Raw genomic sequence first — 144,179 nt, forward strand, 5'->3', positions numbered from 1 at the left:
CCCCAAAGGGTTATGTCTATGTGTGTATGGGCAATATGAAATTGAGAGCTAGACCTTAATTCCGTGTAGTTATTGGAAGATGGATCGCAATTATCTCCTAGCTCCTTGTCGATTACTGTCATGGTATGATTGAAACTAAAGTTGTCAAGGAATTTGGGATGCAGTATGTAGTATTTCTTACCACTGATATCAAGCAAAGGCTTTGGCAATCTATGACCATAATCACACTCGACCTGAAGGCTTAAGTCCCCTCGGCCGCTATTCTTAAATCCGAAAGGGTAATCGAAAACATGTTCACCACAGAAGAAGATTGGTTGAGCTACACAGAGATGAGCCATGGATAGCGTGAATAATAGGAGAAGACATGCAGTGAAAGAAGGGGAAAATAGTGGAGGTTGATGCAGAGTCATGGCTGCGTTTTCCAAACTAGTTTGGAGAAGGGAGGATTAGTGTAGGTTGGGGAAAGTATGAGATATTTTGAAATGTAGTTATCTAAAACAGTAAAATTTGAAAAGTATTTGGAAACATGAGGATGATGTGTTTGTTGGTTGTTTAGATAGTGAACATGCATACATCATTGAAGACATACCATTCACCTTGACAGCATGTCATCATTGAAGATATTTTATAGATATATTTGATATGTTTTCTATCACGTTTATAATTGATAATCATTTTATAATATATCTAATTAATGTACTATTTGATATCTAAAAATAAATTTCATAATCATAATTCTAATATTAATGTTATCTATTGTATATGAATTTTATAATGTAAATTTTATAAAAACGAGTTATTTTTCTTTATAAACATATCTTTACTACAGTAAATGTTTAATAAATTATTTATGATTATAAAAAATAAAATTTTTGTGATTCATTTATTTATAATAATAAATTATCAAATAATTTTATACTATAATAAAAATATTCATATATATTAAATATTTTTTAATCTAACATTTATTAAATTTTTTTACATGTATTTAATGTCGGAATTTTCTTAAGATATCAAGAATAAGTTGAGTGTTAATTTTAAGAGCTCATTAAGAATCCTTTGAATTACAATAAATCTCTAATAATCAAAATCTAATTTTTAATACCATTTAACTATGTCATAAAAAACAATCACTAATCAATTTACATTGAACTTTTCCAAAATTCAATAATTTTCTATGACAACTATTATCACCACTATAAACAACATCCATCGCTATTATTAACTCTATCTCAAAACTAAGGTGAAAAATCTTTTAAACTTTAATCATTATATACTGCATCACACATCACTCCTATAATATTAAATATAGGATATCACGAGGCTCAACAATCACATGAACACTTCAAAAATTCAATGCCTCTACCAAAAAAAAAAAATGATTTGCTTTAGGGGAAGAGCACTAGTAGTTATTATAGATAACTTTGTACACCTTAAGCTTGCACACAATACATCAGATTTCAGTGATTTTATTTTTATTGTCTTTGTATGCAACTTGACTACTTATAACTATTGTTTTAGCTTCTCAGTAATAAACACTGTACGATCATTATACATAAAATATCACAAAATAGTCATTTCAAAATATCATTGGAAACATATTTCCTATTATCCCATTATTTGTTCACTTTGACAATAATATCTAAAATTAAAAAAAAATATCGATGAGGTCGTTATCCCTCCAATAGTATCTGATGGATATGAGAAATAAATGTTATATAGGTGTCACATAAAGAAGATGGGGGAGAATCTCATCTCTTTGCCTGAGCCAATACGTGCAAAAATGAAGTCAAGTCAAGGTGCAAGACTTCGTGGATATGAGTTGGATAATTGGAATCAGGATGACAAACCATTGCCGTGGCGACACAGCTTCATTGAATCAGTCATCATGATTTTGGACATTTGTGACGTAAGAACCCTATCCGCATTTGTTACAGCGTTCACATGGCAATGAACAACAACTATCCGCTTTTATGGAAGGAAAATAATTACAACGAGCAGGACCCTGTGCTCTAGATTAGAGAGAAGCTTCCTGCATTAGGAACTACTCTGAAAGGCCTGGCAAGGCCGGCTAAAATTTTAGACATTGGACATTGGACGAGGAAAGAATCTGTTACATAAACAAGAGTAAATTGTATAATGACGAGGGGTGGAATCTAATATGTCAAATAAAATATAACGGTTATTTTTCATTTAAAACAATTCAATTGTAAAAACATAAATTTGTATAATAGAATTGTTTGTCATCAATTTTTTTGTTGTAAACAGCATTGAAAAGTAGATTAAGATGATTCAATCAGTATCAATCGCGTAAAAATCTATGTTGATTTAAAGATTTTGTGTTTTCAATAAGTGTTGTTTTGTATGAGACTCCAAATAAAATAATTTAACTGGAACATGGATCATCCCTTTCTCTAACAAAATAAAATTTATGTTTATAATGTATATAGTAAATAAAATAGTTTTAAAGTAATATATATATATATATATTTTAAATTAGATAGCTTTAAATTTATATGTCATATTTTTTAAATAGATTTATTTAAGATACATCTATTAATTAAATATGATTTTATGAAATTTGGGTAAAAAATTAAATTCTAAATTTTATTAATATAACTATTCATATTAAAAATTTAATATGATTATTAATTTTTTGTTTGTATGATATTAAATTTTAATTTAAAAAAAAATCAAATTATTAGTTAGGAATATACAGTTGAATGATTAAAAAAAAGAGAATTAATTTTTTATCTTTAGGAATAATGTTGAAGAATTCAATATGATGTCAAACTAAAATCTGTTTTTCTTCAAAAGGAAAAAGACTTTGTTTATGTGATAAATGTTTTCATATTATCATAGCCTTTAATTTCCAGATAGGTCAATCTCATCACTATAGATCAGTTTGCATAACACAATTTTTTCATGCAACTTGGATATGATCTAGCAAATTGCTCATTTTTTCTCCTTAAATAACTGCCATCTCTATATTTTGCTGACTATTAAATGTTGGCAATATTTAAAAATGCATTGGGGAGATTGCTAGATCATGAAATTCATGTTCTAAGTATTTCCTAGAAAAAAGGTTAAGATTCACAAGGTGTGTGCTCAAGATAAAATAATATAGGATAATTTATCTTTGTTCTAAATGTGATCAAGTTATGGCTTAAAATGTTATGTTGAGTTAAAAGGGTATAATAAATAAATAATTTAGCATACAAAAGAACTCTCCCTAGTCTCATAATGGAGATAGATGATTGTGTACCAATTCAATAGATCTAAATAAATCTTTTATAAAGCATCACTGCTCACTTCCTTCAATGGAGAAAATAGTACAAATAATGGTTGGATTAGAAATATAATCCTTGCTAGATGGATTCTTCAATTATAATCAAGTTTAGGTGAAGGAAGAAGACTCTTACAAGATATACTTTTCCACTAAATGAGGGACATTCGCCTATGTAAAAACCATCATTCAAATTATTAAATTTAAGAGCTATTTTCCAACATGCAATAAATATGACATTAGAGAGTTGATAAATAAATTATTTTTTATTTATCTTGATGATCTGGATGAACATCATTATCCAAATAAAAATAATTTTTAAAAAAATTTGGAGGAGGTATTCCAAAAAAGCCAGGAATTTGGGATTTCTTCAAATCCTATTAAATGCCAAGAATTTGACAAGATGAGAAGATGACTCTGGCAGGGAAATGCCCCTAACACATCTTGTAGAGATCACAAAAGCAAGAAGCTAACCAAAACCCTCAGCAGCTAAAACATACAAGGAAGGGTCCAAAGGGCAATCTTGGCGAATGGACTTAAACAAGCCAACAACCAAAGATTACAGCCCATTGATAGTAATGCAAGTAGAAGCATCTCCAAAAAGAATTTGCATAGATTGAATGAAGATGGGAAAAAAGACGAAAGCTTTGAGCATCACAAGAATAAAGGGTCATTCAATGTGGTCATAAGCCTTTGAAAAATGATTTTAAAAAAAAATGGTATTTTGTTTAGAGTGGTGAGCTCATTCCATGGATTCCCAAACAACAATGATGTTATCTAGGATAAACTTGGATTTAATGAAAACAATTTTCTCAAGACAAACAATCTGTGGGAGGAGATGGTGAATCTTGAGAGCCAGGGCCTTGGCAATGATTTTGTAAGAGACATTGAGAAAAGTAATGGGGTACTAGTTGCAAATATCTTCCAGATATCCTACCTTAGGTATGAATTTTATGTTTCCCTTGCTGATAAGCTAGCCAAGATATCTCGAATGGAAAACTTCTAGGTAAAATTTGTGAAGGTCAGATCTAGCATAGGGCCATAAGGCCTTATAAAATTTGCAAGGGAAGCCATCACAACTAGGAAATTTATCATCTAACATGGAAAACATGGCAGGCACCAAAACATCAATGCCAACATCAAATGTTGGTTTGAAGTTGGTCGTGGCCATAAGAAAGGTAAAATGTACTATAATTATTGTGGTATGATGCAAGACCAATGGAAATAATCACTATGCAGAGAAAAAACAAGAAACCCTAATAGAGTAAAATGGCATATGTCCTTTTAGCCAAAGAAATACTACTATGTTAGGAATAATGAATAAACTAAACCATGTGTCTTAGTTGACTAGGCCACATATCTTATTTGTGTTGCAAGATTCACTATTATATGAATTAATTTAGGAAATTGTTGAATCAATCGTGAAAGTTGTTAATCTACAACAACAATTATAAATGTTAACTTTTGCAGTTTAATGTCAATCACATTTTTCAATTCTTTATTTTTTATCATGGTATCAAAGCAGGTTTGGGTATAACTCCCTCACAAGAGAGCTCGGGATAATGAGAGTGTGGTCTTCTGTGTGAGTGTTGGATTAGGTTTTTTTTTATTTAATAGGAAATTACTAGTGATGAAAAAAGACAGTGAAAGATTTCAGAAAGAGTCCCTAAGTGCAACCACTGAGTTTGAAGACACTGAAAGTGCAAAAACTATCTTTGTAGTCCATGAAGAAGAATAGTAGATTAGTATGTTTGTGAAGTTGTTGCAAAGATAAGTTTGTTGGCAAATGTGAACATTAATTTTCTGCCTATAATCTATACACTATTCTAGCATAAGGTTACTAATTCAAGTTCAATTTGTTGATTTGCACTAAAATGTGGTGACTGCTTTTCCTTCCAGCTCTCCAAGATTTTTGTCATGTAACCTAGGCATTTAGAAGAGTTGGTGCAAAAATTTTCCTTAGTGCTATTTTTTGTGATGGGGTTGCCCTCTGTTATAGCTGGTTCATTGGATCCCTCATTGCATTTTTTTGGATGCACTAAGTTGTGGATTTGTTAATTGTGTTTAATTTATGCATTGTTAATTTCACGTTTTTCTTTGGAGTATTACGGATTTATGTATGAAAGAAATGTTTCTTAGTTGAGTATTTGTTGTATGGACTCATTGTATGTGCTATGAATACTCCATTATGTGAGAGAGGTCTAATTGTAAGTTGTAATCTTGCCATTAATGATTGCATCAAAAGGTTCTTGAAGAACCTATGTGATCAATGTAATAAATGCACTATAAATGTCACGGAAATATAAGTTACTTATTGGAAGTGCCAAGGATGAGAATAGGAAAGTGTAAAGAATGCCGAGTGAAGGAATACGTAACCAATGGTTATAAGTCATGCCATTGATCTATGCAAGAGGTGATTGAAGGTGAGGTGTTATGAGATGACCTCACCCATATTTGAAAATATGGTTTACATATAGCAGATTTTTATGAATGAGGTAGACAATGTTATAAGAAATGCAACATAAAATGAGACCCTTCTAGTTGATTATTAGCAGTCAACAAAGAAATGGTTGTCAAGTTAAAGCCCAGTTTTGTTTAACATTGGTATAGATCCTTCAATAGTGTGAAATGACTGTTAGCAAGAACAATTGTGCAAATGAAAGTGATATATTGTAATCTTAATGAAAATTAGTGTATTTTATTGATTAATGGAGAATGTTAGGAATAATGAATAAACTAAACTATGCATCTCAATCAATTAGGCCACATGCCTCAATTGTGCTGCAAGATCCACTATTATAGGAAATAATTTTTAAAAATGTTGAGTCAATTGTTAATCCACAATAACAATTATGAATTGTAACTTTAAAAATTTAATATCAACCACATTTTCAGTTTTTTGTTTTGTTTTTTATCATACTAATGTATGAATTCTTCTTTTTTCTTCATAGCAACTATAAATTGAATTTTAAAATTGAAAGAGATTTGTTTTAATAGAATATAAACAAAATAAAGTAATTCATCTCAGTAATATTTACATAATTATAATATACATTGTCAAAATTAACTATTATATATATTTGTTGAAATTCATCACCCTTACAAATTTTCAATAAACATCATGTTAATCCAAATCGCATATAAATTATTTGCCAAGGCTTCAATCGTTATGTTCTTTTCACTAGTCGTGTGAGACAATTTTGAATACTTCAATAGTAAATTATAATGAAATGATTTGAATATTGACTGGTAAATCCCGTCACAAGTTAATTTTCCAAATGTGTGATCTATGATGCCATTTTGATTTCAATGGAGGACAATTCTTCATAGCCGGTAATTGGTGCGGGTGGCGGGTAAGTGGTAAATGGACTCAAAAGATTTGGTGTTAGTTTGTTACTTTGTTAGCTTGGACAGTTGTTTGTCCATTTGCTAAATAATTAGTAAATAATTGTTTGCTAACAAATGTAGTTAGAGTTCAAACAATTCTTATTAATTATTTGACTCTTTTTAGAAACTTCTAGCAACCAATTTGGTTAGGGTTGTTTAGTTGGTTTTAATCTCAGCCGTTGATTGAGAATTAATGTTAGCCGTTGGTTTTCCAATGAGAGTAGTATATAAGGGGGTCAGGGGGCATTTGGAAAACAATGAATGAATGAATGAATGGTGTGAAGAACTTGCAGTGTTAGCAAGGGCACAGTGATAGTGCTAGGATAGTAGCGGGGTGGAATCTCAACAGGAGAAATTGGGAGGTCGTCGAAGCTCTTCCAGTAACAGGCAAGCAGTATTTGTATCTCTTGATTTGCTGTAGTTAATATATATTCCTCATTTGCAGTACATTTTTTCCCTTCAGGGTTTTTCTAGGGACAATTGTCCGAAAATATTGTGTTCATTGTATTGCGCATTTATATGAGTTTGTGAAATTACAGTTGTGTTATTTTCCAATATTTGTTGCTCAAATAATCTATCAAAGATAGGAAGATAATAATCAGTAATTGTAATAGATTTTTCACATGGTATCAAAGCTAAGTTAAGGGTAGAAGAGATTTACCCTAGACGAAGGAAACTGAGGGTTTATAAAACCTAGTTTAACCTCTTTAGAATTTGTATTTGTTTTAACCTTTTAAATGGCCTTAGTTGGTTTAAGAGATCAGGATAGATTGGATGGAGCCTCTAATTTTGGTGTCTGGAAAGCCAAAATTTCTTTATTGCTTCAAGAAAATGGTATCAAGGAATATGTTACCACTGTTGTGACTATACCTACAGATGCAACACATCTTGTGCCATACAAGAAGGATGATTCCAAGGCGAGGAGGCTAATCCTTGATGGTGTCAAGGACCATATAGCTCCACATATTGCTGAGTTAGATACTGCAAAGAAGATGTGGGATGCCATTCTGAATCTGTACCAGAATGCTACCACTAATCAAAAGCTGATTCTCAGAGAAAAGCTAAGGAATACTTGAATGAATAAAGGAGAAGACGTGATGAGTTACCTCACCAGACTCAGACTTGTCAAGGATGAGTTAGCATCTGTTGGAGATAAACCAAGTGATGATGAGCTGGTACGGATAGCCCTAAATGGGTTTTCTAAGCAATGGGATGTCTTTGTTCAAGTTGTTAATGGATGAGACACCTTACCAAGTTGGGATTGACTTTGGACAGACTTCACTTAGGAGGAGCTTAGACTAAGCCTTGCCAATGGAGCCAACAATAAGAGTCAGAAAAGTGAGGTAGAACAAGAGAATGTTGCACTAGCGGGTAAAGGAAAAGCAAAGAAGGGGTCCAGCAAAGGATCAAATCCACAAGGTGAGAAGAAGAAGAAAGACTTGTTGAAGATCAAGTCCTACGGCTATCACAAGTTTGGCCACTATATCAATGATTTCCCAAAAAGGAAGAAGAATGACAAGAAAGGCAAGAAGCAAGTTGCAGCTTTAGCAAGTGCAAATGAGCTCTCGAATATCTAATGGAAGATGAGTTTTCACTCATAGCGTGTATGGTTAGCTCAACCTCATAGAGTGTTTGGTATATAGATAGTGGGGCATCATTTCATATGACAGGAGTTAGAGAATACTTCTCTAGTTATAAGGAGGAGAGCACCAGAATCCAGACCTCTATGGGAAACATGTCCAAACTCAACTCAGTTGGGAAAGGGACTTTTCAGTTTCAGAGGGAGATTGGTAAGATGATTCCTCTTCATGATGTGTTGCATGTTCTAGGCTTAGGGATGAATTTGATTTTTGTATCTGTCCTTCAGGACAAAGGGTACAATGTACTCTTTAGAGGGGCACATGTATTGATTAAGCATAAGGATTGAAAATCACCCATAGCTATTGGAGTTAGGAGTGGTCGACTTTATAGGTTGTTGTTTGATACTCCTAAGGCACTCATGAGCAGCAGTAATCCTAGAGATCTTGGAGAGATATGGCATAGAAGGATGGGCCATATACATCATGGAGCACTTAAATTGCTTCATGAGGCTATGACAGGTGTTCCAGAGGTGAGCACAAAGCATGATGATGTATGTAAGGGATGTGTGTTGGGGAAGTTTGTGAAAGAAACTTTTCCAAGGAGTGACACTAGATCCAAGGGTGTTCTTGATCTAGTACATTTAGATGTATGTGGACCAATGTTGATGAAATCTCTCAGAGGGTATGAGTACACTTTTATTGATGATTTCTCCAGGAAGACCTGCATATACTTCTTGAAGACCAAGGATGAGGTTTTCAGTCACTTCCAAGAGTTCAAGGCTCTTGTGGAGAACTCAACAAGAAGGAAGATAAAGGTTCTTCGGTTAGACAATGGAGGCGAGTACAAAGGGAATGAATTCCAAGAGTTTTGTACTAGGGAAGGAATCAAGAGAGAGTGGATTGTTCCTTACAACCTGCAACAGAATGGGGTTGCTGAGAGGAAGAATCGGTCCATATCAGAGGCAGCAAGGGCTATGCTACATGATCAAGACTTGCCCCATTACTTATGGGCAGAAGCATGTAGTACGACAGTATACATACAAAACAGGGTTCCACATAAGGTGCTAGGGAAGATGACACCAAAAGAAGCATTCACTTGGAAGAAGCCAAATGTTAGTCACTTCAGGATCTTTGGGAGTTTGGCATATTGTCACATTCCAAAGGATACACGTACCAAGTTAGATCAGACTACAGAAAGAGGGTACTTTGTGGGGTACAGTGAAACCTCAAAGGCATATCGGATATTCATTCCAGGGACTAAGGGGATTATTGTTCGACGTGATGTCAAGTTCATGGAGGACAAGGCATTTAGAAGGTCCAGAGATTTGCCAGTAGATGATCAGAGTGAGCAGCCAACACAAGCTCCAAGGATCACTCAACCAAATCAAGGTCAGCAAAGCTCTAGTACAGTTACTAGTATAAGCATAGGCTCAAGAGGTGAGAGTTCTCAGAGTATGGAGCAACAGGTGCAAGAAGAGATGCATCAAGAAGACATGGAGGTTGATATTTCATCTTCTACAATTGGCAGCAACAATCGTAAGGTTCAGCAGACACAAAGAAATACTCAAGAGTTAGTGGGTACTCCTAGGAGAAGTAGTAGACAACGGAAACAACCAGCCAAGTTTCATGACTATGTTGCATTAGTTAGTCAGTTGGTAGATAGTGAACCTTCTAGCTATCAGGAGGCTGCACAACATCAAGTGTGGCAAGATGCTATGGTTGAGGAGTATACTTCAATTATGCAGAATGATGTTTGGGAGGTAGTGCATAGACCAACAGATAGGGTTGTGGTTGGATCATGTTGGATCTATAAGATCAAGCACGGTGCAAATGGTAGAATAAAGAAATAAAAGGAAAGGTTTGTGGCAAAAGGGTTCTCTCAAAAGGAGGGAATAGACTATGAGGAGACATTTGCTCCGTTTGCCAGGTATACTTCTATATGAGCTATAATCTCAATTTTAGCACAAATGGGATGGTAGATCCATGAAATGGATGTCAAGACAACGTTCCTCAATGGTGAGTTGAAAGAGGAGGTATACATAGAACAACCAGAAGGCTTTGTAGCACACAGCAAAGAGACCCACATGTTTAGATTAAAGAGAGGTTTGTAAGGACTCAAGCAGGCTCCTAGAGCGTGGTATGAACGCATTGATAGTTACTTGCAGGAAATGGGCTTTGTGAAGAGTGAGGCGGATGCTAATCTCTACTACTTGGTGGTTGGGGGTGAGATTCTCATTCTTGTTCTATATGTGGATGACTTGTTTCTAATAGGTTCACTAGGGCTCATAGAAAAGTGCAAGAGGGACCTTCCAGCAGAGTTCAAGATGAAGGATTTGGGACTTATGCACTACTTTCTAGGCATGGAGGTATGGCAGATGGATGGAGAGATTTTCCTTGGACAAGGGAAATATTGCATTTAAACCTTGAAAAGATTTAGGATGGAAGATTGCAAAGCCATGTCTACACCTATGATCACGAATTGGAGGAAGGTAGACACATCCAGGGAGAAGGATGTAGATCCCACCTTATACATGCAGTTGATTGGTTCTCTCATGTATTTGGTCAATACCAAGCTAGATATAGCTTTTACAGTTAACTCTCTTAGTCAGTTCATGGTTGAACCAAAGGGAGTGCATTGGATAGCGACAAAGCATGTGCTACATTATTTGCAAGGTACAATCGAGTATGGGATTAGATATGCTCAAGGTGAAGGAATCAGGTTGATGGGCTATACTGATGCAGATTGGGCAGGGGGTAAAATAGACAAGAGAAGCACTTCAGGGTGTTGTTTTAGTTTGGGATCAGGAATTGTCTCTTGGTTCAGCAGGAAGCAGAAGTCTGTGGCTCTGAGTTCAACAGAGTTAGAATACATAGCAACTAGCATGGCGACATGTGAAGCTATATGGCTTCGAAAGTTTCTAGTAGCCTTATTTGGTCAAAAGGTTGAGACTACAGTGATACACTGTGACAATCAGAGTTGCATTAAGTTGACTTAGAATCCGGTGTTTCATGATAGGTCGAAACATATAGACATCAGGTATCACTTCATCAGAGATTGTGTACAGTGTGGAGTTGTTCAGCTACAGTTTATACCTACAGATTAACAGGTAGCAGACATTCTGAAAAAGGCATTGGGGAAGGTGAAATTCATCTTCTTCAAAGAGAAGTTAGCTGTCATGCAAAATAGCTTCCTCGCTAAGAGGGAGTGTTAGTTTTTTAGTTTGTTAGCTTGGACAGCTATTTGTCCATTTGCTAAATAATTAGTAAATAATTGTTTGCTAACAAATGTAGTTAGAGTTCAAACAATTCTTATTAATTATTTGACTCTTTTTAGAAACTTCTAGAAACCAATTTGGTTAGGGTTGTTTAGTTGTTTTTAGTCTTAGCCGTTGATTGAGAATTAATCTCGACCGTTGGTTTTCCAATGAGAGTAGTATATAAGGGGGTTAGGGGGCATTTGGAAAACAATGAATGAATGAATGGTGTGAAGAACTTGTAGTGTTAGCAAGTAGTCTTGCAGTGTTAGCAAGGGCGCAGTGATAGCACTAGGATAGCAGTGGGGTGGAATCTCAATAGGAGAAATTGGGAGGTCGTTGAAGCTCTGCCAGTAATAGGCAAGCAGTATTTGTATCTCTTGATTTTCTATAGTTAATATATATTCATTTGTAGTACTGGTTTTCCCTTCAGGGTTTTTCTAGGGACAATTGTCTGAAAATATTGTGTTCATTGTGTTGCGCATTTATATGAGTTTGTGAAATTACAGTTGTGTTATTTTCCAATATTTGTTGCTCAAATAATCTATCAAAGACAGAAGGATAATAATCAGTAATTGTAATAGATTTTTCACATTTGAGATATCGTCAACATCTCCTTCCAACATGTGAATCACTCTCATCATTGATAGTCTATCTGTCTAATTGTACTAAGTTCGCCACCACCCAAATTTTGTCTGACTCCTTGCTTTCACCTCCTCGACATCGCTCAACTCTCTTTCCATCATCCTCAGTTCTCCTTTCTACACCAATTTGATTACCCAGTCTGGAAAGTAGAATTAGTTTGAATGGCTGACCTGTATGTCAATGTTCTTTCTTCCTCCAACCATCTCCAATAGCATCATGCCGAAAGTGTAAACATCTGACTTGTCCGTCATAGGTCATAAACTTCTAGACCATACCTCTTGTGCAACATATCCCAGTGTCCCCCTTGTTGTCGTCATTGATATGTCTTCGTCTCTCCTTTTAGACAATCTGGCCAGGCCAAAATCAACAACTTTGGTTGTAAAGTCCTCGTCCAATAATATATTGTGTGTTTTTATGTGGAAGTGAATGATGCGACAATGACCCTTGACCCCTTTTTATACTACTCTCATTGGAAAACCAATGGCCGAGATTAATTCTCAATCAATGGCTGAGATTAATAACAATTAAACAACCCTTACAAAATTGGTTGCTAGAAGTTTTTAAAAGAGATCAAATAATTAACAAATAATTGTCCCCATCTAACAAAATTTGTTTAGCAAATAATTATTTACTAATTATTACATATGGAGAACCAGTTGTCCTAGCTAACCAAACTAAGACTCCCTCTTAGCGAGGAAGTTGTTCTGCATGACACCCAACTTCTCTCTGAAGAAGGTGAATTTTGCCTTCCCCAATGCCTTTGTCAGAATGTTTGCTACCTACTAATCTATAAGTATAAACTGTAGCTAAACAATCCCCCATTGTACACAATCTCTGGTGAAGTGATACCTAATGTCTATATGTTTCGACCTATCATGAAACACCAGATTCTTAGTCAACTTGATGCGACTCTGATTATCGTAGTGTATCACTATAGTCTCCACCTTCTAACCAAACAAGGCTACTAGCAACTTTTGAAGCCATATAGCTTCACATATCGCCATGCTAGCTACTATGTATTCTGAATTTGTAGAACTTGGAGCCATAGACTTTTGCTTCCTATTGGACCAAGAGACAACTCCTGATCCTAGACTAAAACAACACCCTGAATTGCTTCTCTTGTGTATTGCACTACCTGCTCAATCTGCAGCAGTATAGCCCATCAACCTGATTCCTTCACCTTGAGCAGACCTAATCCCATACTTGATTGTACCTCGCAAATAATGCAACTCATGCTTTGCCATTGTCCAATGTACTTCCTTTGGCTCAACCATGAATTGACTAAGAGAGTTCACTACAAATGCTATATCTAGCCTGGTGTTGACCAAATACATATGAGAACCAATCAACTGTCTGTATAAGGTGGGATCTACATCCTTCTCCCTGGATGTGTCTACCTTCCACCAATTCATGATCTTAGGTGTAGACATGGCTTTGCAATCCTCCATCTTGAACCTTTACAAGATTTCTATGCAATATTTCCCTTGTCCAAGGGAAATCTCTCCATTTGTCTGCCATACCTTCATGCCTAGAAAGTAGTGCATAAGTCCCAAATCCTTCATCTCAAACTCTACTGCAAGATCCCTCTTGCACTCTTCTATGAGCCCCAGTGAACCTGTTAGAAACAAGTCATCCACATATAGGACAAGAATGAGAATCTTACCCCCAACCACCAAGTAGTAGAGGTTAGCATCTGCCTCACTCTTCACAAAGCCCATTTCCTGCAATTAAGTATCAATGCGCTCATACCACACTCTAGGAGCTTGCTTGAGTCCGTACAAATCTCTCTTCAATATACACACATGGGTCTTTTTGTTGTGTGCTACAAAGCCTTCCGATTGTTCTATGTATACCTCCTCTTTCAACTCGCCATTTAGGAATGTTGTCTTGACATGCATTTGATGGATCTGCCATCCCATCTATGCTGAAACTAAGATTACAGCTCGTATAGAAGTATATCTAGCCACTGGAGCAAATGTCTTCTCATAGTCTATTCCCTCCTTATGAGAGAATCCCTTTGCCACAAACCTTGCCTTGTATTTCTCGATGCTACCATCTGCACCATGCTTGATCTTGTAGATCTAGTGCGATCCAACCACAACCTTATCTATTGGTCTAGGAACTACCTCCCACACATCATTCTGCATTATTGAGGTATATTCCTCAACCATTGCATCTTGCCACACCTGATGTTGTGCAGCCTCCTAATAGCTAGAAGGTTCGCTATCTACCAACTGACTAACTAATGCAACATAGTCATCATACTTGGTTGGTTATCTCCGTTGTCTACTACTCCTCCTAGGAGTACCCACTAACTCTTGAGTATTCGTTTATGTCTGCTAAACCTCACGGTTCCTACTCCAAACTATAGAGGATGAAATGTCAACCTCCATGTCTTCTTGATGCATCTCTTCTTGTACCTTTTGCTCCATACTCTATGAACTCTCACCACCTAAGCCTATACCGATACTAGTGACTGTACTTGAGCTTTGCTTCCCTTGACTCGGTTGAGCTATCCTTGGAGCTTCTATCGGCTACTCACTCTGATGCTCTGCTGGCAAATCTCTGGACCTCTTAAATGCCTTGCCCTCCATGAACCTGACATCATGCCTGACTATAATCCTCCTGGTCCCTGGAAATAAATATCCGATATGCCTTTGAGGTTTCATTGTACCCCACAAAGTACCCCTTCTCTGTAATCTGATCTAACTTCGTACGTGTATCCCTTGGAATATGTCAATATGCCAAACTCCCAAAGATCCTGAAGTGACTGACATTTGGCTTTTTTCCTTGTAAAAGCTTCCTCTAGTGTCTTATGTGGAACCCTGTTCTGTATGTATACTATAGTACTACATGCTTTTGCCCATAAATAGCAAGGCAAGTCCTGATCATGTAGCATAGCCCTTGTTGCCTCTGTTATGGACCGATTCTTCCTCTCAACAACCCCATTCTGTTGTGGGTTGTAAGGAGCAGTCCACTCTCTCTTGATTCCTTCCTTGGTACAAAAATCTTGAAATTAATTGCCTTTGTACTTGCCTCCATTGTCGGACCGAAGAAACTTTATCTTTCTTCCTGTCGAGTTCTCCACAAGAGCCTTGAACTCTTGGAAGCGACTGAAAACCTCATCCGTGGTCTTCAAGAAGTATATCCAGGTCTTCCTGGAGAAATCATCAATAAAAGTAACATAGTACTGATATCCTCTGAGAGACTTCATCGACATTGGCCCACATATATCTTAATGTACTAGATCAAGAACACCCTCAGATTGAGTATCACTGCTTGAAAAAGATTCTTTTGCAAACTTCCCCAACACACATCCCTTACATGCATCATCATGCTATGTGCTCACCTTTGGAACACCTGTCATAGTCTCATGAAGTAATTTAAGTGCTCCATGATGTATATGGCCCATCCTCCCATGCCATAGCTCTCCAAGATCTCTAGGGTTACTGTTGCTCATGAGTACCTTAGGAGTATCAAACTGCAACCTATAAAGTTGACCACTCCTAACTCCAATAGCTATGGGTGATTTCCAATCCTTATGCTTAATAAACACATGAGCCCCTCTAAAGAGTACATTGTAGCCTTTATCCTAAAAGACAGATATGGAAATCAGATTCATACCTAAGTCTGGCACATGCAACACATCATGAAGGGAAATCAACTTTCCATTCTCCCTCTAAAACTAAATAGTCCCTTTCCCAACTGGGTTGAGTTTGGACAAGTTCCCCATAGAGATCTGGATTTTGGTGTTCTCCTCCTTGTAATTGGAGAAATAATCTCTAAAACCTGTCATATGAAATGATGCCCCACTATCTATATACCAGACACTCTATGAGGTTGGGCTAACCATACAAGCTATGAGTACAAACTCATCCTCCATTCTACTAGAGAGCTCATCTGCATTTGCTGAAGCTACCATCTGCTTCTTCCCTTTCTTCTCATTCTTCTTCCTTTGTTTGCAATCGCTAACATAGTGGCCAAATTCGTGGCATCCATAGCATTTGATCTTTTATACAAGTCCTTCTTCTCACATTGTGGATTTGATCCTTTGCTAGACCCCTTCTTTTTTTTCCCTTTTCCTTCTAGGGCAACATTTTCTTGGTCCATCTCACCTTTCTAACTCTTACTGTTAGATCCACTAACAAGGCTTAGTCTAAGATCCTCCTGAGTGAAATCACTCCAAAGTCGATCCCATCTTGGTAAGGTGTCTCGTCCATTAATAACTTGAACAAAGACATCCCACTGCTTAGAAAAATCATTTAGGGCTATCTGTACTAGCTCATCATCACCTGGTTTAACTCCAACAACTACTAACTTATCCTTGCCAAGTCTAAGCCTAGTGAGATAACTTTTCACATCTTCTCCCTTGTTCATCTGAGTATTCCTCAACTTTCCTCTGAGACTTAGCTTCGGTTAGTGGTTGCATTCTGGTACAGATTCAAGATGGCGTCCTATATTGCCTTCGCTGTATCTAAATATGTGATATGCAGAACTATATGATCCTTAACGCCCTCAAGGATTATCCTCCTTGCTTTGGCATCTTCCTTCTTATATGTTGCTAGAAGTATTGGATCTATAGGTACAGTCACAATAGTGGTAGCATATTCCTTGACACCATTCTCTTCTAGCAACAAAGAAATTTTGGCTTTCCAGACACCAAAATTTGAGGCTCCATCTAATTTGTCTCGATCTCTTAAATTGTTGAGGCCATCTCAAGGGATAAAAGAAATAATAATTCTAAAGAGGTCAAACTAGGTTTTATAAACCCTTGATTTTCTTTCCTTTGCCTAGGATAAACATTTTCTACTTAGCTCTAATACCATGTGAAAATTCTATTGCAGTTACTAATTATTAATCTCCTATCTCATAAAGATTATTTAACTGTGAAATACTGAAAAAATAACACAGTTGCAACTTGACAAATAAAAACACACGCAGAAAGAAATATGCAACACAGTGACACAATATTTTTGGACAATTGTCCTTGGAAAAACCCTGAAGGAAAAACCAGTACTACAGATGAAGAATATTTATTAACTACAGCAAATCAAGAGATACAAAAATTGCTTGCCTCTTACTGGCAGAGCTTCGATGACCTCCCAATTTATCCTGCTGAGATTCCACCCCGCTACTATCCTAACGCTATCATTGTGCCCTTGCTAGCACTTCCAGACTACTTGCTAACACTGCAAGTTTCTCCACAAACTTCATATACTCCAAATGACCCTTGACCCCTTTTTATACTACTCTCATTGGAAAACCAATGGCCGAGATTAATTCTCAATCAACGGCTGAGATTATTAACAACTAAACAACCCTAGCAAAATTGGTTGCTAGAATTTTCTAAAAGAGAACAAATAATTAACAAATAATTGTCCCTATCTAACAAAATTTGTTTAGCAAACAATTATTTAATAATTATTACATATGGAGAACCAACTGTCTTAGCTAACCAAACTAACACTCCTTTACTTCCAAGTATAAATTTGTGGAGAGATCCATTTGCTATGTACTCGTAGATGACTGCACTTGTATGTTCTTCAAAGAAATACCTTAACAAATGAACATGATGAATCCTTCCAATAGCCACTATTTCGTTAATGAACTAGGAAGCTTTCCTTTATCAGCTTAGTTGCAAACTTTTTGATGATCTTCTTGAGGCTTGAATAAGAAAATTTGTTTGGCATTTGATCAACATACTTTTGTAGAAATGTCTCTACCTTAGAAATAGAGTGTGGGTCATTACGCTTCCCTCCAAGCACTTGATGGTTGAAGAACCGCGTTCTCTTTCGATAACAAATTACTAACAATAGTGCAACTACAACGAGTATGCTGCCCACAATACCTGTCACTGAATTAGAAGTGAATATTAGCTTTGTATTCAACCGTAACGAATTATAGTCATTGCATTAAAATAAATAAATAAAACTTATAGGCCGCTTCCGAAACGCTAGGCTCACCTAGAATATAGATGAAAGGCATTGATTCGGACGTAATCATTCAATACTATAAATAGAAGTATAACTAGCATAGTTTTATTTTAAAAAAGTTATGTAAAATTATATCCTTAAATATTAAATTTATTTATCATTACACTAAATAATAATATAATATAAATCTTATTAACAAAATTTATAATTATACAACCTGAGTTGGCTTAGTGGTGGATAATTTGTGCTCTTGAAAGAGAGGTCACAAGTTTAAATCCCACAAGGGGGTAAGGTATGTACACCTCATCGACTTTGGCCCATTACCTATCAGGAAAAAAAAAAAAAAAAAAAAAATCTATAATGTGGCTAAGATGATAGCTATTGCAAAAGTGTATACATAGCATGAAGCAGATTCTTATTCCACATTGACCATTGTTATCAAAAATATAATATAATTGATGACATTAAGATCATATATGAGTTGAAAAATTGAGTTACCACAAATCTCACAAAAAGATGTGTTTTGTAAAGTAGTAAGTATATTGAAATTGAATTCTTATAATATATTTTGTCCTACCTGTTATTGTCTCAGTTCTTCTCATAGTAGAAACATTCTAATGCTACTTATTATTGTCGATGCTACTAGAGACCATTCACCAAGACCTCCACATCGTATACCATCTCAACTAATTGTAGAAATAGTCTAATCCTATTAAACACTATCCATCAAGGCCCCCTTACTGCTAAAATGATTCCCTCTCATTAAGTATGCTGCCAGTAATATGCAGATTGTTATTTGTCTTAGTTCTTCTCCAATGCTAATCGCCTATTATAGTGATTACTCGACATTGATTTAATTTCACTTTTTATTGGTTAACATTTGGAATCTCTAAAAGGATTTCCTAATAAAATGGCAAATTTACGGTTGATTTATAGTCTTCCTGAGCTGTCTTTTGTGTTTTCACAACTACAGATACAATCCACTTCATCCAGTGGATTATTTCCATAACCAAGGCCTATATCGTTCTATTTTTCTGAGCCAAGCCATTTCCGAATTTTTTTTAACATGAATTACAATTTATGCATTATACGTTATAGTAATATATCTAATGGGCAACACATATGTCTCATCTGATTACAAATGGTCATGTTTATTTTGTTTGAATTAGACTTAACATTGACACTAGCATCAATTTGTTGCAACAAAGCGGAATATAGGTGTCTTTTGCAGTGTACAATGGAAGGGGAACACTCTTTGGCTCACTTTTCTCCAGAAATATTGGTACAAAATCAATCTTGTTGGGATGCAATTTCTCTTCTGCCCCCTTTTATCTATTGCTGGGCACAGGCGATTACTCTATTCCATCAGAGGCTAGGCAAGCTTCGTTACAACAATATTGAAATTTGTTTGAATGTGTCATATAATTCTATAAAGAGTCATGATGAGGAGCACTTCTTTTGGAAATAAAGCATCCAAAAACCGGGTTTAGAAAGGATTTCCATGTCATATTGATAGCTTTAGTGTAAAATATAATTCTATAAAGAGTCATGATGAGGAGCACTTCTTTTGGAAATGAAAAATTGCATAATAAATTTGTACAAATTCTGTCAATTGAAAGAGTGAATTACAGAAAGCTAAAAAGTTTAAGAAGTCAATAAAAAAGAGTAAACGGGTCCCATACACTGCACTATCATTTAAAACATTTTTTAAAACTCTTTTGGACTGAATGATTTGAAATCCTTAGGCCACGAGTTTGCAAATTCATAATCATAGGATTAATAAAATTGATGATCTGCTCGAATTTGGTGGGGCCTACATTTTCTAGTGGTTTGTGGAGTTGACAAATTGTAAAGATCAACATGATGTAGATTAAATGTAGGGGAAAGGACCTAGTAGTTGTGCAACCTAACTTCGTGCTTCTCAAAATCCTACTTGGAAATTTCAAATCACTCTGATTTTTTTACAGCAGCTTACTTGGCAAGTCCCTTGCTTATAACTAAGGTTTCAAGGCTACATCATCAAATATGATGCCACATCAACATGCTTTTTGCCAAGGTGTCCAAAACAGCCCCCCAAAAAAGTGAGACCAATAGGCGTGCAAAAGAGATCCCAATAGTTGTGCAACTGATGTGGCATCACCTGATTGGTTACTTTTTACAATATTAGTACATTTATTAACAACTATTGGTACATTTCCTAACAACTGTTGGTACATTTCCTAACAAAAATTGATATTTTTTGGTTTCAAACAATAGGTTTTATTTATTCAATTTTTGGAACAAAAGGTATCAACAACCCTCACAACAATTGGTACATGCTCAACTACTGGGTCCTTTCCCCTAATCTCTAAACTATACTGATATTTACTGTTGCAACTATCACAACCAAGCATTTTTCTTTAATAAATTGTTTGGGAAGCAGTAAAGGGCAATTAAATATGCATTAACATTACACTGAAACATGGTGCATAGCTAAAATTGTTTGTTTTAAGACCAATTTGTCTATTTGCATTAGATGAAATTTCTTTCTATTGTGAAAAAGGCATCAAAATTGTTTATTTTATTTTATGAGGTATGACAAGCATGACCAACCTAGGGCTAGGAAGAAACTGTGCAGTAGATTGGAAAGTAGAAACTTTCTTTGTCAACCCTAGATGGTCAACAATCTTCAAAAACTTGAGGACTTGATACTCCTTGCCTAGAAGGTTTTGGGGGAGCTTTACGAGGATTAACATTCCTGGTTTTGTGATATACCATATGAGACCATTCAACAATGCCCATGGAAGTGGTTGGCGAGACAATAGGGATCTGTGAGGCGTGCATAGGACATTGGACAACTAATGAAAATTGCCTAATGTTATGGTTGGATATTTTATATCGATAGATCAAGTGTTTGAAATATTGATGTACTAAATCTTTTGGGATTAGCAAGACTCACAAATTTGAAAATCAATATCTTCTTTGAGTTCCTTTGAGAGTTCAACCTCAACACACACGCAATAGTTAGAGTGATTCGAGTAAAATTTCTTGAGCTCAACACAAACAACAATATCCAATAAGGCTGCTATCTTGGATAAAAGGCATAGGCAAGCTCAAAAATTCAACCCACATTGGGACAATAAGATAATTTTTTTCTGCAACAAAAAAGTCATAAGTCCAAGGTTGGAAAACAAGCAGGGATGAATTAACAAGCCAAGGACCTTGGGTGAGAACAACTTGGGCATGATTAGCTTTAACAAAACGAAAAAGAAAAATCATTTTGAAAGCTTTTGCATAGTGGCCATCTGAATCCCATGTGGGGTCCAAGATTTTCTCACATAGTCATTAAGTGCACTTTTAGAGGGGACATTGGTTAGAAAGTAACCCATATGGGTGAAATTTTCAAGCCATTTGTAGGCTTCTTCAAATTTTGCAAGTAGAAGAACAATATATGGAGGTGGAACAGAAAAATACCTCATGAAAACACTTTTGAGATGAATTTTTGATATTGTTTGAGTTAGGGAATCATGGGATGACATCATCAACTTTCAAATCACAATTATAATATTAAATATTTATTTATAAGGAAGAATAATTCATTTAAAAAAATATTTATAAGAAAATTTATATTATAGTAATATAAAAATTAATATATAATAAAATATTTATGATTATGAGAAAACATTTGTTGTGAGCCACTTATTTATAATAATAAACCATCATATAATTTAACACTACAAAAAATCACATATTTCTTAAATTTTTAATTTAGTATATTTTATTTGTTTTAAATGTAGGAAAAAAACTTTTGAAGAAGATATCAGGAACATGTTGAGTGTTAATTTTATGAGGTCATTAAGAATTCCGTGAATTATTATAAATATGTGTTTATTTTCTCAATATGTATTAAAAAAGAAGTCAAGTGAAGCTCCAAGAATACGTGCGTGAGATGGAAATTGTCGTTGCCCATGGCGACAATGATCATGATTTTGGAGACTTGTGTAACGTAAACACACCCCGCATTCGGCAAAAAATTACCTACACAGCAATGAAAATTATCATCTTTCATAGCGAGAAAATAATTAGAAAGAGTTGGACATGTGCTGTAGAATACGAGGAAGCTTCCTGTGTTAGGAACTCGTCAATGGGGCATGGCAGGCAAAATGGCTAAGCTACAGATACAAAGAAACTGTCATTAGTGTTTGAAAGTGTTTTGTTAATGAAAGAAAGTCTCATTTTGTGGACTGCATAGACACTGCCTATGGCAGGGCCCTTACCTCCTTAACTCTTTTGAAATTTCTTCCCCTTTTAGAACAAGTTTGAAATATCAAAATATTAAAATTAATAAAAAATAAAATATTTTTAAAATAAATAGTACATAATTTTTTTTTTTTAATGTATATAGTAAATAAAATAGTTTTAAAATAATATTAAATAAGTTTTAAATTATAAAACAGTTTTACATTTGTATTTTCATATTTTTATTAGTCAATATACTATTATACCTATTCAATTTTTTTTAATTAAGATAGTCAATTATTTCATAAAATTAAAAATTTTGAACAAAAATCTATAGTATAAAACTAATTTTTATTTTAAATAATTGTAAAAAAAGACAATTTTCTTTATTCTTATTGGTGATAGTAAATATTAAATTCAATTTTCCAAAAACAAATCACATTTTTATACATTCAATTACATTTTGTACAAATAATAATATTTCTAATTATTATGTCGTCTTCACAAAAATGGAAGAAAAAATATCTTTTAATGACTCTAAGGAATGATGGATATTACATGTAGTATTTTATTATCAATTCCTTGTCAAGACAAGATACTATTGCATTCATTCAATTAATTTTCTTTTAACAAAAGTCATATAATTTATCTTTTATTTTTTATTTTAAATAATTTAAAAATATCAATTTTCTGTTTTTAATTGATCATGATAAGTGAAAAATTTAATTTTTTCAAAATAAATAACAATTTAAACTAAAACAATTGTACAATAACATCCCAAGATGCACATGAATTTATTAGGGCCACGTGACCATAAGCCGCACATGCCAACATGGTACTACAATATCTACTAATTATATAAAGTGTCCAAGGCATTTTAATTGAGCTTTTTGAATTCGAGGATCGTCATTCTTATTGTGACATTATCTTAAATCATACACGATTATTTTAACAATTTTGGTCTATGTTTTATATATTTTAAAAATTATATATGTACAAATTTGACCATTGCATTTTAAAATTCAATGGTTAAAAGACATGAAGTGTACAAGCGGCGTCTTTCAAAATGTACTCCTATTAGTCAATCTGAATTTATTAAAAACTCAATCTGCAGATGCCTGATAAAAATTGTATTTATTAAGACAAACCTTAGTTATCAATAGTGGGATAGAAATGAGAAAAGTGACAGGCGACAGTACATAGCACACAAATGCCACCATGACCAAATGATGAGTTTTATAAGTGTACTCCTAAAGGCAATTTGCTTTTTTTTTCTTACTCTAGGAGAGCCTAAAGTAATTAACTATTGCGCACTAGAGAAAGAGAACAAAAAACTGACGTCATTTAATTACCTGAAGGGTTGTCTTTTCTGTAGTAAAACAACACAAAGGGTATGCCGACAATCATAAGTGGTTTTTCTGTTAAGCCTCCATGAAAATCAGTTGACAGCTTAAAGTACGAGGTTTGCTTATAGCTTAAATTCAAAAAATACTACTAAGCATGCACTTACTTTAATATGTGTGCAGAAGAATTAGACTTGTAGTAGAGCCTTATCTTTTGGATTATCAAACGTAAACAACGGTTTGTGGCGGTTCAGAGCTTTCCAAGTCATCAAAGCATTTCCTTGTTTTTAAAATCTTTTTTGCAAAATTGCATCTATATAAGTCGTCTAACTTCTTTGTGATATATACCCAACAGATAATCATCTAGTTGCAGCAAGAGAAAAAAGTAGAGAGAGATGAATGGCCTTATATAGATCTTGAAGAGTTTGGAGACATTTTCCAGTTGGGAGAATGTTGTTGCTATTACTGTCTCATTACTCCTCTGCTTCTTAATTTCAGAAACACAGAGATCTTTTCTAAGGCTTTTATTTGACTTCCTCACAAATTGAAGGTTTCACCTGTGTGAAGATGTTTTTAAACTAATTTCTTACAAACAACAATCCTTTGATCTCATCGGCCTTCGACCTTCTCTTTAATAGTGGCAAAGATCTTCTTTATCTGCTATCCATAGCTCCTTCAATGGCTTTGAGTCTACTTTTTCCTTTCAACTTGGGCGGTTTCCTTTCTAAAAGTGGGGTTTTTTTTTCTTACATGAAGCTAGGCTACTATTTGCATGCCTTTCTTGTAGCATGGATCTGCACCTCATTCCAGCGATCGTTTTTTACCGTGTTTTAGCGGTTGAAACATGAAACGCCTCTTTGCCGTTGCATTTCTGGCAACTATGATCAGGGATGAAGACACTTGGCACATGGAAAACATACATGGCTCAAAACACTCTATGGCAAGGAACGATATAGCAAGCTGGAAAAACACCGAAGCACAAAAGGTAAAGAACATGGTTGAGAAGTTTAGAGTAGTTAATCATCTAAAAAACAAACATAAATGTTAAAATAAGATCCGTGCAAGACTTTTAATCCATCGCAAAAGCAATATATTAAGTATCTCATAACCATTTAAAATACCAAACAGCCGGTTCGTATGATAGCTCTTCACCTTAAATGTACAGCAGTTGAATTTCTGTTTTACGGTTAGTTTGTTCGTTGTGGATCAACTCTAATGTTTTGGACCAGACCAGTTCACTTCTTAATCTCTTAAAAAAATAGAATCCGAATGGAACCAACTAATACTTCGGATAAAACCAAAAATACATTTTACAATTTTTTTGCCCCAAAGGAATCAGTTACTACTTACTACTTGCCTCTATTCTTCTCTTGTGATAGGTATTTTGCTTGCAAGTGTTCTTGGGATCTCTGAAGTTGTATTTCTTAACTGATTCATGGTATCAAAGCTCACATCTGCTGCTGCTTGTTCTTGATTTTTCAGAAGATTTTTTTGGAGCTTTGAAGGTTTCAGATTTAAGAGTGTTTTCTATTGGATATGGGGGTAGCCTTTTTTGGGGGGATTTTGGGCTCAAAACGGACCACACGGTTGTGCTTAGAGTGCCCAAAAATTCTTATTTCCATATATAATTTGTTCAACTTGGACAAAGTTGACTTCTGGGGCAATTTTTTTTTCTTAGAGTCGTGCAGCGCCCTTTTGCACGTGGATCAAGGCAGATGTTGCAAAAAAAAAAAATTTTAAATTGTGTATTCTTATTTTTTTGTTTATTTTTTTCCAAAAAAAAAATTATTTAAAAAAAGGGGCATATCAAAACTTTTTATGAAAAAGTTAAAAAAAAAAAAAAAAGATTTGTGAGGGGGGGTGTAGCCTCTGCATCGATGGTACCACCGCGCAGGGTACTAATAGTACCCGGAAGTACTGTTAGCCCTGCATGGGTGGTCCCGTTGGTGCTACCACCCCCGTCGATGCCTTCCTTCCCGTCGGGTGACAACCACCACCATCATCTCCTGCCTGCCGCCATCGGCCCTTGCCACCTCCATGCATCCGGTCGCCCGAGCTTGCCGTCACTGCCACCCCTTTTCCTATGATTGCCGAATTTTTTCGGTAGCCTGCATCTTTTTCTGGCAGAAGAAATTTTTTTCGGAAGGGTTTTTTTTCTAGGAAATAGGGGAATATTCTTGGAATATTTTGTTGATGTCATCAGTATGGATGGTTAAATACGACCCCTTTTAACCTCTTTGTGCCCTAAAAGAGGGTTTTTTTTGTTTTAGCCATAACTTGGGCATACGATATCATTTTTTGGCAAACAAGATATCCTTGGAAAGTTGGTTTGGTTTACTTTCTAGATTTGTGGGTTTCATTACCTTGTTTTTCTACTGGTACATTTTACAGCCATTTGAATTTAGAGGTGCTATTTTTAGTCTCGAGCTCATAACTTTTCACCAGTTTCTTCATTTTTCTCAATTCCAGTTGTATCGGGATAATGTTTCAGAGCTCTTCACAACCATCCATGCACTTTTTCCAGATTTTACTCTAGGTACATTTTATTTAGTTTTTTGTGTTTTCACACTCTTGTGAATTACTTGGCCATTTGAGCTCCTAGAAACTTCTCATTTGGGTGGGATGACTTGTTGTTGGCTGTTCTTTATGTATTTCCAGTCTTGTGTCTTTTTTTGACATTCTGATCCTTCATTGTAAGCATTTTATTTTTTGCAAACACATTGAGATAAAGTGCCACTATGCCTTGCATGCTTGGGATCTTGCACATCTTGTGCCTTATTGTACTTGCACTTCATTATAAACTGCCATGGAGGGGTTTAATATTTTCCTTTGTTTGTCATCTACCTTTGTCACATGAGTGTTCCTTCCACAATATTTGCCTCATGATGTGTATCAAGTGAGTGTTCCTTCCACGACACTAGCCTTTAAATGTGTGTGTACTTTTGATTGGCATTCAGTTTCAGTGTACCTATCACCTCTCTCTTCTCAGCATTATGGGGGATTTCACCTGTTGGCTGTTGGTTCTAATGCTTCCTTGGTCTGTTGGAGTGAGCTATGTATTCAGTATTTGTTCCTATGTACTAGATGGATGCAGTGCCTAGTTACCTATGCATTTCGGTGGGATGGATCATTTACCATATGGACACTCTTTCATTCATGGTTTTGGAGGTAACCTTGATCAGCTTTTCAGACTTTGGTGTTTCTTGCCATCTGTATTTTCGAGTTCAGTTGTTTGGCTTTGTTTGTCATCTGATTCAAGTAGTGTTATTTGAGGGCACTCATGCAGATTACAGTCTTTTCTACCTGATCATCTTCTATTTCAGTGGATGTTTTTCAGATCGATAATTATTCTTCGACAGTGTTTGCAACTTCATGCTTCAGTGTCTTCATGTTCATCCTTTGTTCTTTTTTTCTAGAACATTCTCTTGTTTGGAGGCTTCTTCAGTCCTTCACTAGCCTTCATCTCTTTTTGGCGTAGAGTTTTTTTCCATGAGGTTTTCTCTATTTCTCTACTTTACAGAGATCTTTTTTACTTGGGTACCTCATCAGGCCTAGTTGTCAGGACCCATTGTTACTACTTTCATGCATTTTGTTTACATGCATTTTTAGTCCTTAGTTGGTCTTATCTACTCCCTACATTCATCTTAAGGGGGGGTGTTAGAGTTATCATGTTGTGGCTAATAATTATCTATTTAATTATTAGTCTATCATACTCTACGCTTAAACTAAACTTATGCATTTAATAATATTGTAGGTATTTAATAATTAATTATTAAATACACATTATCCCTTTAGGGTTGCATATTCTCCTTTTATAAGGATTGTATTGTACTTTTTATTTCATTCCCTCTCTGAATGATAATCTTTTACTTTAGAGCCATTATTACTTTTTTACCTCCATTCTTCTCTTGTGATAGGTATTTTGCTTGCAGGTGTTCTTGGGATCTCTAAAGTTGTATTTCTCAACTTCTTCATATACGTTTGGAACATATGACTTAAATCACACACATTAAGGTTTGACTTGTAGGCTCAAAAGTCTTAAATACTCTAGACTTAATATGTTGCTTAGTGTGTGTGGTTTAAGGCTAGTCGTAAAGTTTGAAGAGTGTTTCAAAATATGAGAATGATGAGTTTGTTAATTGTTTAGATTTAATATTACATTCACCATTGGGAGACTTTGTGCTCATCTTGATAAAAATTTCATAAAGTAACAAATAATTTATTAGGAAAGTGATAAATACATCTCTAGATAGGTAATTAATAAGGTTTGAAGCATTTTAACGTTTGAATAATTATGATGTTTGCTGGCTCATCTTTTTCATGATTAAGAGATCATTAGTTCTTGAGCATAGGTAGATTACTATGGCAACGATTATGTTTAAATAAAAAAATTTGTATATATTACTTAGTAGTGAGTATATTAGAAATATTGAAATGGTACCATAGTATGAAAAATATTTTTATTTCTTGATGACTTTTTACATGTGGTTTTTTATTTTTCCTGTTGATTAGTTCTAAGAATAGTAGTCATAAATTAATTTTTGATTGGTTTTAATTATTATTTTTAGTTCTTGTCAATGACTAGTCATTATTTTGGAAGTTTTGTGATAATTCTATAATAAAAAATGTATATTTAGTTGTTTTACTATTGCAATATATTTGTGATGGATAAAATATAAAGTGAGGTGACAATTAAAAAGTTAATTAATGTATTTAATGACATTATGTGAGTTGCAATTTAATTTTAAGTCAACTTAGTAATATTGTGAAGGACTCTTTATTAGTAATATTGTGAAGGACCTTTTGTGATCTTATCTCGCTGTTACATTCCACATTCCATGGGTGATCCACCTCTTGTGGAATATTATATTATTTCTCCTACCTACCCCTAATTTTTCTTACCTACCCTTGTTTCTCATTGAGCCACATGTCATGATTGTGTGGTCACATATCCATTTGGCCTTGCCTATATATGCAGGCCTATATTGATTGTATTGGTTAATCTAGTTGATCATTTGTATATTGATGAGAATATAGTTTGTTCTTGTCATACTTTTGTCTCTCTTTTGTGCTTTTCATTATGCCCTTGATCTTGGAAAAATCTCACCGGGAGCCTCCCACAAAAAGCCCATGTATCATGTTGAAGTGGATCATCAAGTCTTTGTCTTCGTGCAAGTGTTCTATCCAAAGTTTTACAATTTATGTTAAAATCAACACAAGTTTGTTAGATTTGATGAGCTTTCCTCAATTGATGGATTACTAAGGAGGTTGTAATCACTCTTCGAGTGGCTCTCTTATCTCTTTCCTTAGTATTTTTTCCAATAATGAATTTCTCTCCATCTTCTTGTTCATAAAAATCTTCAATTTGGTTAGCAATGGTATCATATTCATCATCTTTAGCAATTGAACAAAAAGTTGTCATTGCTCGGTCAATTATATCTTATTGCTAAAATTTTGGTCAAAAATTTGTGTAGCGCACAATCGAATGGTTCTTGTTGACCTCTTACCTTCAAGATTTATAGTAATGTTCTAATCAATTTCAAGTAACCATTTTGGGGTATTTGAAGGTATTGGATTTGGAATTTTTATTTCATCCATAAGAGGGTCTTCATTTCTGAAGTAATTAGGTGTTATATATTGTTCACTTGGTTGAGCAATTCCACCTTCAATGTCAAAGTTTTCCACTTTTTCACCTCCAATGTCAAAATTTTCCACATGTTCACCTCCTATGTCAAAATTCTCTACATTTTCACCTCTAATGTCAAAAAATTTCATATTTAGACCAAAATATGGACACCTTCATTGTCAACTCCCAAATTTTCACTTTTCATTCTCACATCATGTTGAGCATTTTCATTATCACTTTCAACATGTTCAACATTTTCAAATTCAATTTCCTCTTCACTTGAAGTAACATTAGCAATATTTAACATACCTTGTCTTCTCCTCCTATGACCTTCTCTATCGTTTTCTCTATACACTTCAATTTGGTCATTTGAAATCTTTCTTTTGCGTTTAGACATCCGACAACTACTACACCCCATTTACCTCCACACAAATGCTTCTAAATGATTGACAATGTAAGATTTGACTTTAAGAATCTCTCAAAAGTACAAATTTGTCTCAACTTGTCTAAAACCAGTGATTGTCGACAGAAATCAGAATGTGAAGAATGTGAGCCATTGGAATCCATAAAATGGCCCACAAGGCTCTTTTTTATTTACAAAAATAGGATATCTGATATAATTGGATATCCAATTATATCAGATATATGATTTTAATGCATGAATTTGGGGTCCCAAAAATAATTTCCATTGCCACCCTTTTTTTACTTTTGCCACATTAATGGCACTGGTAGAAATCGGATATCCGATTATATCAAATATTAGATTTGAGTACTCATATTTTAGAGAGAGAGAGATTAGGGGAGAGAGGGGGGATGGGGTAGGGGGAGAGAGAGAATAGGAGACAAAGAGAGAGATTAGGGGAGAGGGAGAGAGAGAGATTAGGGTGGGAGACAGAGAGAGTGATTAGGGGAGATAAAGAGAGAGAGAGATTAGGGAAAAGGGGGAGAGAGAAAGATTAGGGGAGAGGGGGAGAAACAAAGAGATTAGAGGAGAGAGGGGCAAGGCGGGGAGGGATAGAGAGAGAGAGAGACAGAGAGAGAGAGAGAGACAGAGAGACAGAGAGAGAGACCAGGGGAGAGGTAATATTATTTTATTTTGTTGATTTACATGATCTTAGGTATCTCTATTGGTGTATGGTGAATATTTCATTGTAGGAATTAGATTGTTTGTGGTTGAATCTTTAAGGTTTTACAATAGTTTATCATCATCATTTTTCACCTCACACACTATGATGGTAGTCTTAGCTTTGGAGATAAATTTTTATAAAGGTAGTCTTAACATCTAATGTTACTAAGTGTCACTTGATAAAAATGGGTCTCAAATTTTAGTAAGACATGTTATGTTCCTACACAAACAAGATTAATTATAAAGTCACTCAACCATTGATTTGCTATGCAACTATACTAAGAGTCAATTAAAAAATATCAATATATTATATTTGAATATAAATCAAATTAAGTCTAGATTGAGCCTAATATTCTATATAATACCATTAATAATGGATATAAACAATAGTTCCCAATATATCTTAACAAAGATGCAAACCTAAAAATAGATCTCAAACATGCAAAGACTTATTATTCTAAGTTACATCAATTGATAATAAGGTTACACTCATTGACTATAAATTAAAAACATACATTATATAGTAATTAGAAGCAACTATAAATATGAAATGAAGGAAATGTAAGCCAAAGATAATGGGTGACTAGTATAATATAAGATTGCATTTAAAAATTTTGTGACAAGTATATATTATAATATTAGTGGTATATAGCATATTGGATTTACATTGGAGTAGATTATTCATAATGTTGTGATAAATAGAAAGTTGGAAAAATTATAGTTCAATATGGGCTTTGTAGATTTTTTTTTTAATAGGAATGTAGACAAGATCTAGTAGAAAAATGATGTATTTGTGTCAAGCCATTGAGTAAAGTATGTGCGATTGATTTAAACACATGCATTTGATTGCATGAATTTCAAATATTAAGGTAGAGGATGCAAGATAAAGGAATGAATAAATGAATGATTTTGATGGATTTTGAAATGTTTGAATTATGGTCACAAGTTTGAATGCATTTATGCATACTTGTCTATTGTTACCCTTTCAAATTATTTTGATATTTTGTCAAGGAATCTTATAAATTTGATGCAATGTTTGAAGACATTCATTGTCGAAGTGATTGATTATTGGATAAATATGAACAAAACATGTTATGTTCACGAGGTGAAATGGGACATTGAATTTGGTTTCACTCTTTTAAGATAGAAACTAGGTATGTGCAGGATCATCAGGGGCCAAAAAGTGACGAATTTCTGACTAAAATCTGATTGATAGGTTGATTGGAAAATATCTATAACTTTCAAATGTTATCACATTTTTTGAATTTGAAACATGTGCCACATTATATGCTTCATATATTATAGGATTAAGAAAAAAAATTGAATTTCATAAATTTTTGACCAAGTTATGGTGGTCAGACATACGAGTTTTTTATATTTTTAAAAACCTGTAGTAAAAAAATCATAATGAATTATTTATATAAAAAAAAAACTACAAAAGAATACGTGTCACATCCAAAAATGAGTCTTCTACTTAAATCTATAATCTTATAAAAAAATATTATGATTTGATTGTGATTAGGGTGGTCAGACAGACACTCACTTCTTATCCTTTTCCCGAAATTTTAGAACTACTAAATTGAAATTTCAAATTTTCATCAAATAAATTTTCTTTTTTTAGAAAAAAAATAGTAGCTTAGAAACTACATTCAATTTTATATAGATTTTATTCTTACATATTTTTTAAATAATATTGGTAATTTATTCAAATTTTTACGTCAAGTTGCCCAACTCTATTTTCTGATTTTCATTGCTACTTAAAGGCCCGTTTGGTTCACCATGTTCCTACACATACCCAACTATTTAAGTGTTTGAGCCAATAAATATACAACTCTTTTATATTTACATATATATTTGGAAGAATTATTATGTACATATTTTTCGTATAGCGACTTTATATCAGATTATGAACTCTTATATCTTCTAACAAAGAATATATATAATTTAACTAAGTTTACAATTATTCACCATGAGATTTATTTATGTCAACTCTCTACCATTGATTTTTAATAAAATATTTACCATTAAATAAATATTTGAAAAAAAAACGTTAATTACATCGTTTGACTACAAATTGTGATCTTTACTCATTCTTTTATCTATAATAATCATTTTTCTTATTTTTAACCAAAAGATAAATATATTAAATAAAATATCAAAATGACTTATTTTATGAAAAAATGGTGCATAAAATAATTTAAGGTCGAAAAATCCTATAAATTTTTTTGTTTAAAAGTAAAATCATAAAAAATACAATAGCACATGTGAAAGGTAACGTCATTTAAAGATTCTAGGATAAAAAATTCAAGAAGAAACACTCAAACATACATATAAATTGATTTGCCATTTTTTAAGGGTTTCATATAAATTGTAATTTATTAGTATTATGAGAATCATTTGAATCTAATTTTTCTATTGGGTCATGAGTTTTATGCCATCTTTTTAACAATGCTAACACCGTTTCTTGTATTTTTTACAATATTGTCTATCTAATTGTAGTAGATAAAAAATACACCAAAATGATAAAAGAAAAGTATCAATCAGTAGGCCTACCTTAATACTCAAGAAAATCTGCTCGCTTCAACGCAAATTTCACCAATGCCCAACAACACTACCTCCTCTGGCCTAATCTAAAATATTTCTAAGTTAAAATGAGTTAAAAAAATGATCTCTTATAAGAACATATAGACCAAAACATTAGTGGAAAAAAATGGTAGTTGGTAAGAGCATTTTGTTATTTTTTTGTTGGCAAGCAAAGGAGAAATTAAAAAAAATGATTTTTGTTGGTGGACAAAGCAGTTTAGTCGATTTTTATTAATTATTTATTAAAAAAAAGTTAAAAAGGGTAGGTGGGGTCCTCCTAGCCTCGCGAGCCCTTAGGCCCCCCTCCCCAAATCCCCTGGTCTACTACACTACTACCACAGTAGTGCAGAGGATTTGGGGAGGGGTGCTTGTGGGCTTGTGAGGCTATGGGGACCCCTCTGAACCCTCTTTTTTTATGTTAAAAAATCCTTAAAAAATATCAACCCCGCCTTCAGTCAAAATGAGCAAAACATGGGCATGGGCAAAATGTTGACCGATTTTTTTCTTTCCCGAGGCATCGTACAAGACAACAAGTGTGTAGGTTAGAGAGTAAGAGGATGGTAGTGGATTGCTACAGATCTTAGACACTGCTATAGGCTATAGGGGGTGATTTGCTACTGGGATAGCCAGTGTTGTTGGTCCTAGGGAAACCTTTTTGAAGTATTATTGGAGGATGTAAGTTATTAGTCCATGCATTATCTAAGGTAGAGATTAGTGTTTTTAGGCTCCATTATTAGTAGTTAATAGTTGTTCGTCATGGCCAAGCCTCCTATAGTAAGAACACTTGACTTTCTCCTTCCTAGGTTGTTCACCTTTTGATGAAGAGGTCTAGTTATCTACTTTTGAAGTAACATTTTTTTATCTTTCTTCTTCTCTGCTTGGTTCTTTTGTTTCTTATCTTTCTTACTAGACCCTTTCTACTCTTTTGTTCCTTGATTTACAACTAAGGCATGTGATTTACAACTAAGGCATGTGACTTATAGGGTTTGATTGCATATAATTGAACTAATTTGTCCTTCTCCCTAGTGAGTTTTGTAGAAAAATCATTTAGGGAAGGGATTTTGAATGTGGAACCTAGGGCACATTTTGTAGCATAAAATGTAGCAACAAGCACTGAATGGTTAGGGCCAATATTAGAAAGAATACTTAAGATCACTTTCTTATCATCTATCTTGACTCCACATTATTCCAAATGTAATCTTACAAATCTAAGTTTTGTGAAGAAGTCTTGTATATTGTCAAAATTGGTTAGACATAAAGACTATAGGTTTATTCTCCAACTGATGACCTCTTAACTCATCTTTCTTACCAAATTGGTTCACCCTGAATTTGGTGTAGTGATAGATTTAATGTGAAAAATAAGGTTAGAGGAGATCGACATACAAAAAGTACCAAAGACTTCATCATATTTGTTAAACTATTTTAGCTTTTCTACATCATTTTAAGGTTCAATTTCAAGCCCCATAATAACATAATCATAAAAATGTTTTTTTAGATATATTTGTTCTAAATTACATGCAGAAAGTATCAATTATATGGAGATAATTATAAAACACAAGAATGAGAAAACACATAAAATAATCATAGTGAAGAGATAATATTTAACGTGGTTCACCCAATCTCGGGCTACATCCACCAAACATAGAGTCCAATCTTATTATCGAATAAATCAAAACCGATTACAACCAACAATCTTCCTGTAACTCAATACCACTGCATAATGCTACAAATTCTCTATAGAAAACCCTAACCCTTAGCCTTTTTATCACAACTTATGTCAGTTACAAAATTAGGGTTACAACATGTCAGCCAATAGAAAAATAACACCCGACACCTTTATAAAACAATAAAAGTACTTTTGGCTACCCCTTAACCCCGCAAGGGGCGATGCCCCTTGACCCCAACTTGGGGGCACTACCCCCAAACCCCCATCGAAAAATATAGGGGTAAACCACACTGATAAAAGTAGAAAAAATTTAATCTCGGAGTCTGATTAGGCTCTACATAACAATAACATTACCATCTTATATTTCCATTCAAAATAATTATATGGTGTTAAATGAGGAGTTATAGATGCATCCATGATAATAGAAAATAAAATTATAAGGGATCAGGAAAAATGCAAGAAAGAAGACACACAAGGCAATCCCTATTTCCACTAGTCTCTTAAAATCAGCCCCCCTTGAGTATACCAAGGTTGGCACTTTATAATTAGTGCATTTACAAGGCCTTTTGTCATGTTACAATTTTTTTTAGGCCTCCAATGGAAAAAAATATTTTTTTGATAATAAATAGTATGATACAAAAATTGAAAAAAATAGCCTTATTATTGTGTAATACTCCTGGATAATTTTCCAATGATTATTCATTTTTTTTAAATGGGGTTTTGAGGTAAAAGATGTCTTGTTGAAGAGAAAAAAAATGAATTTTATACAACATGAAATATTTGATATAAAATGATATAATTTTTTGATAATACTTATGTGGATGAGAAGTGCTCATTTCCAGCTTTTTGTCAAGTACTCATTTATGAAAATCCAACACTTTAGGCATTAGTTATGCAGTTTTTAAAAATGTTGCCAAATTTGCCAACCCAAATAACTCACACCTTATTGAAGCTCAGTTCCTACAATAATTATTGACATTATACGAAAAGTAAGAGATACCTAGAAGGTTCTTTGATGCTAGGAACCAAACTAAGAAATCGATTTTCATGCAAAAGAGTAGAAGTTAGATTTTTGAAGCCAAAATGAAAAATAGCTCGAGTAAAATTTTGAATTTTTTATTCTAATTTTACTGTGTCCTCCAAACTCTGATTTTGGTGAAATAAAAGTCACTTTTGACTTTCTTAAGCCTTTTGAACACTTTGAAAATGTTGAAAAAGTCTCCAATAAAATACCAAAATGTTGTAATCATATAGATCTCACATGAATATACGTATATTTAAACTAAATTAACTAGAAGCTTTTTTTCCTTTAAATTATTTTGATTCTCTAGGTCATGCGAGAATGCAAGAGAATATCACACTTGGTTTTGAAAAACAAATTAGCTATCTAATAGTCGCAAATCTCTCTAAAAATTAAAAAAAATAATGGTCTATACCAAAAAACATAGTTCTGATACCGTGTTAGATTCCACGAGAAGCAAGAACCAAGCTAGGATCTGATGTTGGTCATAGATCACATGCAACTCCAAGCAGTAGATGATTGAAGATCAAAAATTTTGAATGACGATAAATATAAAATGAGATAAAAATAGAGACAAAGAAAAAGAATTTTGAGAATACTTTCAATACTCTCATTGAGCTATCACTGAACTAGTGAAGGTGAGAGTAGAGTGCTAATTATATAGAAAAAAAAACATGTACGTTGAAGGAGTACAGTAACTCCTATTTCCCATAAAATTGGAGGGAGGTTTTACCTATTTGGTAAAATGCCAAAACATGTGGCATAACCTCCTTACATGAAGATAGGGAAGATGTTGTAAAAGGTGCCACATAAATCCAAAAGAGGGTGAGAAACCTAACTATGCCATAACCGACTTAGGAAATGACAAAAAGTGGCTGTGTAAGGTGGAATAACAAGACCAAAGAGGGTGTGTAGCATAACTACCCATGTGTGGGTGAGAGCGGCACATGTACTTGATGTATTTCACCACGTGTACTCATATTAACCTCTCTTAGTAACCTAAGTAAGATTAAATAAAATGTGTAGGAAAAATAAATACCACCTAACATAAGGAAAAAAAAATGGCATATTTGAGATTTCTTCTTCTTGTTGTGAACATGACTGAACCCATCATCTTTATTTTTGTTGTCCTTAGTCACTTTGGACTAATCACCCAAAATTTTGGAACCAAGATAATGTGGATCTTATACACTTGTCCTCATGGAATGCTCAATAGCCTTATTAACTTATTTTTTATTAAATCCAATATTGGTCTCGACGTGTAGTGTTCTCTAATTTCATATAATCTCATTTAGGTTCTTAGTATTCTTTCTAAACTTTACATTCTTTCTCAACTACCTATGCACTTTCTCCAAATCCTTTCTCAAGGATAGTTCTTCTTCTTCAAGTCTTTTAAAATCCTTCTATTTATTCCTTAATATTTTTGTTCTAGCATCATTTCTCCTTTTCACTTCTTCTAAAATTGAAATTTCAAATTTATGATCAACTGTATTTTTTCTTGGCTTTTAATGTCCTCTAACATTTTTAATTTTTTTTTGCAATTATTTTCTTAAGATTCTTGATCTCCTGGTGAGGATAATGGATTTCTTATTTTTCAAGATCCATTTCAACATATTCCTCTTCATTTTTAGAAAACACTTCCCTACATCCATAGCTGGGGTTTCCATCACCATGAGTAAAGAATTTTTACTTTGAATTTCTAAAGTGTGTTGATCATACTCATTGAGTGAGTAGCCATCTTTCTTAGCATAGAATATATTCCTCTTCTTATGTTTTGATATCTTGTTACTACCTAATATCAAGGGAAAATTTGACGTAATGTGCCCAATTTTACCCTAATTGAAACATTTGAATGATACATTACCATTATACTTGCTGGAACCTTTTTTTAATCTCTTTACAAACTTTACTTCACAAATTTGAGGTTTTATCGTTCACAATCCTCATCTCATATTTGCTTACAATCCCATGTAGCTCATTCGATATTCAAACTATTCAAATATTTGGCATCTTCTACTAGATAGAGACTTTTGAATTAGACTTAGAGAGAAGGGATCTGAGTACCTTTTTGACAATAACTAAATCTTTCACTTCTTCACCAAGTACTTTGAGGGTATTGACAATTTCATCAACGCAAAGTAGATACACATCAATTTCTTCTTCTTCTTTCATCTTCATAATTTAAAACAACCCTAGGTAGGTTTGAAGATTTTCTTCCTCGAATTTATTATCACTTTCATAGATATTGTGAAGCTTGTCCCAAACTTCTTTTGTGGTCTTGCAATGCATTATAATCACAAGCTCATAATTAGATAAACCACATAAAATATCTTTCCTTACTTTTGCATTAGTTTCACATGCTCTCCTTCATGCTTGATCTCTTGGAGGAATTTGTGGAATCTCATAGTCATCCACAACAGATTGCCATTCATCAAACACTAAAGCCATCAAATAGGCTTCCATCATTACTCTCCAAAACACATATTTATATCCATCAACAAAGGTTCCTTGTTTCAAGAAAAACCTTCCTCAACTTCTTTGTGTGCCATTTTGGATCTACCTCAAGTTGTTAAGGTTTATGTAAGAAACTTATCTTTGATACCAATTGAAAGCACACAAATATACTGGGAGGGGGAGGTGAATTAGTATATGCCAAATATCAACTTCAATTCAAATTATTATTAGGATCATTTAAGACCTTATTAACATTAAAGAAGCTAAGAAAGAAGATAAGAACAATCACACATCAACACTTATGAACATGAAATATACGTGAAAGCCTAGAAGGGAAAAATCACATTGAGAATAGTTGCTTGGATCTACTACCCAAATCTAGCCTCCAAAAGACAATAAAGAACTTACAATATTTTGTCGACACAAACTTATAGGAATGACAACCAGAGATGAAGACACCAATCCCCAAATATATTTGTAGTCACGAACTTATAGGATACACTAATCCCCTAATACAAGAAGTAAGTACCAATTCAAACTAATCCACTTTTCCTTTTCAATTATGTGAGAAGACCATTTTTTAACTTCAACACTAACCATTCTCACTTGTTAAAAAAATTAAGAACTTTTAAAACTCCACTTTGTCATATCTACACACAAAAAAAAGAAAAAGGATTCTTAGTAAAATTTATAATTTGAGATTTTAAAAAAAATTTATAACTTTTTTCAAAGATTTGAAAACATCGATATAAGTGACACTAGAATCACAATATTTTTTGTAAGATTATAAATATCTATCAAAAAGAATAATTATTTATTTCTTCCAACGATTATTAAATCTTTGTTTATCCCAAACCTTTTTTAATTTATATATTTTATAAACATTTTGTAAATTTGTACAAGCTTTTAATATTTTTCTATTATTTATCCACTAATAAAAATATGATTAAATCCTTATGAAACATTATATTTGTAAATAATATTAATGAAATATACCAAATTCTTATACAGATTGGAAAATTATTTTATTTTCAATCTGTCAAATAATTTTTTAATGCCAACATTTAGGATATTTATCAGAAATAATGACAACATTAAAATGTAGCCATACATTGGCACTTTAAACCGAAATACAAAATTTCTAAAACGAAATAAGAGATGCACTTTAATCCGAAGCTACGCCGGGCCAGTTTTCTTGCAGTGAAGTTAACGAAGATGTTGGCGTGCTGCTTATTGAGTTGGAAGATTCTGAGCTTTCCTGCAGCATCTCCTTGATTTCTGTGAGACGGGCGACTACTTCTTTCATGGTTGGTCTAAAATCCCTTTCTATGGCAAGGCACTCAAAGGTCAATTCGGCAACTGCAGCAACAGTGACCTTCACTTCCTGATTTCTTTCAATCTTCAATTCTGGATCGACCAGTTCATCCAAAACACCTCTTTTGATCTTGTCTGTGGCCATATTAGCAAGGCTGATTTCATTTCTATTTCGCATAATATCCACTGCGACTTTGGCTGAAATGATCTCCACCAAAACAACCCCAAAGCTGTACACATCAGACTTCTCAGTGAGCTGGAAGCATTCATGGTAATCTGGGTCAACATACCCAGGTGTACCTTGCGGAGCAGTTGTGACGTGTGACACATTCACGGGAACCAACCTAGAAAGGCCAAAATCTGCAACTTTTGCTCTGAAATGTTCGTCGAGTAGAATGTTGTCGGATTTAACATCTCTGTGCAATATGGGCGGACAGATGTTGTGGAGATACGCCAATGCCTGAGCAGTTTCTATGGCAATATCTAAACGAGTTAGCCAAGGCAAGCCTCCGGGAGTTCTTCGGCAGCCATGAAGGTGATCAGACAAGGTCCCATTTGGCACAAACTCATAAACAAGCAGTAGCATTGGACTCTGCGGGCTCGTACAGCCATAGAGACGAGCAAGATTTGGATGACACAGGGATGACAGTATTTGGACCTCGTTCATAAATTGTTCAACTGTTCTGGATCTATCCTCATAAAGCCTCTTCACTGCTACAGCTCGTCCGTCCTTAAGTTTACCCAGGTATACCACGCCAAACCCTCCATCTCCAAGTTGGTTCTTCTCGTCGAAGAAATTTGTCGCTTGCTGTAGCTCTTCATAATGAAACATGGGCAAATTGCCCATCATATTCATTACGAGACCTGCTTCCATGTCGCTTCGCTGATAATTACTGTGATCACCACCAAGCCCGCGGATATGAGGCCTTTTTCTTCTCTTGACATACAAAATATAAAGCACTGCTATTGCTGCGATTAGTGCAACTGCCCCAATAGAGCTACCTGTATTAGAACATTCGAATTAAATATTAGACTTTTAATAGCTAAAATAATTAATAGTAATTTAACGTTATTAATAAACAATTTTTTAATTAATCAAAGTTAATTATTAGTCGTTAAGCCTGATAATTTTTAATATAGTCTAATAAAAATGTTTGAAATAATGTAATAGTTGAACAAACTAAAGTATTTCCGAGACATATTTAGCTTTGACGTAAACATTGTGGATATTAAAGAGGAAGGGATGCTTACCTAGAACGATAGCTGTCTTATTAGCAGTGTTAGACCCACCTGCATTGTCTGAATTATAAATAATGGAAGCGATATTAGTTAGTATTATGCTTACGAAATGTGGAAGAAAAAAAAATAAAAAATTCTATTAGTATTGTTAGGTCCACCTGCATGGTCTCAAATATAAGTAAAGGCAGAGGTAAATTGTTAGCATTTTGCTATAAAATAAAATAAAATAAACAACTCTTGCTTTAGAAATACAAGTATAACGCTTTTCATTCATCTGTCAATTAAGTAGACAGGGAATTGCGATTCTTACCGGGGTTGAACGATTCGCAGCTCAATTGAAGATACAATTCTCTTTCTGTGGCTCACAATGCTTACAGGCTTCGGTGAAATTCCATATCTTTTCAAGCAACGGTCGGTTATCTCTGTGGAGCTTTTTAACAGGTAGCTGCACTGATGATTTACAGTAAGTATCCAAACTCACGTCTGAATAGTACCAACTATTATTACATTCTAAAGCATACGCTTCAGTGGGCAGGTCCTCTTCTCTGCAGTCTCTCCATAGACTTATATTCATGTACTCAGCAGTAATGCGAAACTGAGGGCTAGACCAGAATTCTATTGTATGGTTACTGCTCGACGGGTTGCAATCATCTCCCCACATATTTCTATCAACTATTCGCATGGAATTGATTGGAAACTATTCCTGGTGGCCAAAAGGTTTCAGTATATAGTATTGGCAGCCACTGATATTAAGTAGAGGCATATTCACTTTATGATCACAGTCAAGCCGAAAAGCAGGGTCACCGCAGCCGCTGCTCTTTGCTCCGAAATTCTCACGTAAAGAAGCGAGGCATGGCTTGAATATTGAGAAGAAAAGAAAGAGGAAGCGCAGGAGGTTTATAGGGGGCAGACTGAAATGCTGAGAATGGCATAGATGAAGAGGCAGTCCTTCCATTTTCATCTTAGTTACAACGGTGAGAAGAAAACAACTAGAAATGAGGTGAACAAAGTAACATGAATGACAGTTTAATAGCGAAGAATGAAGGTAGGAGAAGCCAAGAAAATAGAAGGTGTTTGAAAAACCATTACAAAAATTGCGAAGTCGATACGCGAATTGACCTTACTTCCATTACCGACGTGAAAGGTCGGAGTCAATACGGCAGTTTGACCTACTAGACAGTTGAATCCTGATAAATATCAATATTCAACAACTAAGTCGCGCATATCTATGACTCACTAAATTTCACGCGCTTTTCTTTGACGTACACTAGAAGGTCGCAGATCATTATAAATTATTTTAGGATCTTTCTACGAAAATCGTCGCAGATCATTATAAATTACGTTTACTTTGACGTAGACTAGATGGTCGCAGATCATTATAAATTATTTTAGGATCTTTCTACGAAATCGTTCTAGGGAAATTGCATCGAGTGCATAGAAATACGAAATGTGGGTCCTAGGGGTTCACCATTTCTTTTATATTGTTGGAGGATGTGACATTTTTATTAATTTTCTTTTCTTCCTTTTACGGTTTCCGCATGAAATGAAAATTGAATAACATTAGTAATTAATTTCCATAAAAAAGAGGAATATCATTAACTAACAATAACATCTTGGTGTGTGATGGGTATGTCGAAGAGATGTGCAAGGTTAATTAGGGAAAATTTAAGTGTATTTTTTCAATATATTTGTGTAATGTACGCGATCAATTGGTAGATCATTTAGTGAATGATGTTGTTGCTGCAATAAAGGCCTCGATAGAGAAGTGATAGCTTCAAATTAACTATACGTCCACTTAGAGGGATCAAAATGCAACTAAACAAACCTTTGAATTAGGAAGATATCAGGGTCCATTAACAAAAATTCACAATATGATTAAAATAGGGAGAGGCAAAGAGAGAGGGAGAGATAGAGATGGATTCTGAGAGAGATAAACAGGTGTGTGTGTGTGTGAGAGTGAGAGAGAGAGAGAGAGAGAGGCAGGGTAAGGATATAGAGATTGATAGTAAGATAGAGATCGAGATAGAGAAGCAAAGCGATATGGAGAGAAGTATAGGGACAGATAAAGCGAGATAGATATGGAAGAGATAAATATAGAGAGAGGGAGAGAGTGGAATATATCTATATCCAAGATAGAGATGAGCGAATAAATATCGAGAGACAGAGATAGATTTAGAGGTCTAGAAAGAGGGAGAGATGGATGCACAACCATGTTTTATTGTCGAATCTAATTGCATAAAGGGTCCAACAAGAGAGCCTATTAATTCTCATTAGCTATTACAAACTACATATTTTAAAATCTTTTTTAATCATAGATTACGCATATTAATGAATACAAGGGAAGAAAGATGGAGAAAGAGGGAGGGAGAGAAACTGAGAGGTTTTCAATGAAAAATTGAGTGAAATTAGTAATATTTAGTACTTTTAACAAAAAAAAATTATGTGTAATGTTACTATCTCATTTGTAGTTGTAAGATTTGGCTATGGAGATAGCCACCCAAGATCTAGAGGCCTAATGGAAAGCAGAAGAACAAGATAAAATCAATATGACAATAATAAATTGTATTCTTATCAAGAAGGTAATAGAATGGAATCAATGGAATGAGAGTACAAAGAAAACCCCTTAGATAAGAAATCTAAGGTGAGTCATAGGACTACATAAGATTATGACAAGTGTATTAATCTTATGACATGATACATAACATGATAACGTATCAACCATATGATTAGTGAAACCCTCCTCATCAAACAGGGGATAAATGATATTATCAACAGGTTCACTGAGAATCCAATGTTAGATAAAACAGACAAGCTCCTTAATATGACCCATAAATTAACTGAAGATGTGAAGGTCATGAAAACAAAGCATGAAGCTAGAATTGCCAAACTGGAGAAAAGTATGGATGATCTAAAGAGTAATATCGGGGGGTTTTGTGGAGATTAGTAAATAGACTATGAATAGCAGTGGTAAAGACCTCAAAAGGTGAATGAGAAAATTGCCATTCAGAAAGCCCAACTGCTCAACAATATGCCATCTTCAGCTGCCAAGTCTAAAAAAAAATTGGATATAAATCCACGGGTAGCGGAAATGCAGGTATCTACTGGACCTTCTACCAGGACTAGGAGAAAGTGCTAAGAGAAAAGTGCTATGAGGTTCATCATGGAGGAGCTCGAGGAAATAAACAAAAACATAATCCAGAAAAATTATGAGGTTATGAAAGCTCTTAGTTAGTCTTTTGACTAGGATTTTTTTGGTAGTTTGGCCCTAGTTTCTATATCTTTCATGTTAGGCAATGAGGGGTGTCTCCTCTATTTTTTTTGGCATTTGGCTATTGGTTTCTCTCTGGTTCGCCACCAATTTTTTATTCAATTTTTGGATTTGGGTTTTAGGGCCTTGCAAAACCTGGTAATCTTAATAAAAAATGTATCACCCATATGAGGTGAAATATGATAGTACATAACACCACTAAAAGTAGGAATTCCACATAAATTGGAAAAGTGATAACATGAGAAATCTACTAAACATGGAAATGTCCTATGTGGTCCCTAAGTAAATTTAAGTGATACTTGTAATTAGAACCTAGGTGAAGAACATACAGGGTGTACAACATCTTAATTAGACCAACACTCCCCTTAAGTGTAACTTAAGGAGAATGTATACAAATGCAAGATGCGTCCTGGTTACATGGCCATGTTAGGTACCCATGTACAAATGCAAGGCAATTTCTCACAAATAGAGGAAAGGAGAAAAGCCAATGGGGAAAAACTTCTCCCTAAAAGAAAAAGAAAAATAAAAATACATAATAGTCTCAAAGAAGAATGATAAGGACAAAAACCTTTGTGAAGAAAATGTCCCCTATAAGAGAGAAGAAAAGAGATCAAGTAGCCCCTCTTCAATCTAAAATGTGCACCAATGGTAGAAGCTTGAAACTGAATGTAGAAGATGGTACATAATTGTTAAACAACATTCCTTCCCTTAGGAAGAAATAAAACCAAATGTGTATATATGAAGTCTTCTCAATCCTAAAAGAAATATCTAGGAAGAAATCCCAACGTGTATGAAATCTTTGAAATTTTTTTAGGTGTCCCTATGTCGATGCTAAAAGTTGTTTGGGCCTCCAAATTAGGTACACTAGGCCACACTAATGAAATAGATAATTTGGGATCTAGTGAATATGAATGTAGAACATGATCCAATGATTGAAGTGTCTCCTTTAAAGACAAATAAACCTCCTACAAATGTTCTACATAAGTATCCACAATCATGCCAAAAATTAAAGAATGTGTAGATGATAGTTCTAATACTTAATGTAAGTACAGATCCAATAGCCAACAAGATGAGAGGGGGGGGGGGGTGAATCATACAAACTTAATCTTCCATAAAAACAACAGATTCAACCTCGATAACATATACTTCAGTAATATAACTAAAACTGCTAAACATGCAAACTCAAAAGCATATAAACATCATAATCCTCATAACACCAGATTTAACATGGAAACCCAAATAGGGAAAAACCACTGTGGGATTTTGGACCCACTAAGAAATATACTCTTCTAGACTATGCTCGGTTAAAAGCAAATCCTGTTAAAGATTACAAACACATTGCTAGATATGACCCGATTAAGGGATTTCCCTCAGATCTGTTAGGATCTTCACCTTGTTAGAAGTGACCTTGTTAAAGGATTTCAAACACTCAATCAGAATGTCACCTTGCTAGAGGGTTTTACAAATAAGACTGTTAAGTCCACTCATTTAAGACATTTTCTGTCACTTCACAAAACAACAGTAATAAAAATTTATCTGCAACTTCACATCTAAAATGCTAAAGCAAATTCTTATTTTCTCAATACAATATAGGACTTATCTTGTCCATCTACTGGGCTCTATACTCTGTTATTCAAACATGTCTTCAAGCTTCTGTGCTCGGTAATCACTATGTAGCATCCCTGTGCATACACTTGCCCACATGCATTGTTTATCAACAGTTCCTTATTTATAAACAATTTGCCAACCACTTAATCTCCTTGATCACATATCCCATGATCAATCATAGCCATCAGATCTTCAAACTTGACTAGGTTCAATGTATCCTTTGATCTGAAAAATGTTTTACCCCCCCTTGGAACTTGCATACATTTCTTGGAACTTGTGCTAGGGTAATGTGGTTCAATTTGAGCTATAGATCTTCTTGCAAATTTTCCTTTGCCATAGATTCTTTAACAAACTTCATGCACAACATACCAATCATTTAATCAGTTCTAGCTCATCAACTTCATTCATTAAATAATGCATGTAATCATTTAATGCATTCTGTTATTACTCGATTGCAACTCGGTAAATACTAAACTGCACTTGGTAGACATTCTATCTTCATTAACTGATAGCGATAACCTTAGGGTTTACCGACTAGGTTCCTTAGGGTTTATCGACTAGGTTCTTTGCTTAGTAACATAGTATAGTATTAACCTTACAATCAATAACATATGTAGGATATCAAAACAATCTAATCATCATGATCTCATCATTGTCTAACTTGGTAATAGTTGCCCATTGAATAACTTATTCCTCCCCTTATTCATCACATTCTTTCTGTGTCTTTTACCGACATCTTTATACTCATCAAATCATACTTTTTAAGATATGGCAACATCAATTTCTTGACATCAATGACAAAATAATAATATTAACACAGTAAACATCCTTAGTCAGTTATATCCATAATCATCAACAACCTTCTCAATATCCTTATTGTAACAATCTCCCTTTGTCTATTATAATGCCAACAATCTCTCCCTTTGGCATTGATGGTAAAACCAATTGATTTGACCTAAATGATTCGGATTCAGATTGCTGTGATTCTGAAATGCTCTCCCCCTGTCATCAGTCTTCTCCCCCATACATTAGTCTTCTCCTCTTTTCTTCAGTCTTCTCCCCCTTTGACAACAATGCCAAAAAGTAAAGAACTTAAAACATAATTTCTTCTTGTATGAAGTGATTTCCTGATGTGATGTGTCAACTTAGTCTCGGTCAGAGCAATTTGTCTTCAATTCTTGTTCCCTATATTGTTTCCTGCACACCTTTAGAAAACCTCCTAAAGTGTGTAAATCAACATCAACTCCTAAAAGATATTTTGTAGAGTCATCGAATTGATACTTTCATAGAACTCGGTTAGTGAATAGAAGATAGGGGTAGGACCCCTAACTTACTTCTGAGATACTCAAAGGTGTCCCTTGGTAGTGGCTTGGTGAAGATATCTGCTATTTGTTCCTTTGTGCTAACATACTCCAACACCACTTTCTTCTCTTGAGCTTCTTCTCTAAGATAATGATATTTGATAGATATGTGCTTTGTCTTAGAGTGCATAACAGGATTCCTTAAAATGTTAATGGCACTAGTATTGTCACAGAATATAGTTACTGGCTCGGTAACTTTCTCATTTATACCATCCAACAGTTGTTTGATCCATGCTATATTAGTACAATTCAATGCTGCAGCAACGTATTCAGCTTCTGCTGTTGACTGTGAAACACATCCTTGTTTCTTCCTAAGCCAACTCACTAGTCTTTCTCCTAAAAGGAAAGCTCCTCCACTTGTGCTTTTCCTATCATCAATGTTGCCTGCCCAATCAGCATCAGTATAAACTTTTAAATCAAAGTCATTTCTTTTCTTATATACTAAGCCATAATCATCAGTGCCTTTCAAGTATCTGAAAATTCTCTTGATTGCTATCATGTGTGTTTCCTTGGGATCTGTAGAGAATCTTGCAACTATACCTACTGCATGTGCTATATCTGGTCTACTATGAACAACATATTGTAGCTTTCCAATCATGGATCGGTAAAGTGTCTCATCAACAGATGTAGATTCATCATTCTTTGATAACTTACAGTTGGTAGTCATAGGAGTACTTATTGGTTTTGAATCCTCCATTCCAATTTTCTTCAATATTTCCTTTATGTACTTGGATTGAGTAATGAAAATCTCATTTTTCATTTGCAATATTTGTAAACCTATAAAATACTTTATCTCACCAATTAATGACATCTCAAATTCTTTGCTCATTTCATTTACAAATTTCTTGCATAAAGAGTCATTTCCACAAAATATAATATCATCAACAAATATGGCTAAGATCAGTATTCCATTTTCATCATTCTTCATGTACATATTGTTGTTTTCACTTGTTCTTATAAAATCAATCTTGATTAAATAAGAGTGCAATCTTTCATACCATGCTCTAGGTGCTTGTTTCAGACCATATAAAGCTTTGTTCAATTTACATACCTGATCTTTATTCTTGTCTTCAACAAATCCTTCAAGTTCTTCAATAAAAACTTCTTCTTCTAATATACCATTCAGAAATGCAGATTTGACATCCATTTGATATACCTTGAAATTCTTGTAAGCAACATATGCCAACAATGTTCTTACTCCTTCAAGTCTTGCTACAGGTGCAAAAGTTTCACCATAATCAATTCCTTCTTCTTGAGCATAACCTTTGCAAACTAGTCTTGCTTTATTTCGAATGACCTCACCTTTTTCATTCAGCTTGTTTTTGAAAATCCACTTTGTACCGATTACATTTTTGCCCTTTGGTCTTGGGATTAGTGTCCATGTGCCATTCTTCTTGATTTGATCAATCTCTTCAGTCATAGCATTTATCCAATCTTCATTGTTAAATGCCTCTTTCACTATCCTCAGCTCAAATTCAGATATTAGACATGTGTTCTGTCTCAGTTTGTTCCTTCTCATTACTGGATCATCCTTATCTCCTATAATCTGACTTGATGCATGTTGTCTTCTGACATACTTGGCTAATACAGGCTCGATAGGCTCTATATGATCTTCTTCATCACTCGGTAACTGGATATTCTCTTCATTTTCTTCAACAGTTCTCTCGATAAGACTTGTTGGTTGAACATAGACAAATTCATCATAATCTTTTGGTTCTTTGGAGTTTCCTTCATCATTTCTTTCTGCAAATTCATTAATTTTCACATTTGCACTTTCTACTATTTTGTTAGATGATTTGATCAGACATTTAAATGCTTTGCTTCTAGAAGAATAACCTAGAAATGTTTCTTCTTCACTTTTCTGATCAAACTTTCCATTTCTATCGTCTTTGTGTACATAGCATCTACTTCCAAATATTTTGAAGTAACTTACATTAAGTTTCTTGTCATACCAGATTTCATATGGTGTCTTCAAAGTTCCTTTCTTCAGTTGTACTTGGTTCAGGGTGTAAATTGTTGTGCTTATTGCTTCTCTCCAAAATGTTTGTGGCACTTTCTTTTCAATCATCACGGTTCTGGCACAATCCACAATATATCTGTTTCTTCTCTCAGCTATTCCATTTTGTTGTGGAGTTCTTAATGCAGAGACTTTTCTTTTTATACCATGATCATTGCAAAATAAGTTGATCTCATCAGATGTGAACTCTCCTCCTCTATCTGATCTGAGACATTTCAGTTGTCTTCCTGTTTCATTTTCAACTCTTTCCTTGTACCATTTAAACATATGAAAAGCTTCTAATTTTTCTTTTAAAAACATTACTGACATCATCCTTGAATAATCATCCACAAATGATATGAAATATTTATCACCATAATAACTTTGAACTTTCATAGGACCACAAAGATCAGTGTGCACAAGATCTAAAAATCCCTTAGAAGTGAAGGACTTACTTGTAAAGCTCGATCTTGTCATCTTACCCATCTGGCATCCTCAACACATAGCATTCTTAGGTTTTTCCAAACTTGGTAGACCTCTTACTTGGTGCTTCTTACTTATTTTGATCAGATTATCAAAATTTACATGACAAAACCTTTTATGCCATAACCAGGTATCATCTATCTTTGCATATAGACATTTGTTCCGAGTTGAGTCAAGGTGAAATGTGTTACCTTTTGTTTGTGTCTCAGTAGTAGCTAACTTTCCATGCTTGTCATGAACTTTGACAATTCCCTTCTGAAATTCTATTTGGTAACCCGTGTTGTTTAGCTGTGCTACACTCAACAAATTGTATTTCAAACCTTCAACCCAATAAACATCATTACATTTAGCATTGTCAAGAAGTGTTATGGATCCTTTACCTTTTACTGGACATGGTGCATCATTACCAAATCTTACATAGCCTCCATCATAATCTTCTAACATAACAAACTTGTGTTTATCATCTGTCATGTGATGTGAGCATCTACTATCTATGATCCAAGAATCATTAGTATTTATGTGAGATATTAGGGCTTTTTCTTCATACCTTTTTTCATCCGATCCATCTTTGATAGCCACATAAACTATTTCCTCTGTATCAGTTTCATCCGATTTATCATCATTGGATTCCTCATCAGCTATTAAGCATGTCTTTCTATCTCTTCTTCTGAAGTCTCGGTGTCCTTTGTAATGATTATCTCTCTGTCTATCATCTCGGTAATCTCTCTTTTCAGTAGATTCTTTGTCAGGACAGTTAAAAGCCATATGTCCTATCTTATCACAATTGAAACATTTCAAGGTAGTTTTCCTTTATACTTACATTTGCCTCTCGGTAACCTCTTGGCTAATAGTGCTTCAAACTCTTCTTGCTTTCTGATTTCCTCATACAATTTGTGTACTTCTTCCATGTTCTTACGAAATCTTTCACTTGCTCCACTGTGATCTCCTTTAGAGTACTTATACTTTCTTTCATTGTAATCATTAGATTCATCAAGATGGAAAGAACTAAATGCAGATTCAACTTTATTTACCGAAGACCCACTATTATCAAAATTACTTAACTCAAATGCATGTAGCTTACCAATAGTAGCATCTAAAGAAACTGGCATATTGGGTACAGACCTCAATTCATTGATTGCAGAGACTCGATTACATAAGCTGGTAGAAGGGTTCTTAACAACTTACTTGTTATATCCTTTTCTTCAATGGTTCCTCCTGCTCCTTTGATTTGATTGACAATCTCCTTTCATCTTGTACTATACAGGGTTATGTTCTCACCTTCATTCATCCTCATAGATTCAAGTTGTCCTCTTAGACTACCCACTTTTGCTCTTTGAACATGTTCATCACTGCCATACATAGATATGAGCTTGTCCCACATTGCCTTTGCATCATTGCAGCCTTCTAGATCATTAAACTCTGAGTTAGTCAATGCAGATGTTATTTCAATCATTGCTTGGATATGTTCTTACTTTGCCTTTATCTCTTCCATTGTTAATGGATAGGTGCTAGGTGTAATGAAATCATTCTCCAGATAATATACAACATATTCTCCAACTCCTGATAGGTGTAGCTTCATCCTTTTCTGCCATGTAGAGAAACTTGACTTGTTCAGCTTCAGTGCATCCCTCTTATACATCTTTGGATCTTTGCCTCAAGTACCTTTAAACTTTCTTCCAGAGTCCAAAGTTTCAATACCAATTGATAGTTCTGATACTTAATGTAAGTACAGATCCAATAGCCAACAAGATGAGAGGAGGGGGGGGTGAATCATACAAACTTAATCTTCCATAAAAACAACAGATTCAACCTCAGTAACATATACTCTAGTAATATAACCAAAACTGCTAAACATGCAAACTCAAAAGCATATAAACATCATAATCCTCATAACACCAGATTTAACGTGGAAACCCAAATAGGGAAAAACCACTGTGGGATTTCAAACCCACTAAGAAATATACTCTTCTAGAGTATGCTCGATTAAAAGCAAATCTTGTTAAAGATTCCAAACACATTGCTAGATGCGATCCGGTTAAGGGATTTCCCTCAGATCTGTTAGGATCTTCACCTTGTTAGAAGTGACCTTGTTAAAGGATTTTAAACACTCAATCAGAATGTCACCTTGCTAGAGGGTTTTACAAATAAGACTGTTAAGTCCACTCAGTTAAGAGATTTTCTGTCACTTCACAAAATAACAGTAATAAAAATCTATCTGCAACTTTACATCTAAAATGCTAAAGCAAATTCTTATTTGATCAATACAGTATAGGACTTATCTTGTCCATCTACTAGGCTCTATACTTTGTTACTCAAACAAGTCTTCAAGCTTCTGTGCTCGGTAATCACTATGTAGCATCCATGTGCATACACTTGCCCGCATGCATTGTTTATCAACAGTTCCTTATTTATAAACAATTTTCCAATCGCTTAATCTCCTTGATCACATATCCCATGATCAATCATAGCCATCAGATCTTCAAACTTGACTAGGTTCAATGTATCCTTCGATGTGAAAAATGTTTTACCCCTCCTTGGAACTTGCATACATTTCTTGGAACTTGTGCTAGGGTAATGCAGTTCAATCTGAGCTGTAGATCTTCCTGCCGATTTTCCTTTGCCATATATTCTTTAACAAACTTCATGCACGACATACCAATCATTTAATCAGTTCCAGCTCATCAGCTTCCTTCATTAAATAATGCATGTAACCATTTAATGCATTTTGTTATTACTCAGTTGCAACTCGGTAGATACTAAACTTCACTCGGTAGACATTCTGTCATCATTAACCAATAGCGATAACCTTAGGGTTTACCAACTAGGTTCCTTAGGGTTTACTGACTACGTTCTTTGCTCAGTAACATAGTATAGTATTAACCTTACAATCAATAACATATGTAGGATATCAAAACAATCTAATCATCATGATCTCATCATTGTCTAACTTGATAATAGTTGCCCATTGAATAACTTATTCCTCCCCTTATTCATCACATTCTTTCTGTGTCTTTTACCAACATCTTTATACTCATCAAATCATACTTCTTAAGATATGGCAACATCATACTAAATTAGAAAATCAATTTCTTGACATCAATGACAAAATAATAATATTAAGACAGTAAACATCCTTAATGAGTTATATCCATAATCATCAACAACCTTCTCAATATCCTTATTGTAACAATCTCCCTTTGTCTGTTATAATGCCAACAATAGGCACTTAAATTTGTCCATGCCCAACCACACTTGGCCTTATCCCATTCTAGCCAATTAAATAAATATTTATTATTTATTTAATAATCCTTTATCTTAATCCACGACCTTTAATTAAATAAATTTATATTTATTTCATTAAATTTATCCTTCACCCCTAATTAAATAAATGTCATTTAATTAAATTCATCCTTCACCCTTAATTAAATTTAATCCTCCCACTAAATAGATTATTTAATTTCAACTTAATTAATTAATTTAAGCTAATTAACCCTCTTATCATTTTCCCTATTATTAAATTCATCCACTCATTCTCCCTCCCCATGTCACATCCTCCTAACTTGCCCACTAGCATCCTAATCCCTCACTACCTCACCTAGTCCCCTCACTAATCATTTCTAAATTCCTATTCTTACGAATGAGTCAAAAATATTCCATAAATGTCTCTCCCATTTCACCTCCCAACCTTAAATGCCACCCAATTATGTCTATCCAAGGAATTTTGAATTCCTTGAATCTTCTCATGCCTTCTCTTCCCATGAAATTTTGAATTCCTTTTATCCTTTATTCTTCCAAGACTCCCTATTTCCAAGGAATTTTTAATTCCCTTTGTCCTTCCCAAGGAATTTTTAATTCCTTGTTTATCTTCCCAATATCTTTCATCCCTCTTCCCCATGTCATCAAGGAATGTGGAGTCAAAGAATGCCTATATGGCTGAATCTCTTGGATCTCCCACTTGTCCTCTCCTCTTACATTCAATCTTGACCCTTTATCATCTTTTGATCTCCACTGTCCATTCCAAATTTGAAAATCTATAAATTGAGGCCTCTTCTCTCATTTTAATCATCTCTTCATATGATTTCCTAATAATGTCCATTTCATCACTCAATCATCCTTATCACGCTATCATGTTGTTGGATCAATGAGTAACCACATCCTACCCATCATCAACATATCAACATATTAATTGTTTTGAGGTTTGCATGTTCTTGTTTGAATAGACTAAGTTTATATGTGTATTCCCTTTATTACATTTGCATGCATTCATTTTGGTGAATCTGATGTGAATCAATACTTCTAACGTGTTTTATTTTGAAGTTTTGAGAGTTTTGAGCTTGCAAGTTAAAAGTCTTCTTTGAGGGGTCTTGAAAGTCGAATTTTACTAGTAGACCCGAATCACAAAAAGAATCTCACGATTGCATTTGAGACAGCCGAGAGATAATTTTTGACATATAATTTGTTATATTTTCCTAATTTAATACTAGCAAGTTGTAGGAAGTATACACAACAAATATATATTTCTTCCTTTTTTTTTAAATCGTTTTATTTTTGACATATATTTGCTCCATAGTTTGCCCAAAAAAGAAATTTAAAAATAAAACTAAAAAATACACAAAGTTATTTTAAGCATTTGTTTGTTTTTCTAAGTACATATATATACACCCGCATACACCTATGCAATATATTACTGCTGTGAAGAGAGGTTTTGAAGTCAATGGACTACACAGTGCACAGGCTATATAAAGAGATGCAAGGCCTTGTTCATTTGAAATAAACAATAAACAAAACAAAATATCCTTTCCACTTTTTCTATTTTATTTGAAATCCACTTCTTTCAAAATAATAATGTTGTTTGCCGTTTTGATTTTAATGAAGATTTTATAAGTTTTCTTTTTATATGTCGATGAGGTATAAATAGTCTACGAATTAACCAACATAGTTTGTTCATTTCCATTTGATACATAGCTTATTATTTGAAGTGGTTATAATATGCAACTTATTCATTTATGAGTGGTCCCATTTTTATATGCTTTCATTCTAATTTTCATTTACTTTAGCTTTTAATTTTTAATATGCTTTTTAAAAAAATTTGCAGGCCTTTAGCCCCTGGTCATATGGATGACTAGGGACAGAGCTAAATAGACACCCAAAACCTTCATTTAAGCTCCTCATCACGTGGGTGACCAAGGGCTCGAGGTTTAGGTGCTTAAAATTGGCCTTCTCTTCTTTGCAAATCCATAAAGAAGTTGTCTCATGGAAAAGGGGCATATCTTTTCTATATCAACTTGGTTTTTCATTTCTAAAATGTGTTGGAAAGCTGACTTAGAGATCTACGATATTATATAAACTAATTTTCTAAATTTTGCTCCAGTCCAAGGGGTTGAGCTTAGTTGGTTAAAGAATTGAGTTCTCAATGTAGATACCCAACTTCAACTCCCATGAGGGACACCTTTGTTTATAATTCTAAGTTGTGACTCTTGGTCTTCCATTGGTTGTATTTGTCACATTGTTTAAAGTGGATTTCTAAGTTGTGACCCTTGGTCTTCCAATCGCTGTTTCTAGTTTGGTGCTTGAAAGGAGCTAGTATTTGTAATAAGTTTTCTCGAAAGGATTTGGTATTTGTAATAAGTTTGTAACATGGATGCTCGAATGAGCAAAAATGAGCTTTGTGATACTATGATACTTAATACAAAAAAAATCTGCTCCAAAGATTAGGTGCACATTTTCAAAGTCAAACTTTCTTTTTGGACTTCAAATGTTCATAACTTTGTCATATAAAATCATTTTCAAACAATTTATTTTTTACTTTTACTTCATCAACCCCTTGTTGATAGATGATTGAGATTAGAATAACGCTTAATCAAAATATATGCTAACATTAATGTATATATGACCCATAGCTTGTTGAAATTTCCTCTCCAAAGATGATCTCAAAAAAATATATCTGAACATTCTCCCTTGTTGATTTTGAAGTAGTAGTAAGTTTGTCTAATTGTAGATTGTCGATGTTTTGGAGAGCATTTAGTGGAGAAAAATAAATGTTGGTGCCTTTTGGGGCTCCATCTTGATCTCTTAGTTGTTCATCTTCACGGTTGCTCACAACACTACTAACACCAACTTCCACAATCAACATCTATTTGAGATTACAAAACTGCCGCTCTTGAGGAATGCACTTGAGACTTGTTCACAATCTTCAAATCCATAGGCATTTTTTTCAACAATCTTTTGGCCACTACGACCAAATGATGATGGACAAGAATTTTAAACACTTCTTTATGTCTTTTATTCCATGCAAAAAAAGGAGAAAAAACTCCTTCCCATGTTTAAATTGTAGCAATTATGAAATCTCACGACTTTTCTTTTCTAGTCATAAAAAATATGGATGATTATAAAATTTTAAGGCATATGCATCTAAAGTAAATACCAAAATCTTCTTAAGCATAACTAGGGAACTGCTAATGTCAAATTCATAAATCTATGTCGAGACATGCCCGAAGTCCAATTTTATTGATGTCTCACAAGTTCAAACATCAAGGAAGAATCGCTTGATACATGGTTTTGTGATTGTTTTTCTATAGCCTAGACTCCTTCAACTTGATTACTAACTTAGTTTACTTGTATTTATCATTTGTACGCATCCCATTGGGATGATATCAGTAGAGGTGATAAAACTAGTTTATTAAAATTCCCACCTACCGACACCATGGCAAGGACCACTTGTTAACAAGTGGAAAAACACCAAAGCACAAATAACACAAAAGGTGAAGAACATGGTTGAGAAGTTTAGAGTAGTTAATTAGTTAAAACGAAATACAAATATTAAAATAAGATATTTGTAAGATTTTTAATTTAGAGAAGAACAATATATTTAGGAAGGGGTTCACCTATCGCTTATGTTCCAATAACTAGCCATTCATTATTCAATCAAATCTTCAATTATTAACTATAAAAAACAAAAGAAATGACAATTAAAAGTCTTGATAAACAATTTTTGGATTCCTATCACTTATGTTCCAATAACTAGTCATTCATTACTCAATCAAATCTTCAATTATTAACTGTAAAAAACAAAAGAAATGATAATTAAAAGTCTTGATAAACAATTTCTGGATTTGATTGTGTACAAGTTTTTTAATCATCAAATCCATAAGTTGTTTATCATGATTATGGATTGTGGAAATCTAATAGAATTAATTAAAGGTCCATTAAGATATTTCAAACATACCAACAACCACCCACTTGTACCTCTAGTAGTTAAATTTTGTGCATGAATATTGATGAAAACAATTATTAGAAGAAAAAGTATCGGTTCTTAAAAGAATATGTATTGGATTAGTTGTGCAAATTTTTGAGGTGGTTGTAGTGTGTGTGGTTATTGGAGCATCTTTAAGTAGGTATCAATCAACAACCCTAAATGACAATTTGACAATTTTTTGACCTTTATATACATAACGAATCATCCAACATTATTTGTAACTACACAAAAGCCAAACCAATAGCTATAAATAGTTAAGTCACATATGAAGATAGTAAAAAAAATCATCAAAATCTAATATACCATATGTAAATGTATAAAATTAGCTATAACAATATTAATACCCTTCCCCTAAATGTCTCTTAAGTAAAAAGAAATTCCAAAGATACAAAATGTTTGCCCCAAAGGAACGAGATACTACTTACCACAGGCACTGTAAATAAAAGAAATACCAATAAGAATTACTGAAGCATGATTCAAAGTACACTTCAAGCACCATAAATTCAACATGGTATTTATGTAAACTTTGAAGGGTGATCAAGGATGGTGATAGAGAAAGTGTGACTATCAAGAGTAGCTCATGCATTGATGCAAAAATCTTATAAAAGGACCAAACAAGTATGAAAACATAAGTGCATCCAAATTCATAGCATTGGAGTGCATTTATATTGTCTACATACAATATATGTGAGTCCGAGTCCAATCAAAACATAATGAAGATAATATAGGATTTTTTTTTAGCAATGTTACTCATAAAAATCAGTATACAAGGGAATCGAGGATATATTTTTGAGCGATATTAGACGTGAGATCACTTTCAATATACAAAGCAATCAAGTATCTTTTTTCTAATGGATATTAAATCCGAGACAACTTTCCGGTAACTTCAATATGATTGTCTGATGGACTAAAATTGTTTTTATACGTGAGACAAGTTTGATGGTGCATTGTGGACTGACAAATATACTTAAAAGAAAGCCTAAGCTAATTATACGCTATGAGATAATTTTGAATGCTTGAGGCGCAGTAATTAGCTATCATATCATTTGAATATTGACTGTAAATAAAGTCACGACTGAATCTTCCTGAACTTAGGATCTACGATGTCGCTTCGATTTCAATGGAGGAAGATTCTTCACTGACCGGAAATGGTGCCCGTGGCGGCTGAGCACTAAATGGAGTTGGAAGATTTGGTATGTCAGCATCTCCTTCCAACATTTGAAGCACCCTCATCATTGATAGTCTATCCGTCGAATTCTACTGAATACACCACATACCTACTTTTGCTAGACTCCTTGCCTTCACCTTGTTTGCTCCACTTAATTCTCTGTCTCTCAACCTTGTCCTCAACTCCCAATTCTCTATCAATTTAAACGCCCACTCTGGAAAATAGAATTCGCTTGAGTGGCTCAGCTGTACATCAACATTCTTTCTTCCTCCCACCATCTCCAATAACATCATGCCAAAACTATAAACATTTGATTTGTCTATTACAGGCCCCAAATTTCAAGACCACACCTCTGGCGCTACATATCCTAGTGTACCTCTTGCTGCCATCATTGATACGTGGTCATCTCTCCTTCAACATAGTTTTGCCAGCCAAAATCAACTACTTTGGCTGTAAACTCCTCGTCTAGTAATATATTGTGCGGTTTTATGTCGAAGTGAATGATGCATTTGCGATAGTCATTGTGAAGATATGCAACTCCGCGAGCAACCCCAAAGCAATTGAATACAATTGATTCCAATTCAGAACTTGATTTTTTTCTTTTCTTGCAAGTATAAACTTGGCAAGAGATCTGTTTGCCATGTACTTATACACGAGTGCGCTGGTATGTCCTTCAAAACAATACCCTATCAATCGAACCAAATGAAAGTGATGAATCCTTCCAATAGTTGCCACTTCATTCATGAGCTGAGTATCGCTTTGCTTGAACTGATCTGTAAGATTATGACAACTAGAAAAACAAAAAAAATAAGATTCTTTTCACAATCTTTCTCTTGTTTTAGAAAAAAATAGTTTTTTACTTTCTAAAGGATTTTTTCCAATTCCTTTCTTAGGAATAAATTGAGTTTTATTCTATGTTGAGAGGTTGCTGTTATCTTAAAAAGGTTATAAATATTTGTTCTCTTGAAGGCATTATTATTATGTTTTATAAAAGAAATATTGCAGCAGCCGTGAAGCTTGTAGATGTAATTATTTTTCCCGAGCAATAAGATTACCAATACTTGTCCCATGCATGTTTTCTTGGCATATTGTCAAGGTTTTACCACGTAGATCTGTGCATTCTCATTTGTTGTGTTATTCTTCTTTATTTTTCAGTACTTCTTTGCATTTAATTTGTGCTGTAATTTTATTGTTTTTGGGTTAATGCTTTTGCATTCATAACAAGTGGTATTAGAGAAATTTCTTTTGCAGCTACCGTGTTAGAATTTGGTGTTGATTTTGCAGCACCAAATGGCGAAGGTTTTGAATACAAGATTCGAGGTGGAGACATTTAATGGAAATAATAATTTTGAGCTTTGGAAACTTAAAATGCATGATTTGTTAGTGCAGCAAGATTTGCACAAATCATTGGTAGGAAAATCAAAGAAACCTACAGATATATCTGATGAGGATCGGGAAGATCTTGATATGAGAGCTCTTAGCACAATTCGGTTGTGTTTGACGGATGAGGTTATTTTCAATATTGTTGAAGAGGATACAACAACAGGCTTATGGAGCAGAATGGAGAGTGTTTACATGACAAAATCCTTGACAAATCGGATCTACTTGAAGAGACAATTGTATAGTCTGCGAATGAAGGAAGGTATAAAATTTTTTGATCATTAAATATTTTCAATACTCTAATTAGTCAATTAGGTAGTATGGATGCGAAAATCAAAGATGAAGACAAGGCAGTAAGACTATTGTGTTCTTTGCCTGAATCTTGGAATCACGTAGTCACTTCTATTAGCTTTAGCACAACTAACACCCTTGAAATTGATTCTATTGTGGGAGCTGTGTTGTCTAAAGAGGTGCGTAGGAAGTCTAATATAGAAACATCCACACCAAAAGTAATGGTGGCTAGAGGTTGATCCATAGAAAAAGGGGAAAATTCAAGAGGCAAAAAGGGTAAGGGAAAATGTTTATATTGCGGTAGATCAGGGCATCTCAAGAAAGATTGTTGGAAGAGTCCAAAGATGATGATGATGGATCCAAAAAGGAAGAAAAGTCTATTGAGACAGGTTTAGGTTTAGTTAGTGAAGTATTATATGTTTGTAATATCTTACAACATCAAGATGAATGGATATTAGATTCTGGTGCTTCTGATCACATGTGTCCACATAGGGATTGGTTTTCTACTTACCAATCTATTGATGGCGGTGTTGTTCTTATGGGAAATAATGCTTCTTGTAAGACTATTGGGATTGAGAGTATTAGAATTAAGATGTTTGATGGTGTTGTAAAGACATTAACAAAGGTAACACATGTACCAAAACTAAAAAAAAATTAATTTCCTTGGGTGTTTTGGATTCTCATTGTTATAAATTCTCATGTCAAGGTGGAGTACTTAAAGTGTCAAAGGGCATTTTAGTGGTAATGAAGGCTACAAAAGTTGGAAACCTTTATAGGCTGGAAGGAGATACTGAGATAAATGAGGCAACTGTGGTATCTAAGGAATTAGACGAATCGACTTATTCATGGCATCAGCAAATAGGTCATATGAGTCACAAAGGGCTAAAGGTACTGGTAAACCGTAAGTTACTTCCAGATTTAAAAACTTTGAATTTAAATTTTTGCAAGCATTGTGCCTTTGGAAAGCAATGTAGACAAAAGTCTAGATCAGGTAGTCACATAAGTAAAGGTTTTTTAGACTACATCCATTCAGATGTTTAGGGTCCATCCCCTACTATTTCTTTTGGAGGAGCATCATATTTTGTAACATTTATAGATGACTACTCTAGGAAAGTGTGGATCTATTTTCTTAAAAGTAAAGTTGATGTGTTTAGTGTATTTAAGCAGTTTAGAGTTATGGTTGAAAAGAGTACTGACAAATCAATCAAATGTTTAAGAACAGATAATGGAGGTGAGTTCACATCTTTGGATTTTGAAAATTATTGCAAGCAAGCTGGGATCGTGAGGCATAAAACCACAGTTTACACTCCTCAGCAAAATGGTGTTGCTGAACGCATGAATAGGACTCTTCTAGAGAGAGCAAGGAGCATGTTCAGTAATGCCAAATTGCAGCAAGAGTTGTGGGCAGAAGTGGTTAATACAACATGCTATTTGGTAAATCGGTAACTATCCCTTGCAATTGATTCTACGATTCTTGAAGAGGTATGGACAGGTCGTTCTTGTGATTATTCAAATCTGATTTTTTTTGGTTGTGATGCTTATGCTCTTTTTTCCAAGGATCAACGTTCTAAATTAGACCCAAAATCTAAGAAATACTCCTTTGTTGGTTATGGTGATGGAGTTAAGGGATATAGATTGTGGGATCCTACTACCCTCAAAATCATCATTAGTAGAGATATAGTATTTGATGAATCTTCTCTAACAAAATCTGATATTGTAGAATTTGATTTGGAATAGGAACAAGTACCACATCATCAAGAAGTTCAATTGGAAATTCAATCATCTGCAGACAAGAAAGAACCAAAAGAACTCTCTGAAGGTGAAGGTGTAGATTTGGAAGACATACATGAAAGTGTGGAAACACCACAACCATCTCTAAGGAGATCTAGATGAGTCAAAATTCCTCCTAAAATATATGATGATTTCATTTCATCTATTGCTTTGATTTCTAATGATGGAGAACCAAGTTATTATCAGGAAGCAATTAATGGCATTGAAAATGCTAAATGGAAAACAACAATGAAAGAAGAAATGGATGCCTTGGAGAAGAATAAGACATGAGACTTAGTAAAATTTCCAAAGGGAAGGAAATTTGTAGGTTGCAAAGGGGTCTACAAATTGAACTAGGGTGTTGATGATAAAGCTATAAGGTACAAGACAAGTCTATCCATCTTGTTTCGCACTTGCCCCCTAAGCTAATGTTTATGTGTGTATCCACAATGTAAAATTGAGAGCTAGACCTTAATTCCATGTTGTTATTGGAAGATGGATCGCAATTATCTCTTAGCTCCTTATCGATTATTGTCATGGTACCTCCCATGGTATGGTTAAATCTGAAGTGGTGATGGAATTTGGGAAGTAGAATGTAGTATTTCTTACCACTGATATCAAGTACAGACTCTGGCCATCTATCACCATAATCACACTCGAGCTGAAGGCCTAAGTCCCTGTGGCCACTATTGTTAAATCCGAAATGATAATGAAAATCATATTCACCACAGATGAAGTGCCCAAAGACATGAGGGAGATTTGCCATGAATAGCATGAATAATAGGAGAAGTGATGTAGTGAAAGAAAGGGAAAAAATTGGAGGTTGATGCAGAGGCATGGCTACGATTTCCAAACTAGTTTGGAGAAGTGGATATGGAATGTACAATCTGGGCAAGGGATAAGATACGAGGAGAGAACCCCTGGATGAAGGAGACTACAAGCCATAGCTATACGCAATACTTGACTTCTAGTCATTACGTATTAATCAATATATGCACTTGTTATTTTTATTTTAAGATGTAGTTGACAAGTTCATGGTAGTGTATGGCTCTAGATATAGGTATGTTTCTTTTACCATGGGTGAAATGTAATGAGTGCTTAGTAGATTATTAATAATCGACTCTATAAACAACAACCATCACTAGTGAAAAAAAACTTTAATCATTATATAGTACACCACACATTACTCTTATATAATATTAAATATATGATATCACAAGGATCAACAATCACACAAAAACTAAGCATCCTCTCTGTTGTCACCAAAAACCTGGAAGACATTGCCAAGGTCTTTGACCATACTCCTAAACCGGTTGTGGACCTTGACCTGGAGGAGGAGACCATCCAGACTGGAAGTGTTGGTGATGCTACCCCGGTGGGCGGAACTACTAAGAGAACTAGGGCCAGTATCAAGAAAGTTGTGGCTGCTGCGGCCAAGGACCCTCCCAACCTCAAAGACAACATCAAAGAGCTGCAAGAAATTAGCAGCACCCTGGCTAAAGCCCCGGATAAAATCTAATTCCTGGATGGCCTGCTGGCTTTTAGGGGCTTTTGTGGGTTTTTTTTGGTTTTCTGCTGGTTTTTTCCTTTTGTTCTGTTTCTCTCTGTTTCTCATGGCTTTGCTGTTTTAATCTTGCTTGTCTAGGGTTTTGGGGTCCCTTCAAAACCTACTTTTTCATTAATAAAAAACAATCACACAAACATTTCAAAAATTCAGCACCACTACAAAACAAAAAGAATATGACTTGCTTTAAGGGAAAAGCACTAGTAGTCATTATAACTAACTTTAAGCACCTTAAGTTCCTAAACACTACATTGGATTTCAGCAATTTTTGTTATTGTCTTTGTATGCATCTTAACTGCTTATAGCTATTATTCTAACTTCTAGTTAGTAAAGACAAATGTTGTGGGATCCACTATGCCTGAGTGTCAAATAATGTCATTTCAAAGTGTCATCTGAAACATATTGTCTATTGTCCCATTACCTGTTTGCTTTGACAACCAAAAAGTTTGCATAATTGATCCAATACTTATGCAAAAATGTCCTAATAATCATGTACTATTAATACCAATAAAATTCCACAACTGATCTAATTAGAAACATTTTTTTAGAAAAATTTGTAGATAGAATTTTGAAAATTCATACACAATCAGATCTAGAAACAAGAATTGATATTGATATGAATTGTAAAAATCTGTAATGTTTTTCATAAGAAAAAATATTTTGATAATTATATGTTTTTTAAACTCTTGTTCTTTCACGAGTGCAACCCAAATTGTTGTCACAAAATCATCATAGATATGAAAAATAAATTTTATACAGTTGTCACATAAAGTTAAAAAGATTGGCAGAAATCTGATTTACAAAGGGGTCAAGTCAACCTGCAAGTTGGAAAATTGCAAATGGTCATTGATTTTGGACATTTCTGACGTAACAACCATGGCTTGGGTCCCGCACTGGGTGAAAAGTTCCCCTGTTACAGCTTTCATGCGACAATGAACAACACCTATACACTTTCATGGAAGGAAAATAATTACAACGAGAGGGACCTTGTGCTCTAGAATAGAAGGAAGCTTCCTACGTTAGGAACTACTCTGGAAGGCCTGGCAAGGCCGGCTAAAATTTTAGACATTCGATGAGGAAAGAATCCATTATATAAACAAGAGTAAATTGTATAATGACGAGGGGTGGAATGTAATATCTCAAATAAAAAAGTTTAATTGGAACATGGGTTGTAATTGGTCTTTTTTTTTCTAATAAATATTTTTTTTGGTTTTAATATATATATATATATATTAAACTAGCACTTGGAGTCATAGGAAGTGTAAGGATAAGCTGATAGGTAAATAAGAAAAGATATAAATGAAATTTAACATTACATAACATTTGTATTTTATTTAATTTGTTCATTTGTATAGAAGTATAATATTTTGAACTATTAACATCATGAATGAAGATTATATACATTTGTCTTCTTGTCTTAACCCACTAAAAGAGAAGGTTCTTACATGTAAGTTCAATTGTTTCCACTTTCATAATAAACCTTTTTTCTTTTTTTAGCTTTGTAATTCATAAATACACATCTGCCATATTTATAATGAAAGCTAGTTGGACACTTAATAGATTTATTAATAAAAAAAATTAGTCTTGATCTAATATTTTTTCCATTTGAACATATTTTCTCATTTTAACAAAACACATATATCTATGCCTCATAATTTTTGAAGCACAATTAGGTGCCTATTACATACATAGGAGTATGAAGATAGTTTCTTATACTATATTCTTTGTTATATCTCTCCAATGAAGGCCATTTTAAGTTAAATAATAATAATGTAGCAAGAACAACAAAGTAAATACATCATTTTAAATCCCTTCGACAGAAAAATAAATACATCATTTTAAATCCCTTAGACAACAATGTAAATCTCTAAATGTATAGTACAAAAATTCCTTCAAGATCAAAATAGTGACATCATTTTGAATCCCTTACCAAGAAGAAATTTGTAAATTGCTAAGATTATCTGTTGATTATGGTGGGAACAAGTCGCCATCAATGGGAACATTAAGCATATCCTTCCCTTGTCTTACTGAAACTTCATTTAACATGCGAAAAAAACATCAAATCTTCTTAGATGTTAGATCTTGAGCATAATGGATATATGGGATAACTTATCTTCATTATGGTTTGTTAGATTCATTACACCATTTTAATAGCTTTTTTGGGTTGAGCTCTTATGCTCTTGGTTGCACTATGCATATAGTCAAGCATCCATTTCACCTTTTTAGATTATATGAGCTAGATGTTTTCAAGCTTTAAATTGACTAGTATTGATCAAAAGCAATTTACAGCAATATAAAAGTTAAAATAAGTTTTCATCTATCCCCTACCTTGACATACCCAAATAGAGACTAGGAAATATCTACAAATAAAAGGGCAAGTAGAGTGTATTATGAGAAAATGGATTATTATATTATTTTTTATATAGGCTAATAATACGGTTGTACTTGTTAAATGCCTTGAGGATTTAGGTTAGAAATCAAGAGTCTTTAAAACATTTTGCAACAAGTCTGGTGTTGTTATAATATTGATAAACGCAAAATCACATTAGTGAAATATATTAAAATATTTTAAATTGTTGCCCTTGGCATTGAGTTGCTGAATGTACATAAAGAAACTCAAAAAATACTCCACTCTCTAAAGAAATTAGAAATCAAAGATTAAACATACAAATGAAAGCATGGTATAACATCATTTGACTTGCCAAATGTTTGCGGGTGAGTGATACTGGGTTGAATCCTCTAGTGGGTGCTCATAAATAATAATTATTAAAGGTGGAAGATTACCCCCAAATTTTTAAGAGGGGGACTAAAAGTGCTGCAAAGGTTCTCTCTTATAATCACGGTCTCTCATGGATGTACAGATTTCGGAGTGTTGACAGGGGGTTATTGATTAATGTTTTTCAGAATGGTATAATATTTCTAGAGAGGCAAAGAGCATTCAAGTTCGATCTCAAATCAATCCATGCTCAGTGATGTGCATATTATGCAATAAATAGCAAGTTAGCTGAAAGTAAATGATTTTTTTCATTTTTTCATATTATGACAAATACATTTAATTCTTTAGTTGGCTACCTATTGGAATATGGGTGGAGAGAATATTCAAAATATTGTAGGTTTGTCTACTTTGATAGTCTCTTTCATATATGGCAGACTATTTAGTGCATCTTTGAGAATTTGATTCAAAATTTAATGTATTTAAATACGTTTACTAGTGTAACTTGTCTCGCTATTCGAAATGGTTACTTTCACAACCAATTTTATAATAGTTGAAACGTAAACAACAAATTAAAATATCAAAGATAATTCTAAGACATTGAGGAAGAACCTTTCATTTCTTCAAGGATGTGAAGAAAGTAATTCTATTGATTTTAGAGAAGATATGAATATACAATAGAAATTAAAAAAGATAGTTCAAAATTTTGGAAATATATGTTTTGTTTTTGTGTTTAACTATGATATATACTTTTGCTTTATCAATTACAATTAAGTTGCCATAAATCTTGGTTCAAATTACTATACTGTATGTTTGGCATTTGAGTTTAATTGCAAAATAATTTTTCTTTATCAATCAAGAATTAAGATTGAATTACCTTGTAGGATTTGTTGGGAGTTGAGTCTTTATATATGTTTGTGACAAAAAAATTCTAATATTGTGATTTCAGACAAAGAAATTATTAAGTCCCTTGATGGGTGCATATCAGAATTGGAAAAGCTGAAATAGAATGCAATATCATCAGAGGAGCAGCAATTCTTCTTCGAAGACCTAAAGATTTAAATAGCAAGAAATTCAATTTAGTAGAATGAAACGTGTAAGTTGAGTTATCAAATTGGTATTGGATAGTTTAGCAAATGAGCTGATATGGACCATGATATGTTGATTTTGTTGTATGAAATACATCCTTCATATATATTGAAGCCAAGGTAGAGGAACAATTAGAGTAGACATATATTTGTATGAAAAGAAGGCTAACCAACATATTAAAGCACCAATTAGAATAGACATATATTTGTATGAGAATAAGATTATGTTACCCTTAGCTATCCTTGGTGACAAAAGGGGTGCCATTTAATTGGTCTTGTTATAGACAGTTTGTAATATATTTGTAAAAAGTATTGGTTCAATACTACTAGCAAATATATGATGTGGGTCCTCTTAGTGCGATGACATGAAGATGAGGTGGCATTTTTAAGTGAATTTGGTTGATATTTTTTAAGATGCGGATTTCAAACTAGTGTTAAGAAACAAAAGTATTTTGTTGGAAGTAAATTAAAAATCTTTCGAAAGATTTTCTCCAACTGATATTATCAAACCCTAATACATCTGCCGCCATGAGCTTCACTCCAGCAGTTACAGGGCAAAATATTGCCGTATTTTGGTTATGGGTTTTTGGTATGACAATCTGCAAGGTTAAATGAGTTGAATGGTGGTGTTAGTTGCCGATTTCAATGGGATTTTGTGCACATATTTAGGATTTCATTCTCCGGTGCATCTCTTCAAAAGAATAGGTAATATCGTTTCAAAATACTCTCGTTCTTACAATTTTCAGGTAGATATCTGAGATTCTTTAAATTATAAATGATAAATAATTCAAAGTTTCATGGGTTGCTTTGAAAATTTTCAACGTTCTGTTATTTTTTAAAATTCCAATAAAAAAAGAAAAGATTTTACAGTTGCAAGGATTTATGTTTTTATTGAAATCATTTTTGTTGATTTCGTTACAAAGAGGATAATTTCTTTTCCTTTTTGATCAAACCCTTGTGAGGGTTTCGTTATCCATTTTCGAAAGTCATAGATGATGTGGAAGACTAGTCTGGGAACTTCACAATTTTGTTTATATTTAAAACTGAGCAGTTTTTTTTTATATATCAAAAGGAAGTTGTTAACAGAAAATACAGTTCTCTTTCTATTACAAAGAACAGGTTAGTTGATTCAATTATTGATTAAACCCTTACCCAGGGTGGCTAACCCTATACGAGGGTTACTCTTGAAGACAATCTTTGATCATTTTTTGAAGAACACATTGAATTATATATCTTTTTTGGTAACAGGACTTTAAAAAAAATAAAGCAAAGAGAGAGATAGAGAGACTTGAACAAGAAAATTAGTAAAAAGAAGATTGACAGACATTTTCTTTTTCATAGAGTGTTCTGGACTATTAATCTGTTTTGTAGAGTACTTGATGCCACTGAGGTTGGAGTTATTATTGTTATCCAGAGATTGAGTGTACTCTCTTTGATTGTGTTTAAAATTTAAAAATATCATTCTCTGTCTACTATACAGAGATATGAAGGACATTGTTGCAATTTTTTTTAGTGGGAATCATTTGCATAGATTGACAGATTATTATACTCGCTCCAACCATTGATAGTTTTGTGACTACAGAACATAGTGCAATCATAAAAGTACCAGTGATTGTAGTTTGAGTTGGCAATTTTTGATGTTGTATAAGGAAGAGGGATTGGTGCTCCTTGAGGCCTTGTGGCTTGTAAATTTTGTGTACTGAGTTGGTCTGAAATAATACAAGGAATCTTTTACCGAGTGGTTTTCCACTCACGAAAATTATGGTGTTATGTGTCCAATCTTGTATCATTTTGTTTCACATGCTCTAATATTGTAGATCTTTTATTATTTTTCTTTCTCTCTCTACTGTGTTTAACTGTATGGTATATAATTTTTCCAAATCATATTTAGATGTTGCGTGTTTTGTGAAAAGTGGCAAAATCATCTTGTTTTCAGAAAGCTTAAATCAAAGATTATCTGTCTATTCTTATTATTGAATGGTCATTTTACATACTTTGTTAACAGTGTTGTTTTTACAATGTTTAGTCATATTTTGGTAAACTTACAACTCATGTGTTCAATGTCATTCACCTGTTGTTAATCAAGATAGTCTTTTTCAAAGTTTTTTTTGAGTCAAAATTGTGACACTCTAATTCACCCCGCCCCCTCTCAGAGTGTCTCCACTTCCAACAAGTGGTATTAGAGCATAGGGTCCCTTCATATAGGTCTATTCTAGGGATTGTTCCTAGTCTTTTGGAAGTTTAATCATGGCTCATTCACAAGAAGGTGTCTCTCTTTCAAGAGCTCCCCTCTTTGATGGCATGGATTATGTATTTTGGAAAATCAGGATGGAAACATAGTTGATCTCTGTTGATGTAAATGTGTGGAACATTGTTACCATAAAATAAGTTGTTCCCACATCTATTCCTTCAGATCTTGATGCTAAAACTCAATATGAGTTAAATGCTAGAGCTAAGCATGCTCTCTTGTGTGGTCTCACCAAGGATGTGTTTGTTAAAGTTATGCATTGTGCTTCTGCTCATTAAATATGGAACAAGCTTGAAACTATTTATCAAGGTGATGAAGAGGTCAAAGAATCTAAAATTATCACACTCAAGAATTAGTTTGAGCCTTTGAGAATGAAAGAAGATGAAACAATTGCAAATTATTTTCTTAGAATTGATGAGGTTGTGAATTCTAGAAGAGGTCTTGGTGAAAATATAGATGAAAAAGATGTTGTAAGAAAGGTCATTAGAACTCTGCTACCTATGTTTGAAACTAAGGTATCAACATTACAAGAAAAGAAGAGTTTTTCTATAATGTCCCTTGACATCTTACAAAGCATACTCACAGCCTATGAAATGAGGATAGGTAGTAATCCTTTTGCTTCTAAAGAATCTGCTTTTAAAGTCGAAAAGAAAGAAGAACTTGATAGTGAATCTGAACTATCAGATGCTATAGAAGCCCTTCTAGTTAGAAAGTTGAAAAAGAAATATAAGGGAAAAATACCCTTTAAATGCTTCAATTGCGGCAAAGCTGGACACTTTGCTGCTCAATGTCCTCTGAGTGATCAAAACAGTGAAGAAGAAAAAAATTTCAAAAAGAAAAAATGGAGCCCTAAAAAGAAATTCAATCCTTTTCAGAAAAAGAAGAGTCTTTTTATAAAAGAAGATTCTGAAAATGATTCAGACGACTCACCTTCTGAAGGTGATGAAACTTTGTTTATGGCTGAGATAGAAACTTCCACAAAGAAAGATATGGTTAACATATCAGAAAATCAATCTGATGATTTAGATCAAAGTGAAATTGATCTTGAAGGAGAATTACTTTGTGCTCTCAAATAAATCAAAAGACTAAAGAAGCTTGTAGCTTCACATGAAAGTGAAAATCAGATTTGGCAAATTGAATTAAAAGAGTCAAAGCAAACAATTGAAGATATGAAAGTCTTACTTGCTGGTAGTGACTTGAAAGTTAACACTTTGGAATAGCAAGCTAGTTCTTTGTATAAATAGATTGAGCAATATGAAAGAACAATACACTTAAATAAAATCCTAGAAAAACAAAAACAACACAAGAACTTGACTAGTATAGGCTTCAAAAAGACTGAATCATCAAAACAAATCACTAAGTCTGCAAACAGAAAGCAATCATAGATTTACAACAGGATGACACCATTTAAGTTTGGATTCTTTTATGGCTATTGCTTCTATTGCAATAAGTTTGGCCATAAGGTCAACACTTGCAGATTTTTGCAACATAGAACTCCTATGTTTGGATACAATCAAGCCTATGGCTTTTCAAACACAATGAAGTGCATTAAATGTAACACCTTTGGACATACTTCCTCTCAATGCAAATCAAAGGCAAACATTCATAAGGTGTGGAAACAAAAGTTTGTTCCTAGTACTGAATAGTCTATGATAGTGCAAACTACATTCCTTTCAAGTAAGAAGTCATTGTGGGTGTTGGACAATGGCTATTCACACCATATGACAGGAGACAGAAATAATTTTTTTCATTTTGAAGACTTTGATGGAGGTTTTGTTAGATTTGGTGATAATTCAGGAGCCTTTGTCAGAGTTAAGGGTACATTATTATTGAATGATGATACTCTAATACATTATGTGTATTTTGTTGAAGGATTGAAACACAACCTGCTAAGTGTTAGCAGATTTGTGATAGTGGTTATAATGTGTCCTTTACTTCTCAAGGTTGTGCTATCAAAACTAAGTCTAGTAAGATTGTAGCTGCTGGTTTGAGAACAATTGGCAATGTTTATAACCTGCTTGACTCCACAAACTGTGAAGTCAATGAAGGCATGTATCTTATGGGTCAAGTAGAGGAAAACTGGCTGTGGCACAAGCACTTGGGACATATGAACTTTGATAATTTGGTTCGAATCAGCAAGAATCAGAATGTTAGAGGCTTACCTATTTTGAGTAAACCAACAAACTTTATGTGCAAAGAGTGTTTGAAAGGTAAATAGACAAAAGTGTCTTTTAAATCTAAAGAATACTCTTCTACTAGACCATTACAACTTGTTCACGTAGATTTATATGGTCCAACTAGGACACAATCCATTAATGGTGAAAATTATTTCATGCTCTTTGTGGATGATTATACAAGAATGGTATGGGTCACTTTTATCAAACACAAATCTAAAGCTTTTGACAAATTTAAATTTTTTTAGGAAAATGGTTGAATGGGAAACTGATCTAAAATTATGATGCTTAAGATTAGATAAGGGTGGTGAATTTACTTCACAAGAAATCATAGATTATTGTGAGAGACATGGCATTAAAAGACAATATGCTGCTACCTAGACACCTCAACAGAATGGGGTGGTTGAAAGAAAAAATAGAATAGTCAAAGAGATGGCTCGCACAATGCTGAATGAAGCAAATCTGCCAGATAGATATTTGAAAGAAGTTGTTCACACAATAATTTACATTCTGAATCATGTGCAAATTAGGGTAAAATCCACCTTTACTCCTTATGATCTCTTGTATGGTAAAGCTGCTTCAATTAAATACTTCAAGATTTTTGGTTGCAAATGTTATATAAAAAGAGATGAAGAGAATCTAGGCAGCTTTGATGCTAAGACTGATGAGGGTATCTTTCTTGGATACTCTAGTCACAGTAAAGCTTATAGATGTATCAATGATAGATTGAACAAAATTGTTGAAATTGTTAAAGTGAGATTTGATGAGCAATTTCTTCTAAGTGATGGCATGCAAGATATTGAAGAGGATATTCTAGTGAGACTAGAACAAGTTCCTAAATCTGCTGAAGTAGAAATTTTAGATGAGAAGAGTCCTCCATCAAGTCCTAAAGCAGAAATTCCTCTACATACATCCTCTAGAATCATTACTAAAAGATATCCTCAAAGTTAGATTATTGGTAAAATGGATGTAGGAATCTTGACTAGGAGAAGAGAAAAAACTCGTGAACAAGATCAAATGGCTGAGCATTGCAGTCTGGTAACTGATTTTGAACCTAAGTTTGTTTCTGAAGCACTTGTTGATGAGTGTTGGCTGAATGCAATGCAAGATGAAATCAGTCAAATAGAAAAGAATAAAACCTGGGACCTAGTGCCTAGACTAGATGATAAAAATATTATAGGGGGTGAATGGATTTTCAGAAATAAACTTGATGAATCCGGTAAAGTTGTTAGGAATAAAGCACACTTTGTGTGTAAAGGCTATGCACAAGAAGAAGGTATATATTTTGGTGAAACATTTGCACTTGTTACTAGGCTAGAGTCAATACGAATATTTCTGGCATACTCCTGTTATAAAAAAATTTAAAGTTTATCAAATGGATGTTAAAACAACATTCCTAAATGGTTATCTTGATGAAGAGGTATATATGGAACAACCAGAAAGGTTTGTCTCTGCAGATAAACCTGATTATGTATACAGGTTGAAAAAGGCTCTATATGGCCTTAAACAAGCTCCAAGAGCTTGGTACTCTAGGTTGGATGCCCACCTTATAGCAAATGGGTTTACTAGAGGTGGAGTTGACAGCAACTTGTATGTCAAAGTTGAAGGTAATGATATCTTGGTTGTTGAGGTATATGTGGATGATATCATTTTTTGTTGCAATAATGATTCCTTGTCCAAAAAGTTTTCAAAACTCATGGAATCTAAATTTGAAATTTCCATGTTGGGTGAATTAACCTTCTTTCTTGGTCTTCAAGTAGTGCAGCTTGAACAAGGCATTTTTCCGTCACAAACCAAATATGCGAAAGAAATGCTAAAGAAGTTCAATTTGACAGATTGCAAACCTGTTAGTACTTCAATGGAGACTAGTTGTAAATTGACCAAGTCAGATGACTCACCTGAGGTAAATTAATTTGAGTATACATCAATGATAGGCAACATGCTTTATTTAACTACATCTAGGCCTAATTTAATGCATGCAATCTGTTTGGTTTCACGTTTTCAATCTACCCCTAAACAATCTCATTTGACTATTGTAAAAAGAATTTTCAAGTACATTCAAGGTACTTTAGACTATGGTTTATGGTATCAACAAAATAATGATTTTACTCTTGTTGGTTTTTCGGATGCTGACTGGGCTGGTTGTATAGATGATAGAAAAAGCACCAGTGGTGCAACTTTCTTCCTAGGAGATCGTCTTGTTGCCTGGCACAACAAAAAGCAAGAATGTGTCACTTTATCAACTGTAGAATCTGAGTATATTGCAGCAACTGCTTGTTGTACCCAGTTAATTTGGATGTCTCATCAACTTGCTACTATGGGTATTACAATTGACAAGCCCATCTCTATTTTCTGTGATAATACCAGTGCCATCAATCTTTCCAAGAATCCTGTGATGCACTCTCACACTAAACATGTTGCTATTAAATTCCTTTTTTTGTGAGAACAAGTATTGGCTAATGAATTTCAAGTTTTGTATGTACCTTCCTAGGCACAAGTAGCTGATATTTTCATAAAATCTTTGTCTAAGGAAGTTTTTGAATGGTTATAGGATAGATTGGGAGTGCTTTCTCACTCTTCTCTTGTCTCCAACTAATGCATGAATTGAGGGGAAGCTTTTCTCTCCACAAGAAGCAATCTATTGCTTTACCCTTTGTCCTTAAGACAAAAAGGGGGAGATAGTTTTGACATCATTGATAGTGGCATTTCATTTTAGTTTTGACAGATTGGTAATAAATTTCAATTTGATGATAAAGGGGGAGATAGTTTTGACATCATTGACAGTGGCATTTCATTGATAGTGGCATTTCATTTTAGTTTTGACAGATTGGTAATACATTTCAATTTGATGATAGTGGCATTTCATTTCAATTTTGACAAATTGGTAATACATTTCAATTTGATGAGAGTGGCATTTCGTTTTAGTTTTGACAGATTGGTAATACATTTCAATTTGATGATAGTGGAATTTCATTCATTTGTTGATGACTCACATTACAGTTGGTTCTAATCCTTTATCGATGATAGTGAAATTTGCATTTGGTTCACAGTCACATTTTATTTATTATTATGGACAATTGACAGGTTCACTATATTTGAGTATCACTGACAAGTTTATTATTACATCTGTTCATTGTTCATTATAGGTTTAGTATTACATCTGTGTATTGATAGGTTCATTATGTGACAGATATTGACAGATTTTCATGATCAGTAATTTGCTTTGGTTTTTGGTGCATCTCACCTTTCTGTTCTCTGTTAGTTAAAAGGCATGTACAAGTCAATGATGGCATGATTTTTGCCATCACAGACAAAGGGGGAGTTTGTTACCCTTAGTTGTTCTTGGTGACAAAAAGGGTGCCATTTAATTGGTCTTGTTATCAACAGTTTGTAATATATTTGTAAAATATTTTTGTTCAGTACTGCCAGCAAATATATGATGTGGGTCCTCTTAGTGCGATGACATGAAGATGAGGTGGCATTTTTAAGTGACTTTGGTTGATATTTTTTAAGATGTGGATTTCAAACAAGCATTAAAAAACAAAAGTATTTTGTTGGAAGTAAATTAAAACTCTTTCAAAAGCTTTTCTTCAGCTGAGCTTATCAAACCCTAATACATCTACCACCATGAGTTTCACTCCAACAGTTACAAGGCAAAATATTGCCGGATTCTGGTTATGGGTTTATGGTATGACAATCTGCAAGGTTAAACGTGTCAAATGGTGGTCTTAGTTGCTGATTTCAATGGGATTTTGTGCAGATATTTAGGATTTCATTCTTCGGTACATATCTTCAAAAGAACAGGTAATATCGTTTCAAAATACTCTTGTTCTTATAGTTTTCAGGGAGATATCTAAGATTCTTCGAATTATAAATGATAAATAATTCAAAGTTTAGTGGGTTTCTTTGAAAATTTTCAACACTCTGTTATTTCTAAAAATTCCAATCAAAAAGAAAAGATTTTACAATTGCAAGGTTTTATGTTTTTGATGAAATCATTTTTGTTGATTTCGTTACAAAGAGGATAATTTCTTTTCTTTTTTGATCAAACCCTTGTGAGGGTTTTGGTAACCATTTTTGAAAGTCATAGATGATGTGGAAGACTATTTTGGGAACTTCACAATTTTGTTTATATTTAAAACTGAGCAGTTTTTTTTATATATATCAAAAGGAAGTTGTTAAATGAAAATATAGTTCTCTTTCTATTATAAAGAACAAGTTAGTTGATTCAGTTATTGATTAAACCCTAACCCAAGGTGGGTAACCCTATACAAGCGTTACTCTTGAATATAGCCTTTGATCATTTTCTAAAGAACACATTGAATTATATATGATTTTTGGTAACAGGACTTTAAAAAAAAAACAGAGAGAAAGATAGAGAGACTTGAACAAGAAAATTAGTAAAAAGAAGATTGACAGACATTTTGTTTTTCATAGTGTTCTGGACTGTTAATCTATTTTGTAGAGTACTTGATGCCACTGAGGTTGGAGTTATTATTGTTATCTAGAGATTGAGTGTACTCTCTCTGATTGTGTTTAAAATTTAAAAATATCATTCTCTATTTGCTATACAGAGATATGAAGGACATTGTTGCAATTTTTTTTAGTGGGAATCATTTCCACAGATTGACAGATTATTATACTCAATCCAACCATTGATAGTTTTGTGACTGCAGAGCATAGTGCAATCATAAAGGTACCAGTGATTGTAGCTTGAGTTGGCAATTTTTGGTGTTGTATAAGGAAGAGGGTTTGGTACTCCTTGAGGCCTTGTGGCTTCTAAATTTTGCATAATGATTTGGTGTGAAATAATACAAGGAATCTTTTACCGAGTGCTTTTTCTACCCCAAGAGGGTTTTGCACTCATGAAAATTATGGTGTTATGTGTCCAATCTTGTCTCATTTTGTTTCACATGCTCTGATACTTTAGATCCTTTGCTATTTTTCTTTCTCTCTCTACTGTGTTTAACTATATGGTATATAATCTTTGCAAATCATATTTAGATGTTGTGTGTTTTGTGAAAAGTGGCAAAATCATCTTGTTTTCAAAAAGTTTAAATCAAAGATTATCTGTCTGTTCTTATTATTGAATGGTCATTTTACATACTTTGTTAACAGTGTTGTTTTTACAATGTTTATTCATATTTGGGTAAACTTACAACTCATGTGTTCAATGTCATTCACCTGTTGATAGTCAAGATAGTCTTTTTCAATGTTTTTTTCAGTCAAAATTGTGACACTCTGATTCACCCCCCGCCCCTCTCAGAGTGTCTCCACTTCCAACAGGTTAACCATCATATTAAAACATATTAAATCATCTGGAAATCAATTTATATCAATAGGATAGGCTTACGAAATAATATGAAAAAATCGAAGCTAGTTTAGCAAATTCGAAGGCATTGGACAATTGATTTTTAACTCTTAAAAATGCTTTCATTCAATTTTATAGAGAAACACTTTGCCAGAGTTTATGGACTATTGAAGCAGAATAGAAAGAGTTTGTTGAATTAGGTCACATTTAGTTTAGTAGATTGGTTGAGCTAGACCTAATACTCTTTTATATTTGTGACCCTACTTTCAAATGGATCAGCACTAACTTGGATGAATGATCAAAGTAGACATAATCATTACCAATTCTTGTAAAGTAATAGGTGTTTAAGAAGTTATCAAATAGATCACTGCCAGTTGAGTAAAATTGTACCAAAAATAACCTCAAAATTTCAAATTTGTACATAGTATTAGTAGCCTTCAAGAATCAAAGATAAAACAAGGCTACAAACAAGAGTAACAGGAATGTTATCAATCATCCCTTCCTAATGAAGAATATTATCAGAGATTAGATTCCTCTCCTTAACTAGAGAATTGGGTGTGTGATTAGCAAGAAGATCTGCCATTGCCAATCCAAGCACAATCTTCAGATATTGAATCTAGACTTTATAAATATAAAACCCTAACAATAAAAAACACAGAATGAGCTCCCGAATATTAAGGAAAGCATAGAAGAAAGCTGAAATGAGAAATAATTTCTAGTGCAAAAGAGTAATTTAAAAATATCACTAAAATGAAATACTTTATGCTTGGTGAATTTTTTTGGAACACTACTTGATTGAACAATTCACTCAATAAGAGTATTTATGCAAAGTTAGGGTGGTGGTTAAGTAGCAGAAAGGAACAACGAGGTAGTGGATAAATTAAAGCATTCAGATGGTAATGGATTATGTTCCCGAGATATTTTGGTAGAGTATTAAAAATGAAACTGTATGGATATGGTTTGGAGTTTAGAATAGCAGATGTAAAGAGAAAATCACTATATTCTTGCCACATGTATTCAATAATTAACCTATTTCTTAGGCAGTCTCTATTTTTTCGTTCACCTAAGAATGGTTAAACAATTGACAAAGCCATGATACAGGTATCACAGGAAGATCTGGACTGGCAAGTCCACTTAAAACAAAGCCTACTAGCTAATAAAATAGTTTTCAAATAATATAAAAAATTCAAAATAATAAAATTGTTTTAAATTTATGTTTCATATTTTTATAATAAATATATTTAAGATGCTTATATTAATTAAAAATTATTTTATAAAATTTAATTAAAAAATAAATTTTAAATTTTATTAATTTAACTATTTGTAAAAAAGCTTAATATGATTATTAATTTTTACTTTGTGCAACATTAAATTTTAATTGCCAATACTGATGGAAAAAAAATAATTAAATTATTAGTGAGAAATAATTGAATGATAAAACATAAATATAATATAGTTAAGTTTTTATCTCTAGAAATAATGTTGAAGAATATAACATGATGTTAAACCAAAATCTATTTGTCTTGGGATAGAATATGATAATGTTTATGTGATAAATCTCTTGATATTATTATAGCCTTTAGTTTCTAGATAGGTAAATCTTATCACTATAGATCACTTTTACATAGCACAAATTTGTCATGCAACTTGGATATGATAAAGCAAAATGCCAATTTTTGCTCCCTTGTTGACTATGATCTCTATATTTTGTTAATTATTAAATGACAATATTTTAAAATGCATTAGAGAGATTGCCGGATAACAAAATTAATATTCTAAATGTTTCCTAGAAAGAAAGTTAAGATACATAAGGTGTGTACTCAGGAAAAAATAAATAGGATCGTCTATCTTTATTCTAAATGTGATCAAGTTATGGCCTAAAAGGTTATGTTGAGTTAAAAGGTTATGATAAAGAAATAATTTAGCATAGAAAAAAACTCTCCCTAGAGTCAAAGCTAGTTTGAGAAAAAACAAAGATCAATCAATCCTAAGATTGAACCTTTGATGAAAAGATAACTCAAAAAATTAATTAAATTTATAATCACATTTCCATCAAATATTTAACATGCGTGTCAAATATAATGCCAAGAAGAGGAATGGAGAGGTATGAGTGTGTACCAATTATATAGATCTAAATAAAGCTTTAATAAAGGATCACTACTCACTTCCTTCAATGGAGAAAATACTACAAACAATGGTTGGATCATAAAGATAATCTTGGCTAGATGGATTCTTTAGTTATAATAAAGTTTAGGTGACCAATACAAGATATCCTTTTCCACTAAATGGAGGACATTTTCCTTTGCAAAAAATGCTATTTAGATTGCTAAATATAAGAGCTACTTTCGAATGTGCCATGCATATGGTATTGGAGAGTTGATAAATAAAATAATTTTTATTTATCTTCATGATCTTACATCATTCTCCAAATAAAAATAATATTTTTTAAACATTTGGAGGAGATGTTAAAAAGCCAAGAATTTGGGATTTCTTCAAATCCCAAGAAATGTGTCTTTAGAGTTTCACAAGTTGAAATCCTTGTACAATTTATCTCTAAATAAGGGATTGCTATTGATCCTATAAGGTTATGATAATTGTAGAGCTATATCTTCCAATAAATAAGAAAAAATTATAATCTTTCCTCCAAATAATTAATTTTGTGCATAGGGTCATCTCAAACTATGTAAGAATAATGAGTCCTTTTAAACACTCATCATGCTAAAGAAAGATAAAGTATTCAAATGGACCTTTGAGGGAAGATAATCCTTTGAGAAAATCAAGCAAATAATATGTTCAACTTTGACTTTAGAAAATCCTAATTTATTAATTGCATGAAGTTTCTATGGTCCATGATAGCTTGCTTAGATGAATTTCTTGATTTGACTATGTTGAATTTTTTCTATCAAATTTTACATAATACTTTCTTATGCATAACTATGACAGGGTCTATAGTATGACCACAATTTTGACATATAAAGATAAGGTAGGGAAAATGTTAACACCCAATTTGTTTTACTTTCTTGACCTTGAAATACTATGAAGTTATATATAATTTTATGGAGAAACAATTCTAGGTTTTAGTCAAAAGGCTAAATAATTTTTAGCACTTGATAGCTAGCAACAAGGTGTTAGTCTATGTTACAATCCAGTCATATGTAAGAGAATATTTTATAGAGAGTGAGATAAAACCTTAGAAAAGAGTAAGATGGATTAAAAAGATATTTGAATATGATATAAATGTTAAACTAAAGAAGTTTGTAAGAGGAAGAAGTTTGTGCCAACATATTGCTCAAGATGATAAATTGAATCAAGGAAATGAAAATATTAGCAAACAAATTGTGTGGTCATCGAATGGAGTTCTAAACCCAAAGTATCCTTTATAAGTTTTATTTATACTCCAACATTAGTAGTAAAAGAGGGATTGCAATTTAATGTACAATGAAAAATTTGACAAAGGTATCAAATAACATAAACAAAATTTAAATAAAACTAAAAGTATACCATATACACATAACATATATTATACTTTCATCATCCCATTATACATGCTATTTGTTGGGAAAATGGTGTCTCAACCTTGCATTTACATGAGGTTACTATTAATAGTAATTTTGCATTTGAGCACAAAATGGTGCGAAATTCTCCTTGAAGCTTTTGGTTGGCTAGATAAGCATTCCGGTAAAGTTACGTCACAAGATCACAACTAGTTTTGAAGATATTAGATTTTCCATTTTGGAGGAGTCCAATGAAAGGTTTAAATTTGATTTTGAGTACTTTAGAGGCCACAAAATGACCTAAAAAGTGGGCATAAATGGAGTATCATTTATGAGGCAATACAGCACTTCGCAAGATTTTCAGTGCTTTAAATGGTTCGTTAATCGGACACATGGCTCTTACGTTATGGCCTCCAGAAGTTTTTAATCCTTAAATAGGAAATATTAAATACATCGGACACATAAATGAGCTATAAAAAGGGAGGGACACGTTATTGGGCATCTAGAAGGGAGATAAGGTTGGCTACACCTTATTGGGTGGTTTTAACCCATGGTTTTGTAATACCATTTGATGGTTTCTTATATTTTATCTCCTATATATGAGGTGTGTGAGATAGAGGTTATGTGTAAGAGTCTTGAAGCTATTGAGTTACCTCTGAGTCTTTGATTAGTGGTACTCCTGCGAAGAGATTTCTCTGTAATCATATTGTAATATATTTTGATTGCGGAATAATATATTGGGATTCTTTTGGAGTGTGGGGTTTTTCTCCCGAAAGGGTTTTCCCCACGTAAATAATTGTGTTATGGTTTGAATGTTATTATATCTATATCTATTTTCTGTAGCTATTGTGATGATCAATAAAAGTTTTTGCATTACCCTCCTCTCAAGGTTAGTGTAGGAAGTTGTTCCGCTACTTAACTTCCTTACACTATCTTTATACATATCCCTTTATACTCTTCTTGTCCTTTTTCTTATACTTAATCTATAATACTATTCCTAATTCTATCACATTGTATTTTATCTTATATATAGAAGTTACGCATGTTGAAATCAAGGATCACTGAGAGGGGGGGTGAATCAGTGATCTACCGGTTAGTATATGTTCAAACAAAACTTAAAACCACCAGAAGAAAACAAATAAAAAAGAAATGCAGAAACATAGAACAACCAAACACAAGAGCATAACATTGGATTTTTTACGTGGAAATCCAAATGGGAAAAACCACAGTGAGATTTTAACCCACAATATTATTCCACTATGGCCAGTAGCAAACCAATATTACGATATGGGAATGCATAAGAATTCAAGCACACTTCCTAGATCTCACTGCTCAATTACAATAACTAGGAAGGCTACAACCATCAAGGAAGGCTCACTACCTTACAAATTAGTTACAGTGATGAATTATAGTGAATGAACTCTGAAGTAGCATCTACAATGCTTGGATGAGTTCTGGTTGAGTGCTAAATATATTGTCTGGATCACCTTCTCTATTCTACTCTATTTCACCCTGTTCTCCATCTCAATCCTACCTATTAGTCCCTCTAGTGAATGAGATTCACCATTATTAGTCTTACCTATACTAACCCCGTTAGACAAAGCATTAGAATTAAGGCCTCCCAAGGTCTAATTACTGAGGAGATGGAGCCTAATTTGGGTGACTTCTTCAATGAAGATGATTCTAATTCTTCCCATCCTAATCATGTGCCTATTCACCCAATTGATGAATCCCATGATGAAGAAGAAGCTTTAACTAGGGTCCCTATAGATCAACTTTCCACATTGGACAATCAATTTGATAATTTTCAACAACGGATGTCCCAAGAATACCCTAATAGTGAAGCTCTTCCATTAATTGAAGGTCTTAAACATATGATTCAAAGTGATAAGAATGGAATTGATATATTGTGTGGAATTGTATATATTGTTGATTCTAATGTCATTCCTATCAAGAGTTGTGCCGAAACCCTAGGTTATTCACAACCTTCAACACAAGTCAATCCTTCAATTCCTTTGACTACTCTTATGACTAGTATTCCTACTTTTATCTCCAACATCATGGCTACATCAACTCAAAAATGTCATTCCTACAACCATTGGTCATGGGGAAATCCCTCTTCTTCATTTAATCCTCCATCTTTACCTATGTCTTCCATAAGTATTCCTATTATTCCTCAACCAATCAATGTGACACAATAGAGAAATTCCTTCAACAACTTTGTTCCTCCTTTAAGTGTCCCTTTTCCTACCCAATCATCACCTATGCCTACTTATCATAATATCCCACCACCTTATTCTTAATCCATGCCTTCCTTCAATAACATCACACCATCTTTTCAATTGACTATGTCTAACATCAATTCTTCTACCAAAGTGACAATTAATAATCTTACTCAAACTGTGTCTTCCTTACAACAAAAAATTGCTTCTATGAGTCAATCCAAGTTTAGTGTGCCCACCTTTGATGTTGCGAGCCCACTTTCTCTTGATATCGTTAAAGTCGTGCCACCTAAACATGTTGAGATCCCTTAATTAAAACTCTATAATGGAAAAGGTGATCCTCTTATGCATGTCAAAACATTTAAAACCTTGTGTACTGATTTTGCTTATAATCAAAGATTGCTTGCAAAATTGTTTACAAGAACACTAAGAGATAAGAATTTACAATGGTATTTCTCTTTGCCTTCTTATTCTGTCACTTCCTTTCAACAACTAGAAAATGCTTTCATCCAACAATTTCAAAACAACATTGGTCCTAAAATCACTTTGACATATTTAATGCATTGTAAACAAGGTGCTAAAGAAAAAGTGACTGATTTCATTGGTAGATATAAGAATTTGTGTTCTCAATTTTTTTTTCATGTACCTAATAATGATATTCAAAGAATTTTCATTTGTAAGTTACAAAAAGATATCAAGGAAAAGCTTCTTTTGTCTGAGTTTACTTCCTTTTTGTAGTTGTGCACAACACTCCACAATTATCAACTGGCTGTGAGTAAAATGGAGAAATCCACTCCTATGGCTCTGGGTGATAAGGGGGAGAGTGTTCAACAACCGTTTGCAAAGTTCAAACCAACAAAAAGCTTCATCAAGCTCAATGATACAATCAACAACAATAATGTGAATGCTACAACAGGTGTGCCTTCCATTTCTAAATTTTTCCAAAGAGAAAGACAATTTACTTTTTTGAATGAATATTTACATAGTATTATGTCTCAATTGTTGCAAAGAAATGTTACCAAACTTCCTCCTATAAAAATAGTTGATCCTTCTAAACTTGCATCCCCTTATTTTGATAACAATTTATTTTGTCAATTTCATCGTCAATCTAGTCATGACACTTAGAAATGCTTCGCATTGAAAAATAAGATTCAAGATTCAAGATTTGATTGATAATAATACTATATCTATGGCAGGTGTGAATGATAAAGGGAATAAATCAGTATCTCCTCCTAATCAAAATCTTAAGATTTTCACTGATCCATTGTCTTCTCATACCTCTAACATTATTGAGATCATGCCAAATTCTTTCTCTTTTGATGAATTCACGTCTATGGCTCTGAACTGGGTAAATATGGTAGAAAAACAAGATACGCTGAAGGATCCTTGTATTACATTTGACCCTAGTGAGACCATTAGAGCACCCGATGGCCCTTTATACATAGTTGCAAAGGTTAAGGATATACCTTGCCATGGTGCCCTTATTGATCCCTCTTGCATGGTTAATGTCATCATTGAGGAGTATCTTTTCACTTTACGATTGCATAAACCAATATATGATGCCTCTAATGTGGTTGTGAAGTTATTTGATGGCTTCTCTTGTCCTACCATTGGCTCTATCACCATTCCTATTGAAGTTCATACTAAATCCATGGATTTTGACTTTGTTATCATACCCTCCTCTGAGAAATTCCATATGAAGTTGGGCTATGCTTGGCTATCTTCCATGAAGACTATTGCTTCTCCAATCCACAAGTGTCTAAAATTTCCTCACAATAGAGAAATTATAACCATGAACCATAACTTATTTCGTCCATCCGAAACAAGCCCTAGTGTTCCTATTGATTTCTTTTGGCCTAAACAATTTAAATCTCCTCCATCAAGGGGCGATGCTCTTTTTCAATCTTATCAAAAATGGAAGAAAGATATGATCTTCTCCTTGAGTCAACCTAGATCTCCAACACTTGGCATTCCTATTATCCTTCAAGATGAGGTTCTTCCCCTCACAGATAGAACCAATCTCCCTCCTAGGGAAGATCGTCAACCAATTCCTATGGATGTGACTATACCTTCTCCTAAGAATAAGAACAATATTCCTCCTAAGGTTAGACTTGAACCTCCTCCTCATGATGAACCCGGTCTCCTTCCTACACCTAATATTCCTCCTTTGTATAGCGCAGTTCCACCTCCTTCCTCTTATCAAGAGAAGAGGCCTTCTTATTCTCTTGTTCAACCTAAAAGACCTCAACCTAAACCTTAAACTATCAAGGAGAAAAACATTCCTACTTTTTCAAGTGTTCCTCCTCCTTCTCAGCCTTCCACTAAGACTCGACAGAATTGTTGTGCAAGAGAATGCCGATGAAGATGCCATGTTTGAGCTCATGAAGCTATCCCTCAAAATACTCATTCTCCTCAGACTCCGAGAGTTGACATGATTCCCTTTTCTCCTAAGAAATATGTTCAACCTACATCTCCAAATCATAAGCTTCACAAAACATGTGATGGTTTTACTCCTATTCATGTTCTTGATCCTCTTTCTCTAAACTTTGATGAAGAAATGGGTGAAAATGTTATTCATGATGGCAATACAACTCCTAATGCTTCTGATAGTGACTATGAATATGTTGATGTGGACAAGCATTTATCAACTAAATTTTCACAAACCCTAATCCTAGCTCCTAGAATTGAACAAAGTGACTTACAACATGAGCATAGTCTCTCTCTCTCTCTCTCTCTCTCTCTCTCTCTCTCTCTCTCTCTCTCTCTCTCTCTCTCTCTCTCTCTCTCTCTCTCTCTCTCTCTCTCTCTCTCTCTCTCTTTTCTGGCTCTTTTGTGACCATTCTTCTATGTGTATCCATGTTCTTCTATTGTTCCCTTAATTTCTACTTGGGGACAATGCAAACCATTGTGATATTTTCTTGGTCTCTTCATGTTGACTCAAAAGACATCCTTTCTTCCCTTTCTTCTAAGGTAGTGTCCTTCTTTGGGGAATGACGATTATTATATGCACATATACATACATGATATACATGAGTTATCATACAATATTACGACCCCGAGGAAAGCAAAACTACCTCGTACCTCATGTTTTATGTTCATTATCCTTGGGTTTATTCCTTGATTAGGGGATAAATCCTTGTGATAACGTACTTCCTCTCTTCTCTCTCTCTCAAGTGTATCCTACCTTAAGGAAATCATTCCCGATAAGGCATGCATGATCTCTTTAATGTGGGGGCATACACTCCGCTCATATTTTCATTCACACAAGATGAGTTACCTTCTCCTGAAATCCAAAATCAATATGATCCTCTTATGATTGTGGTTATTATCCATGCCAGTTCTATAAGATGAACCCTTGTGGACAATGGATTTTACCTTAATGTTTGTGGTGTGGACTTATTGGATAATATTAAAGTGGATCGTTCTCTCATCAAACCTTCTTCTCTATCTATTCGAGGCTTTGATAATGTTGCTAAAAAATGTCTAGGTGTCATAACCTTGCCTGTTAGGGTAGGTCCTGTTGTGTTACCTACACCTATTCATGTTATTCCTAGTAATTTGACATATAACCTTCTATTAGGGAGACCTTGGATTCATAGCATGCAAGTTGTCCCCTCAACTTTTCATACAAAAGTCAAATTCATTTATAACAATACGACATATACCTTGTTAGCTGCCAAACCTCAAGAACCATTAAAATCTGGATCTTCTTGTTCAAATACTTACCATTCTTCTTCCAATCCTTATACTTATTCAAATACATCTATTTCCTTTAATGATGTTGTTCCTTCTAGTATTCCTAATTCTTCTACTCAATCAAAATCTCCTCCCAAAGATATCTTTTCTCCCAAAGAAGTGCTCACAAATGATGATTGGGGATCTCTAGACTTTACCCCTACTTTTATAGGAGAATATAGGGTACCTTGGAAAGGATTTAAGATTGAGAAGGATAAATCTAAGGAGGAACCCAAAGAGCAACCCACCTTGTCTAAACAACTAAGTAACAACTTTGTGGCTGCTTCTAATTCAAATAATTCTTCAAATCCTTCCTCTAATTCATATAGCATTGAGACCTATGAGGCATCACCATCTCTTTTTGATTTGGCATCCCTTTATGGTCCCAGTTTACACATTTTAGCTAAGAATGGCTATGATGGTAATGGTTGTGGCACAAATGAACAAGGAATTAAAGTTCCTTTAGAACATAATACACATGAAGCTTCATTTGGACTTGGATATAATCCTTCTAAGAACACCAAAGCATCTAAAAGACCATCTCTCAATGTGAATGCTATATTTGGTAGTGATGATGACCTCACCTCAACTAAATCATCTTCTACTTCTTTCAACACTCATCTACCTCATAAGCAAATCTTGGTGATGAGCAAATCTCTTTGTGAATCTCCTCAAGAGATTTCTCATCCCACTTATGAGGCTTTATTTTATACTCATTCTAAAATCCCTTATTATATGAATAAGGCTTTGATGAGTTACACTTATCCCTTTCCCAAGATTTCTCATGTGCAAGAAAAGTATGACTTAGTGGCCTATTCTTCTCCTATTAACTTCTCTCTTTATAAAGACCCTTTAAGATTTATCATATTATACATGTTTTTAATCTCACTTATAGTAGAGCATTTAACATGTCAAATTCAAATTCCTCGTTCAATCTATGATGTCTTTAAATAACATTAATGTCTATTATGTTGCTCATCATTATGTGACATTGATAGCTCACTTACTGGGGGCTCATTGTCATTCATGATGGTACAATTTCACTGACAATCATACTTTTGGAAGCAACATAATAGCCTATTTATATCTCATCTCTTCTCCCTATATATATAGGGGGCAAGAGTGATTTCAGAAATCTCTCCCTCTTAATATTAAAAATTTCCCCTTTGTGAAGTAGTGTCTTCTATAAGGATTTCTTATTGATTGTAGAGGTGTATTCATATTTGAATTATTTCTCTCATATTGGAACAAGCATCCCTAATGGGTATCTTAAGTACATATCCTTAATTGAGACCTCCTCCTTGGTGTTGGAAGTATTTGATCATTCATCAATTTATTTTCTTCATCGAGTAGTATCTTTTATAATAAACCCTTCTATTTTGTGAACGTGCATATCCCTGATGAGGATCTCTTGCCTTCTTTTAGAAGAGTGTTGTTATAAATAAACTCTCTTTGATGTCATCTCAATCCTCTACTCTTTTCAAATCCCTTGCATTAATTCATTATAGAAGATGTTATCTTTGTCTAAGACAACTCCTCTTGAAGATAGATGTCTTTTTGAACAAAGATCTCTTCTCCTCCAAGGATCTCCTTTCACACTTATATAGCAAGATATCTATTTTCAACTATCTTATCCTTGCTTGAAGAGTATTCCTCTCTTGCTTGGATTTATGAGATTGTTGCACGATGGATATCTTCTTGGTGTCGAAGATAGGTATCCTTGTTCTACTTGCACACACATGCACGAGGTTGAGTGGAACGGATGGTATTCTCACTCTCCTCCCTTACATGGATCACCCAGACAGACTCTGGGAGCTAGTTTTCCATGTCCTTCTCTCCATGGATCACCTAGTTCTAGGGGCAAGATGTCCATGGTTCCTTTTCTCTTCTCATGGATCACCAAAGTGTGTATTCATACTTTCTATCTCTTCTTCCTCCTCTTTGCATTTGTTTTTATTTAAATCTTTCATCTTGTGTTAGAGAGCTCTCAAATCCTCACACTCTTTGTTGTGTTAGAATTGAGGCTTAGTTCTCTTTCTTACCAAATGATTCTCCATTCATTTTTTATCTTGTTTCAAATCTTCTTGTGAGCATTTCTCATCAATCTTCTTTCACAATTCGATGTGGTAAACATGATACCCTATTTCAACTCACTAAAATTAGCAAGCCAAAATGGGGGGGGGGCATATAGCTACCCTCAAATTTTCATCGCCTTCCTTAGTAAGCATTTAGGTGTTTTTGTGATTTTATCTAACATGTGTTTTTGTAAGGTGCAGATCCTAATTGTGTACTGCAAATACCACCAGGGGCTTCATCTAGCAACTTGTGGATATATCCTTTTTCATGATGTTTACTTTTCTATACTTTAGCTTGCATATGCATGTAGTGTCATATGACCACTAAAGTGGGGGCTGAATGTAGTGTTGTAAATTGTACACCCTTGCTACGGTAGTACAATTTCACACTTAGGTTAGCACTCGCCTTAGTGTGTCTTGCATATTGCATTTCTAATTTCCCTTTAAGCATTTAATTAATTAATTTAATTAAATCTAAAGTCATATTTCACCTCTTCACACATTATAAAATTGGGCCCTTTACCCTAAGTGTGCTCTTTTTTAATTTATTCCTCCAATAAATCATTTAATCATAAACCCTAATTATGTCCTATTTCAACCTTTAAGGCCCGATTTCACATATCAAAACACCTCAAAATTAACTTTAACTTTGGGATTTGCTCTAATATCATCATATCTAATGGCCCTAAAAATTTGGTGAAAAGTTGGTCGGACCATGGTAGGAGTGCACATGGTCCTCAACTTTTTTCTAGAAATTTCGGGAGCACAATTCTATGATATTATAATTCTTAACCCCAAAATATTGGCAGGAAATTCAATTCCTAGGTCAGCCTAAAGGTGGAATTAAGTTGAAATTAAGATCTATAGTTCATACATAAGAGATCTCTTTCTTCATTTGAAGGGAACTAAGAACTATCTATCGATCTTTCTAAGAATCTAAGAGCAGGTTTTTGGAGCATAAGGAGCCTTCTATGTAGTGAAAGAGAAGCCTATGTAGAGTCTTCAACAACATTCAACAACATTCAACAACATTTCATCAAACATTCATCATCAATTAGGAGCCTTGAATACATTGAAGAATAATAGGAGATCTAGTTGCAATATCTCTCCCTTGGGGATTGGTATGATTTCATGTTATTTTCATGTCTTTGTATGAGCTTCTTTACATCAATTTATATATTTACATTCATGCTTTAGATTATCCAGCATATTTGGTTTGAATCATTGTTATTTACATTCATATTTACATTTAGGGTTTACTCTCATGCATAGGGTAGCTCTAGTTTCTTTCATTTTAGGTTCTTGCATATACACAAGGTTCTAGCACACACATTTTCAATATATTATCAGCTATTTGCAGAGGTGGAAATCACCAACACAGGGGTTTGGATAAGGCAAAACCCTATATAGCCATCCCAACTTTCCCTTTTCAGTTGCAGGTTTAGAAATAAGCATCTGTAGGCAGTTTCAGATCTGGAAAAGGCATCAGAACCACTCAGAAGTCTCAGAAGTGCAGAAATTTGTTAAGGACAGGGGTGTGGCACCCTGGTCCTACCCAGGATAGGGGTGTGGCACCCTGGTCCCTCCATTTTGCAATCAAATTTGACAGGTTGTAGACCCAAGACCTCCAGTTTGCAGTGTCTCAGTTGCAACCTCCTGTCTACAGAAATGAGACATTGGCGTGGCACGCTGGTCCAGGTCAATTTTGTTCAATTTGCAGCATCAATTACACATCTAGAATCCTTTCCCTTTCATATTTTCAGTATCTCAATTTCAGATCTGCAAGTTTGTGTAATTTTGAGTTTATTTGTACTTCATTCTGTATCTCATAGTCTAGTTGATCATTCAAACCCTAGTTTTTCTCATCATTTACAACAAGAGGAATAGAAACCCTAAGAGATAATCCTTGGCTCTCTCTTTCTCACAAGAAGTAGCGAAAGTGAGATATCTCCCTAGGCTTTTTCGTATTCCCAATGTGTTGGCAAAAGTGGGATTAGGTCCTAGTCACTCGGTCTCGCTTTTCCCGCCACCACAATAGCCATGTCAAGACATGCCCAAAGTCCTATTTTATTGATGTCTCACAAGTTCAAACATCAAGCAAGAACCACATGATACATGGTTTTGTGATAGTTTTTCTATAGCATAGACTTGTTATAATTTATAACTAACTTAGTTTTCTTTTATCTATTTGTTATGTGTATCCCATTGGGATGATGTCAATAAATATGATAAATATGGTTTAAAATAATTCCCACATATACACACAATGGCAAAAAAAATATAGAAAGATGGAAAAACACCAAAGCCTAAATAACACAAAAGGTGAAGAACAACATAGTTGATAAGTTTATCATTAATCACTTTAAGAGAAACACAAATATTGAAAAAAGACATTTGCAAGACTTTCAAACCAGATAAAAAATAACATATTAAGGAAAGAGGCCATGTTCCAATAGTCGTCCCCTCATTGCTCACCCAACCCTCCAATTACTAATATTAAAGAAACCACAAAAATGATTATTAAAGGTTGATTAAGATATTTCACGTATACCAATAGTTGCCCACTTGTAGACCCAGTAGTTAAAATTTGTGCATAAGTATTGGTACCCAAAGTGCAAGATTATTGGGACATTTGTACATAAGTACTAGAAAAAACAATTATTAGAAGAAATTGTATTGGTTTTTAGTAGAATATGTATTGGATTAGTTGTGAATTTTTTTGAGGTGGGTGTAGTACATGGTTATTAGGGCATCTTTAAGTAGGTATCAAACGACGCCTTTAAATGACCACTTTTTGACCTTTGTGTAAATAAGAAATCATCCAACATTCTTTGTAACAACCTCAAAGTTAGAGCAATAGTTATAAGTAGTTAAGTCACATATGAAGACAACCAGAAAAAAATTGTTGAAATCCTAGTGTACCATTTAAAATATGTGGGTGTGTGAAGTTAGGTATAACTACTGATACCCTTCCCCTAAGTACCTCTTAACCAAAAGAAGTTTCCAAAGCTACAAAATGTTTGCCCCGAAGGAACGATATATTACTTAGGGGAAGAGCACCAATTACCATCCATGTTCCAATAATCATTCACTCATTTCATACCCAACCCCCCCAATTACTAACTTTAAAGAAACAAAAAAAAAGAAGCTAAAAGCCCATTAATAAATTTCACATGTATTGATAGCTGCCCATTTTTTAGCATTTTTGGACCATAATTAACCCATTTATGCACCTTTATTGGTACCCATACCGCACGACTACTTGGGCATTTGTGCATAAGCATTGGCAATTTTAAGTGCATAATTATTGGGGCATCTTTAAAATGTGTACTTTTTGACCATTTCATGCATAACAGATACCACAACATACATCGTTACTACCTAAAAGCCAAAACAATAGCTATAGGCAGTTAAGTCATATATGATGACAAAAAAAAATCATCAAAATCCAATGTACCATTTAGAATTTGTGAGTGTGTCAAATTAACTAGAACAGCTATTGATACTCTTCCCAACAAACATGGTAAATAAAACAAATGCCAATAAAGATAACTGAAGCATGATTTCAAATTATGGTTCAACGACCATAACTTTAACACAGTATTTATGTATAATTTGAACGGCGATTAAGGACGGTGACCGGGAAAGTATTGATGCAAAATCTTGTAAGAGGACAAAACATAGTGCATCCAAATTCCGAGTGCTGGAGTGCATTTATATTGAATCCGAGTCTAATCAAAACATAAATGAAGGTAATATCTAATTTTTTTTAGCGATATCACCCATAAAAATCAATATACAAGGCAAGTGATATTAAACGTGAGATCACTTTCAACATGCAAAGCAATCAAGGACATTTTTCTGACGGAGATTAGACGCGAGACAACTTTCCGGTGACTTCAATATGATTGTCTGACGGACTAAAATTGTTTTTATATGTGAGACAAGTTTGATGGTGCATTGTGGACTGACAAGTCTACTTAAAAGAAAGCCTAAGCTAATTATACGCTGTGAGATAATTTTGAATGCAATACTTGAACAGCAATTAGCTATCAAATCATTTGAACATTGACTGTAAATCAAGTCACGTAGTATCTACGATGCCGTTTCGATTTCAATGGTGGACGATTCTTCACTGGCCAGGAATGGTGCCGCTGGCGGCCGTGAAATGAACGGAGTCGGAGGATTTGAGATGTCGTCAGCATCCCCTTCCAACATTTGAAGCACCCTCATCATTGACGGTCTATCCATCGAATTGTACTGAATACACCACAGACCTACTTTTGCCAGACTCCTTGCCTTCACCTCATCTGCTCCACTTAATTCTCTCTCTCTCAACCTTGTCCTCAGCTCCCCATTCTCTATCAATTTAAACGCCCGATCAGGAAAATAGAATTGGCTTGAGCGGCTCACCTGTACATCAACATTATTTCTTCCTCCCACCATTTCCAATAACATCATGCCAAAACTATAAACATCTGATTTGTCCGTTACAGGTCCCAAATTTCGAGACCACAACTCTGGTGCAACATATCCTGGTGTACCCCTCGCTGCCGTCACTGATACGTGGTCATCTTTCCTTCCACACAATTTTGCCAGACCAAAATCAGCTACTTTGGCTGTAAACTCCTCATCCAATAAAATATTGTGCGGTTTTATGTCGAAGTGAATGATGCGTTTGTGACACTCATTGTGAAGATATGCAACAACGCGAGCAGCCCCCAAAGCAATTGAATACAATTGATTCCAATTCAGAACTTGATTTTTTTCTTTTCCTGCAAGTACAAATTTTTCGAGAGATCCATTTGCCATGTACTTATACACGAGGGCACTTGTAACTCCTTCAAAGCAATAACCCAACAAATGAACCAAATGAAAATGATGAATCCTTCCAATAGTCGCTACTTCGTTCATGAACTGAGTCTCGCTTTGCCGTAACTGATCAAGCATTTTAACTGCCACAAGAGTACCGCTTGGAAGCTTTCCTTTATAAACAACACCAAACCCTCCTTCACCCAACTTATGTGCAAAGTTATTGGTGATCTTCTTGAGGCTGGAATACGAATATCTGGTTTGCATTTCACCAACATAATTGTTTAGAAATGTCTCTACTTTGGAAATAGACCGCTGGTTATCATGCTTCCTTCCAGGCACTTCCTGATTGAAGAAGAACATCTTCTTTCGATAAGCAATTACCAGCAATAGCGCAACTATTAACAATACGCTGCCGACGATCGCTGTCACTGATTACAAGATGAATACTGTCAACTGTAACGAAGCATAATAAAAGACGACACAACTAAGGCAAACCAGAATTATAGGCTGAATTTATTTAGCCTAGAAGGTCGAATTCCCCAAAAATATTTGTTACTGGGTAAAACTCGTAGATAGTATAGAGGAAGGGATGCTTACCTAGAGCAATAGCAGTCTTATTAGCAGTGTTAGACCCACCTGCATTGTCTGAATTATAAATAGTGGAAGCGATATTAGTTAGTATTATGCTTACGAAATGTGGAAGAAAAAAATAAAATAAAAATTCTTTCAGTCTTATTAGTAGCGTTAGGTCCACCTGCATGGTCTCAAATATAAGTAAAGGCAGAGGTAAATTGTTAGCATTTTGCTATAAAATAAAATAAAATAAACAACTCTTGCTTTAGAAATAAAAGTTTAACGCTTTTCATTCTTCTGTCAATTAAGTGGACAGGGAATTGCGATTCTTACCGGGGTTGAACGATTCGCAACTCAATTTCATCAGATTTTTGGTGTCTAAGATACAATTCTCTTTCTGTGGCTCACAATGCTTACAGGCTTCGGTGAAATTCCATATTACTCTGAACCCATCCTTTATCTTTTCAAGCAACGGTCGGTTATCTCTGTGGAGCTTTTTAACAGGTAGCTGCACTGATGATTTACAGTAAGTATCCAAACTCACGTCTGAATAGTACCAACTATTATTACATTCTAAAGCATACGCTTCAGTTGGCAGGTCCTCTTCTCTGCAGTCTCTCCATAGACTTATATTCATGTACTCAGCAGTAATGCGGACCTGAGGGCTAGACCAGAATTCTATTGTATGGTTACTGCTCGACGGGTTGCAATCATCTCCCCACATATTTCTATCAACTATTCGCATGGAATTGATTGGAAACTCTTCCTGGTGGCCAAAAGGTTTCAGTATATAGTATTGGTAGCCACTGATATTAAGTAGAGGCATATTCACTTTATGATCACATTCGAAGGGTTGTGGACAAGCTTGAGGTAAAGAAGCGAGGCATGGCTTGAATATTGAGAAGAAAAGAAAGAGGAAGCGCAGGAGGTTTAGAGGGGGCAGACTGAAATGCTGAGAATGGCAAAGATGAAGAGGCAGTCCTTCCATTTTCATCTTAGTTACAACGGTGAGAAGAAAACAACTAGAAATGAGGTGAACAAAGTAACATGAATGACAGTTTAAAAGCGAAGAATGAAGGTAGGAGAAGCCAAGAAAATGAAAGGTGTTTGAAAAACCATTACAAAAATTGCGAAGTCAATACGCCAATTGACCTTACTTCTATTACCGACGTGACAGGTCGGAGTCAATACGCCAGTTTGAATCCTGATAAATACCAATATTCAACAACTGAATCGCGCATATCTATGACTCACTAAATTTCACGCGCTTTTCTTTGACGCATTAAAACAAAATCATTTGAATTCCGCGAAAGTTATGTTTACTTTGACGTAGACCATTATAAATTATTTTAGGATCTTTCTACGAAAATCGCTCTAGGGAAATTGCATCGAGTGCATAGAAATACGAAATGTGGGTCCTAGGGGTTCACCATTTCTTTTATATTGTTGGAGGATGTGACATTTTTATTAATTTTCTTTTCTTCCTTTTGCGGTTTCTGCATGAAATGAAAATTGAATAACATTAGTAAGTAAATTCCATAGAAAAGGATGAATATCATTAACTAACAATAACATCTTGGTGTGCAATGGGTATGTCGAAGAGATGTGCAAGGTTAATTAGAGAAAATTTAAGTGTATTTTTTTAATATATTTGTGTAATGTATGTGATCATTTGGTAGATCATTTAGTGAATGATGTTGTTGGTGCAATAAAGGCCTCAATAGAGAAGTGATAGCTTCAAATCAACTATACATCCACTAAGAGGGATCAAAATGCAACTAAAAAAACCTTTGAATTAGGAAGATATCAAAGTACATTAACAACAATTCACAATATATTTAAAATAGGGAGAGGCAGAGAGAGAGGGAGAGATAGAGATGGATTCTGAGAGAGATAAACAGGTGTGTGTGTGTGTGTGTGTGTGTGTGTGAGAGAGAGAGAGAGAGAGAGAGAGAGAGAGAGAGAGAGAGAGAGAGAGAGAAGGGGTAGGGTAAGGATATAGAGATTGATAGTAAGATAGAGATCAAGATAGAGAAGCAAAGCGATATGGAGAGAAGTATAGGGACATATAAAGCGAGATAGATATGGAAGAGATAAATATAGAGAGTGGAATATATATATATATATATATATATAGATGAACGAATAAATATGGAGAGACAGATATATTTAGAGGTCTAGAAAGAGGAAGATGGAGAAAGAGGGAGAGAGATGGATGCACAATCATGGTTTATTGTCGAATCTAATTGCATAAAGGGTCCAATAAGAGAGCCTATTAATTCTCATTAATTGAGAGGTTTTCAATGAAAAATTGAGTGAAATTGGTAGTATTTAGTAGTTTTAACAAATTTTTTCTGTGTAATGTTACTATCTCATTTGTAGTTGTAAGATTTGGTTATGCAGATAGCCACCCAAGATCTAGAGGCCTAACGAAAAGAACAAGAAAAAGATAAAATCAATGTCACAAGAATAAATTGTATTCTTATCAAGAAGGTAATAGAATGGAATCAATGGAATGAGAGTACAAAGAAAACCCCTTAGATAAGAAAGCTAAGGTGAGTCATAGGACTACATAAGATTATGACAAGTGTATTAATCTTATGACATGATACATAACATGATAATGTATCACCCATATGATTAGTGAAACCCTCTTTATCAAATAGGGGTTAAATGATATTATCAACACCTTTACTAAGAATCCAATGTTGGATAAAACTGACAAGCTCCTAAATATGACCAGAAATTAACTGAAGATGTGAAGGTCATGAAAACAAAGCATGAAGATAGAATCGCCAATCTAGAGAAGAGTATGGATGATCGAAAGGGTAATTTTGGGGGGTTTGGTGGAGTTAAGTAAAGCGACTATGAATAGCAGTGCTAAAGGCCTCAAAAGATGAATGAGAAAATTGTCATTCAGAAAGCCCAACCGCTTAGCAGTATGCAGCCTTCAGCGACCAAGTCTAAATTTTTTTTGGATATAAATCCATGTGTAGCAGAAGTGCAGATATTTACTGGACCTTCTACTATGAGGTTCATCATGGAGGAGGTTGAAGAAATAAACAAAAAAATAATTTATAAAAATTATGAGCTTATGAAAGCTCTTAGTTAGTCTTTTGACTAGGCTTTTTTTGGTAGTTTGGCCCTAGTTTCTCTATCTTTCATGTCAGACTCTGAAGGGTGTCTCCCCTATTTTTTTTGTCATTTGGCTATTGGGTTCTCTCTGGTTCACTACCAGTTTTTTATTCAATTTTTGGATTTGGGTTTTGGGTCCTTGTAAAACCTATTTATCTTAATAAAAAAAAGTATCACCCATATGAGGTGAAAACATTATAGTACATAACACCACTAAAGGTGGGAATTCCACATAAAGTGGAAAAGTGATAACATGATAAATCTACTAAAGGTGGAAATGTCCTATGTGGTCCTTAAGTAAATTTAAGTGATACTTGGAATTGGAACCTAGGTAAAGAACATACAAGGTGTACAACATCTTAATTACACCAACACTCGCCTTAAGTGTAACTTCCAGAGAATGTATACAAATGCAAACAACGCAAGATGGGTCCTAATTACATGACCATGTTAGGTACCCATGTACAAATGCATGGCAATTCCTCACAAATAGAGAAAAGGAGAAAACCCAATGGGAAAAAACTTCTCCCTAAAAGAGAAATAAAAATACATAATAGTCTCAAAGAAGAATGATAAGGATAAAACCCTTTGTGAAGAAAATGTCCCCTATAAGAGAGAAGAAAAGAGATCAAGTAGCCCCTCTTCAATATTAAATGTGCACAAATGGTAGAAGCTTGAAACTAAATGTAGAAGATGGTGCACAATTGTTAAACAAGATTCCTCCACTTAGGAAGAAATAAAATCAAATGTGTATATATGAAGTCTTGTCAATCCTAAAATAAATATTTAGGAAGAAATCCCAAAGTGTATGAAATCTTCAAAAATTGTGTAGCTATCCCTATGTCAATGCTAAAATTTGTTTGGGCCTCCAAATTAGGTACACTAGGCCACACTATTGAAATAGATAATTTGGGATCTAGTGAAGATGAATGTAGAAAATGATCCAATGACTGAAGTGTCTCCTTTAAAGACAAATAAACCTCCTACAAATGTTCTACATAAATATCCACAATCATGCCAAAAATTAAAGAATGTGTAGACACCTAAATTTGTCCATACCCAACCACACTTGGTCTTATCCCATTCTAGCCAATTAAATAAATATTTATTATTTATTTAATTATCCTTTATCTTAACGCACGACCTTTAATTAAATAAATGTATATTTATCTGATTAAATTTATCCTTCACCCTTAATTAAATAAAATGTACATTTATTTAATTAAATTCATCCTTCACCCTTAATTAAATAAATTTATACTTATTTTTAACCTTCACCATTAATTAAATAAATTTACATTTATTTGATCATGCCTAACCTTGTCCTACAAATCGTCCCACTAAATAAATTATTTAATTCCAACTTAATTAATTGATTTAAGCTAATAAACCCTCTTACCATTTTCCCTATTATTAAATTCATCCACTCATTCTCCCTCCCCATGTCACATCCTCCTAACTTGCCCACTACCATCCTAATGCCTCACTACCTCACCTAATCCCCTCACTAATCATTTCTACATTTCTATTCTTAGGAATGAGTCAACAACATTCCATAAATGGCTCTCCCATCTCACCTCCCAACCTTAAATGCCACCCAATTTTGTCTATCCAAGGAATGTTGAATTCCTTGAATCTTCGCATGCCCCTCTTCCCATGAAATTTTGAATTCATTTTATCCTTTATTCTTCCAAGACTCCTTATTTCCAAGGAATTTTTAATTCCTTGTTTATCTTCCCAATTTATTTTATCCCTCTTCCCCATGTCCTCAAGGAGTGTGGAGTCAAAGAATGCCTATATGGCTAAATCTCTTGGATCTGCCACTTGTCCTCTCCTCTTACATTCAATCCTGACCCTTCATCATCTTTTGATCTCCACCGTCCATTGCAAATTTGAAAATCTATAAATTGAGGCCTCTTCTCTCATTTTAATCATCTCTTCATATGCTTTCCTTATAATGTCCATTTCATCACTCAATCATCCTTATCACACTATCATGTTGTTGGATCAATGAGTAACCACATCCAACCCATCATCAACATATCAACATATTAATCATTTTGAGGTTTGCGTGTTCTTGTTTGAATAGACTAAGTTTATATGTTTATTCCCTTTATTACATTTGCATGCATTCATTTTGGCGAACCTAATGCAAATCAATAGTTCTAACATATTTTCTTTTGAGTTTTTGAGATTTTTGAGGTTGCAAGTTAAAAGTCTTCTTTGAGGGGTCTTGAAAGTCCACTTTTACTTGCAAACCCGAATCACAAAAATAATCTCATGGTTGCATTTGAGACAGCTGAGAGATAATTTTCGACGTATAATTTGTTATATTTTCCTAATTTACTACTAGCAAGTTGTAGGAACTATATACAACAAATATATATTTTATAATTTGTTATATTTTCCTAATTTACTACTAGCAAGTTGTCAGAACCATATACAACAAATATATATTTCTTTCTTTTTAAAAAAAAAATCATTTTATTTTTGACATATATTTGCTGCATAGTTTTCCCAAAAAAGAAATTAAAAAATACAATAAAAGTTATATATATACCCGCATACACCTATGCAATATATTACTATTGTGAAGAGAGGTTTTGAAGTCAATGGACTACATAGTCCATAGGCTATATAAAGATATGCAAGGCTTTGTTCATTTTAAATAAATAATAAACAAAACAAAATCTCCTTTCCACTTTTTCTATTTTATTTGAAATCCACTTCATTCAAAATAATAATGTTGTTTGCCATTTTTATTTTAATGAAGATTTTATAAGTTTTGTTTTTTATATGTCAATGAGGAATGCATAGTCTACGAATTAACCAACATAGTTTGTTCATTTCCATTTGATACATAGCTTATTATTTTAAGTGGTTATAATATGCAGCCCATTCATTTATGAGTGGTCCCATTTTTATATGCTTTCATTCTAATTTTCATTTACTTTTTTAATTTTCATTTACTTTAGCTTTTAATTTTTAATATGCTTTTTAAAAACTTTTGCAGGCCTTTAGCCCCTGGTCATATGGATGACTAGGGGCAGAGCTAAATAGACACTCAAAACCTTCATTTAAGCTCCTTGTCACGTGGGTGACCAAGGGCTAGGTGTTTAGGTGCTTAAAATTGGCCCTCTCTTCTTTGCAAATCCATAAAGAAGCCGTCTCACAGAAAAGGGGCATATCTTTTGTATATCAACTCGGTTTTTCATTTTCAAAATGTGTTGGAAAGCTAACGCAGAGATCTACAATATTATGTAAACTAAATTTCTGAATTCTGCTCCAGAGATCAGGTGCACACATTCAAAGTCAAACTTTCTTTTTAGACTTCAAATGCTCATAACTTTTGTCATAAAAAGTCATTTTTGAACATTTTTTTTTTACTTTTACTTCATGCACCCCTTGTTGATAGATGACTGAGATTAGACTAATGCTTAATCAAAATATGTGCTAACATTAATGTGAATATGACCCATAGCTTGCTGAAATTTCCTCTCCAAAGATGATCTCAAAAAAATATATCTAAACATTCTCCCTTGTTGATTTCGAAGTAGTAATAAGTTTGTCTAATTGTAGATTGTCGACGTTTTGGAGAGCATTTAGTAGAGAAAAATAAATGTTGTTGTACTCTGGGGCTCCATCTTGATCTCTTAGCTGTTCATCTTCATGGTTGCTCACGACACTACTAACACCAACTTCCACTATGAACATCTATTTGATATTACAAAACTACCACTCTTGAGGAATGCACTTGAGACTTGTTCACAACCTTCAAATCCATACGCAATTTTTAGACAAGAATTTTATTGATGTCTCACAAGTTCAAACATCAAGGAAGAATCGCTTGATGATGGACAAGAATTTTAAACACTTCTTTATGTCTTTTATTGATGACTCACAAGTTCAAACATCAAGGAAGAATCACTTGATACATGGTTTTGTGATGGTTTTTCTATAGCCTAGACTCGTTCAACTTGATTACTAACTTAGTTTACTTGTATTTATTTTTTGTGCACATCCCATTGGGATGATATCAATGGAGGTGATAAAACTAGTTTGTAAAAATTCCCACCTACCCACACCGTGGCAAGCACCAATTTAACAAGTAGAAAAACACCAAAGCACAAATAACAACAATAGGTGAAGAACATGGTTGAGAGTCTTAGAGTAGTTAATCACTTAAAAAGAAATACAAATATTAAAATAAGATATTTGTAGGATTTTTAATTTAGAGAAGAACAATGTATTAAGGGAAGGGGTTCAACTATTGCTCATGTTCCAATAACTAGTCACTCATTACTCAATCAAATCTTCAATTATTAACTGTAAAAAAATAAAAGAAATGACAATTAAAACTCCCGATAAATAGCTTCTGGATTTGATTGTGTACAATTTTTTTAATCGTCAAACCCAAAAGTTGTTTATCATGATTATGGATTGTGGAAATCTAATAGAATTAATTAAAGGTCCATTAAGATATTTCACACATACCAACAACCACCCACTTGTACCTCTAGTAGTTAAATTTTGTGCATAAGTATTGGTAAAAACAATTATTAGAGGAAAATGTATTGGTTCTTAAAAGAATATGTATTGGATTAGTTGTGCAAATTTTTGAGGTGGTTGTAGTGCATGTGATTATTTGGGCATCTTTAAGTAGGTATCAATCAACAACCCTAAATGACAATTTGACAATTTTTTGACCTTTATATACATAACAAATCATCCAACATTATTTGTAACTACACAAAAGCCAAACCAATAGCCATAAACAGTTAAGTCACATATAAAGACAACAAAAAAAATCATCAAAATATAATATACCATATGTAAATGTATAAAATTAGCTATAATAATTATTAATACCCTTCCCCTGAATGTCTCTTAACTATAAAGAAATTCCAAAGATACAAAATTCTTCACTGGCTGGAAATGGTGCTTGTGGCATACAAGCCCTAAATGGAGTTGGAGGATTTGGTATGTTAGCATCTCCTTCCAATATTTGAAGCACCCTCATCATTGATGGTCTGTCCGTCGAATTGTATTGAATACACCACATTTCTAATTTTGCCAGACTCCTTGCCTTCGCCTCGTCTGCTCCATTTAATTCTCCATCTCTCAACCTTGTCCTCTACTCCCATTCTCTATCAATTTAAACACCCACTCTAGAAAATAGAATTGGTTTGAGCATCTTAGCTGTACATCAACATTCTTTCTTCCTCCCACCATCTCCAATAACATCATGCCAAAAATCTAAACATTTGATTTGTCTGTTACAGGCCCAAATTTCAAGACCACACCTCTGGCGCTACATATCCTAGTGTACCTCTTGCTGCCATCATTGATATGTGGTCATCTCTCCTTCCACATAGTTTTGCCAGCCAAAATCAGCTACTTTGGTTGTAAACTCCTCGTTCAGTAATATATTGTACAGTTTTATGTCGAAGTGAATGATGCATTTGTGACAGTCATTGTGAAGATATGCAACTCCGCGAGCAGCCCCAAAGCAATTGAATACAATTGATTCCATTCAGAACTTGATTTTTTTCTTTTCTTGCAAGTATAAACTTGTCAAGAGATCCATTTGCCATGTACTTATACACGAGTGCGCTGGTATGTCCTTCAAAACAATACCCTTTCAAATGAACCAAATGAAAGTGATGAATCCTTCCAATAGTTGCAAATTCATTCTTGAGTTGACTCTTGCTTTTCCATGATGATCTGTAAGATTGTGACAACAAGAAAAACAAAAAAAATAAGATTGTGAAAACAATCTTTCTCTTGTTTTAGAAAAAAACTGTTTTTACTTTCGAAAAGATTTTTTCAATTTCTTTGATAGGATAAATCGAGTTTTATTCTATGTTGAGAGATTGTTGTTATCTTCAAAAAGTTGTAAATCTTTGTTCTCTTGAAAGCATTATTATTATATTTTATAAGAGAAATATTGCAGCAGCTGTAAAACTTGCAGATGTAATTGTTTTCTTGAGCAATAAGATTACCAATACTTGTCCCGTGGATGTTTCCTTGACATATTGTCGAGGTTTTACTACGTAAATCTGTACATTCTCATTTATTCTATTATTCTTCTTTATTTTTCACTACTTATTTGTATCTAATTTGTGCTGTAATTTTATTATTTCTGGGTTAATGTTTCTGTATTCTTCATAACATGATCAAGCATTTTAACTGCGACAAGAATACCGCTAGGAAGTTTTCCTTTATAAACCACGCCAAACCCTCCTTATTGGTGATCTTCTTGAGCCTGGAATATGAATAACTATTTAGAAATGTCTCTACCTTGGAAATAGACCGCGGATTATGACACTTCCTTCCAGGCACTTCATGGTTGAAGAAGAACATCTTCTTTCGATAAGCAATTACCAGCAGTAGCGCAACTATTAACGATGCGCTGCCCACAGTAGTTATCACTGATTACAAGGTAAATACTGTCAACTATAACGAAGCATAATAAAAGACGACGTAACAAAGTCGAAACAGAATTATCGGCTGAATATATTAGCCTAGGCAAATCCCCCCAAAATATTTGTTAATGATGTAAAAATCGTATATATAATAGAGATAGAGATACTTACCTATAGCAATGGCAGTCTTATTAAGAGTGTTAAACCCACCTGCATGCTCTGTATTATAAATAATGGCAGAGACGTTTATTAGTAACATTTCACGATTTGTATATTAATTTGGAGAAATGGGAAGCAATAATTTTACCTGCAGTACATCTCTCAGGATATAGGTTGTCCCAGGCGCACTTGCAATGAAACTGCCTCAAATTGTTGTTATAACCACAAAACCCGTGACTTGACTGGCAATCTCTACAAGCTTCGCTGACATTCCATTCAATTGGGAAACCTCCATGTATGATCTGATGGTCATCTACAGGTCCTTCTGACTTATTGACTTGTAATACAACTTGTGCTTTACATAATTCAGCCCAACTAATGGCTGCTGTCAAATTGTAGTACCAATCAAGGTTACACATTAACCCAGCTGTTTGATTGGGCAAGTCTATCCATCCTGGTTCGCACTTGCCCCCTAAGCTAATGTTTATGTGTGTATCCGCAATGTGAAATTGAGAGCTAGACCTTAATTCCGTGTTGTTATTGGAAGATGGATCGCAATTATCTCTTAGCTCCTTGTCGATTATTGTCATGGTGCCTCCCATGGTATGGTTAAATCTGAAGTGGTGATGGAATTTGGGAAGCAGAATGTAGTATTTCTTACCACTGATATTAAGTACAGGCTTTGGCCATCCATCACCATAATCACACTCGAGCTGAAGGCCTAAGTCCCCGTGGCCACTATTGTTAAATCCGAAAGGATAATGAAAATCATATTCACCATAGATGAAGTGTCCAGGGAGATGAGGGAGCTCTGCCATGAATAGCGTGAATAATAGGAGAAGTGATGCAGTGAAAGAAAGGGAAAAAATTGGAGGTTGATGCAGAGGCATGGCTGCGATTTCCAAACTAGTTTGGAGAAGTGGATGTGGAATTTACAATTCCAAATAATATCGTACAATCCGGGCGAGGGATAAGATACGAGGAGAGAACCCCTGGATGAAGGAGACTGCAAGCCATAGCTATACGCAATACCTGACTTCTAGTCGTTACGTATTAATCAATATATGTACTTGTTATTTTTATTTTAATATGTAGTTGAGAAGTTCGTGGTAGTGTATGGCTCTAGATATAGGTATGTTTCTTTTACCATGGGTGAAATGTAATGAGTGCTTAGTAGATTATTAATAGTCGACTCTATAAACAACAGCCATCACTAGTGAAAAAAAAACTTTAATCATTGTATAGTACACCACACATTACTCCTATATAATATTAAATATATGATATCACAAGGATCAACAATCACACAAACATTTCGAAAATTCAACACCACTACAAAACAAAAAGAATATGACTTGCTTTAAGGGAAAAGCACTGGTAGTCATTATAACTAACTTTGAGCATCCTAAGTTCCTAAACACTAAATTGGATTTCAGCAAATTTTTTAATTGTCTTTATATGTGCCTTAACTGCTTATAGCTATTATTCTAACTTCTAGTTAGTAAAGATAAATGTTGTGGGATCCATTATGCGCGAGTGTCAAAAAAAGTCATTTCAAAGTGTCATTTGAAACATATTGCCTATTGTCCCATTACCTGTTTGCTTTGACAACCAAAAAGTTTGCATAATTGATCCAATACTTATGCACAAATGCCCCAGTAATCATGTACTATTAATACCAATAAAATTGCATAACTGGTCTAATTAAAAACTTTTTTTTAGAAAATGGGTAGCTATTGGTTCACTAGATATTTTTTTTAGTAAAATTTTATTAGGAAAATCCAATTAACGTTAAATGAAACATGGATGGAAATTGTTGCTCTTCCCCTATAATCTATGAAGGTCATTTGTGTATGAAATTTTGAAAATTCATACACAAACAGATCTAGAAACAAGAATTGATATTGATATGAATTGTAGAAATCTGTGATGTTTTTATAAGAAAAAATATTTGAACAATTACATTATTTTTAAACTCTTGTTCTTTCACGAGTGCGACCCAAATTGTTGACTCAAAATCATCATAGATATGAAAAATAAATGTTATAGTCAAGCTGCAAGACTCCGTGCATATGAGCTGGAAAATTGGAAATGGTCATTGTCGTGGCAACATAGCTTCATTAATTCAGTCATCGTGATTTTGGACATTTCTAACATAACAACCACGGCTTGGGTCCCTCACTGGGTGAAAAGTTCCCCCGTTATAGCTTTCACGCGGTAATGAACATCAAACACCTATCCGCTTTCATGGAAGGAAAATAATTACAACGAGAGGGACCCTATTCTCTAGAATAGAAGGAAGCTTCCTGCGTTACGAACTACTTTGGGAGGCCTGGTAGGGCCGGCTAAAATTTTAGACATTGGACGAGGAAAGAATCCGTTACTTAAACAAGAGTAAATTGTATAATAACGAGGGGTAGAATGTAAAATCTCAAATAAAAAAATTTAATTGGAACATGGGTCATAATTGGTGTTTTTTCTGATAAATAATTTTTTTGGTTTTAATATATATATTAAACTAGTATTTGTAGTCATAGGAGGTGCAAGAGATACGCTGATAGGTAAACAAGAAAAGATATAAATGAAATTTAACATTGCATAACATTTGTATTTTGTTTAATTTGTTCATTTGTATAGAAGTATAATATTTTAAATTATTAACATCATGAATGAAGATTATATACATTTGTCTTCTTGTCTTAACCCACTAGAAGAGAAGGTTCTTACATGTGAGTTTAATTGTTTCCACTTTCATAATAAATCTTTTTCTTTGTCAGCTTTATAATTCCTAAATACACATCTACAATATTATTAATGAAAGCTAGTCGAACACTTAATAGATAAATTAATATTTAAATATTTTAGTCTTGATCTAATATTTTTTCCATTTGAACATATTTTCTCATTTTAACAAAATACATATATCTATGCCTCCTAATTTTTGAAGCACCATTAGGTGCCTATTACATACAAAGGAGTATGAAGATAGTTTCTTATACTATAAGCCTTGTTGTAACTCTCCAATAAGGGCCATTTTAAGTTAAATAATAATAATTTAGCAAGATCAACAAACTAAATACACCATTTTAAATCCCTTTGACAACAAAATAAATACATCATTTTAAATCCCTTAGACAACAATGTAAATCTCTAAATGCATAGTACAAAAATTCCTTCAAGATCAAAATACTGTCATCATTTTGAATCCCTTACCAAGAAGAAATTTGTAAATTGCTAAGATTATATGTTGGTTATGGTGGGCACAAGTCACCATCAATGGGAACATTAAGAATATCCTTCCCTTGTCTTACTGAAACTTCATTTAACATGCAAACAAAACATCAAATCTTCTTAGATGTTAGATGTTGAGCACTATGGATATATGGGATAACTTATCTTCATTATGGTTTGTTAGATTCATTGCACCATTTTAATAGATTTTTTGGGTTGAGCTCTTATGCTTTTGGTTGCACTATGCATATAGTCAAGCATCCATTTCATCTTTTAAGATTATATGAGCTAGATGTTTTCAAGCTTTAAATTGACTAGTATTGATCAAAAGCAATTTAGTGCAATATAAAAGTTAAAATAAGTTTTTATCTATCCACTACCTTGACATACCTAAATAGAGATTAGGAAATATCTACAAATAGAAGGACAAGTAGAGTGTATTCTGAGCAAATGGATTATTATAGTATTCTTTATATAGGCTAATAATATGGTTCTACTCAGTAAATGCCTTGAGGATTTAGGTGAAAAATCAAGAGTCTTTCAAACATTCTCCAACAAGTGTGGTGTTGTTATAATATTGATAAACACAAAATCCCATTAGTGAAATATATAAAAATATTTTAAATTGTTGCCCTTGGCATTGAGTGGATGAATGTACATAAAGAAACTCAAAAAATACTTCACTCTCTAAAGAAATTAGAAATCAAAAATTAAACATATAAATGAAAGCATGGTATAACATCATTCAACTTGCCAAATGTTTGGGGGAGAGTGATACTGGGTTGAAGCCTCTAGTGGGTGCTCATAAATAGGAATTATTAAAAATTTTAAGAGGGGGACTAAAAGTGTTGCAAAGGTTCTTTCCTACAATCACGATCTCTCATGGATGTACTGATTTGTGAGTGTTAACAGGGGGTTATTGATCAATGTTTTTCAGAATGGTATAATATTTCTAGAGAGGCAAAGAGCATCTCAAGTTCGCTCTCAAATAGATACATGCTCAGTGATGTGCATATTATGCAATAAAGAGCAAGTTAGCTGAAAGTAAATGATTTTTTTCATTTTCCCATATTATGACAAATACATTTAATTCTTTAGTTGGCTACCTATTGGAATATGGGTGGAGAGAATATTGACAATATTGTAGGTTTGTCTACTTTGATAGTTGCTTTCTTATATGCTAGACTATTTAGCGCATCTTTGAGAATTTGATTCAAAATTTAATGTATTTAAATACCTTTACCAGTGTAACTTGTCTAGCTATTTGAAATGGTTACTTTCACAGCCAATTTTATAATAGTTGAAACATAAACAAGAAATTAAACTATCAAAGATAATTCTAAGGCATTGAGGAAGAACCTTTCATTTCATCAAGGATGTGAGGAAAGTGGTTTTATTGATTTTAGAGAAGATATGAATATAAAATAGAAATTAAAAAAGATGGTTCAAAATTTTGGAAAGATATATTTGGTTTTCTTTTTTAACTGTGATATATACTTTTGCTTTATCAATTACAATTAAGTTGCCATAAATCTTGGTTCAAATTACTATACTGTATGTTTGGCATTTGAGGTTAGTTGCAAAATACTTTTTCTTTATCAATAAAAAATTATGATTGAATTACCTTGTAGGATTTGTTGGGAGTTGAGTCTTTCTATATGTTTTTCGACAAAAAAATCTAATATTATGATTTTAGATAAAAGAATTGTTAAGTTCCCTAGATGGGTGCATATCATAATTGAAAAAGCTGAAATAGAATGCAATATCATCAGAAGAGAAGTAATTCTTCTTCTTCGAAGACCTAAAGATTTAAATAGCAAGAAAGTCAATTTAGCAGAATGAAATGTGTAAGTTGAGTTATCAAAATGGTATTGGCTAGTTTAGCAAATGAGCTGATATGGACCATGTTATGTTGATTTTGTTGTATGAAATGCATCCTTCATATATATTGAAGCCAAGGTAGAGGAACAATTAGAGTAGACAAATATTTGTATGAAAAGAAGGCTAACCAACATATTAAAGCACCAATTAGAATAGACATATATATGTATGAGAAGAATTTTAACCAACATATTAAAGCATTTGGAAAGCAATTTATCAATAGGATAGGCTTACAAAAATCTATGAAAAATTCGAAGCTAGTTTAGAAAATTGGAAGGCATTGGACAATTGATTTTTAACTCTTCAAAAAGGCTTTCATACAATTTTATTTAGAAACACTTTGCAAGAGTTTATGGACTATTGAAGCGGAATAAAAAGACTTGGCTGAATTAGGTCAGATTTAGTTCAGTAGATTGGTTGATCTAGATCTAATATTATTTTATATTTGTCTTGAAAATAGATCTTGCTTTCAAATAGATTAGCACCAACTTGGAGGAATGATCAAAGTAGACATAATTATTACCAATTCTTGCAAAGTAATAGGTGTTTAAGAAGTTATCAAATAGATGACTACCAGTTGAGTAAAATTGTACCAAAAATAGCCTCAAATTTTCAAATTCGTACATAGTATTAATAGCCTTCAAGAATCCAAAATAGGTGTTTAATAAAGAATGTTATCAGAGATTATATTCCTCTCCTTAACTAGAGAATTGGGTGCGTGATTAGCAAGAAGATCTGCCATTGCCAATCCAAGCACAATCCTCAGATATTGAATCCAACCTTTATAAATAAAAAATCCTAACAATAAAAAACACAGAATGAGCTCTTGAGTATAAAGGAACGCATAGAAGAAAGATTAAATGGAATGATTTATAATGAAAAAGAGTAATTTAAAAATATCACTAAAATGAAATACTTTATGCTTGGTGAATTTTTTTGGAACACTACTAGATTGAACAATTCACTCAACAAGAGTATTTATGCAAAGTTAGGGTGGTGGTTAAGTAGCAGAAAGGAACAATGAGGCCATGGATAAATTAAAGCATTTAGATGATAATGGATTTTGTTCCTGAGATATTTGGTAGAGCATTAAAAATGAAACTGTATGGATATGGTTTGGAGTTTAGAACAACAGATGTTAAGCAAAAATCACTATATACTTGCCACAGATATTCAATAATTAACCTATTTCTTAGGTAGTCTTTATTTTTTCATTCACCTAAGAATGGTTAAATGATTGACAAAGTATGTTTGAGGCATATATAGGTATCACGAGAAGATCTGGATTGGCAAATACACTTAAAACAAAGCCTATTGGCTAATAAAATAGTTTTCAAATAATATAAAGGATTTAAATAATAAATTAATATTTCATATTTTATAATAAATATATTTATGATGCTTATATTAATTAAAAATAATTCAATTGAATTTAATAAAAATTTGAATTTTAAATTTTATTAATATAACTATTCATAAAAAAACTTAATATGATTATTAATTTTTACTTTGTGCAGTATTAAATTTTAATTGTCAATATTGGTGAAATTTTTTTAACTAAATTATTAGTGACAAATAATTGAAAGATAAAACATAAATATAAGATAATTAAGTTTTTATCTCTAGAAATAATGTGAAGAATATAACATGATGCTGAACCAAAATCTATTTGTCTTGGGATAGAATATGATAACATTTATGTGATACATCTCTTGATATTATCATAGCCTTTAATTTCTAGATAGGTCAATCTTATCACTATAGATCACTTTTGCATAGCAGAAATTTGTCATGCAACTTGGATATGATCAAGTAAAATGCCAATTTTTGTTCCTTTGTTGACTATGATCTCTATATTTTGCTAATTATTAAATGGTAATATTTTAAAATGCATTAGAGAGATTGTTGGATAACAAAATTAATATTCTAAGTGTTTCCTAGAAAGAAAGTTAAGATACACAAGGTGTGTACTCAAGAAAAATAAATAGGATCATCTATCTTTGTTCTAAATGTGATCAAGTTATGGCCTAAAAGGCTATGTTGAGTTAAAAGGTTATAATAAAGAAATAATTTAGCATACAAAATAACTCTCCCTAGAGTCAAATCTAGTTTGACAAAAAACTAAGATCAATCAATCCTAAGATTGAACCTTTGATGAAAAAAGAACTCAAAATATTAATTAAATTAATAATAACATTTCCATCAAATATTTAACATGGGTGTCAAATATAATGCCAAGAAGAAGAATAGAGAGGTACGAGTGTGTACCAATTTAATAGATCTAATAAAGCTTTTATAAAGGATCACTACTCACTTCCTTCAGTGGAGAAAATACTACACACAATGGTTGGATCATAAAGATAATCTTTGCTAGTTGGATTCTTCAGTTATAATCAAGTTTAGGTGACCAATACAAGATAGCCTTTGCCACTAAATGGAGGACATTTTCCAATGTAAAAAATTATATTTAGATTGCTAAATGTAAGAGCTACTTTCCAACGTGCCATATATATGGCATTGGAGAGTTGATAAATAAAATAATTTTTATTTATCTTCACGATCTTACATCATTCTCTAAATAAAAATAATACTTTTTAAACATTTGGAGAAGGTGTTAAAAAATGCCAAGAATTTGGGATTCTACAAATCCTAAGAAATGTGTCTTTAGAGTTTCACAAGTTGAAACCCTTGTATAATTCATCTCTAAATAAGGGATTACTATTGATCCTATAAGGTAATGGCAATTTTAGAGTTATCTCTTCCAATAAATAAGAAAAAAATATAATCTTTCCTTGAAATAATTAATTTTGTGGGTAGGGTCATCTCAAACTATGTAAGAATAACGAGGCCTATTAAAAATTCATTATGCTAAAGAAAGATAAAGTATTCAAATGGACCTTTGGGGGAAGAAATCCTTTTATAAAATAAAGCAAATAATATGCTCAACTTTTATTTTAGAAAATCCTAATTTATTAATTGCATTAAGTTTCCATAGTCCATGCTAGCTTTCTTAGATGAAATTCTCAATTTGACTATGTTGAATTTTTTCTATCAAATTTTACATAATACTTTCGTATGCATAACTATAGAAGGATCTATAGTATAGCCACAATTTTGACATAGAAAGGTAAGGTTGGGATTCAAGCCCCTCTTTTGAATGTAAAGTATCTCCCAAGTGAAAATCATCCTAGTGACTTCCTTTCTCCCTCCTAGGTAGGGAGTCACTAGGGTTCAATTTTCAACTTTACAACTAGTTATGCTTCTTTGCATTTTTTCTTAAGTTCAGTTAGGTGTTCTTGCATCTAGTTTAGCTAGAGTTGAACTCTTATTTGCCTCCTCATGCTTGCACTTCAATTCTCCTAAATTTAGCATAGGGCATATTTGTGCTTTATTTATAAAAAAATAATTATACAATTATAATTCATTCTATATTATTTGCTTTTGAGTAATATAACACTCATTGCAGTTGTGGGGGCGGTAGGGTTTTTACAAGGGAGGAGGAGGAGGAGGAGATTAAATTTGATGATGACGAAGGTGGTGAGGAGTGGTTTGTCAGATGGCTTGTTGTGGTAGATGGGTTGTTATTTTGGGTGGTTCATTTTATTGTTGGCAAGGCAGGTGTTATGGTTGGCATAGAATGGTTCCCCTTCCCCTCGCGGGTCTGCATGTTTTGTCACCTTCTTTGTACCTTATGGTGGCTGTTGTGGTTTTTTCCTGTGGATTTGGAGTGGTGGCATCCTTTGGGTGGTGTTGGGAGGAGGTTGTGGGAGTTGCTGACTTTGTCCTGTCTACTTTTCTTTCTCTTGGGTTTGCTGCTCTTTCGTGCGTGATGGTGGGTGTGGGCTTGGTCCATGATGAGTTGGGATGGGAGGTTGTGGTTGTTTCTCTTCTCCCTCCCTATTCTTACTCTCCCTTTCTTTCCTTGGATTGCATTGGGAACCCTCTACTGCTATTGGGTGTTCGGTCTAGGGCCTTGCCAGAGATTGGCTTTGTGCAACTATTTTGGTGGGAGCTTTTGCTTCTAGGTGTGAGAAGTTCCTTGTTTATTTCCTTGTCTCATCCTTGTTGTGGGTTTCTTTTGCTTTGTCCTATTTTTTCGGTTCTCTATTGGCTTTGGGTTGCCCTCCTATTTAGGTGTAGTGGCTTCTTGTGTGTTGGGTTATGAAAGGATTTCTTGTGTAGTGGGTTTACTTTCCTCAGTGTCCTATTGAGGTGGCCCTTTTTCCTTTAGAGGTGGAGACTAGGTATGAGGGAGTGGTTCGGCTTCTACTGGTTGCAAATGGACTTTGTGGAATATTGCCCTGCTTTCCTCTTTTGCCTATAGAGGTGGCTCTTTATCCTATTGAGGTGGAGAGAAGGGGTGAGGGATATTTTTAGATGCTGATAATGCTCGTGTTGTTGGTTGTGGGTTCCTATCAATCCTTCCATGGTGACTGTCACAGATGGGTTTGGGTTTCCTTTTTTAACCCAGCTTCCCAAGTTGCTTTGCAGGTTGCCTATAAAAACCCTCTTGGTATTTCCTTTAAAAGGTTTAGGCTGTCTTTTCAAAACCCTATTTCCCAGATTTTATTTTCAGGTTGTTATATTGTGATCTGGGTCTTTTTTGGTTGTGGGAACCATGTAAAACCCAATTTTAAGGTTGACGGAACCTGGAAAACCCCTATTATTTTTATTTCATTTAGGGGATGGTTGGATGCTAGTAGTACCTTGTTTGGTTGTGGAAGCCTCCTAAAACCCATTCTCAAGGTTGAGGGAGCCTGGAAAAACCCTTGGTATTTGGCTGTTATCATGGACAGGCTGGATGCTGGCAGTTTTCAACGACCCAGTTTGGCTAGTTTGTGTTTTTGGTTAGGCTCAAGTTTTACTGTTGGTGAGCTGGAGACTCTATTATAGGTTAAGGGAGCCTAGAAAAATCCTCATTTTCTATTTCTTAGATCTATAAGGTGGTTTAGATCTGTTGTTGTGGCCAACCTAGTTTGCATTGTTGCTCTTTTGTGTTTGGCTAGCAGTTGTTCTATTTTGGTTGCTCTATGTCTTGTAGCCTGTGGTGCCACACAAGAAGTAATGTATAATCCTTCCTGGATGTTAGTGGCTTTGCTGCTATTTAGCTTTGTTTTATCTATTTGCAGTGTCCCTTTGTTGGTTCTGGATCCATGAAAAATTAGAGGGTTTCAGGTCCCTTCAAAACCTATTGTATGGGGTTTCAAGTCCCCTCAATACCTGTTTATCCTAATAAAAAACACTGATTTGTGTAGTTTACCAATTTGACCCTATTTGCGCTATAAGCCCTAAATACCTAGTGTTATTTTTTTTCTTGTATCTTTGTCATACACACTTTGAATTTTTACTTAGAATGTATATCTTCAAAAAGCTAGCTCTAGTGCCAATCTAATCATGGTGGTAGTTTTGTTAGATTATACTCTAGGTGTTTTCTATAAAGACTCTCTTTTAGTGCTTCCAAGGTCATAACTTGGGCAAAAAAAATTCATTTTTTGACTTTCACATATTGTAAGAAATCTCTCAGAGTCACCTATTCAGATCTACAAATCATCTTCACATATCAACCCTATGGAATACTTTGTTATTTATCTAAGACCCCATAACTATCACACATAGAAATATCAAAAACCAAATCGCTCATGTATAGACATTTGTGGTCTACTTTTGATGAGACCCAACCCACCTTCGAGCATCCATTTGAGAATTTTTAGCATAGAAAAAAGATCAATGAGGATATAATATTTATTACTATACATGTTTTAGATATTCTTCTTTTACACCTTGTGTCTTGCATTACTCCTCAACCCATGTGGACTAAGTTCAAGAATTTTTTTGGGAGGTTAATGAGTCTACGAAAATGGAACTAGATTTGGAGTTTTGACTACATTGGTACCTAATTCTTTTCATACTATTGAGTACTTGTTGGAGAAGATTAAATCACTCAAATAATTTTTGAAAGGTCATGGAAAGCAAAAATCTAACCAAGAGTGTGTCTACTTTATTTTGGCTTAGCTTCGAGGGCCTTTCTAGGTCTTCACTTCTAAATTATATGCCTCCATGGATTCTATGTGTACAACCTTCAATTTTCCCTCTTTTGAGGTCTTTGTTAATAAATTGACATGGGAGCAAGATTTGTTGTTAAATTGAGATTCGTTCTAAGAGAAAATAGGAGAAGTTGAAGCCTAAGACACATTATTCATTAGGCAGTGAGAGTCCCTCCAAGCCTCCTCAAAAGTTAGATCAAAAGTCCAAATCCACTCCACCACATACTAATTCTTCCAAGTCTAGTGAGTCTTTTTCCAAGGCGAAGAAGAAGTCTAGAGAACCTTGTAATTTTTTGTGGAAAGGAGGGACATCCTATCATTAAATGTTAGAAAATAATAGAGGATTTAAAGGAGGCCACACATCAACATCACTTTCTATCCCTTAGTATTCTTCCTCACACACAGGTAAAGGTCAAGATCTTTTTGCATGAGCCTTATCTTTAGAAGCTACTTGGATACTTGATTCTAGTGCTTCTCACCATATGACACAATCTTAGGATCTAGTTAATTCTCTTTCAGATTGTATTGGAGGATTCTACTTAGCTTTTAGTTTTTGTTTTGGGTCTTATCTATCTTGAGGATGATAATTTTTAGAATTTTCTCATTGTTCTTGATATTTTCAACAACCTTCTCTCAGTGTCTCAGATTTGTCATTCTATGACGAGGAAGAGAATTTAAGTTCACAACACATGATGTGATTATTAGAGACCTCTATGATCCTAATGTTATTATGTCTACTGGGAGTGTTGATCTTGCATCTTGCTTATATCAATTTGACATTTTTGAGAGTCTAGTTGCTATTGGTTCTTCCTTCATATCTCATGGAAATTTGGTGAGTAAGATTTTTCATGATCATATTCGTCATGTCAACTACAAGTATCTACAATAGATGAGCACTCAATTCTTTGTTGCTTGGCCTACCTAGGATTTCTTGCACTGATGGTGTTTGCCAAGGTTGTCTACTTAGTAAGAATTGCAAGGATTCTTTTCCTTCAAGTAGAGCCCACCATACTAAAGACCCCTTGGAGTTAGTTCGTAGTGACCTCATATCATTTTTGATTCTATCTTTTTCGAGGGCTAAGTATGTGTTCACATTCATTGATGACTTCTATAGGATACATGGGTGTACTTTCTTAAGTACAAGAATGATGTTTTCAATTTATTGAGGAGGTATAAGGAATTTGTGGAGTAGTTTGGATATTCTATTAGGAGAACATGCACAAATAATGGGGGGGAGTATGTCAATCAAGCATTATGTGACTTTTTCACTAAGTATGACATCCTTCATCAACTTACAATTCCTCATACCCCTCAAGAGAATGTGTTGTAGAGGGGAAGAACATAACACTTTTGGAGATGGTTAATTGCATGATTTTATCTCAAGATATGGATTCAACCTTTTGGGTTGAGGTAATGAATTGTGGTAATTACATTTAAAATTGAATGTCTCATAAGGTGTTACAATAATTGACTCTTCAGAAGGCTTGGTCCCATGTCAAACTTGATTTATCAACATTTAGATTTTTTGGGAGTGCAGCTTGTGCACTCATTCTAGATGCACAAAGGAAAGCCATGGAGAGGAAGATCCAACTATTGATCTTTATTGGCTATTGTGAGGATTCTAAGATGTACAAATTTTTTGATCTTGTTTCCACATAGATCTTGTTTTCGTGAGATGTCTAGTTTGATGAGTGTTATCCTCAAATGGACTCTCTATCACCAACTTCTTTGTCACATTATTGTTATAGCCACTTAAGTTTAAAATCCCACTAGGCCATTTTCATTAGGAGCATTATGTCCTTAATGACCCATTAAGCTTGCAATTTTGAACTTTCACATTGAATTTGTTGGCATTCATGTTAGTGACTTAGTGCTACAAACCCTTATTGGGTTGATGTGCTTGTTTTTTTGGTGCTCATGTTGGGTTATTGAACTTGTAAGATTATACTATTCATGTTAATGTTATGAATTCATGCCAAGGTTGAGGTCTCTCCTTTGTCTCTTCACTTGACTCGAACTAGACTAAATTTTTTTGTGCAATTGACAAAAAATTATCATGATAGAATAAATTAACTCTAAAGTAAAATAAAAGTATCTCCTCAAAATATAGATAAAATAAAATAAATTTTAAAATAAATATTGAAATATATCACATCTCTCATATTTTTATGTGTCAAAAATTTAAATAAATAAAATACATTAAATTTTCATATCTCTAACAATTATTTATATAAATATATTTAAAATCTATATTAATTAAAGAAAAAAAATATATAAAACACCACAAAAGTACTTTTAAATTATACTTCAAAAAAATCTACTTATCTCTTACATTTTTTAACTTCACCTTTAAATTTTCTTCACCACTTTTCCCTTTTTAATATTGTAATAAGCTCCTTTGTCAATTTTTTATAGGGGAGAGGGGCCAGTAGTTGTACAGGGTCCAATAGTCATTATAGCAATTGTGATTATAATATCCAGTCTTGGCACATATTTATACTATATATTACAAATAAATAATCCACATGCAAAGAAATTTTTTACCAAATGTTGGTCAAAATGGACCAATACTTGAACGCAATAGAACCTATAAATGTTATATAAAAAATGCATAAATACACTAATTGACAAGAGAAATAAATATTGTTTTGTTTCAAAAAAAAATCATAGCTATCCACTATAAGTGTTTCATTTATAAAATAAGATTCCCACTTAAATCGGTACTCTTATCATAGTGAAAAAAAATTATTTATATGTGTTCAACTATTGGGGTAGCAATGTATATGCATTGAAGTATTTTATAATAATAATTTGTCTTATCATAAATATAAAAGGTGAACACAATAAATACCGTGTTTTGGTCCACAACCAAAACACACACTTATGATTAACACACACTTATGATTGCTAATAGGCATTTGGTCCATTTAAGTTGTAGTTATAGTTTACATAAAAAATACTATATAGTACTAATTGCAAATAATATTTTTTTATTCAACTTCTAGGGATTTTTAGATAAAGTTTTTGTCGATTCTTTAAAAAGTCATTTTTTGGATGCTTTGCACTAGACATGTTATTTTGACGAGTTGCATGATAATTCACGTCTTCAAATCTTAGTTGTAAATAGTTAAGTGTCCATTTTACATTTCTAAAAAAAAAGACGAAAGTCTAATGATATTCCATGTGATAGCTACATGTTGATGAAGTAAGCCCTCACTACTACTGGACCCTCTCACCTAAGAAATTTCATCATTAACCACTCTTCTCTTTCAAAATTTTATGAACTTTTAATATCATGTGATGACTACATGCTGGCAAAGTTAGCCCTCATGACTACTTGTCCCTCTCCCCTAAGAAATTTCATCATTAATCACTCTTCTCTTTCAAAATTTTATGAACATTTCTTATAAAAAAATAAAAGTCTAACGATATTCCATGTGACGTCTACATGTTGATGAAGTTAGCCTTCACGACTACGGGTCCCTCTCTCCTAAGAAATTTTAACATTAACCACTCTTCTCTTTCAAAATTTTATGAACTTTTAATATCACACTTTGTTAAATTTACACACCATTGATTATGTAAAAATTTAAAATAGGGTTCTTAGTAAAATCCATGCTTGATTAAATTATGAAGTGTGATTTTTGAAATTTCTTTTTAATACTCGTTAGCTTGAAAAGGTTTGCTACCATTGATACAAATGGTAATTTGAATCACAATGTATTTTATGAGACTATAGATATCTATAAAAGATAAATAATTGATTCGTTATAGACATGTCTTTTCTATATCTTAATTTTTGTTTTAATATAATAGGCGTTGGTCCTTCGAGCTACTCAATGATAAAAAACAAAAACAAAAAACGATTCATTTCCTCCTCCAAAAATCACTACATCATTATTGATAAAAAAAACTTGTGTAGGCTATATAGCTAGAACTTTCCTCAAATTTGAACATGCTTTTAATGATTTTTTATTATTCATCATCATAAAAAATATCATATTTTAAAAAATATAAGAAACCATCCAAAATTATATCATAAAGATTCAAACATACATTATTAGATATAGATATATTATTTTATTTATTTTCAACCATTCAAATAATATTTGAACATCCATCAATAATTAAAAATTATTTAAATTTCTAGTCAGAAAAAGTTACACAACATTAATATATAACTATAGATTTATACTTTAAACCATAAACCTAATACTACATACAAAATTTGTAAACCGAAATCAGAGATGCACTCTAATCCGGAGACACGCCGCGCCAGTTTTACTGCCCTGAAGTTACCGAGTTGGAAGATTCTGTGCTTTCCCGCAGCATCTTCTTGATTTCTGTGAGACGGGCAACAACTTCTTTCATGGTTGGTCTAAAGTCCCTTTCTATTGCAAGGCACTCGAAGGCCAAGTCGGCAACTGCAGCAACAGTGACCTTCACCTCGTGATTTCTTCCCATCTTCAAATCTGGATCGACCAATTCATCCAACACACCTCTTCTGATCTTGTATGTGGCCATCTTAGCAAGGCCGATTTCGTTTCTATTTCGCATAATATCCACTGCTACTTTGGCAGAAATGATCTCCACCAGAACTACTCCTAAGCTGTATACATCAGACTTGTCGGTGAGCTGGAAGCATTCATGGTACACTGGGTCAACATACCCGGCTGTTCCTTGTGGAGCAGTTGTGATGTGTGAAACATTCACGGGCACCAATCTAGAAAGCCCAAAATCTGCAACTTTTGCTGTGAAATGTTTGTCGAGAAGAATGTTACTATCTCTGTATAATATGGGCTGATGGATGCTGTGGAGATACGCTAAGGCCTGAGCTGTTTCTATGACGATGTTAAAGCTAATTTCCCAAGGCAAGCCTGTGAGGGTTCTTTGGCTCCCATGAAGGTGATCAGACAAGGTCCCATTTGGCACAAACTCGTAAACAAGCAGTAGCATTGGACTCTGCGGGCACATTATAGATGAAGAGGTAGTCCTTTCATTATCATCATGCTTACACCAGTGAGAAGAAATGAAGCAAAGAAAGGATGAGGGGAAAGCCAAGAAAAAAATGAGGCGCGAGGAAAAGCCTAAGAAAAATACCGTAGTCAATACGCCAATTTGACTTTCATTACCTCAATTTTTCTTACGCTTTAAATTCCACAGGTTAATTTCTTTGCCGTATCAAAGTCGCGCACGGCCACCGACACATTTGAATTCCACGAAAGTTCGTCCACAATGAAAAGTTTTAAATTTCAAAGTTACGTTTAGTTTGATCTTGGATGGAGTGTTTTTTATTTTTCAAAATTACTAAAATAAAGAGTACCGTTACCATAAAGTGAGAAAAACAAATCTACGGAATATTTTTCAAAGTTACGTTTAGTTTGATCTTGGATGGAGTGTTTTTTATTTTTCAAAATTACTAAAATAAAGAGTACCGTTACCATAAAGTGAGAAAAACAAATCTACGGAATATTTTTTTAAATTGATAATATTTGCAACTTCTCTCTAATCATTTTAAATTGGTGTTCTCGAGAAGCTTAGACAGAGTAGATTTTAAATTTTATTTTTTCTATTTAGAAAAATGATAATTTTATAATTATACAAAATATAAAATAAATATAGACTATAGCTTTTATAAAAAACTAACTCTAAATGTTGATTGGTTTAACTAATTGAAATATTAAATTGTATAGATGCAATAGTATCTTATCTTAGACAGAATTAATATAATATATATTTTAATCTTACAGTACAATAAATAAATAATATTTTATAGTGATAAATTGGAATTAAGCTAATTGATATGGCTCACAGAACATTTAAAATTGATTCTAGAAAATAAATATCGTCATAAACAAGAAAAATGGTGGAAACCTCATAAGAGTTGTCCTTACTAAATTAAAAAAGCGAATGTTAAAGCCGTTGTATATGATAACAATGTTATTTAACAATTTGTCTCTGACATTGGAATGAATAAATAAATTAATCTTTGTGTCGGCACAAACAAACAAGAGGGTTCCTCACAGTCTCCAGCTGCTCAGCATTATCTTCAGCCGCTCCACGTTCTCAATATTTATTATGTTATTTCGTATTCAGACAGTGAAGTCGGAACAAATTGACATATAGGCTTATAACATACTCAGTGTCTTTCCGTCAGAGTGATCTCCCTCTTTGTTCCCAACTCCTGCTCGCAATAATATGGCGATCCGGAATTATGGGTTCCAAAGAGGTTTCCTCGGTTACTTACATAGAAGATTCTTCACTTGAATGTACTGAAAGTACACCGCTGATTGATGAATTGGAAGGCAATGGAGGATTGGTTACATCAACATTTCCTTCCAACATTTGAACAACTCTGTTCATGCTCGGTCGATCCGTTGGATTGTACTGAATGCACCATAGCCCTACTTTGGCCGCTCGTATCGCTTTCTCCTCCTCTTCACATTCTAGTTTTTCTTTACCAGTTCCTCTCAATCCCCTCTCCAACTGTCCATGTTCCATCAATTTGAATGCCCACTCCGGAAAATACAACTGACTGGGGTGGCTTACCTGCATATCAAAATTCTTCCTTCCTCCAACCAGCTCCAGTAATACCATTCCAAAACTGTAAACATCTGATTTGTCCGTCACAGGTCCCAAATTTCTGTACCAAAGCTCTGGTGCAACATAACCTGGCGTTCCTCTTGGAGCTGTCATTGATACATGGTCATCTTTCTTCCCACAGAGTTTAGCCAGACCAAAATCAGCTACCTTTGGTGTGAACTCTTCATCCAGTAGTATGTTGGGAGGTTTTATGTCGAAATGAATGATACAATTGTCACAATCTTGGTGTAAATAGGCTATTCCACGAGCGGCACCCAAAGCAATTGGATACAGCTGTGCCCAGTTTAGGATTGCTTCTTTCTCTCTTCCTCCATATATAAATTTGTCTAGAGATCCATTAGGCATGTACTCATAAACCAATGCATTTCTCTGCTGTTCGAAGCAATATCCCATCAGGCGAACCAAATGAACATGATGGAGCCGTCCGATAGTTGCTACTTCATTCATGAATTGATTCTCACTGTGTCTTGACTGATCAAGCATTTTAACCGCCACCAGATCGCCCGTAGGTAGGCTTCCTTTATAAACCACACCGAAACCTCCTTCTCCGACTTTCTGTGTAAAGTTATCGGTGATCTTCGTGAGCTGAGAGTATGAGTATCTACATGGCATTTGATGAACATAATGTTGCAAGAATTTCTCCACGTTGGAAAGATCAGGTTTCTTAGATAACCTCCTCTTCCGATTAACAAACAGAAGCAATACTCCCGTCAGTAACAATGCACCGATTCCAACGGCCACACCTGATTAGAAAGCCCACATCAATGAAATGCAGTGATTAAATACGAAGAAAGGAATGATATTGGTTTGCGGTGATGGCAGTTTCTGTCCTTAAGTTGTCCACAAGGCCTCAATCCATAAAATTCAGAAAATATAATAGAATGTATACCCCATCTCATGAAACCTCAATCCGTAAAATTCACCAAAATTCTTACAGATCTTATGACCAGCTATGCTCACCGAGAGTAAGTCTTAGTCTTAGCTTGGGACTTCGTCTAACTCTCAGGGAAAATAAGATTGCAGAACAGTCAAATATAAAAAATAACAGTTTAATGATAGCACAACTTAAAAATTATAACATTTAAGACAAGAAAACGCTTTTAAAATTGAAAATTTCCAGATTTTATTTTGTAATTAAAAATCTTTAAATATATACATGTGCACAGCATTGAAAGGCATAGATTGCATGCAATGAAAGCTAAATTAATATAATATTTTTTATGCCCTGTTTGCAACTGCTGTCATATTTTATTATTATTTTGAGCCTTTTTACAGTAACCCCACAATGTTTGCTAATTTAGTTATAATTTATTTTTTCAACCATCAAAACAATAAACAATTCTTAGATGCCTACAAAAACCTTAGAATGAGTGAAAGAATGTAATAGATGAAATTTCTTTTAACCTTAGGGAAGAAAATACTCGTAAATATTTCACTAACACATTTAACCTTTCTGTATAAATTATGGAGATTAATGAGAAAAGGATCCATACCTAGAGCAATAGCAGCGTTAAACACACCTGCTTAGGAAAGCAATGGCAGAGACAGGTGTTAGTATTATGCTTAGGAAATATTAAAGAAAAAATAAAATAAAATAATCTTTCTCTAGATATAAAAAAATTGACGCTTTGTTACGACTCTTACCAGAGCTGTCCGATTTGCAACTCAATCGCGTCGAATTACTGGTGTCGTAAATGCAAAGCATTTTCTTTGACTCGCAATGCTCACAACCTTTGCTGAAACTCCATTTTACTCTGAACCCATAATACATACTTCCAGGCAACGGTCGATTCGTGTTGAATTTTGGAGCAGGTAGATGCACTAACGATTCACAATACGCATTTAAATTCAAGTCTGAATAGTACCAACTCTTATTACATTCTAAAGCATACGCTTCGGTGGGCAGGTACTCTTCTCTGCACTCTCCCCATAGACTTATATTCATATACTTATCAGTAATGCGAAACTGAGGGCTAGACCAGAATTCCATTGTCTGATTACTGCTCGACGGGTTGCATGCATCTCCCCACATATTTCTATCCACTATTCTCATGTGATTTCTTGGAAACACTTCCTCGTGGCGAAGCAGGTAGTATTGGTGGTCGCTGATGTTAATTAAAGTCATATTCATTTGATGATCACAGTCAAGCTGAAGTGCAGGGTCACCACAACCGCTGCTCTTTGCTCCGAAGGGATATTCGAATGTTTGAATCCCACATTCGAAGACTTGTGGACATGCTGGAGATGAAGGAGTGAGGCATGACATGAATATTGTGAAGACAAGAGAAAGGCATACAGCGGGTAGATTGAAATGCTGAGAATGGTATATTTGAAGGGGCAGTCCTTCCATTTTTATCATATTCACAACAGTGAGAAGAAATAATTTAAAACAGGGGAACATGAATGACAGTTTAATAGCAAAGGAGGACTGTGGCAGAAGCCAAGAAAATGTTTAGGTGTGAGGCCTAACCAAAAGAAAATAACCCAAGTCAATACGCAAATTTGACTTACTTTGGTGAACGACATCAAAAGTCGGAGTCAATACACCCATTTGACTATTCAACACATGAATCGCGCATAACGCCCTAATTGAATTCCACGCGCTTTCTTTAAAGATTTACAGCCGCACATTATGACGTGAAAATCGGAGTTCCACGAAAGATGCGCTCAGTTTGACGTACACTCGAAGGTCGCAGATCATTACAAATTATGTTTGAGATATTTCTGCGAAAATCACCCCACTAACAGGGAAATTGCATCGAATGCATGAAGATATGAAATGGAGGGTTCACCTTTTCTTTTAATTGATGGAGGATGTGAGTCTTTTCTTTTATATTCATGTTGAGATTTCGCCGTGAAGTGAAAATAAAATGAATAACACTACCAAGTAAATTACATAGAAAAAGACACATAAAATTCTTATTAATTATTCATATTAAATATCTTACAAATGTTTTAATTAAATTATAATAATGTAATGTTGAATATTATAGAAGTACTTTTAATTGATTTTGAATCAAATTATTTATTATTTGATGATTAAGTATTAAATGATGCATTTTGATATAAAAAATTGGTATACTCTATTAACATAATCTAATTTCATTTACATGTATATTTAGAGATTAGTTCTAATATTTAATCTATCTATTTATTTATTTAGTTTGGTAATGTGAAAAAAATTTTTAACCGAATTTGATTCCTTAACATAAAATCAAATCCTCGACTCTTAGAATTAAAATTTTAAATTTACGTCTTCAACCATAATTGTTCCTCACCTATGCACAATCTTAATGGTGTCAAGCTTTGCTTCCCCATCTCTCACCATGTTAGTTGATTCATTATCACATTATGCCATTTAATTTCTATCATGTATTTTTTTGTGATCCATTTCTCTTATGGATCGCTAGTAATACAACACACATTATAATTTTGTTATAGTGTTCACAACTCACCCTAACAATGACCTAGAAACTAGGTTTTGATATGAATTAATGTAGTCATGAAGAGATGGTCTAATGAAATACTAGCAATTCATGTAGTAAATATACTAATCGAAGACATAACACATAATATATTAATTCTTTGAAAAATAAGAATAAAAATATGGTGTAGACGAATAGAATGTATGCATTATAATTGGTACTTGATTACAATCACAAGTGCATGCAAAGAGTCTTAAAAATTTGAATCCTTGATCTTTAATTTGATCCCCTCCTCCATTGTATATCAATATTTAATCTACCATGTTCTATAAAGAAAAATGATGTAGATGGCATTGACCAAAATATATGGTACAATGCCATATGCACATGAAATAAAGCTCATGGGACCAATATTAAATGACTTCAACTTTTTAACTTTACCTAAAATGGGAAAGATAATTTGTTTCTTATAAGTTTACTCCATACTTAAGTGCAATAAAGTATAAGATTTGAAATTTAATGTGGCTTCAACCATTAGCTTCCTTGGAACCAATACTCAAATAAGTTATCTTATATTGGTACAAAGTTCAAATATTTTGGTGTAAATCTTAATGAAAATAAATTGTTGTAAGGTCCTCCACAATATTAAATTAACACAAAATTCAAAATCCACATAATTAAGTGTTATTAAATCCAACATGCTCAAACTATAATTATTAATACATGTTATTAGATTACGACATAATGTTTCAATACATAAGCCCAAAGATGAGGCAAAACATATGGAAACTATTTCTTTTATAGGAGACCATTAGGTCAAATATAATGTGTACATAAAGTATAGAACTAAGGATGATCTTGACAGGTACTCCTAACTTGTGACCTTTGTACAAGAATATCGTGTATCAGAACATTACCAAATTTCTTTACCACCCAACCTCAAAGCACTACGATTCATCATAATCCATCTAATGAAGGTTACTTGACCCTGCATGAGGATGCTAGAAATATAAAACTAATAGGAGTGAAGAAATATGGTGCAACATGATATATATACATTCTAAATGCAAATATAACAATATCATGATATGATGTTCAATAATATAATAATCGATCAAATAAAAATAATTTACTAAAATATTAATAAGACTTTGCCAAGGCTCATTTTTGGGTCATATATTGATAGGTAAGTTTAAAGTAGAAACTTAACCTTTTAGGTTGCTCCATTTATGACACTTGTCTAGCATCAAATTAAAAGAAAAATTCAAAGACATGTAGTAATACAACTATTCATACCTACTTGTTAACTTTTTAATATTTGAATACAAATCTAGTCATATATAATTAAAAGATATCCATAACATCATGTAATGAGTATGAAAAATAATTTAAATAAAATCCATTTAGAATGAGCATTTATTTTTCTTAAATACAAAGACCATAAATTTAAATAAAATATAATGTGTAGCAAATTAAATATAGCATTATAGTAAATCTTTCATGAGGTATTCTAATTATTAATCATGGCATTATTGTTATAGCCACTTAAGTTCAAAAATCCACTAGGCCATTTTGATGAGGAGCATTGTGTCCTCATTGATTCATTAAGCTTACAATTTTGAACCTTCATATTCTGATTAGATAAAACTAGGATTGACCTAAACCATTACAAAACCACATTGAAGGTGCACAAAATGGAGGAACTCAACTATAGTGAGACCACAAAATAAACAAAAAATAAAAATGGATAGAACAATTTTTGAAATGCAGCTTTTGACTAGAGCAACAAACCAATAGGAGTAAGGTCCCAAAGCCACAAACTACATAATCAGAACATAGGGGTTTAGGAATTAATCCCAAACCATCTTCTTGTAAACCCCCCTTGCATTGGAGCTGCTACAACCAAGGGGATAGTCCATAAATAATGGATTTTGAAAGGCTTCCCATAATAGTTTACCTATAGGTCCACCTTGAATCCCAGTCAGGGAATGAAACTACAACAATATGGAGACCCTTGAAAAGCTTATGGTAGAAGAAGCACCTAGCATTCCAAAATATCATTAAATAAAGTTACCATTGAATGGACTAGTGCAAAAAAACTCGGAGGGTTTTGAAAGGAATATTTGAATCTTTTCTTGGTAGAAAACCCCATGCTCCAAATAGGAGGACCCAAGGGTGTTGCCTTAGTAGTGCACACCAGATGATTAATAGGGTAGGCAGAATAACAGAGCCCCATGAAAGTCACAACATCTATTAATGAAAGCCAAAGTCCATAGCAAGAACATACACAATGGAATTAGAGCCTTCTTTGGTTAAATGCACATAGTGTCATCAATGTACAACACACTTCCAAATCCCACCCACCACTATGAGTGAAACTCTAGCTTTGATAAGAATGTTGTCAACCTTAGAAAGAGAACTATCAAACCTCATAAACACCCATCACCAATTAAAACCTTAAAGAGCAATGCACCTCCTAGGGCTACATCCATAGGGCCACTAGGTAAAGAGTAGAGCAAACAAAACTCCTAGAACCCATACCCACAAGGATAAAAGATCTAAAAATAGTCACATAGAGGGGGAGACAAGCCCAAAAATCTCAAGATATCCACAAATAGCAAAGGAAACTACCTAGATATGTAATGAAGCATGCCCCTATAGGAATAAAGATATAGAGAAAGGGATCTCAACACAAAACCATACTCTCCATAGGGACCCATCTGCAAACAAGACATCTCCCCTTGAGAACCCAAAAAGAGACAAGGAACAAAGGATTTGGGAGAGGATGAGGAAAGGCACACCAAAGGCTAGAATACCAAGAAATCGTGGTTGCCTCAACAAAAATGCAAGAGCAACCTCCTACCCAACTTGAAACACTAGAGGGTTAGAAAAAAACTAGGTCAAAGGGGAAGCCCACACATCACATACCCCTACTCCTATCGAAAAGGCAAGTCCCTAAAACACCCCGAGACCACCATTGTTGCACTTAAAAAAACTAACTAGTAGTAGAAATAAAGACACACTCTAGGCATTTATTGCCACAAATCTTAGCACACATGACCATAAGGAAATTCCAAGAAGGGGCCTTCTCCCCATAAATTTTTTTTGAGGACCATGAATGTCCACATGCCAAGACAATCCATAGAAAACCCAATTGACAACAAACAAGCCCCACATGCTCCAATTTGTTGTGAATTTGATAAAAGAAACAAAAATGACCCACAAATAACACCAGGAGAATAAAACTATCACTATGAAGGCACATGGTCATCACATAGTCAACTACAACACTAGAAATAGTCTACCTTTGACCTCGTATAGGACACCACATGGAAGGAGACATGCCAAAACACCCCAAAACCAAAATGGCCCACAAGAGGGCAACACCATATACCAGAAAAAAAGGAACTCCATGGCTATCACTATCATCCATCTTGTTGCCCCTACCATCATCCTCATCCATTGCAACTTCTCCTCCTCCCAAAACCCTAGTGCTACCCTTGTTGCTAACTATCGCAAGCCATTTTGAGCCTTTGTGTTGATGTTGTTGGTATTCATGTTAGCGACTTAATGCTCCAAACCCCTATTGGTTTGATGTTCTTGTTGATTTTGTGCTCATGTTTAACTATTGAACTCATAGGATTATCTTATTTGTGCTAATGTTGTGAATTCATGTTGACGATGAGGTCTCTCATTTGTGACCTCACTAGATTCAAACTAGACTAAAAATTCTTGTGCTACTGCCAAAAATTTAAAATGATAAAATTAATTACCTCTAAAGTGAAATAAAATTATCTCTTAGAAAAATAGATAAAATAAAATAATTCTTAAAATAAATATTGAAATCTATCACATCTCTCATATTTTATGTGTATAAAATTTAAATAAATAAAATAACTTAAATTTTCATATGTCTAACAATTTTCTATATAAATATATTTAAAATTTATATTAATTAAAGGGGAAATGAATTTATAAAACAATACAAAAATACTCTTTATTATACTTCAAAAGACATCTACTTGTCCCCCACATTTTTTAACTTTACCTTTAAATTCTCTTCACCACTTTTCCTATTTAAGAATGTAATAAGAACTTTTATCGACTTGTTATAAGGAACTTCATCATTAACTACTCCTCTTTCAAAATTTTATACTTTTAAAATTACACTTTGTCAAATTTATAAATCATCGAGTATGTAAAAAATTGAAAATAGGGCTCTTAGTAAAATCCAATCTTGATTAACTTATGAGATGTGAGTTTTGTAATTTCTTATTAGTATTCATTAGCTTGAAAAGCTTTGCTAATATTGATACAAATGGTAATTTGAATCACCATATATTTAATGAGACTATAGATATCTCTAGAAGATAAATTAAAGATTTATTTTCTCTTCCAAAAATTAGTACATCCTTATTGATCTAAAGTTCAAGTTTTAGCTATATGACTAGAACTTTCTTCAAATTTGAACATGCTTTTTAATGATTTTTCATTATTCATCCTCATAAAAAATATTATAATTTAATATAAGAAACCATACAAAATTATATTATAAAGATTCAAACATACATTATTAAAGATACACCTATTAAATTATGAGAAAAAATTACACAAAATTAATATATAACTATAAATTTATACTTTAAACCATAAAACTAATACTATATACAGAGTTTGTAAAATGAAATAAAAAATGCACTCTAATCCGGAGCCACAGCGCACCAATTTTCCTGCACTGAAATTATAGAAGATATTGACGTGCTACTTGCTTGTCGAGTGTTCTGGAGCTCTCCTGATAAAGTCAATATGCTGAACATGATGCAAAGATCATGCAATGCAAGCATGGTAGCGCCACTTGTAAAGCGCTCGCAGTGCATTGAATTTCGATAACCTTATCGTGTGATACACTTTCCTTGTTCCTCCATTCTTTTTTCGCTGCGAGACCTCCTCATTAATTAATACTTCAATGCGTTATTGTGTGATGCGTGCGAGAAGCATTTAGTGCCACAAACCTTAGCACACATGGCCATAAGGAAATTCTAAGAAGGGGCCTTCTGCCCATTAAAAAATTATGAGGACCATGAATGTTCGCATAGGAAGACAACCTATAGAGAACCCAACAGACAATAAACGAGCCCCACATGCTCCAACTTGTGGTGAATTTCATAAAAGAAGAAAAAATGACCCACAAAATAACACTAGGAGAAGAGAACTATTAGTATGAAGGCATGCGATTGTCACATAGTCAGTGATGACACTATAAATAATCTACCTCTGACCTAGTATAGGACACCATGCAGAAGGAAACATGCCCAAACACCCCAAAACCAAAATGGCCTGCAAGAGGGCCACACCACAGACTAGATAAAAGGCCACTCCATGGTTATCACTATCATCCATCCCGTTGCCATGGCCTTCATCCTCATCCTGTGTGACCTCTCCTCCTCCTAAAACCCTAGTGCTATCCTTCTTTCTTACCATCGCAAGCCATATTGAGCCTCTGCATTGATGTTGTTGGCATTCATGTTAGTGACTTAATGCTCAAAACCCTTATTGGGTTGATGTGATTGATGATTTTCTGCTCATGTTTAGCTATTGAACTCATAGGATTATATTATTTGAGCTAATGTTTTGAATTCATTCTAAGGACGAGGTCTCTCATTTGTGACCTCACTAGATTCAAACTAGACTAAAAATTCTTGTGCTACTAACAAAAAATTAATATGATAAAATAAATTACTTGTAAAATGAAATAAAATTATCTCTTAGAAAAATAGATAAAATTAAATAATTCTTAAAATAAATATCAAATCTATCACATCTCTCATATTTTTGTGTGAAAAATTTAAATTAAAAAGCAACTTCAATATTCATATCTCTAACAATGTTTTATATAGATATATTTAAACTTTATATTAATCAAAGTACAAATGAATTTATTAAATACTACAAAAATATTGTTTATTATACTTCAAAAGGCATCTACTTGTCCCCCACATTTTTTAACTTCACCTTTAAATTCTCTTCACCAATTTTTCTATTTAATAATGTAATAAGCTCCTTTGTTGACTTTTTATAAGGAACTTTATCATTAACTACTCTTCTCTTTCAAAATTTTGTACTTTAAAAATCACACTTTGTCAAATTTATACATTGAGTATGTAAAACTTGAAAATAAGGCTCTTAGAAAAATCCATTCTTGATTAAATTATGAAATGTGATTTTTGGAATTTCTTATTAGTACTAATTAGATAGAAAAGATTTGCTAATATTGATACAAATGGTAATTTGAATCATAATATATTTTATGAGACTATAGATATCTCTAAGAGATAAATTAATGATTTATTTCCTCTTCCAAAAATTACTACATCATTATTGATCTAAAATTCAAGTTTTGACTATATGACTAGAACTTTCTTCAAATTTGAACATGCTTTTTAATGAATTTTCATTATTCATCCTCATAAAAAATATCATAATTTTAAAAATATAAATAACCGTACAAAATTATATTACAAAGATTCAAACATACTCTATTAAATATACATATATTAAATTATTTGTTTTCAACCATTCATATAATTTTTGAATGTCCATCAATAATTAAAAATTATTTAAATTTCTAGTCAGAAATAAATACACAATATTAATTTATAACTATAAATTTATCCTTTAAACCATAAAACTAATACTATATACAAAATTTGTAAAACGAAATCAGAAATGCACTCTAATCCGGAGCCACACCGCGCCAGTTTTCCTGCACCGAAGTTACCGAAGATATTGACGTGCTGCTTGTCGAGTTCGAAGATTCTGTGCTTTCCCGCAGCATCTTCTTGATTTCTGTGAGACGGGCAACAACTTCTTTCATGGTTGGTCTAAAGTCCCTTTCTATTGCAAGCAACTCGAAGCCCAAGTCGGCAACTGCAGCAACAGTGATCTTCACCTCGTGATTTCTTCCCATCTTCAAATCTGGATCGACCAATTCATCCAACACACCTCTTCTGATCTTGTCTGTGGCCATCTTAGCAAGGCTGATTTCGTTTCTATTTCGCATAATATCCACTTCTACTTAGGCAGAAATGATCTCCACAAGAACTACTCCTAAGCTGTATACATCAGACTTCTCGGTGAGCTGGAAGCATTCATGGTACAATGGGTCAACATACCCGGCTGTTCCTTGTGGAGCAGTTGTGACGTGTGAAACATTCACGGGCACCAATCTAGAAAGCCCAAAATCTGCAACTTTTACTCTGAAATGTTCATCGAGAAGAATGTTACTAGATTTAACATCTCTGTGAATTATGGGCGGATGGATGCTGTGGAGATACGCTAAGGCCTGAGCAGTTTCTATGGCGATGTTTAAGCGAGTTGCCCAAGGCAAGCCTGTGAGGGTTCTTCGGCTCGCATGAAGGTGATCAGACAAGGTCCCATTTGGCACAAACTGTTAAACAAGCAGTAGCATTGGACTCTGCAGGCACGTACAGCCATAGAGACGAACAAGGTTTGGATGACACAGGGATGACAATATTTGTACCTCGTTCATAAATTGTTCAAGTGTTCTGGAGCTCTCCTGATAAAGCCTCTTCACTGCTACAGATCGTCCATCCACAAGGTTACCCAGGTAGACCACGCCAAACCCTCCATCTCCAAGTAAGTTATTTTCGTCAAAGAAATTTGTCGCCTGCTGAAGTTCTTGATAGGGAAATATGGACAAACTGCCTATCGTATACATTGGACCGTAACCTGCATCCGTGCCGCTTCTCATATAATTACTGTAATCACCACGAATCTCTCGGGTATGAGCCCGCTTTCTTCTCTTCATATACAAAATACAAAGCACCGCTAGTGCTACCATCAGTGCGACTCCTCCCACGGCGCAACCTGTATTAACATTCTAATTAGATTTCACACTTTTTAAAAGTTAAGTAATTAATAGTATTTTAACCTTTCATTATTTACGTTATATCAATCGAAATTCTTTACTAATACTAAACTTGGCAATATTTAAGAATAGTCTATCAAATGATGGAGATAACTGTAAGAGACAGAACAAACTGAGCCATTTCCCACGCATATTCAGCCTTGAAGTAAAAATTGTGAACATGATTAAAGAGGAAGGGATGCTTACCGAGAGCAATAGCAGTTTTATTAGCAGTCTCAGACCCACCTGCATGGGCTCAAATATAAACAATGGCAGAGATAGTTACTAGTAGTTTTTCCTTACACATAAAAGTTTGACGCTTTTTCTTCACCTCTCAATTAAATAGACAGGTAGTTACGACTCTTACCATGGCTCCACGATTTGCAACTCAATTTTTTCGAATTACTGGTGTCGTAAATGCAAAGCTCCTTGTTTTACTCGCAATGCTCACAACCTTTGCTGATACTCCATTTTATTTTGAACCCATGCTTTATCCTTTGAAGCGATTGTAGATTAGTTTTGTCGACATTTTTAACAGGGAGATGCACTAGTGATTTACAATACGTACCCAAATTCGAGTCTGAATAATACCAACTCTTTTTGTTACATTCTAAAGCATATGCTTCAGTGGGCATGTAGTCTTTGATTTCTTCTGCGCACTCTCCCCATAGACTAGTATTTATGTATTTGTCAGAAATACGAAACCGAGGACTAGACCAGAATTCCATTGTACGGTTATTGGTCGACGGGTTGCAAGCATCTCCCCACATATTTCTATCAACTATTCTCATATGATTGACATGACCCTCTTTCCGGTGGCCAAAATGTTCGAGTAGATAGTATTGATAGCCACTGATGTTAATTGAAGTCATATTCAGTTGATGATCACAGTCAAGCTGAAGAGCAGGGTCACCACAGCCTCTGCTCTTTGGTCCGAAGGGATATTCGAAGGTTTGATTCCCACATTCAAAGATTCCTGGACAAGCTGCAGATGAAGGAGCGAGGCATGACATGAATTTTGTGAAGACAAGAGAAAGGATTTGCTCAGAATGGTAACGATGAAGGGACAGTCCTTCCATTTTCATCTACTTACAACAGTGAGAAGAAATGAGTTAAAACAGAGGAGCATGAACAACAGTTTAATAGCATAGGAGGACGACCAGAAACCAGAAAAATGATTAGTTGTGAGGAAACCATAACAAAAATACCGTAGTCAATACGCCAATTTGACTTGGCTTTCGATACTGACCTCAAAAGTCGGAGTCAATACACCAATTTGGCTCACCCCTTATTTCGTTAAAGTCAAACTTCAACGCTTGAATCTCTTATAATTATGATTTACTAAATTCCACGCGCTTTCCTATCACATTGTAATAGAAACATCTGAGTTCGCGCGAAATTTACGTTTAGTTTGACGTACAGTCGAAAGTCGCTGATCATTGTAAGTTATGTTTGGGTTCTATGAAAATCACTCCACTAACACGGAAATTGCATCGAATGGATGGAAATATGAAATGTGGCACTGCCTATCGCGGCAGATCCGTAGCAATCTTCTGTTATCTTTTTGCTCTCTGATTTGCACGCTTGCCGTCTCGTACGATGCTTTGAGAAAGAAAAAAAAATTTCGATCAACACTTTGTCAATGCCCACGTTTTGTTCCTTTTGACTCTTGACTGAAGGCGGGGCTGATTTTTTTTAAAGTTTTCTAAAAATTAAAAAAAAGAGGGCAGGGGTCCCGCAGCCTCTCAGGGCCTTAGGCCCCCTTCACTAGTTGAGGGGATTAGGGGAAGGGGGCAAGGGAGATTTGGGGAAGGGGGCGCAAGGGTTCGCATAGGAATTTTGGGAGGGGCCTGAGAGTCGACGAGGTTGGGGGATTCCTCTTTTTTTTTTAATATTTATTAAAATAAAAATGAATGAAATTAAAATATTAAAATTTTAAAGATTAATTAAAATGAATAAAAATATAAAATAAATCATTTATAAAATTAATATAATATTAATAAATTATAATGATTAAATGTATATAATAAATAAAATTAAAATAATATAATATTATAATTAATATTATTTATTTTTAAAATATTATTGTATTTATAAATTATGAATAAAATTAATATAATATTATATTTAGTTGACATGAATAATATAATTATTCATTATAATATTTTTTTTTTTTATCATATATTGACTTTATCTATTGTATATAATATTTTTCTATTCATAATTATTTATTTTTAAATCATCTTTTTGATAAATCATAGAGAAAAAAGAACATTTTAATAAATTTCTAAACTAATATCCATAATCTATTTTACAATGTAAACATTATTTTTTCATGTGAATAAACTGCACAAAGTAAGGATTATCATGTTAATGAATCATTTTGAATAATGATTATGTTATATGGTTCCATTCCATGTCCACTAAATTTATTATTATGATACATGATAATAAATAATAAAATATAATAGTTAAGAGATTACTCAACCTTTTTACATTGATTGTATAGTTTTGAACACCTTTTTATTTTTTTATGGAATTATGTGTACAAATAAAAATTAGTGAATCTAAGTCACTAGAAAGAAGTTTTAACTCACTTATTTTTCATTTTTGCTTCAAGCAAAAAAAGTTCCAAATATGTGGTTCAATAGATGAATTTATAAATAAAATAGTTACTCAAATTGTCAAGCCAAAAATTATAATAAAATACCAAAGAGGATGGCAAAAATATTACACTTTTAATTCCTAGAATAATGATTGAGCTATAGACCCTCTTCAAACAAGTTGAAATTAAGAACATGCATAACTATACAATTTGTCATAACTATAAATTATACACAAGGTGAAATGAAACTAACTATTCATTATGTATAAGAAGAAAATTAACATTAAAACAAAAAATAGGATATTGAATGAGACACTTGAAATAGTTTATTTTTGGTTGCATTTGAATGATAAATCAATAAATTTGTAATGTAATTGACTAAGAGACATAACTAAATGTTAACAATAATAACCCAAATTAAAGTATGTCGACACCTATGTTTGGTAACACATATTCATGTACTTAGCTAGAATCACAGTTTCTAAGCATAAACATGTATGAAGTTATAAGGGTTGAGCCATGTACATGTGGAGAAGGTTGAATAAAATTTACTACCATATATTTCTAGTCATAAAAGTTTAAATTTAGAAGCATGTTAATAATATGATTAAATTTTCTTAATTATAACATTGAGAGTGAGATAATCATTAAGGTATACATTATAAATTTACTTAAAAAATGTACAAAAAAACTAGAGATGTTAAGCTATGTTTGCTTGAAACTCTTAGATGCTCTACCAATTTCTACTCCCTTGTAATTATATAAAAGAAAAAAATGATGTACATACATAATATGAAAGTCAAAAGTACAATATACAAATGATGTGTCTATTGTGAATCTTGAAGCTACTCCCTCCATGCTCTCATTTTAAAAGTGGAAGGTAATCAAATTTACACATTGAAACAATATATTTCCTCCCTAACCATTAGTATAGAAAATTATTTGTAATAGTATTGATCATGATCGTCCATTCTACTGTCATCAAAATCTGTACATTACATATTGTAGTTATAAATTAATTTATAAATTTAATCTTCAAACTTGTTAGAAAAGTATTTCATAATTTTTTACCTTCTCCAATTTGCATTGCCTTTGTTATTTCAGGTGTTTGGTTAAGATCAATATGAAATGGTAAGCTATGATGTCCACTATTTTGTTGATCATCTAAAACTGTATTCACGTGTACATTCAATAAATCAACATAGAAAAAATGTTACTTGTGTAATATTGGAATATGCAATTAATGTAGATAATATTGACATTCTAATTACTTGGAATGGTTTGTTGAAATATTTGATTTGAAAAATATCGATAGCTAAAGATGGTTGAGTTCCAAAAAATGTACCCACTAGTTGCTTGATTAAGTATAGAAAAGAGGTTAGAAATAAAAAACCTAGTAATATTATAATTAATGAATCAACAAATTAAATTGTTAGGAAATTACCATCTATAATTTGCATATCATCTACTGTTGATTGGTTTAGATCAATAAAAAAGGGCAATCGACATCCTCGAGTATTCTCTTGATCGTCCAAAGCTACAATCACATATTTTTAACATATGAAATAAAAGGAAGAATTATATTACAATGAAACTGTAAAATAAATTAGAATCAATGTACTCACTATGTTGTTCCCTTATAGTAGCCACTTCTTCTTGTATGGAAATGCCTGAACAATTTAAGACACTTTTTTTCTTTTATTTTCTACTAGTTGTACAAGGGAACCAGAATTCTTCATGCTTTGCTACTCTTTCATTTAAATCTTGATGAATGGCATTGCGCCTTCGATGAAGAGAATGGTGTTTGTGCATTTTGTTTGGACTAAACCATGGAGATTTTAGTCTCATGGACATGTCCTCTGAGCCAAGAATTGATGAAAACTTTGAAGAGGAAGAAAGAGATGCATCAAAATATTTTTTATTTATCTCTCAACACATTCAATAAAAATGAGTTTTTTCATCTTGTTTGGTTGGTAGATTTTGTAGCAATGAATTCATATAGTCAACTGAGACCATACAAGATGAAGTGGAAAAGTTGAAGTAGGCTCAGGCCCTGTTTGCACGCAAGTATGAGGAAAAGGTCAGAGGCACAATTTTGAAGTTTGCTGACACGATAGGGGCTTCTATTGTTCATATATACATGAAAATAATTTTGAGCACGTTGATTGATCTAAAGGAAGACAGGGCTACTCTGGAGTCAATTTTGAATAAGTGGATGGCAAGGGAAGCAAATTTGGAACTGATGTGTTCATCTTATGAAGAGGTAGAAGCTGATGCCAATATTAAATCCACATGTGAGTTGGTTAAAGGTATTTCTAGGTTAGCAAAAGGAAGAGTTGGTTTAGAGAGAAAGGCCAACCTATACAGAGAAGACAGGGAAATCAAAATTTGAGAACAACACAACTCACTACTCAAATTACAATAAGTACTACAACCCCAGAAGGCTCACTCCCTTAAAATTGATTACAGATAATAATTAGAGTGTTTGAATTGAAAACAACATCTACAAATTCCAAAAATAGTTTTGATTATGGACAAATCATATAGTCTTACTCTTCTCTACTACACTGCTCTATTTTGGTATTCTTCTATATTCCGAAGCTCAAATCTTTCAATTGCATACTTTAAATTGTGCAAAATTGCTCATACAAACTTTCCACATAACTACCAATATCAAAAATTATCAAATCAATTGATCTTATATATCCACAACATCAATTTATGTCTTCTTCCCGTTGGCCAGAAAACACATAACACACAAATGAAACGTGTTACCAATTTGGCTCAATCAGATCTAAAATAATCATGCGGACAAAAAAAATTGTCCACATGCTTCCCACATGTCATCTTAACATCCTCAAACACACAAAAATCACCAAAATTACTCCGCATAATCTGCATAACAAATCTCTACATGTTACTGCTAATGAACACTGTTCTACCTGAAAACCTTTCTACCGGACCTTCCAACTCACTCAAAAATCAATATTAGAGGCCATAAACCTAGAATAAGGCATATTAGATGTCCACTATGCTTCTATGAGATCCAAAAACATAAAATATTCAACACAAATGATCTACCAACCAAAATACTATACATTATTAGATGCACTATGATGAGCTTAAAAAATGCTCATAATTTGGATGTTTTGATAAAACTTTTAAATGCCTTTACTCTTGTTATTTCATGGATGTTCAGACTTTGTGAAACCTTTTTGGGATATCCTATAGCAAGAAACTTTTATATTCCTGCAGCTCTTTGTGATTAACTTGATTGCATTTATTGCCCTGTTGACTCCCTAAAATGACTGGTATATCATATACAGTTTTTGAATGATGAAGTAAATCTAAAATGTGTGATTAATGAATGGATATCGTGTATGTGCCATATGCCTTTTCTGTTGCCTGTTACCTTTTGTTTCACAGATTGTTGAAGAATGATCGAGTCAAACGCAGCCAATCTCGGCCTTGCAGTAAAGTCCATTTCCTGCACGACTTCGAGGAAGCTCCAGCAAAGACTCTTTGACTGAATCATGGGAAAGAATTTTAATGGCAAAGAGTGGAGTGCTAAATTCTCTCTGATCGGGTTGAACGCATAAACTCATTTATGAAGTTTGTTCCTTGATTCGAGGATATGTCTTTACTTCCACGTCTTTCTTTTATGGAGTTAGTTAGTTAGTTGCTCCCCTGTTTTTAAATAAAGCTCTCCTCCTGCGCGAGAGAGAATGATAGAATAAGAATAGTAGATGTCATGTAAGAGTGAAGATGATAATGAAAGACAGAATGTGTTTAACCAGAAGCAAAGTTTGTTGTTAGTTTCCATATCAACAAAGCAATGTATATCATTCTGTTTTTATGAATAAAGTTCAATGAAGTTCTGAGTTTCATATTTGCGTAATCAGAAGATGCTTGCTAAGGGGGCCCACTTAGTAGGTATCTGTAGCTAGCTAGTTAGTTGTTCTTTCCTGTTAAGCTTCAGTTTGCTTTCATCTTTAAAGTTTTTATACAAACTCAGCTTTACATTGCTCCTGCAGCACAAGGAATCCATCACTGTGTCTGTTCCTGCAGCATAAGGCCAGTTCATAGTTTGTGTTTCAGTTGTAGTTATTATGGTTTCTGTCGTAATCAAAGCATAGTTGAGTTAAAAAGCTTTGCATTACCTTCCTGTAGCGTAGGTAGGATTTCTTTTCAGTATGTATTTCCACTAGGATTTGACCAAAATAAGTTCCTAGTGCATATATTTTGCTGTGCCATTTAAAGTATACGTCCCCTGGTTTGACAAGTAAATGAACGTCTACAGAAGAGAGATATTGATCACCTGTTGGAATGTCCAATTCCCAAGAAAGGTTTTACTGTGATTTTCATATCCTTTTGTGGGCGCGACCATCATTTTTGGTGCCGTTGCCGGGGATGGCGTCTCGCTAGGAGTTTATCAGAAGTCATTTTTGGCATTAGTTTAGCTTTTTAGTAAAATTTCCTAGATTTTTCAAGCCACTATTCATTACATTGCATGCATAGAAGAAGAAGAGACGCACGGGGAAGGTTCATCCCTTTAAATCTATTTATTGAACTACCATTTGACCCAGCTGACAACGAACCTGAGGAAAATCCATTCGCTCTGTTATTCCAGCAACCAAACATGGCAAATAATCAACCCAATAATCCCCCTCCTGCATTTGAGTTTCCTATTGTTCCCTAGGGAGATACTGACAATCTTAAAAACATTCCCTCTTCTTTGCTCCCAAAGTTTTATGGCCTGGTTACAAAGGACCCAGAAACCTTTCTGTTTGAATTTGATGTCCTCTGTCAAAGTTATGACTACAACACAGACGCTCATAAATTGAAGTTATTCCCTTCCACCTTGAAGGAAGGAGCTCTCAGATGGTTCATGAGTCTGGGAAGGGGTGTAGTTGATAGTTGGGAGGTCATGTAGACAAAATTCCTTGAAAAATATAAGGAATATTGTAAGAGCACCAGCAAGGGTGATGATATATTCCGAATTAAGCAGAAGGAGGATGAGAGTCTGGAAGATTACATTTCCAGATTCTTGTTTGCACTACAGAGGAACTCAAACCATACTCTCAATGAGGACTCTCAGAAACTACTGTTTCTAAAAGGAATTAGTGATGCTTGTATAGATGCCCTGGACCTGATAGGAGGAGGTGATATAGCCCAGGTGCCTTGGGATGATATAAAGAAAATATGTCTTAACTACTCTCGAGCAATATTAAGAAAGGTAGAGGTCATCATGCTACAATAGGGAAGTCTTCTTCTGGCGGATTTTCTCGAATAGAGATAACAAATTTGCTATCTGACTTCAAGCAGGACATCATTAATAATATGGCTACGCAACTGGACACTATGCAAGCTCGAAAGAAACATAAGGAGGCTGACGCAGTCTTGGCCGAGTTTTGTCCATACTGCAGACAAAAAAAGTGTGACTGTAGATGCAAGATGGTGCCTAATTTGGAAGCTAAACAACTACCTACTAACTTTAAGCTAGTAGAAGGAGATGATGATCACGTGTTCTTTGTTGCACAAAGGAGACCATGGGCCCAGAGACAAGGTATGCCTCAAGACCCTTTAACTTTTGGTAATTCTTATTCTGGATATAATAATCAATGGCAACATGCATATGGACCACCACCATCCTGGAACCCACCTCAACCAAATTGGCCTAATTATCAGAACCAGTAATGGCAACCCCCTCAAGGGGGATGGCAACAGCCACAGGGGCAATGGACCCCACCTTTAGGAAATTGGTAGCAAAATTCTCAATGGCGAGGCCCTCAACAATGGCAAAACCAATCCTTTGGATTCCTGCAGCTTCCACAACCGCAACCACAAGCCCTTATGCCGCCCCCTGCAGTAACTGCCACAAATCTTGGACCTCCGAAACAAATGCCTATGCCTGCCCAGCCAATGCCCAACCCCAATAATAAACCTTAGCAGCCTACATATTTTGCCGAAGCCAACCAATATCAAGCTTATGCCTTAAACATTAATGATATCCATTTGAGGTCTGGCACTACTTTACCTGCTCCAAAACCACCTCGGATTACTAAAATATCAAATCCTCCCCATGAAGAACCTACTACACCTGTTGTTCCTGCCGAGCACATGCCAATAACAGATACCGTAATTAAGGAGCCTATTCTGCAAAATCAAGATAACCCACCTTTTCCTCAGAGGTTGCAAAGTACTGCATGTAAACCCATGGAACAACCCACTTTTGACATTATGAATCATCTCAAAAATGTGCAGATTCAAATTCCTTTATTTCAGGCTATTAAAGATATTCCTATTTTTGGAAAAGCTATTAAAGAAGCCCGTTTAAAGAAGCCTGGACAAAAGAAAAAGGACCCTCAAACAATTCATTTCTTAGGAAAATTGGCTGATATAATGTTGGGAAATGTAGTTATGCCAAAGTATATTGACCCTGGAAGTCCTATAGTACAGATAAATGTAAATGGCCAAGTTGTAAAAAATGTTTTGATTGATTTAGGTGCTGCAATTAATGTCATGACAAAGCATACTATGGATTCCCTGAACATTTCAAACATTAGGTCTACACCCACAGTCCTACAGCTTGCAGACAGTTCCACAGTTAAGCCTGATGGGATTGTAGAAGATGTAATTGTCATTCTTGAATCTTGGGAGTACCTTGCTAATTTCACAATATTATCAGTCAAGGCAACTTTAGGAGGGTATCCAGTTATTCTTGGTAGACCATGGTTAGCAACTGTCGATGCTTTTATAGGATGTCATTCTAGAGATATGACTATTTCTGATGGGTAGTCTACAAAGAAATTGGCTCTGTATCCTCCTGCTAGACCTCAGCTAGATTTGTCCCAACCTATTTGGCCAGATGTGGGGGAGGAAATTGAAGAAACCAATTCCTTGGCTAAATTGATGATGATTCAAAATGACCCAATCTCACAACTTCAGAGTGAAGATGCTTTATTGTTTCAAATTCTACAAAACAACTCTGATAAAGAAGGTTCACCTAATCCAAATGATATTCATTTACAATATTTCCTGTAGCAACCAGATTCTGAAAATTCACTGCCTAAAATTTCAGCGATTTTTCATAATTTGCTTCCACAGGAGATACAAAAATTACCTGTAGACTCTATGAGTGATCTCACGGAGCAGATAGAATTGTCTCAAGGTCATTGTTTGAATATCAATAATAAGCTGTCACAGTCTCAACAGGCAGATCTATTAAAAATGCTACAAGAACAGCATAAAGCTTTTGCATGGGAATATGGGGACATGCAAGGAATAGATCCTCGAGTTTGTACTCATAGGATATATATCAAAGAAGATTGTTCACCAATTAGACAACCTCAAAGAAGAGTAAATCCAACACTTAGGGAAATAGTTAAAAGTGAACTTCAAAAATTACTTGATGCTGGCTTTATTTATCCAATCTTTGACAGTCAATGGATTTCTCCCTTAGTTATTGTTCCCAAGAAAGGTGGAAAATGGAGAGTATGTGTAGATTATAGAGAATTGAACAGTGCCACTAAAAAAGATCACTTTCCACTACCATTTGTAGATCAAGTACTAGACTCACTGTCTGGAAAAAAATATTTTTCCTTTTTGGATGGTTACAGTGGATACAATCAGATAAAAATAGCTCCTGAAGATCAAGATAAGACCACTTTTACCTATCCATGGGGAACATTTGCTTATTCAGTCTTGCCTTTTGGCTTATGCAATGCACCAGCAACATTTCAAAGAGCAGTAATTAGTATCTTTGCTGATATATCTCATGAATGTATGGAGATTTACATGGATGATTTCACTGCCTATGGAGTCACATTTGAAGAAGCACTAGTAAATTTAGAAAAAGTATTGAGAAGATGTAGAGAGCAAAATTTGTCTCTAAACAGTGAGAAGTGTTTTCTAATGATGGAAGAAGGTATTGTTCTAGGTCATCATGTTTCAAAAAATGGAATTCAGGTTGACCCTGCTAAAATTGAAGTAATTTAGAATTTACAAACTCCTGCAAAATAGAAAGATGTCAGAAGTTTTCTTGGTCATGCAGGGTATTATAAAAGGTTTATAAAAGACTTCAGTAAAATTGCTAGTCCACTTTATGCTTTGTTAACAAAGGATTCCCAATTTGAGTGGACAGAGGCCTGTGAAAAATCCTTCCTACAATTAAAAGACTTGCTTACTAAAGCCCCTATTCTTCAAGTTCCAAAATGGAATTCGCCTTTTCACATACATGCTGATGCTTCTGACTTTGGCATAAGAGCAGTTCTGAATCAAAAAGAAAATTCAGTTGAATATGCTATTTACTTTATCAGCAAGAACCTTCAAGGTCCTGAGCTCAATTATACTGTCACAGAAAAGGAGTTGCTTGCAGTAGTATATGCTTTGAATAAATTTAGACATTATGTCACAGGTTATCAGATATTCGTCCATACTGACCATGCAGCAATCAAATATCTGATGAACAAACCTGCCATTTCTGGTAGATTGGCACGATGGCTCCTGTTGTTACAAGAATTTGACATTTCTATAATTGACAAACTAGGGAGAGCTAATGTTGTAGCTGACTTTTTATCAAGATTTCAATCAGCTACACCTATTGAACATGAGATCATTGATGATAGGTTTCCAGATGAACACTTGTTTTCCATCACTGCACATATACCTTGATATGCAGACATTGCCAATTATCTAGCAGCAAACAGAATACCAGACTACTTTTCTCCAAAAGAAAAGAAGTTATTAATAGAGAAAAGTTTTAACTTTTCCTGGATTGCAAATAGTTTGTTTTATACTGGAGCTGATCAGGTAATGCGAAGATGTGTAAGAGAAGATGAAACTTATGACATATTGCATGCTTGCCATGATGAACCATGTGGAGGACATTTTGCAGCAAAAAGAACATCAATGAAAGTTCTTACAACAGGGTACTACTGGCCAACATTACATAAGGATGCTGTAGCCTATACAAGAAAATGTGACAAATGCCAGCATATGGGAAGACCAACTAAGTCCGATGAAATGCCACTACATTCACAGATAATAGTCACCCCTTTTGATAAATGGGGGATGGATTTTGTAGGACCAATTGATCCACCATCCAATGGAAAGTCATACATTCTAGTTTGCACGGACTATGTAACAAAATGGGTTGAGGTAACAGCTATGGCTCATGCTCGAGATAACAAAGTTGCTGAGTTTCTGTATGAATAAATTTTCACAAGATTTGGGGTTCCCAGAGAGCTTGTAACCGATCAAGGAGCTCAGTTTACATCTAATCTGATCACAACACTAATGAATGAATATAAAATCAAACATAGGAAGTCCAGCCCTTATCACCCTCAAGCCAATGGTCAAGCAAAAGTAACAAACAGAGAAATTGAGGCGATCCTCACAAAGACAGTACAGATACATAAAAAAGATTGGAGCAATAGACTTCTTGAAGCAGTTTGGGCTTACAGAACTATATGGAAA

General features: G+C 33.9%; 3 protein-coding genes across 3 annotated transcripts; all 3 read right to left on the reverse strand.

The window, feature by feature from the left end:
* Positions 1–39,246: 39,246 nt before the first annotated feature.
* LOC131049902 (LEAF RUST 10 DISEASE-RESISTANCE LOCUS RECEPTOR-LIKE PROTEIN KINASE-like 1.2) lies at positions 39,247–94,324 on the reverse strand. Its single transcript, XM_059216435.1, has 3 exons — positions 93,601–94,324; positions 40,688–40,735; positions 39,247–40,438 (listed from the first exon to the last, which is right to left on the reverse strand). Exons 1-3 carry the CDS (start codon positions 94,259–94,261, stop codon positions 39,288–39,290), a joined length of 1,860 nt encoding a protein of 619 aa, XP_059072418.1. The 5' UTR covers positions 94,262–94,324; the 3' UTR covers positions 39,247–39,287.
* A 25,733-nt stretch (positions 94,325–120,057) lies between these two features.
* On the reverse strand, positions 120,058–123,168 carry LOC131049857 (LEAF RUST 10 DISEASE-RESISTANCE LOCUS RECEPTOR-LIKE PROTEIN KINASE-like 2.2). The gene is made up of 3 exons (XM_059216436.1): positions 122,390–123,168; positions 122,239–122,265; positions 120,058–121,488 (listed from the first exon to the last, which is right to left on the reverse strand). Exons 1-3 carry the CDS (start codon positions 123,144–123,146, stop codon positions 120,386–120,388), a joined length of 1,887 nt encoding a protein of 628 aa, XP_059072419.1. The 5' UTR covers positions 123,147–123,168; the 3' UTR covers positions 120,058–120,385.
* Positions 123,169–130,887: 7,719 nt separating this feature from the next.
* LOC131049862 (LEAF RUST 10 DISEASE-RESISTANCE LOCUS RECEPTOR-LIKE PROTEIN KINASE-like 1.2) lies at positions 130,888–132,365 on the reverse strand. Its single transcript, XM_057983945.2, is given in 2 exon segments — positions 130,888–132,057; positions 132,305–132,365. A coding segment is annotated over 1 exon segment (1,128 nt). The 5' UTR covers positions 132,032–132,057; positions 132,305–132,365; the 3' UTR covers positions 130,888–130,903.
* Between the last annotated feature and the right edge of the window lie 11,814 nt (positions 132,366–144,179).

The sequence above is a fragment of the Cryptomeria japonica genome, chromosome 2 (genome assembly GCF_030272615.1).
Source record: "Cryptomeria japonica chromosome 2, Sugi_1.0, whole genome shotgun sequence".
In the NCBI taxonomy this organism is placed as follows: domain Eukaryota; kingdom Viridiplantae; phylum Streptophyta; class Pinopsida; order Cupressales; family Cupressaceae; genus Cryptomeria; species Cryptomeria japonica.

What these genes read in the sequence shown, in the direction of transcription:
- LOC131049902 (XM_059216435.1), bottom strand. Translation starts at nt 94,261, where the DNA reads ATGAAAATGGAAGGACTGCCTCTTCATCTTTGCCATTCTCAGCATTTC. An exon ending in TTGCGAATCGTTCAACCCCG is followed by an intron (nt 40,736 to 93,600) that starts GTAAGAATCGCA and finishes TTTATAATTCAG; the next exon opens with ACAATGCAGGTGGGTCTAAC. An exon ending in TAAGACAGCTATCGTTCTAG is followed by an intron (nt 40,439 to 40,687) that starts GTAAGCATCCCT and finishes GTTCTAATACAG; the next exon opens with GTAGCTCTATTGGGGCAGTT.
- LOC131049857 (XM_059216436.1), bottom strand. Translation starts at nt 123,146, where the DNA reads ATGTTCCCCTGTTTTAAATTATTTCTTCTCACTGTTGTGAATATGATA. An exon ending in TTGCAAATCGGACAGCTCTG is followed by an intron (nt 122,266 to 122,389) that starts GTAAGAGTCGTA and finishes TTTCCTAAGCAG; the next exon opens with GTGTGTTTAACGCTGCTATT. An exon ending in TAACGCTGCTATTGCTCTAG is followed by an intron (nt 121,489 to 122,238) that starts GTATGGATCCTT and finishes CTTTCTAATCAG; the next exon opens with GTGTGGCCGTTGGAATCGGT.